Source organism: Gorilla gorilla, chromosome X (genome assembly GCF_029281585.2).
Source record: "Gorilla gorilla gorilla isolate KB3781 chromosome X, NHGRI_mGorGor1-v2.1_pri, whole genome shotgun sequence".
Lineage (NCBI taxonomy): Eukaryota > Metazoa > Chordata > Mammalia > Primates > Hominidae > Gorilla > Gorilla gorilla.
Genome location: NC_073247.2, coordinates 153,521,782 through 153,665,960, shown reverse-complemented (window position 1 = coordinate 153,665,960; position 144,179 = coordinate 153,521,782). Strand labels below are relative to the sequence as shown.

The 144,179-nt window shown below is 39.2% G+C and overlaps 2 protein-coding genes across 2 annotated transcripts; both read right to left on the bottom strand.

Annotated features, from left to right (window-relative positions):
* Positions 1–58,309: 58,309 nt before the first annotated feature.
* MAGEC1 (MAGE family member C1) lies at positions 58,310–65,581 on the bottom strand. The gene is made up of 4 exons (XM_055375414.1): positions 65,446–65,581; positions 64,610–64,707; positions 64,348–64,454; positions 58,310–64,015 (listed from the first exon to the last, which is right to left on the bottom strand). Exons 3-4 carry the CDS (start codon positions 64,349–64,351, stop codon positions 58,851–58,853), a joined length of 5,169 nt encoding a protein of 1,722 aa, XP_055231389.1. The 5' UTR covers positions 64,352–64,454; positions 64,610–64,707; positions 65,446–65,581; the 3' UTR covers positions 58,310–58,850.
* A 5,597-nt stretch (positions 65,582–71,178) lies between these two features.
* On the bottom strand, positions 71,179–132,601 carry MAGEC3 (MAGE family member C3). The gene is given in 9 exon segments (XM_031005884.3): positions 71,179–71,756; positions 71,759–71,782; positions 71,925–72,529; positions 73,837–73,911; positions 73,989–74,127; positions 87,512–87,905; positions 89,878–90,134; positions 103,675–103,809; positions 132,479–132,601. Coding segments are annotated over 9 exon segments (1,932 nt in total). The 3' UTR covers positions 71,179–71,576.
* Positions 132,602–144,179: the final 11,578 nt, after the last annotated feature.

Sequence of the window (144,179 nt, the reverse complement as noted above, 5' to 3'; positions counted from 1 at the left end):
CTGGGTAATTTATAAAGGAAAGAGGTTTAATTGACTCACAGTTCCACATGGCTTGGGAGGCCTCACAATTATTGTGGAAGGCAAGGAGGAGAAAGGTACATCTTACATGGCAGCAGACAGGAGAGCATGTGCAGGAGAACTCCCCTTTATAAAACCATCAGATCTTGTGAGACTTATTCACTTTAACGAGAACAGCATGGGAAAAATCCACCTCCATGATTCAATTACCTCTCACTGGGTCCCTCCCACAACACATGGAGATTATTACAATTAGAGGTGAGATTTAGGTGGGGACACAGAGCCAAACCACACCATTCCACCCCTGGCCACTCCCAACTCTCATGTCCTCACATTTCAAAACTAATCATGCCTTCCCAACAGTCCCTCAAAGTCTTAACTCATTTCAGCATTAACCCCAAAAGTCCACAGTCCAAAGTCTCATCTGAGACAAGGCAAGACCCTTCTGCCTATGAGCCTGTAAAATCAAAGGCAAGTTACTTACCTCTTAGACACAATGGGTGTACAGGCATTGGGTAAATACAGCTGTTCCAAATGGGAGAAATTAGCCAAAAGGAAGGGGCTATAGGCCCCATGCAAGTGCAAAATCTAATAGGGCAGTCATTAAAACTTAAAGTTCCAGAATGATTTCCTTTAACTACATCTCTCACATCCAGGTCACATTAATGCAAGAGATGGGTTTCCACAGGCTTGGGCAGATCTGCCCCTTTGACTTGCAGGATACATTTGCCTTCCTGGCTGCTCTCAAGGCTACCGTTGAGTGTCTGCAGCTTTTCCAGGTGCATGATGCAAGTTATCAGTGTATCTGTCATTCTGGGGTCTGGAGGATAGTGGCCCTTTTCTCACAACTCCTGTAGGCAGTGCCCAATTGGAAACTCTGTGTGGAGGCTCGCACCCCATACTCCTCTTCCACGCTGCCCTGGTAGAGGTTCTCCATGAAGGCACTGCACCTGCAGGAAACTTCTGCCTGGAGATCCAGGCATTTCCATACATCCTCTGAAATCCAGGCGGAGGTTCCCAAACCTCAATTCTTGACTTCTGTGTACCTACAGGCCCAACACCACATGTAAGATGCCAAGGCTTGGGGCTTGCATCTACTGAAGCAATGGCATGAGGTATACGTTAACCCCTGTTAGCCATAGCTAAAGCTGAAGAAGCTGGGATGCAGGGCACCACGTTCAGAGGCTGCATATATCAGTGAGGCCCTGAGCCTGGCCCATGAAACCATTTTTCCCTTATAGTCCTCTGGGCCTGTGATGGAAGAGGCTGCAGTGAATGTCTCTGACATTCTTTGAAAACATTTTCCCCATTGTCTTGGTGATTAACATTCAGTTCCTTATTACTTGCACAAATTTCTGCAGCAGGCTTGAATTTCTCTCAAGAAAATGGGTTTTTCTTTTCTATTGCATCATCAGGATGTAAATTTTCCAAACTTTATGCTCTACTTCCTCTTGAATGCTTTGCTGCTTAGGAATTTCTTCTTCCAGATACCCTAAATCATCTCACTCAAGTTCAAAGTTCCGTAGGTTTCTAGGGCAGGGGCAAAATGCCACCAGTCTCTTCACTAAAGCATAAAAAGTCACGTTTGCTCCAGTTTCCAACAAGTTCCTCATCTCCATCCGAGACCGCCACAGCCTGGACTTTATTATCCATGTCACTATCAGCATTTTGGTCAAAGACATTCAGTAAGTCTCTAGGAAGTTCCAAACCTTCCCGCATTTTCCTGTCTTCTTCTGAGCCCTCCAAACTGTTCCAACCTTGGCCTATTACCCAGTTCCAAAGTTGCTTCCACATTTTCAGGTATCTTTAAAACAGCACCTCACTACCTGGTACCAATTTACTACATTAATCTGTTCTCACACAGCTAATAAAGATGATATGGTTTGGCTGTGTCCCCACCCAAATCTCCTCCTGAATTGCAGCTCCAATAATTGCCACATGTCATGGGAGGAACTCGGTTGGAGGTAATTGAATTATGGAGGTGGGTCTTTTTTGTGCTGTTCTCGTGGTAGTGAATATGTCTCATGAGATCTGATGGTTTTATAAAGGGGAGCTTCCCTACACATGCTGTCTTGCCTGCCGCCATGTAAGAAGTGACTTTGCTCTTCACTCACCTTCCCCCACGATTGTGAGGTCCCTTGGCCATGTGGAACTGTGAGTCTATTAAACCTCTTCCCTTTATAAATTACCCAGTCTTAGGTATGTCTTTATTAGCAGCACGAGAAGAGACTAATACAGTAAATTGGTACCAGTAGAGTGGGGTGCTGCTGTACAGATACCTGAAAATGTGGAAGCAACTTTGGAACTGGGTAACAGGCAGAGGTTAGAACAGTTTGGTGGGCTCAGAAGAGTATAGGAAAATGTGGGAAAGTTTGGAACTCCTAGAGACTTGGAGGGTTCGGAAGACAGGAAGATGTGGGAAAGTTTGAAACTTCCTAGAGACTTGTTGAATGGCTTTGACCAAAATGCTGACAGTGATATGGAACAATAAAATCCAGGCTAAGGTGCTCTCAGATGCAGATAAGGAAATTATTGGGAACTAGAGTAAAGGTCACTCTTTCTATGCAAAGAGACTGGTGGCATTTTACCCCTGCCCTAAAGATCTGTGAAAATTTGAACTGAGAGAGGTGATTTGGGGTATCTGGCAGAATAAATTTCAGAGTGGCAAAGCATTCAAGAGGTGGCAGAGCATAAAAGTGTGAAAAATTTGTAGCCTGATGATGCATTAGAAAAGCAAAACCCATTACCTAGGTAGAAACTAGAGCAGGCTGCAGGAATTTGCATAAGTAACAGGAAGCCAAATGCTAATCACCAAGACAATGAGAAGAATATGTCCAGGGCATGTCAGAGGTCTTCATTGCAGCTCCTCCCATCATGGCCTGGAGGCCTAGGAGGAAAAAATGGTTTCCTGGGCTGATCCCAGGGGGCCCCTTCTCTTTGCAGCCTCCAAACATGATGCCCTCTATCCCAGCTATTTCCGCTCCAGCTGTGGCTAAAAGGGGTCAATGTACAGCTCAGGCTGTTGCTTCAGAGGGTGCAAGCCCCAAGCCTTGGAACCTTACATGTGGTGTTGGGCCTGTGGGTGCACAGAAGTCAATAATTGAAGTTTGAGAATCTCTGCCAAGATTTCAGAGGATGTATGGAAATGCCTGGACTTCCAGGCAGAATTTTGCTGCAGGGGCAGTGCCCTCATAGAGAACCTCTGTTAGGGCAGTGTGGAAGGGAAATGTGGGATGCAAACCCCCACACAGAGCCCTCACTAGGGCACTGCCTAGTGGAGCTGTGAGAAGAGAGTCACCATCCTCCAGCCCCTAGAATGACAGATCCACCGACAGCTTGCACTGTGCACATCGAAAAGCTACAGACACTCAACGCTAGCCTTGAAAGCAGCCAGGAGGGGGGCTGTACCCTGCAAAGCCATAGGGGTGGATCTGCCTAAGACCATGGGAACCCACATCTTGCATCCATTCAACCTGGATGTGAGACATGGAGTCAAAGGAGATCATTTTGGAGATTTAAGATTTGACTGCCCCACTGGATTTCAAACTTTCATGGGGCCTGTAGCCCCTTATTTTGGCCAATTTTTCCCATTTGGAATGGCTGTATTTACCCAATGCCTGTACCCCTCTTGTATCTAGGAAGTAACTAACTTGCTTTTGATTTTCCACGCTCATAGGTGGAAGGGACTTGCTTTGTCTCAGATGAGACTTTGACTCATCTGATTATTACAATAATCCCCACGTGTTGTGGGAGGGACCCAGTAGGAGGTACCTTAATCACGGGGGCAGGTTTTTCCACTGCTGTTCTCATGATAGTGAATACGTCTCACAAGATCTGATTGTTTTATAAAGGGGAGTTCCCCTGCACACAATGCCTGCCACCATGTATGATGTCCCTTTGCTCTTCCTTTGTCTTCTTCCATAACTCTGAGGCCTCCCCAGCCCTGTGGAATTGTGAGTCTATTAAACCTCCTTCCTTTATAAATTACCCAGTCTCAGATATGTCTTTATTAGCAGTGTGAGAATAGACTAATACAAAAGACATACTCAATACTGGAAAATTTATAAAGGAAACAGGTTTAATGGATTCACAGTACCGCATGGCTGGGAGGCCTTACAATCATGGCAGAAATCAAGGAGGATAATGGCACATCTTACATGGCAGAAGGCAAGAGAGCATGTGCAGAGGAATCCCCTTTATAAAACCATCAGATCTTATGGGACTTATTCACTATCACAAGAACAGCATGGGAAAAACCTGACCCCATGATTCAATTACCTCCCACCAGGTCCCTCCCACAACATGTGGGGATTGTTACAAAATTAGAGATGATATTTTGGTGGGGACAGAGAGCCAAACCATATCAAGTAACATGATCATTTTTAGTGGCCTGATCCATTGTCACATGTTCTAACTCCTGGTTATAAGTATTAGAAAATGATCACCATACTTTCTTGTAGGTGACCCTGATCCAATTGCTTTTGCATAGAATGTTTCCTGAAAGTCAAGCACTCCTCCACTCTAACCCCACTTCCTGCAAAGGATTGGCAGCACTGTCTGCACGGTGACTTTGCAGGAGATGAGATACTGTACATTACTGGAATTTATTTTGCTACTTGGTTGACATATTTATTTTAGGAAATGCTTCAGACAATATGTTAAAGGTTGCAGACAGAAGGTCCATTGGCTTTCCTTATTGGAAAATAAAGCATATGTGAGGTCAAAAAAGCACTCGAGATTTCTCTGCAACTGTACTAATGAGAAATGACAAAGGCTGAAAGAAACGATGGAAAATAAATAGCACTGGGGGACTGGTTCAACATCTGATTAAACAGAGTACAGTATTTGTTTTCCTTTTGGCTGTATACTTTTAGGCTAAAGATAAAAATATAGTAATTTCATGTAACTGTGAAAAGGTCATCTGGCTAATTTTATTTTAAGCATAAGAAAGTGGGAAGAGTACTTAACCTTCATTTGTAGATTATCATATTGCTTTATAACATTGCTGGAAGGAAATCCTTACGAGTCAGAGAGAATTTTGACAAAAAAAAAGAAAAAAGAAAAAAAAACAGTGTCCCTAAAATGTCTTGGAATCATTTGTCCTTCGTATGTTTTATGTCCCAATGTATACCTTTATAGAAAAGGTCATGTTATAATAATTAGCAGTAACATTTATTTAAAGCATATATATTAATGTCTTATAAGATTTATGCTACTTTTGATAAGTGCAGCAGTGAACATTTTAATTGCACTATAAATACTAGATGGAGCAATAGATTGCTCAAATAATCATTTTTGCCTTTCAGCTAAAATTTGCACAATGCTACAACATCTAAAAACTAAAATTGGCATCATAATTGACACAGAGTTATTTAGTCAACGTTAAGTATACTCACCACGCAAATGGCAAACCATATAATTACTATTATTTGGGAGATTGTTTTGCTAAGTAGTCAGTTTATAAGGTTAGTACCATTTTCTGTCATATTTTATCTCAAAGTTTAATTGTCTGTGGCTTCATTGCAAATGTGAAGGATTCAAAACGACTAGCGTAAGAATGAAAAAATGGGAAACTAGAAAGTCTTTTAGAACCTGCAGGAATCTCTTTATGCTATTTGTGTTACAGGCGAGCTGTATGAGAATCTCAATTCTTATCCAGTGTCACACTGTGTGGCATATACTTATCAGAATCCATCTAAGCACAAATTGTTTCACATAAGCTTTCCACTATTATCATCATGCCACTGTTTCTGAAAACATAGTGCCATACTATTCTCCAATAAAGGGCATCAGGGCTCCTTGGAAAATAGCTCATTTTAGGACTGGGCTAGGAAATATACAAGATAAGCCTGGAATATCTTGTAGGGTTTGACAGTAAGGACATTCTAAGCAAAATAAATCAAAACAAACAAAAAATGCAGTGAAGGGGGCATATCAAAGACACATTGGAGTCAATTTAAAGAGATGCCAATGGCCAAAACTGAAACAATTTGAGGAAGAAAATAAATAAAGTAGTATTGAATTATAATACGAAGTGTAAATTAAATATCCATGAGTTCATAATGATATAAATAACTATTTGAATAAATAAATGGAAGAAAAGAGACAAATCTACTTTGTAGAAGAATTTCAAACCATTTATGCAAATACTCTACCCTCAATAAAGGGAGAATGATTCACCACTCTTTAAGTGTAGGCTGTCCAAGGTGACTTCCTTCCAAAGAAGATAGTATGGAAAGAGGGAATACAAGAGTGAGTTTACAGTGGAGAAAACTGCCAAATACTTCCTCACTGAATTGGTGAAGATCAACACCAACAGTTATAAGTCACGCTGATAGCGTACCCTTGATATGATGTCATGAAAATGGCACTTTATCTCTGTGGTCTTCCTCCCAGTAACCCATAACCCCAGTCTAACTCATGTAGAAAACACAAGAAAAATCCAAATTAAGGGAGATTCTAGAAAACACCTGGCCAGTACTTTTCAAAATTGTCAAGGTCATCTAAAACAAGGAATATCTGAGATTGTCACAGGCAAGAGAAGCCTAAGGAGACAAGATGACTAATGGCAGTGTACTATCCTTGATGAGACTCTGAAACTGAAAAAGGGCATTCAGTAAAATCTAAGAAAACTTGATTAAGTTTTGGACTTTAGTTTTAAAAAAGATAACACCTGCAAATACCTTCTCCTAGAACAGAATTAGCTCTTCACTGATCTGGCAAAAATTCTGAAAGGAAATCTTTCTTCTCTCTGAAAATTAAAACCAACCTAAATGTTTTTGGAGATATAAACTCCATTTTCTTCCTCACAGGACTGATAGTAAATACTTTTTTGGATCATAACTTTAAGTTTTTGCTTCTCATAAGGATCTTGATGGATAAAGGGAATTACAGTACAAATAACTTATATTGAGTACTGTGAAAGGTACCAATGATTCAAAGCAGAATAAGACAATCCCTACCCTAAAAGTTCCTACAGTCTAACATGTGAGGTGCAAGAAAACTTTATGTAAAATATTTAATTAGAACATACTCAAACTGATATGTCAGAATGAATAAGAGAAGAAAATCTCCTCGTTCTACTGGTGGGAAAGGCTTTACATCAGAAATGACATTTGAGCTGCACATTGATGAATGAGTATAGACGCCGCAGTAACCTAAGGAATAATGTGCACAAACATACTTGTTGTTAATAATTAGAAAAAAAGTGGAAATTGAAGGTTTGAGATGAGAAAAGAGGTAAAGTTGACAGATGATTAGGAACTCATAGATGCTTTAATGTAGCCTTGAAAAAGAGATGGTGTGAATTTCTGGCTTTTAGGTGGTGAAAGAGCTGAGATGTTCATGGGGGTAATGGGAGAGCTGGCTAAGAGTTTACTGTTTTATAGCATGACATTAGTATAGTCATGCTAATGTCATATATAACGGAGATGGACCAGAACAGTCTATCCCAGGACATATAAAAATTCAGCCCTTACTTAGCAATGCCCAAACCAAGTAAATAAAGTCTACCAAAAATAGTTTGTATCTCAAGCATGTAAGTTATTTTGTGTCTCTGAAACATAGAACAGGAAATGAAAAGCAATATATTTAAAAGCTATCATTTTTCAGATACTTAGCCAAGGGTATGCCAAAATAACAGTGAGGTCTGTGTTGAAAGGAAAAACTAACCAGCTTGGGAAAGATCTAAAAAAAGTGTCCCTAAAAATATCCTTATATCTTTTCTCTATCAACTGTTTTATGTGTCATCTTATACCACACAAAATAAGAAAAACAGTAGTTTAGGTGAATGATCTGGTCTAACCAGATTATCTAAATAGCCCTGTCCTCCAAAATATTTACTTATTGTGAGTAAACATGTTTTGCTATACACATTTTATACTGAATGACAGTTCCAGAACTCCATTAGCAAAATCTACCAAAGCCAAAGGTGTTATTTCTAGAATATAAACTCTGACAGTCCTGCAAGCTCCTGAAAATTGGAGACAAGAAACATCTAAAGAAGGGTCTAAATCAACCAGGTCCTAAAAACACCTGGCACAATGGTTCATTCCAGAAGGTAGTCAGACTATAGAGCAACAAGAAAGACACAGTCCCATATAACAGAGAAAACTAGCAAGTTAAATAACTTTTGATATTTCTCAACATTTAGGGCTGTCATTTATTTGTTTAGCACTTTAGAAATTCAAATAATACCGCCATACCTATGTCATTTGATCTTTATAACAGCCCCAAGGAACAGACAGGACAGGGATTTTCCCTCACATTTTATAGATAAGGAAACAGATTCAGCTAAAGTAATTTGCTTTATGTCAAAGAGCTAGTAAATAACAGAACCAGGGTCAGTTCAAAAACTCCTATCCACTATATCCTGCAACCTCATATTTTTGCTTGAGATAGATAGATAGATAATAGATAGATAGACAGACAGAAAGATAGATAGTATATGGGCATGAAGAGTTGAACTTTAATTTTGAGGGTTTTATTCACAATTAACTCTCCATAAATCAGAAAGCTGAGTCCTGAAAATTTTGCTTTCAGACCGTATAGCAAGTAATGTTGGTTTATTCTTTTTCATGGCTCATTTTTTTGTACCTGTTATGCTATCAGAAGCCAATTCATTATCTTGTTCTCAGCTCAGCCTATTTTCCTGTGTCATTTACTATCACCATGACACTTTTCTCTCTGCTTACAGCCACACTCTACCTGAAGTAATTTATCTTTTTTTTTTTTTTTTTTTTTTTTGAGATGGAGTCTCACTCTGTCACCCAAGTTGGAGTGCAATGGTGTGGTCTCGGCTCACTGCAACCTCCGCCTCCTAGGTTCAAGCAATTCTCCTGCCTCAGCTTCCCGAATAGCTGGGATTACAGGCACGTGCTACCGCACCCGGTTAATTTTTGTATTTTTAGTAGAGATAAGATTTCACTATGTTGGCCAGGCTGGTCTCGAAGTCCTGTCCTCGTGATCTGCCCACCTCAGCCTCCCAAAGTGCTGGGATTACAGGCATGAGCCACCACGCCCGGCCAATTTTTTAATCTTTTTAATTTAAAAAGACGTTGACCATACAAATAAGTATAAGAAGGGCATAACAGAAACCTATGTTATCTGCCATCCAGATTTAATGGATACTAACATTTTGCCATAGCTTCTCCAGATGCTTTAATTGAAATAAAACACTACAAAACATTAATCCCCACATCTCCTCAGGGACAAGCATTGTCTTTATGTTAATATGTGCCCATTTCTTTATATTATTTTTCTACAAACAACATAGTTTTTAATCATTTACATAAGTAAAATCATTGTGTATGTATTATTTTGCAACTTTCCTTTTCTACCCCAAATAAATTTATCTAAATATATTTGACACTGTAATTCATTTTAATTGATACATATATTGCTCATTTGGACTGCTGTGTATGATTTCCTTTTATGAAAAATATCATAATTTATTTTTTCCAATATTGAAAGACACTGAAGTTGTGTTCATTTTTTTCTATTATAAACTATGCTGTAATGAACATCTTTGTATGTATTTTTTAGAACACTTATATAAGAGATTCTGTAGGTCACTCAATGAAGAGTGGAAATTTTGGTGTGTAGCATATATTTAATTTTGCTCAGTGTGGTAAATTACTCCCCATAGTGGTTTTTCAAGTTACATTCTCCCCACCAGGGTATCAGAATTCACATTTCCCCACATCCTCTCGGTTGTAGTAATTATCGTTCACCAGCTATTTCTAGATCTCTGTCTTCTACACACATGGAGGCATTGCCCTCTGCCATCCCTTTTGAAGTCAGTCATAGACATACAAATTGTTTTAGGCAATGAAATGTGAGCCAAGCCTTAAGAGCTAGTGAGGAATTCACCATGTTTTCTCTTTGCCTCTGCCTCAGTGAACTTTAATGATCCATATACTGACTTCATCACATTGGGACTCAATGATGATGACATAGAATAAACCCTCTAGTTGACTTGCAATAAACACTAGGTATGAGCCATAAATAAATCATCAATGTTTTATATCATGGTTTGGTAAACTATGGCTTATTGGTCAAATCTGGCCCATTGCATATTTTTATAAACTTTTATAGAAACACAGCCCACAGACATGCCTATTTATTTACATATTGTCTAGGAAGAGTTGAGTAGTTGAGATAAGTTTCAAATATTTACTATTTGTCCCTTTGCAGAAAAAGTTTTCTGAGCCTTGCTTTAAATCACTGAGATTCTGAGGATGCTTATTACTGTAGCATTGCATAGCTCATTCTGACTAATATGTTTACCGCCTTGTGGTATTATCCTACTATAAGCTTTTTGCCAATCTAATGAGTATCTTAAAGTATTCCTTCTCAATGAAGTAAATAATTATTTTTGAAAGCCATAGATATACTGTGCTGATCCTCAGGGTCTTTTAAAGTTATTATTAATAAACTTTATTTTTAGAGTTTTGGCTTACAGAAAAATTGAGTAGTAAGTAGAGATCTTCTACCTATCTTCTCTCCCTGCCTCAGTCTTGTTATAATCTAAAAGATCCTTTTTATTAGGCAGCATGCTGTCACAATGGAGAATTGATCTAGAATTTTTTTAGAACACATAACCCACTTCTTTAAAAAATTATCAAACAAAACTATTTAAAATGTTGCTCTAAACAAGACATTTAATACAGTTTTTGACAGTCTTATTCCTTGGTGGATAGTTGTATCTAAACAGTCTTGCTGTTAGAATATTATTTATTCTTTGTTAATTTTTAACACATATGCACTTTTTATAAACATTAAAGGATAAATTATTGAAAAGCCATATATATTGTGCAATATAAAACTGAAGAATCCACTGCAGCCTAGGGGTAGCTATTAAAATATTATTAATAAGAAGAAAAAAAACCAAATCCTAGAGTACGATAAAGACAATCTAAACAGATCAATCAAATTTTATGAAAATGGATCTCTCAGGGTTTGGGAATACGCAAAAAGGAAGAGTGAGTTGAATTGGTTATTTCTTGCTGCAGCATGTTGCATACGATTCAATGTAGCATTTTACTATCTGAAGCAGCAAGATACAGCAGAAACAACTGGGACAGAGTCAAGAATCCTAATATGAAAGTCTGGTTGTAATGTTTCTTCCCCTGTTCCTGAGCCTTCAATTTATTTAACTGTCTAGGAAAAAAAAGTTGGAATTGATCAGTGGCTCTAACTTCTTCTTCAGGATAACATTTGCTTTCCCCAAATAAACTCTATGTAGCTCTCTGACGTTAAAAAAATGCAGGTATATATTAATTTATTTTGTAAATTGGAATTTGTAATATTTATATTTTATAATGTGGGCCAAACACAATACTAAAAGTCTTTTGATCATACAACAATTTGAAATCATAGCTTCCAATTACAGCAATAACCCTAAGTACCCAGAAACTTGTAATCAAAGGCTATTCCTCTATGGAACCTAAAGTTGTGTGAAACACAGCTTGGAAACTCCTGGACTAGAGCTATCTCTTTGAAAGGCCCTTCTGGTTTTAATATTGAGTTGGTGATGGCTACTGCTGCAGGAATAGGATCATACAACAGTTCAGGTTATAGGCTCAGAAAGTAGGCTGTCATGATTTCAACCCTACTTCTGCTGCTTCCTTATTGTATAACCTTAGGAAAGTTTCCTAGAATCTTTGTACCTCCATTTCTTTGCCTACAATATAAAGATGATGAAACGTCTTCCTGGGAAGAAATGTGAATATTAAATGAGATAGTGCATGTAAAATGCCTGCCACATATAAGCTCCGTATAAATGTCAATTGGTGATATTAGTGTCCTAAAAGGTTATTTCAACCACAATGTCCTAAACCCTTTTATTCACTCACTTTGCCAATCTAAGGACCATTTGAATGCAATTTCCAAATCACTGCTATTGGCAGCTTCCCACAGAGCCTCAGCAGATCTAATTCCATTCATTAGAACAGATGTTGTTGAGGGCCTCCTCAAAGCAAAGTGCTCTGTTAGGTAGAGTAGAAACTACGAGGGTAAATCTGAGTTGTATTTGGTATTTTGAGACATAGGTGAGCATAGCCTTGTGCAGGTCCAAAATTTGACAGAGGTATAAGGGATCCAGGACCTAGGAAATCTTTGTAAAGATAAGGTTAGAGAATAATTTTAAAAGGCAAATGTTACAAGCATATATATGAATATTCACTTCCATGTTTTCATTAAGATTATTCTAATAGTAAATAACACTTACAGAAAGGTTAAGTAAATTGTCAGAGTTTACATAGCTAGGAAGTAGCAGACCTGGGATATAAACCTAGGTGGTAAGGTTGTACACTTACTATTCCAATGGATTACATTACTATTCCTTCTAATGTTTGTTTCTAATATTTGTTTCCCTCTCTGTGAGATGACTGCACTATGCCCTCCAGTTTGTGTAAGTCATGTGACATGATTTTGCCAGTAAAATAATAATAATAAGTGGAGATGATACATGCCATTTTTCAAAGAGAAACTTTAAAAGCTATTGCTTGGTTCTGTCATCACTCCCTTTGCCATCTCATATCAGCCTAGGATGGCCCAGGTAGGGGCTGTTCCTTTAGCCTGGCTCCCAAAACAAAAAGAAGGCACAGAAAGCAAAGTCAAAGCCAATCGTGGAAGACATGTACTGATAATGAGAAATGTGGTTTTTCTGGCTGTTGTCAGCCACTTAGATTTTGAAGTTGTTTGCAGTAGCAGTATAAAAACTAGTGAAAAACAAAACACAAATGGATATAACCAACAAAGTAGAATGCACTTCAAACTGCCAATGTTATTATTCTGAACTATTAAGCCAGCTTCTAACATTGAATTACTTCATGCCTGGCTTAAAATCTCCTGAGGTTTTTTTTTTTAATTATTATTATTTTCATTAATGCAATGATAAAGTAGTAAAGCCTAAAGTCTAAACTCTTCATCCTGGTGGCACTCAAGGCCTTCTATAGCCTGGCCTTAATAATTTTTCTCTTTTGAGTATCATATCCTTTCCACTTTCCCAATTTTCTCCCACTTTTTCCACCTTCAGATATGCACACAGTGAACACTAGGTCAGGCCATTTCTAGGTTCATCCAGGCCCTTTCACATGCCTATACATTTTTTAATGCCATTACAAATTTCTGGATTCCTTCACCTCCCCTCACTCTCTGTCTTCCCTATAAATTTCTATTAATACACAAAGACCCAGCTCCAATGCTATTCCCCAGGGAGATGTAATTGTTCCCTCTTCTCTGGTCTCATTAAGCTGCATGAGGAAGTTTAACAAGGCAATTCATACATAAAAGGTAATAAAAGATACATGTCTCTCTGCCCCACCCCTCCCCACACCTCGGACTATGAGCTTCTTGAAGACAGGGACTGTGTCTTTATCCATTCCTATATTCTGAAGACCACACTGAGCTTGGCAATTAATAGAGATGACACACATGCTTGCAGTCACGCAGGTTTAGGAAATTAATAAATTTTAAAAATAGGAAACTCTATTACTCAAAATTAATGTCAATTTGGCTTAGACCTGTTACTGCTATTGCCCAAAGAGAAATGCAGATCTCAATGACACAAATAACTAGAGGAATGGTCTGAACATCAGCAAGATGGTAGAATAAAACTTTCCAGGACTCATCTCCTCCCGCTGCAGAAACATCCATTTGAACAACTATGCACACACAAATATACCTGGACAAGAGCTAAGCAAATGAAGTGAGAGATTGCAGTACCTAGAAGTAGCACAGAAATAAGAAGACACGTTGAAGAGGGTAGGAAAGTTTCATATTACTTGCATCACCCCTCCATAACCCCAGGTCGCACAGCATGGATAGCAATACCCTCTGCTTAGGGTAAGTAAAGGGAAGTGAACAATGGACTTTGTCCTCGTCCCCAACATCGGACCCATTCTAATAAAACTCAGCACTGAACAGGCCCCCAGGGTTCAAGACTCCAGACTGGTAACTGTGGACTGAGCCTCTTGAGCCATCCTAGAGCCAGGCCAGACCACAGAGACTTAGGCTCCAGGCCTGCACCAGGCCCAGGCTGGTTACAGTATCCCAGGGACCTGTACCACTCTCAGAAACAGACTTGCCCCACATCCCCAGGTTTTAGGTATACCAAAGTGCTGGGGCAGCTCCTGTGGCCCCAGGGTCCAAGACTTCAAGGTTCCAGACGAGTCAAGAATCAGGTTTGTGTATACAATCTCAGGCTTCAGGCATTCCACAGCCCAGGTCAGGCATCAGGCCAACACCCATGGATGCAGGCTTCAGGCCTACCAGGTACCAACCTGGGCCCTGCAGCTCTACCCTCTCGGCCAGCTCCTGTGGTCCCATGCTCTACCAGACAATTGGTCTAGGTCCATCCCAGTGGACCCCAGTGCTGTGCTCATCCCAAGAACCCAGGCTCCAAGACCACTGTTAGGGACGAAGGTTCCAGGCTGATTCCTATGGCCCCAGTACCTGGGCCAGCATTCACAGGCATAACCTACAGGCCAGCACCCACCCAGTAACCCTTTAGGAGAGTAGCTGCAGACTCATACTCTAGGCTTGTTTCCACCATACCAGGCTCCAGGCCAGACCCTGTGGCTCCAGGCATCAGACCAGCACCCACCCAGTAACCCTTTAGGAGAGTACCTGCAGACTCATACTCTACGTTTGTTTCCACCATACCAGGCTCCAGGCCAGACCCTGTGGCTCCAGGCATCAGGCCAGCACCCAAGATCCCAGGCTCCAGACTAGCCCCCAAAGACTAAGGTTGCATGCCTGTCCCAGCACTAGGCCAACTCCAGTCTCTAGGTCAGTCCCAGTAGTTTCAGACTCCAGTGGATCTAGGGTCAAGGCCTGTTTCAGCAGAACGAAGATCCAGACCCACCCAATTGGACCCCAGTGCCAGGCAGAACTCCATGCACTGACACTCCATAACCACCCCTGTAGACCCAGCCTCTAAATATGTCTCCACGGACACAGGACATAGTCCTTCCCCAGGGCCAGGCCACTTTCCAAGCACCCAGGCTTCAGACCCAGCCCAGGAACAAAGTTCATCCTAGTGCCTGGCTTACCATGCCAGACTCAGTCTCAATGCTTACCCCAGCACAAAGTCAACACCTGTAGACCCACACCTCAGGCTTTACCATGGATACAGGCTCTTGGCCTGCTGCCATGAATCTAATCATCAGATCCACCCCAGAGGATTCAAACTCTAGGCTCAACCATGTGGACCTAGGTGCTAGGCCCATTCATAGGCTGACCCAGACACCATGCCAGCTTGTCCAAGAAGCCCAACAGCAAGTCTGCCTACAGATCACAACAGGTATCCTGCCAAAACTCTCTGAATGAGCTGATTGGTGAAGGACTTTCCCAGGCAGTCAGTCTGCAAAGGTTAAAATAACTCCTTACCTCTTCAAATGTGCAGATATCAACATAAGGCAATAAGAAACAAGAAAACCAAGAACTCATAACACCACCAAAAAATACAGTAATCACCCAGTAGATGCCCCACTAAATAAATGGAGATATGTGAACTGCCTAACAAATAATTCACAATAATTGGTTTAAGGAAGTTCATTAAACTTTGAGAAGAGAGAAATAATTCAATGAAATCAGTAAAATAATAAATGGCCAACAAAATAAATTTATCAGAGAGATTGAACTTAGAACAAAAATCAAACAGAAATCCTAGAGTTGAAACAATTAATGAAATGAAAAATACAGTAGAATGCATCAAAAGCAGAATTAATCAAGCAAATGAAAGAATATGTAAAATCAAAGACAGTTTATTTGTAAGTATATAGTCAGAGGAGAAAAAAAAATAAAGAAATGAAAGAAGAAAGTTTACAGGATTTATGGGATAGCACCAAAACACCAAATGTTTGATTTTAGGAGTTGATGAAGAAAAACAAAAAACAAAGGGGTAGAACAAAACTTTAAAAAGTAGCAGAAAATTCTCCAAAGATGAGAAAAGGTATATCCAGGTACAGGAATATCAAGTGTCTCTATTCAGATTCAATCCAAATGAGATTATACCAAGATGTATTATAACCAAACTACTCAAAGACAAAGAAAGGATCCCGAAAGCTGCAAGAGAAAAGGAGCAAGTGACACATAAGAGAGTTGTAATAAGGGTAGCAGCAGATTTCTCAGCAGAAACCTTACATGTAAGGGGAGAGTGAGATTATACTTTTCTTTCCAATCCAAAGCCCAGAACTACAGGGGCCTGGCCTACCCTGGTGCAGTCTTTAAGCCTGAGTCTATGTTGACTGGACTGGCTCTGCATTGGGTCAGGAGGCTCAGCCCAAAGATGATATATAAACAACATACTTCAAAGTGCTGAAGGAAAATAATCTGCCAACTAAGAATACTTTACCTGAAAAAAACTGTTCTTCAGAGACGAAGAGATAAAGACTTTCTTAAACAAAAGCTGAGGGAGTTTATCACCAACAGACCAGTCTTATAAAAAATGTAAAAGGTAGTTTTTCAAGCTGAAAGAAAACTATGCAGATTAGTATCACAAAAACACATGAAAATATTAAACTCATTCATAAAAGTACACAGTCAAATTCAGAAAATTAAGGCTGTAATGGTGTTGTGCAAACCATTTACATCTTTTGCTTGAAGGTTAAAAGACAAAACTATTAAAATAATAATAGCTGTAATAATTTTTAAGACACACACACAAAATAAAAAGATGCACACTGTGCTATTGAAAACATAAAATTTGTAAGGGGTAAGGTAAAGTAAATAAATTTTTAAAAATGAGATTAAGCATAATATGTTATCAGCTTAAAATAGAATAGCCTGTTTTAACTATAAGATGTTTTATGTAAGCCTCATGGTAACCACAAAGCAAAAACCTTTCGTAGATCCACAAAAGATAAAAAGCAAAATATCAAAGCATACCACTAAAGAAAATTATTTAATTACAAAAGAAGACAGCAAGAGAAGGAAAAAGAAACAAAGGCTCTACAAAACAAAATGGGTTTAAGTCCTTACTCGTCAATAATTACCTTAAATGTAAATGGATTCAATTCATGAATCAAAAGACATAGAGGGTCTGAATGGATAAAAAAGTAGACAAAACAATATACTGCTTACAAGAGACTTGCTTTACCTTTAAGGACACACTAGACTGAAAATGAAGGAATGGAAAAATATATTTCATGCAAATGGAAACCAGTGGTAGTCATATCAGATAAAATACATTTTAAGTTAAAACCTGTAAAAAGAGACAAGGTCATTATATATTGAAAAAGAAGTCAAATTATCAAAAAAAATTATAACAATTATAAATATATATGCAGCCAAGAGCAAAGCACCTCAATAGACAAAGTAAATTTTAATATATCTGAAGAGAGGTTGTAATGTCACAATAGTAGGAGATTTTATACCCCACTTTCAGCCATCCATAAATTGTCCATACAGAAAATCAATAAGGAAACCTCAGACTTTAGATTAAAAGGAAACTACAGAAATATAAAGAACATTCCACCCAACAATGGCATACACTTAAGTCTCAAGTGCACACGGATCATTCTTCCAGATAAATCATATGTTAGGAGACAAAACAAGTCTTAACAAACCTAAGACTTAAAGATCTTAGCAAATCATAACAAATACCTTTTCCAACCAACAATAGTATAAAAGTAGAAATCAGTAACAGAATGAATTTCAGAAACTTTGCAAATGCATGAATATTAAACAACATGCTCCTGAACAACTAACAGGTTAAAGAAGAAATTTGAAGAGAAATTTCAAATAAAAATAGATACATAAAATACCAAAATGTATAAGATTTAGCAAAAGCAGTTCCAACAGAGAAGTTCATAGCAATACACATTTACATAAAAAAGAGAAATATTTGAAATAAATAGACCAATTTTACACCTCAAGGAACTAGAAAAAGAAGAGCAAGCATAGCCTAAAGTGTGTAGAACTAAAGAATATTAAAAATCAGAGAAGAAATAAATGAAAGACTAGAAAGACAATAAAAAGATCAACGTGTTGTTTTTTGAAAAGGTAAACAAAATTGACAAACCTTAGACTAATCAACAAAAAACCCTCAAATAAATAAAATCAAAAATGAAAGAAAAGACATTACAACTGATACCACAAAATTAAAAAAGGATCATAGCCGACTACCATTAACAACTATATGCCAACAAATGAGATAACACTGAAGAAATAGATACATTTCTAGATACAACTTACAACGTATCAAGAGGGGGTCATGGAGAAATATAAAACTTAACAGAATAATAGCAAGTAAGGAGACTGAACAAACAGGAAAAAAAAAACTCTAAAAAAAAAAAAAGACCAAGAAGTGGTGATTCTACCAAACATGTAAAGAACAACTAATACCAATTCTCTTCAAAGCCTTTCAAAAATTGAAGGGAGAGAAAGCTTGCAAACTCAATTTATGAGTCCCACATTACTCTGATAATAAAACCAGACAAGAGTACTACAACAAAAGAAAATGACAGGTTAATATCTCTGATGAACATGGAATCAAAAATTCTCAACAAAATGTCAGAAAACTGGATTTAACAACATAAAAAATATCATTCTCTATGATCAAGTGGGATTTAACCAAGGGATGCAAGCATGGTTCAATATACACAAATCTATAAAAGTGATACGCCACATTAACAGAATGAAGAACAAAATAAATATCACCTCAATAAATGTGGAAAGATCATCTGACAAGGTTCAATATATTTCTATGAGAGAAAGTCTCAACAAATTAGGTATAGAAAGAACATACCTCAAACAAAAAAAAGGCCATATATGACAAGTCCACAGTTTATATCATCCTTAATGGAGGAAACCTAAAAGCTTCTTCTCTAAGATCAGGAAAAAGACAAGGACGTCCACATTTACCACTTATATTCAACACAGTACTAGAAGTCTGATCTACAGAAATCAGGCAAGAAAAATAAATAAAAGCCATCCAAATTGGAAAGGAAGCAGTTAAACTGTTCATGTTTGTAGATGGCATGATCTTATATGTAGAAAATCCTAAAGACTCCACCAAAAAGCTGTTAGAACAAATAAATCCAATAAAGTTGCAGAATGCAAAATCAACATATAAAAACCAGTAGCATTTCTAATACTAACAATTAATTATCATTGATAACAATAGAAATGAAGAAAAAAATCCCATTTCCAATAGCTGCAAAAAAATAGAATATTTAAGAATAAATTTAACAAAAAAGGTGACAATCTTATATACTGAAAACTAAAAAACATTGTTGAAAAAATTAAAGAATATAGAAATAAATGGAAAGATATCTCATGCTCATGGATTAGAAGATTTAATATTGTTAAAATGTCCATACTACCCAAAGTGATCTACAGATTCCATGCTATCCCTATCAAAATTCCGCTGACATTTTTTCACATAAGTTAAAAAAGAAAAAAAAATCCTAAAAACCTTATGGAACCACAAAAGACTCAGAATAACCAAAGCAATCTTGGGCAAAACAACAAAGCTGGAGGCCTCAAAGTACCTGACTTCAAAATATACTATAAAATATAATAAAGTACAGTAGTACCAGCAAGGTACTACTGACATAAAAAAGAGACATACATCAATGGAATAGACTAGAGAACCTAGAAATAAATCTGTACATTTACTGGCAATTTATTTATTTATTTATTTATTTATTTTATTATTTATTTATTTATTTATTGAGATGAAGTTTTTGCCCAGGCTGGAGTGCAATGGCGTGATCTCAGCTCACTGCAACCTCCTCCTCCTGAGTTCAAGTGATTCGCCTGCCTCAGCCTCCTAGGTAGCCGGGATTACAGGCATGCACCACCACGCCTGGCTAGTTTTGTACTTTTGGTGGAAATGGAGTTTCACCACGGTGGTCAAGCTGGTCTCGAACACCTGACCTCAGGTGATCCACCCGCCTCGGCCTCCCAAAGTGCTGGGATTACAGGCATGACCCACCATGCCCAGCCTACTGTCAATTTATTTTTGACAAAGGTGCCATGAATACACAATGGGGAAGGAACAGTTTCTTCAAAAAATGGTGTTGAGAAAACTAGATATCCATATATACAGAAGAATGAAATTAGACCCTTATGTCACACCATATACAAAAATTAACTCAAAATAAATCAAACACTTAAATGTAAGAACTGAAACTATAAAACTACAAGAAGAATACATAAGGGAAAATCTCCATAACATTGGTCTGGACAATGAGTTTTTGGATTTGGCCCCAAAAGCACGGGCAACAAAACCATAAATAGACAAATGGGATTTCATCAAACTAAAAAGCTTCTTTGCAGCAAATGAAACAATCAAGAGAGTGAAGATACTACCTCCAGAATGAGAGAAAATATTTGGAACCTGTATATCTTATCAGGGGTTAATATCCCACAATATAAGGAACTTGTACAACTTTATAAAAAGAAAACAAATCACCACATTAAAAAATGGGCTAAGGGCCTGAATAGAAATTTCTCAACAGAAGACATACAAATGGCCAACAGGGATATAAAGTGTTCAATGTCACTAATCATTAGGGAAATGTAAACTAAAATAACAACACACTATTGTCTCACACATGTTATAATGGCTAGTATCAAAAAGACAAAAGATAACAAGTGTTGATAAGCATGTGGATAAAAGGGAATCAATGCTGTTGGCAGGAGTGTAAATTATTATAGCCATTATGGAAAACAGTATGGAGGTTCCTCAAAAAACTATAAACAGATGATCCAGTAATCCCACTACTGGGTATATATCCAAAGGAAATGAAATCAATTATATGAATGAAATCAATTATATCAATTAATTAATGAAATCATTATATCAAAGAGATAACTGTATTCCATATTCCTGCAGCATTCTTCACAAAAGCCAAGATATGGAATCAATCTAAGTATCCATCAATGGATGAATGAAAGAAAATGTGGTATAGATACACAATGAAATAATCTTTTGCCTTAAAAAAGAAGAAAATCCTGTCAACAACATGGATGAACCTGGAAAGCATTATATTTAGTGAAATGAGCTAGGCACAGAATCACCAATACCTTATAATCTCACTTATATTTGTAATCTCAAATGTTGAACTCATAGAAGCAGAGAGTACAATGGTGGTTATCAGAGCTGTGGGTTGGGCGTGGAGAGATACTTGATAAAGGATATCAAATTTCACTTAGGAAGAATAAGTTTAAACGATCTATTGTATAATACAGTGACTATACTTAATGTATCATTTTTGATTTTTGTTTCTTTTTGAGACACAGCCTTGCTCTGTTGCCCAGGCTGGAGTGCAACGTGCGATATTGGCTCACTGCAACCTCTGCCTCCCGAGTTCAAGCAATTCTCCTGCCCCAGCCTTCCAGGTGGATTACAGGTGCATGCCACCATGCCCAACTAATTTTCTTTTGTATTTTTAGAAGAGATGAGGTTTTGCCATGTTGGCCAGCCCAGTCTCGAACTCCTGACCTCAGGTGATCCACCCACCTCAGCCTCCCAAAGTGCTGGCATTATAGGCATGAGCCACCATGCCCGGCCAATGTATTGTATTTTTTGAAAATTGAGTATATATTTTAAGTGTTCTCACAAGAAATGATAATTATGTGAGGTAATGCATATGCTATTTAGCTAAATTTAGCCATTTTACAATGTATATATATTTCAAAACATGTTATATACAATAAACACATAAAATTTTTGTCAATTAAATATTTTAAAAATACTGAAAGCAGATTCCATATATACAACTATTAAAGTGAGAAAAATAAACTTAAATATGCATATTTATGTATTACTTATATAGAATAGCCTCCTCTTATCCATGGTTTCACTTTGTGCAGTTCAGTTACCAGAGATAAACTGTCGTATGAAAATACTAAATGCAGAATTTCAGAAATAAACAATTAATAGGTTTTAAATTACATGCTGCTCTGAGTAGCATGATAAAATCTTGTGCCATGCCATTCCTTCCTGCCCAGATCTGAATCATCCCTTTGTCCAGCATATTCAAACATACACATTACCTGCTGACTAGTCACCTAGCAGACACCTTGGTTATCAGATTGACTATACTGGTATTGCAGTGCTTGTGTACACATAACCGTTTTTTTGTTTGTTTGTTTGTTTGTTTGTTTGTTTGTTTTTTGAGACGGAGTCTCACTCTGTCACCAGGCTGGAGTGCAGTGGCGTGATATTGGCTCACTGCAACCTCTGCTTCCCGAGTTCAAGTGATTCTCTTGCCTCAGCCTCCCAAGTAGCTGGGATTACAGGTGCTCGCCACCACGCCCAGCTAATTTTTGTATGTTTGGTAGAGACAGGGTTTCACCATGTTGGCCAGTATGGTCTCGACCTCTTGACCTCGTGATCCACCTGCCTCGGCCTCCCAAAGTGCTGGGATTACAGGCATGTGCCACCACGCCCAGCCCAAAGGTTATTAAGAAAATAACCTTTATTTTCTTAATAATGGCCTTAAAGTGCAAGAGTAGTGATGTTGACATAATGTTCTAATTGTTCTACTTTATTTTTAATTATTGTTTTTAATCTCTTACTGTGTCTAATTTATAAATTAAATTTTATCATAGGTGTGCATGTATAGAATAAAACAGCATATATATGATTTGGTACCATCCATGCTTTCAGGCATCTGCTTGGGGTCTTAGAACATATCCCTCATGGATAAATGGGGACTGCTGTATTCCAATCTTCCAAAAGCACTAAGGACATTTGATCTCATGTGTTTTTCCTCTAATCCCTGTCAAGCAATTCCAAAGGACTCCTAGCTGTAGACTGTAAAGGACTAATATAGACAGGAACTAGTCTGGGACCATGACTGCCCTCATGTAAATGAAACCAGATCAGGGTTCATCCTCAAGGCCCAGTGAGGCCTTACAGACACTTACTAGCATCCTGATTCCAAATGTTTCATACCATCCTTCACCTGAATGAGGGGAAGTGGGTAAAAGAAAAAAGATACTTGTTTTCATTTGCCTCACTACCAGGGATTAACAAACTTTTTCTGTAAAAGGCCAGATAGTAAATATTTTGGGCTTTTTAGGCCATAAGGTATCTGTTACTACAACTCAACTCTGCCCTTATACCACGAAAGTCACAATACACAATACATAATAGAATGGAATGGCCGTATTCCCAAAAAACTGTATTTATGGACAATGACATTTGAGTTCTCTATGATTTTCACATGACATATTATCTGGGTTTTTCAGCCACCTAAAATATAAAAATCATCTTTGTTTATCTGCCAGACAAAAACAGGTCATTGGCTATATTTGGCTCATGGTGTGTAGTTTGCAGATTACTACCCTAAGGTAAACACACATTCTGTAGTGTCAAGTAGTGAATTAACTTTATTACTTATAAATTTGACTGGGGTGCTTCTGTTGAAAGACCACACTGCTCCTCATCTCTGTTAATCGCAAAACAAAATTATGCAAGCTTTGCTGAGCTTTAGCTATCGCAGAAGTCTTGATATTTATTTAAAATTTTGAATTAAGTTAGAGTCCTCTTTGCATTTCTCAGTGGTGTGAAATGAAATTTTAATGAGATTTTTCTCATTCCCTGAGAATGTGCAATAGTGCTAGAGCTACACAAACTCTTCTTTATATCCTGGGTCTTACTATGGGAGGTCATGAGACCACTTCCTCTTCATGTCTTTAAAAGGAAGATGGGTTTTGCATATGTCAGGAATTATTTCTAGTTTGTCCTGCCTGGAGGTAGGGGTTGGACTCACTGACTTCCCTAATCCTGTATTATGTAACAGCAGAATAAATTTAGTATCATTACAACAAAATCACCCTAACTGGCTGGTTACTTTCTAAACATTTCAAGTTGGTGCATTCTGGAAGAAGGAACCCTGGATATGCAGTCAGGTGACCTGAGTATAGGTGGCAGTTCCATCACTGCTGACTTGAGCCATACGCCTAAGTCCCTTCATCTGCAAAGTTTTTCTAATAATATGAACCGCCTAATAGGGATGCCATGAGCTTAATGTGCTTAGAATAGTATCTGCTTCATTATAATCACTTAAGAATGTTTGGTTTTAGTATTGTATTATTCTCACCTTCAAAAAGAGTGTTGATCACCCAGTGACTGCAAGTGAGAAGGTGCTCTGAAAACTATGACTGACATGTCATATGTTATCATTAAAGTAATGGCATGTAAAGGCTGTAAAAGCACAGATGGTTCTCCCCATTAGTTCTTCATTTTCATCTTCATTTTTTTCAACTTTGTTCTCCATTTCATTCATTTTCTCTTGGAGTTTGATAAGTATTCCATTAGAGATTTACCTTTTCACCTTTCAAAACTCTTTGGGAGAATAGCGATCTAGGACATAATCAAGCATTGTTAGAGTCCTCTGAAATCCTGAACTTTGGAACTTCAGCCACTTAAACAGAATTTGAATTGGAGATATTTTAGTGAAAGAATGCAACTTTTTTTCTCTTCTTAGAAAGTATGATCTAGACCAAGAGCCCATTATTATGTCTAAATCAAGGAAAGGTGAATGACGAAAAATACACCTTCCTGGATGTATTCTGGATGCGCCTCTCCACAGGCCATAACATCACCATTTGTTAAGAGGGTGGGTGATGTGCACACTTTTGTTGGTCCTACCCTACCTATATCATGTCAAATATGTTAAAGACACTCACATTTTGCATTAATTTTGCAATATAGATTTTTAAATTATTTTAATGAAAGTAAGTCATTCATTTTAAAGTGGCTATAATTCTACACTTGTGTTCTATAATCAGGAGTTCTTGTGAAGTCACAATAACAACTTTAAAAGTTGTTTTCTACTGATGAAAATTAAGTATACTAGCAGGTAACATTTATTAGACAAATACCATCTGTCATGCACACTTCTAAGAACTTTTTGTTAACATACTTCATTTTCATAACAACCTTATGAGCTAGCATTTACTTTATCTTTGTTTTACAGATGAGAAAAACTAGCTCCTTTGTAGCACTGGCCAGATAGTCTGAGCCGGAATCCATACTTTTATGAGGTTACATTTTGTAAATTAATTTTTATTTTTAGTATGATTTTTGCATTAGGCCATTCTTGCATTACTATAAAGAAATATCTGAGACTGGGTTATTCACAAAGAAAAGAGATTTAATTGTCTTACAGTTCTACGGGCTGTACAAGCATTGCTCCAGAATCTCCTTCTAGTAAGGGTCTCGGGAACCTTACATGATTGATCATGAGGGATCCACCCTCATGATCTAAACGCCACCTACCGGGACCCACCTCCATCACTTGGGACTACATTTCAACATGAGATTTGGATGGTACAAATATCCAAAGTATATCACTTTTTGTATTTTTGAAGTTTTTTTTAAAGATTCAGATGTCAAGCATTTTTGTAGGCCCTTACAAAGCTTCTGACACCTAGGTATCATTCCTGTGGTGGCTGATACAAATCAGCGGCCTCGCCAGCCTCATGGACTCCTGCTTGACACATAAGGAGGAAGAAACTTCAGACAAAAGTTCAAGGAAGTCTTTTGGCAAAAGATTTATGCACAAAAGCATAAAAGCAGCCCTGCATGAAACCTCACATCTGATAGTATGACCCGTTTGGAAAGAGAGACAACCTCTGCATTTCTCATGGAGGACAACATGGCTCCAGTGCAAGAGAAACTGCAGTAATCCAGCAGTGCTTGATTACACATAGGGTTTGCCACTTTGGAAGCACCCAGGGTTCCACCCTGCCACAAATCACCACATTCTCATGAAGGTGCTGGTAGCAGAGGCAAGGGCGAGGTACTGCTGTCAAGTGGCTTTTGGAATATTCTACATCAATCAGAGCAACTCGATGGGAAGATCCTTATAGTATCATATCTATGAAAAACTAAGGCATCTTTCGGGAAAGTCGAAGATATGCCTTGGAGGGACTTGGATGGAAGGCTGTGCATTATTTAGGAAAGAATATGAAGCAGTTAATGTTGTGTGATGCTTGTGAATTTGAATTCATTTATATTCAAATTGTGATGAGACATGGAGGAAATTTTCTGGTGAGTAGAGGGAAATTCTGAGAAATTTGTCAAAAGATATTCACAATACACCAAGTTCTTTTATTTTACAATAAGGTTTTTGTAAATCCTCCTGTAAATTATAAAGATTCTTGTATATTTATCTCTTGTATAAAGCAAAATACAACTGTGTTTGCATCCAACCAAGACAGCAGGCAAACAGACTGCTGACTTTAGCAATGTCATATCATTAGACTGTCATATCTAGCAAAGGAGAGCTGCTAACGTTCATTATAATAGCATCCTTAGAAAGAAAGTCTTCCCGTCAAATATTCACTCACGTCCAAATTTGACAACTCTTTCCTTTGGATCATATTGCAAAATACATCTTGCCCCCAAGAGTAGTTGCTTAATAAATGCATTTGCTCTTTAAGCATTATCAATATTCTTTAAACAGAACTCTGTGTAAATCATGGCAATTTATTAGATAAATATATATTACACATCTCAAACATGGAGGGCACTATAAAAAATACAAAGATGAGTGCTGGATCTTAAGGTGTTTATAGTCTAGTGCAGTGATTCTCAAAAGTGCATGGAACTTACGTCAGCCTCCTCTGCCCCTCTTCCCTGAAGAGCTACCAGGAATACATATCACAGACTTTGGAGGTAGGCTTTTTTTTTTTTTTTTTCTCTATCGAGTCGCATGTATCAACTAGAGTGACATACACCTTGGGCATGTTGGGACTGGGTAAATGGCTGTAGACTCCATTGAAGTTTTTCCTTTTCCTCTGGTTTAGTGAGACAGATAAAATGTGCACATGGCATAAAATCCGTTTCAAATTGTGAGTTAGCGCATGTGCGCGCACACACAAACACACAAACACACACACACACACACACACACACACACACAGAGTTGAACCAAACATGTCATGGAATGATATTTGCCCTATGTGTGATGAGCTCTGGTATTTTTCTATTCTATTTCAACTGAAAAAATAATATAAGCCACATGCCAAAAAACTGATCTCTCAAATCACTAATGCATTGCCACCTAAAGTTTGAAACACAGTTTTTCAAGATGTGGTAATGGTTTGGAAGATAGAGATGAGGAAGACAAGGTCATTGAATGTATTCCTGTATTATTATCATAAAAATGATATACTTGTAATTACCATGATGTAGGCGCAATTATAAGTGCTTTTCACGTACTAGGTTATTTAATTCTTACTACAATCCTGTGAGAGGTCTGTGACTGCTAGAGTTGTTTTACAGATAAGGAAATGGAGGCACAGAGAGATTAAGTGATCTGACCAAAGTTACCCAGGATTTGACACAAGGCTTCCTGACACCAGAACCCATGCTTTTGAGACCCCTCTAGCAAGTTTCCAGCCAATCATCTTACATAGCATGCCATAGGTCACCATGAGCTAGGAAGATAGTAAGAATAAATCTACTCCACAACTAGGAAAAATAAATAAATGAAGAGCATATTTCATCACCAGAAATGAGCAATGGCTTCCTGGTATTTAGAAGGCAAAAATAAGGTCTAATCCAGACCCTAGGAGTGACTCTCTTTTAGGGACTCTAGAGGAATTCAAATGACAGAGCGAAGCAGACATGATCAGGGCCAACCACTTTCTTCCCCTATATTTTAAGTCAAGAGGAGAAAATACAAACAGATTCAAATTCCCCTTCCTGAATCTCCTCATTTCAGATTCGAAGAGTCAGGACACAGAAGAAAGCATGGCTTGAAAACACAATGACTATGAAATACATTTCAGATCCACTAACAATTAAATAATGGCATTTGATTAACATCTATGAATAACATTTGTAAATACCTCATTTTTGTTGTAAATACCTTCATTGATTATCATTTAATTTTATCTTCATCGATTTTAATTTGGATTGCCTCTAGCTCATAAACTAGGTAAATATGAAATGTTTAATAAATCACACTATTAAACCTAGCCATCACCCTGGGTTACCCAGTGCACCCATCCCTAATGAGCAGGTTTAATAGTGTACAGGGAAATAACAACAATTGCCTAGTACTTTTAATATGTGCAACGTGCAGAAACAAAGAAATAAAGAAGAAAACCACTAATTTTTTTTGCAGAATAAATCTAAATTATTACTGAACAGGTTGTCTTCACTGCTGTTTCTGAAAACTTGTTTTCATTATGATAATCATATGTATTTGAGTAAACATTACCTAAATAAATTCCAAAATTTTAACAATGCGCAGCCTCACAGGGTATGTGAGGGAAGAAAAGCAAAGTGTTCCTGTTTCTTTCCCTCGTCCTTGTATTCCCAAGTCCCAGAGACCACAACAGGGTGCATCCATGGGTGTCCACAACAGGGTGCATCCATGGGTGTCAAAGTGGCTTTCACCCATATTAACAGGGGGGCCTAGAGGGTAGCAGTACCCACTCTTATCCACATGTGCCCTATCTCACCTGCTGTCAGTATCCTTTGAATTCCATAGACCTTGGGAATTATGCCATAGATACTAGCATGATCTTTATCCATGAAATGGGAAGCTTGGCTTAATGGTCAGGAATCAGTCATGCTTCCCTGTTCTCTGCCTTTTAACTTCCATTATCATCTGTCTCTGGATCCCTCAGATCCCATTTTCTTTCCTAGAGCTTTGAACTGAAGCTTGGAATTGAGTTTGGGACAAAAATGTGTCTCAGCATGGTTACATAGACTGCTTATCATAAGCCAAATGCTAAGGTGAAGCTGTGGAATTGAGTCCTCCAACAACAAGGGGGAAAAAAGGATATCTTACGACATGCCCAGACAACTGGTGGCTATAGTTATGCTTGCTAAGATTTAGATGCATGGGGCTTGGCTTTGGTTAGCTCATTTGGTCTTACTTTCCCAAAAAGGAAACCTCTGTTTGATGGGCATTCTATTTATTCCCATCACCTGGCAGGATTTGCAGAAAAATTGCTGAGAAGTAGAATATTGATCCAGATTTTTACATCACCCATCCCTTTTGTTCTTTTTGATCTGCATCTGGAGACTGCTGGTTTGTTCACTGGAACAAGCAGAGTTAGTTTAAAATGTAGGCAAAAACCTAAAAATAACTGAGTGTAGAATTTAATGACAGATGTATGATAAGTTTTGAATATAATTTCTCTCTCTCCAGTCCTCATTTTTGTTAAAAAACAAAGAGTGATAGGACTGAGTCATTTACAAAATAGACTTTAGTCTTATATTGGCCTGATTATTTGCATAAAGTACAGCAAGAATGATTATTTCTACATAGGCCTTTTGGATTGGCTTTGATGGAATTCTGTTCCACAAGGAATCTCAGATAAAACCTTTTAAAGCCCAGCCCAGCAATGGGTTTGTATCCTCAAATATCTGTGAGTTGGGTAATCCTCTCCTATTAAGGTCCAAAGATAAACTTGGAGCTCCTGGGCCTGTCAGAAAGTGACATTCTTTACTTACCACAGGTCACGAACCCAGTACAGTAACTGCATAGACAAGGGTATGAGGCCAGTTCTCCCAAGGGGCTTTTATCAGCTCTGCAAGTTGAGCTTGACTCCTTAAAGGGAAGCACACCCTTCCAGTCAAAGCCTCAGTAAAACAACCAATTTCTACAATTGAGTCCTGTTGCAAAAGGAAATGGATTCTTATGCACTGATGCAAACAAGTATACTGCCATAAGTTCAGAATGCTCACAACTAGTTTCCAAATTCTGGAGAAGCCAGGCAAAGAGAGAGAGAGAGAGAGACAAATATGCTCCAAATTTTCATCACAGGAGTATACCTTACTCAATTATGAAAAGCTATAAATAGTTCAAAATAAGTTTCTCTGACTCTGAAAAACAAAACAAGGATCAGCAATATTCCATGCAAAAGTCAAAAAGATTGCTTCAGTTTTCTGAGTTCAGTCCATTTAGTTAACTCTTGTTTTGCCTGATATTCATGAAGATTTTAGCTCTTCATAAGTCCTGTACATTTTCCTTTATTCCAATGTCACAATCTCCAAAGTTATGAGAAACTTGTATTTGAGAGCACCTATCAGAGTCCTATAGTTTATTATAAACCACCTTTTGAAAAGGATTAAAATAAGATATCAATTGTCTGTGGATAACAAAATGTCCAGGGTAGTTACAGCTAGAAACAAAATTGACAAAGAAGTTTGGTTATCTCTGTGGTTTACAATAACTTCACATCACAACCTTAATTATGATAGCATATACTTTAAACATTAGAATTTTAGAACAGTTTTGGAACATATATTAGTATTATTCACCAAAATATAACCTAAAGAAGATTAAACACGATGTTGGCAATCTGATGTAACTAAACATATCAAATAATCCTGTTTACTGCTTTTTTGGATACGCCAGAGGCCCTCTGTAGCATCCAAAAGTGAGGTGTCAGGCAAGACAATTTTGAAATTGAAGTTTGAATTTGGGAATCCTGTTAAATATGTTAGATGTTTAAAACACTTGATGTTTTGAAATAGAATTCTAGATTACCATGTTATTTATTTTGCCAAAATGATGACTTCGAAATTTAAAAAAGCAAAAATCTTTTATAATCTTTTACAAATTTTGCTAAAGAGCAGATTAATACCTTAAGAGTACTTTGTTGTGCTTTTATTTCAATGCTAAATTTATGGAGAAACCATATAATACCCTTTTGAATTTAGTCAATATATTCACACACAGAATTTCTTTTGCAAGAATAATTTTAACAATCCTTCCATCATTTGTTTAAATCTCCAGCTTTACCTAATTCAAAACAATCCTTTAACCTTAGGCAAGAACCCTATTTCTGCACCTTCTTATAATTTTTTTACTAAAAACACGTCGTACTGTTCTTACACACCTTGCAGGTAAATCTATTTCCAGTAGTTTAAATTACATGTTATAATGGTAACTCCTAGCAATTTTAACTTTAATGTAAAACCTGGTAAGTTGTTTTAATTATGTGCTAGGTGCAGCCAAGGTTTGACTCCTTCCAGCATGATTAAGGGTGTGGTTAATTCCATATGTCCCCAGGCCTTACCAATTGTGAAGCCGGCAAGTTGAAAGGTTCTCAAAAAACCAAAAAGTCACTTTGTAACCTTAAAATCTTTAGCAAGACTAGTATCAGTCCTGCATAATTTAGTTCACCTATTTACATTTTGATGATATCTGCATTCTACCAAAATCTTTAAGGCTGTTTTTATTTCTCAAAGATTAAAGTCACATGAATTAAAAGGTACCACAGCTTTTATCTTCCTTTTACACAATATTTGATCCAAGTGCTTGTCTTCCTTTGTGCCAATTAAAACTCTTTTTTTATAGACATCACACACACAACATAAAATATAACTACACAGGCAGAAGAAAATCCAGCAGACATAAGATCTTTAATTTGCCATTCTCCTACTTGGATTATTGGCCTCTGGGTGGAGCCCTTTAAGAGACAGAGCTAGGCGAACATGCAGCTTCTAAAGCCTAATAAACAGCCATAGGTAGGAGGCAAAAACAGGTTTTTGAGAGGGATTCATCCACTTTTAATTCCTGGGGTTTAATGAGGGAAACAGAGTTCTCTCCCATCTCATGCATGCCTTAAAAGTGGCAAGGCAAAATAGAGAAAAATAATTCAGTTGACTAAAAAGAAACAAAACACTTTTTTTCCAGCAAAACAGGATCCAAGAAAAGAAAAACATAAAGGCTTTTTCAATATATCTATAAGTTGGATATTCACTTTAAATTAAGCTGAGCACTCTCTAAGAAAATCCTTTTAACTCCCTTATTACCCAACTTCAGCCACAACAAGCAGCCAATATTTCTGGCTTTCAAACGCTACTGAAGGTCACTACACAGGTGAAACCAACATGCCTCAATTAAGGTTATGCTTTAACCACAAGGGTATGAGGTATTTTCAAAGGGGCTAAGCAGTTCTTACAAAATTTAGAACCTTTAAAGGTAACCCAGAGAAAGGAAGATTTAAGAAAAAGACTAGACGTTGTTCATGGAGGGGAAGAGAATCAGCAAGTAGCAAAAGTCACACAGATATCAATCCAAAAGTACTCATTCCCTAAGTCAGGTTTGAACCTGGCTGTTACTATAAAACGGTGGAGGCTAAACAAAACATTGCTACGTGGTTACAGGTCACTCTCCCGAGGATGTAAAACAAGATGGAGGCCTGCAGCAAAGTTTGCTACTGACCTTACAGAAAGTCATGCAGAGCACACCAAATTGGCTACAGCTTAAGACCAACCTGAAAAATCTTTTTTTATAATTAAAACTTTACAGAGAATATAAACAGTGATAGTTGGGTCCTGGCCTAGTAAAACTTTTTCTAAAAAGAAAAAAAAAGTGTCACATAAAAGTTAACTTCTGACAGGGTAAAGAAAAACAAGTTAAAGTTCAGGGTTGGAAAGATGCCTGGGGGAAGAACCTCTTGTTCTTTTTTTTTTTTTTTTTTTTGAGAGGGAGTCTCACTCTGTCACCCAGGCTGGAGTGCAGCCATCTCGGCTCACTGCAACCTCCGCCTCCCAGGTTCCAGCTATTCTCCTGCCTCAGCCTCTCCAGTAGCTGGGACTACAGGCGCATGCCACCATGCCTGGCTAGTTTTTGTATTTTTTTAAGTAGAGACAGGGTTTTACCATATTGGCCAGGCTGGTCTCGAACTCTTGACCTGCTGATCCACCCACCTCAGCCTCCCAAAGTGCTGGGATTTCAGGTGTGAGCCAGCACGCTCAGCCTAATCTCTTATTCTTATGCCAATGGATTCCTCTAACAGGGAGAGAAACTTAGGGGAGATGGGGAGCCATTGGTTCACCCGTGAACCCTGAAAAGAGAAGGAAAAGGAAAAGGCCGACATTCCTGACCCCCAGGAGTGATGTGGGGGAAGGCATAATTTCCTCCACTCTCCCAAGATATCTGAGCACAAAAAGGCTTAGAAGCGAAAGGAAAAAAGATTTTTTCTTTGCATGTTACTCACCTTTCCTCGAGCCCCATATCTGGATGCCAAAAATGTTGCAGAACTTTCTCCTTAGTTCAGCTAAAACTGGCCTCTTGTCACACAACCAGGAATGATTAAGCTTGTGGATACATAGAAGGGTGAGGAAAATGGAATTTATTGGGTGGAAAGGAAAAAGGAAAAATTAACTCAGCAAAGCGAGAGTCCTGCTAGCAGGTTTCCTGCCTCACAAAATGATTCTGAGATCACCACACAGGAACAGGAGAGGCCAGGCTCCTACCCCCTACAAATGGGATGAACTTCCTGAGGCTCCACCCTGTCCTCCCAGTGTGCAGGTGGGCATTATTCAGAAATAATCAGTTGGGAAAGGGCAGGCTTCATCTGGAACCAGCAGTCCAGTTTTTCAGCCTTCAGGCTGTTTTAGGATTGAAGGTGGGGTTTTCCTGGGGATCTTTGGCTGTCTTCCTGTCTCTATCACCGTCATAGTTATATAAATGTTATGTAATAGTGAATATGAGCTCCATAAAATGTAACAAGCTGAGGAAGTATAAATTATCAAGATCAACATAAATACAATTGACCTAAAGATCATTCATGCTTTGAAGCAGCACAAGACTGTTAAGAGAATTTAGGAATACTAATGTGCATTTCTTATTTTTTCAGGTTGATGAATTATACCAGTGTGTGGCAACTCTGGCCAAATGTTAGAATCACCTGTGGGAGCTTCAAAAATAATGCCTATGCCTGTGCCCTAATCCCAGACCAATTGAATCAACATCTATGGAAGATGATCCCTGGATATCAGCATTTCTCAAAGCTCTCCAACAGATTTTATAGAGTAACTTAATTTAAGATCCCATAAGGGAAGGAAACGGCAAACTCATATCTTTTAGTGCGACTTTCAGAAACAGAATGCATTGCCCAAGTAGTTTGCCACTGGTTCCTATGCTTAAGGCAAATCCTAGGTAACAAGCATGTGAAATTTACATGCCTAACTGCTCTTTTTGAGTTTTCTAACACTCCAAGAAGTTTTAAATGTATCTAAATGTTTCTCCGAGAATCTTAGGAATTCTATCCCTGCCAGTACAGATAGTCAAGTCTTAGGAATGTAACTAATTTCTTTCATTCTCTGGTCTTCCAACAATCATGTTAATTTATTTTAAAAAATGCATTAAAGAGAAGTACATGGTCACAATTAATATTATGGATTCTTTTGTCTGTTTTCCTAACTTCTGATACCTGTTCTTCAATTGGCTAACTATATGACTTTAAAAGGTACTTAATTTCTCTGAGTCACAATTTTTTCATCTGTAAAAATCTTATTAGATGGTTACCTGTGGTCGATATTTTAATACAGGAAAAGTGTTGTGAACAAGGCCTGCAACATACTAAGATACTCAATAATTGTTAGCTTTTTGAGCATGCAAAATTAGGGCTTCAGATGTTTGCTACCTACCAGGATAAAACAATTGTGTTAGGTCTGCTGTAGGATGTCAATAGCTACCTATTAATTAAGCCCGGAAAAGCAGAACAGGAATTGAAGAGTTTACAGTTAAAAAAAGTCAAGAAACATACAATCGTTGGGTAAAACATTGCCTAATGTGTACAGAAAATCAATGCATTACTACCATATACACACATATACAAAATCTTTTTTTAAAGATGCTATAATGAAAATATTCTAACTAAGCACAGAATATTGTTTGAAGTGAGTAGTTCTAAACTCTCACTGCACAATAAATGACTGAGTTTCTAAAAAATATCAGTCCTGTGGTCCCCTACCAAGATATTATGATTTGTCAGACTTGGTGAGACATCTGTACATGGGATTTATTTTAAAGCTAAAAAGTTTATTCTAATGTGCAATCAGAGTTAAGAACTACTAATTTAGGTCATTCAACTAGTTTGGGCACTGTGTTTTTAACTGAACAATTTAGGCATATATTTTGAACTTTACTAGAGTGGATATTCACTGATATCCTAAACTTTTTATCTAGAATTTACAACGCATGAAAGTATGGCTTGTGAAAGTTTAGGAAGCAACATGATATTTCTTTCAGAAAAATTCTTTCAATCTTCCAAGCAACATAGAGTTCTTAAAGCTATTGAATTAATGATACTCCACTACAGCATCTTAATGGAGACATACTCATTTCATAACTATCATCTTACATGATGCATGGCTTTCACCATTAATGCAAAAAAAAATACTGTTGGGAGCAGAGCCAAAAGGCAGAATAGATAGAACACCAAATTTAACAACTATCTACACAAAAAAAATCACGTTTATAAAAAACAAAAATCAGGTAAGCATTCATATAACTTGGTTTTAACTTCGTAATACCGAAAGAAGCACTGGAAAAAAGAGGAAAGACATCTTGAACTGTGGACACCACCCCTCCCCCATACCTTGACAGTGGCTGCAAGGTGAGGAAAATCTGTGCACTTGGAAAGGGAGAACACAGCAATTGTGAGATTTTTTTCAATGAACTCAGTGCTGTCCTGTCACAGCAGAAAGCAGAATTGTGATGTACATAACTGATCCCTACCCAGGGAGAAAGCGTATGGATCAGCCCAAGCCAGAGGGAAATCACCGATCCCAGCAGTGGGAACTTGAGTTCCAGCAAGCCTCGCAACCTCAGGCTTGAGTGCCCTGGGTCCCTAAATAAACTTGAAGGGCAGTCTAGGCCACAAGGACTGCAACTCCTCCGTGAGCCCAAGTGTAGAGCTGGGCTCAGAGCCAGTGGACTTGGGGGGTGGGCACACGACTTACTGAGACATCAGCTGGGGTAGCTAAGGGAAGGCTTGTGCAACCTCTACCACAGCACCAGCTGCACGTCTCACGGGTCAAAAGAGACACCTTTCTTCTGCTTGAGGAGAGGAGAAGGAAGAGGAAAGAAGACTTTGTCATGCATCTTGGATACCAACTCCGCCACTGTAAGATAGCGTACTGGGCAGAGTCATGAGGCCCCTATTCCAGGCCCTAGCTCCTGAATGACATTTCAAGACACATCCTGGGCCAGAAGGAATCTACAGCCTTGAAGTGAAGGACACAGTCCTGGCAGGACCCATTACTGGCTGAATAAAGAGCCCCTGGGCCTTGAATAACCAGCAGCAATAACCAAGCAGTACGTCATGGGACTTGGCACTCTGAGACTTACTGGAATCAGGTGAGACCCAGGACATTCCCAGCTCTCGTGGTTACAAGGCGAGACTCCTTTTGCTTGAAAGAAAGAGGAGGGGAAAGTGAAGGAAACTTTGTCTTGCACCCTAGGTATGAGCTTGGCCACAGGAGTACGGAGCATCAAGTGGGCCCTTAGGGTCCCCAATTCCAGGACTTGAATCTTGGATGACATTTCTGGATCTGCCCTGGGCAGGTGGAGACCCCACTGCCCTGAAGGGTGAGACCAGGCCAGGCAGCATTCACCACAGGCAGCGTTCACCAAAAGATGATTAAAAAGCCCTTGGGCCTAAAGTGAACATTGATAGAGGCCTAGCAGTACACCCCACGGGCCTGTGGTGGTGCTGGACATGAGGTGAGACTCCTTTGCATGTGGAAAGGGAAGGGAAGAATATGCAGGACTGTGTCTCATGGTTTGAGTGCCCCCTCAGCCACTGGGCAATACAACACCAGGTAGAAATCTAAGGTTACTAACTTCAGTTTTTAGCTCCAGAACAGCATCTCTGGAACCACCTGGGGTCTAGGAGAGCTTGTCTCACTGAAAGGAAGAAGAATAACCTGTCTGGCTTCCCTGCCTGCTGATTTTACAGCCTTAGGGCCTTCAGTGAACACAAATGGTAGCCAGGCCATGATTACAGTGAACGCTGAGTGAGACCCAGTGCTCTGCTAGCTTCAGGTCTCACCCAGTGTGTTCTCAGTGGTCACAGGGATGCTTGTGTCAAAGACTTTCCCTACCCACAACGTCAAGCGGCTCAGCACAGAGAAAGAGACTCCATTTGTCTTGGAGAAACTAAGGGAAATGAACAAGATCCTCTGCCTTATAATCCAAAAAATTCTTCTGGATCTCAAACAAGACCACTAAGATGGTACCTGTATGGGTCTGCAAGAACCACAGCTTTACTGTAATTGGGGTGTCCCGCAATGAAGACATTGCTTAGATCACAACACCTAGGTTATTTCGAATGCCTGGAAAACTTTCCCAAGAAAGATGGATATGAATAAGCACAGACTATGGAGATTACAATAAATACCTTACTTTTTAATGTCTAGGCAGCAACAAACATCTGCAGATATCAACATCATCCAGAAAAACTTGACCTAACCAAATTAACTAAATAAGGCCCCCAGAGAACAACCAAGGAAAAATAGAGACATACCTTTCAGACCGAGAATTCAAAATAGCTGCGTTGAAGAAGCTCAAAGAAATTCAAGATAACACAGAGAAGGAATTTAGAATTCTATCAGATAAATTTAACAGAGATTGAAACAATTTAAAAGAATCAAGCTGAAATTCTGCACTTGAAAAATGCAACTGACATACTGAAGAATGCATCAGAGTCTCTTTATAACAGATTTGATCAAGCAGAAGAAAGAATTAGTGAGCTTGAAGACAAGCTATTTAAAAATACACAGTCAGAAGAGGCAAAAAGGAACAAAAAAGAATGAGGCACACCTGCAAGATAAAGAAAACAGCCTCAAACAGGAAAATCTACGAGATATTGGCCTTAAAGAGGAAGTAGAGAAAGAGATAGGAGTATAAAGTTTACTCAAAGGGATAATAACAACTCCTCAAACCTAGAGAAAGATATTAATATTCAAGGACAAGAAGGATACAGAAAACCCAGTGGATTTAACCTAATGACTACCTCAAGACATTAAATAATCAAATTCCCAAAGGATAAAAAAAAAGGATCCTAAAAAATAGCAGGAAAAAGGAGACATGTAACCCACAATGAAGCTCCAATATGTCCAGCAGCAGACTTTTCAGTGGAAACTTTACAGGCCAGAAGAGAGTGGCATGACATATTTAAATTGCTGAAGGAAAAAAACTTTTACCCTAGAATAGTATATCCAGCAAAAAATAATCTTCGAATATGAAGGAGAAATGAAGACTTTCCCAGACAAACAAAAGCTGAAGGGTCTCATCAACACCAGACAGGCCCTACAAGAAATGTTAAAGGGGGTACTTCAATCAGAAAGAAAAGGAAATTAACGAGCAGTAAGAAATTATCTGAAGGTACAAAATGCACTGCTTTCAGTAAGTACACAGAACAAACACAGAATACTATAAAACTGTAACTATGATATGTAAACTACTCTTGTCTTAAATAAAAAGATTAACCAATCAAAAATAGTAATTATAATAACTTTTCTAGACATACACTGTAAAATAAGATATAAACAGAAATCACAGAAAGTTTAAAAGCAAGAAGTTAAAGTTAAGATGTACAATTTGTATTAGTTTTCTTTTCATTTGTTTATGAAAGCAGTGTTGACTTCTTAAAAGCTTAAAATAATGGGTTATAAGATAGTATTTGCAAGCCTCATGGTAACCTCAAATAAAAAAAAAACATAACGGATATACAAAAAATCCAAAGCAAGAAACTAAATTGTATCACCAGAGAAAATCACCTTCACTAAAATGAAGTCAGGAAGAAAGGAAAAAAGAAAGAGAATACCAAAAACAACCAGAAAACACATAACAAAAAGGCATGAGTAAGTCCTTACTGATCAATAATACAATAACATTGAATGTAAATAAACTCTCCAATGAACAGACATACAGTGGCTGAATGGATGATAAAACATGATGTAATGGTTTATTGCCTATAAGAAACACACTTCACCTATAAAGACACACATAGGCTAAAAATAAAGGAACGAAAAAAGATGTTCCATGCCAATGGAAACCAAAAAAGAGCAGGAGTAGCTATACTTATATGAGATACAGCAGATTTCAAGACAAAAACTATAAGAAAAGACAAAGTCACCCTATAATGATAAAGGGGTCAATTCCTCAAAATGATATAACAACTATATATAAGTATGTACGCATTCACCCAACACTGAAGCACCCAGACATATAAAGGAAATAATATTACAGCTAAAGAGAGAGATAGGCCCTAATACAATAATAGCTGGATACTTCAACACCCCGCTTTCAGCACTGGACAGATCTTCCAGACAGAAAATAAAGAAACATGGAACTTATTCTGCACTGTAGAACAAATGGACCTAATAGATATTTACAGAACGTTTTTTTCAAACAGCTACAGAATACACATTCTTTTCCTCAGCACATGGATTATTCTCAAGGATAAACCGTATGTTAAGTCCCAAAAATGTCTTAAAACATTCAAAAAACTAAAACAACATCAAGCATCTTCTGTGACCACAAATGGATTAAAACTACAAATCTACAACAAGAAGAATTTTGGAAAATATACAAATACATGGAAATTAAACAGTATGTTCCTGAATGGCCAGAAGGTCAATTAAAAAATTAAAAAGGAAATTGAAAAAAATCCTTGAAACAAGTGGTAATGGAAACACAACATACCAAAACCTATGAGATACAGCAAAAGCAGTACTAAGAGGGAAGTTTACAGGTATATGTGCCTATATCAGAAAAAGAAAAACTTCAAATATATACTCGAATGATGCATCTAAAATAACTAAGAGAATCAAAATCAATCAAAACCTAAAATTAGTAGAAGAAAATGAATAATAAAAACTAGAGCGGAGATAAGTGAAATTGAAACAACAAAATACAAAAGATCAATAAAACAAAAAGACATTTTTTGAAAAGATGAACAAAATTGATAAACTTTAGCCAGACTAAGAAAAAAACAAGGGAGCTCCAAATAAATAAAACCAGAGATGAAAAAGAAAACATTAAAACTAATACTTCAGAAATTTAAAAGATCATTAGTGGCTGGTGTGAGAAACTATATGCCAATAAATTGAAAAATCTAGAAGAAATGGACACCTTTCTAGACACATACAACCTAGGAAGGTTGAACCATGAAGAAATCTAAAACCAGAACAAACCAATAACAAGTAATGAGATTGAAGGTTTAATAAAAAGTCCCACCACAAAGAAAATTCTGGAACTCAAGGGATTCACTGCTGACTTGTACCAAACATTTAAAGCAGAACTAATACCAATCATATTCACACTATTCAGAAAACTAAAGAAGGAGAGAACACCTCCAAACTCAATCTACAAGGCTAGTATTAACATGATATGAAAAACAGAAAAAGACACATTGAAAAAAGAAAAGTATAGGCAAATATAACTGATGAATATTGATCCAAAAATCCTCAACAAAATACTAGAAAACCAAATTCAACAACACAATAAAAAGATCATTCATCACGACCAAGTGGGATTTATCCCAGGGATTCAAGGATGGTTCTACATATGTAAATCAATCAATGTGATACATCAAATCACAGAATGAAGGAAAAAAAACATATGATCATTTCAATTGATGCTGAAAAAACATTTCATAAAATTCAACATCACTTGTTGATTAAAACCCTCGAAAAGCTTGCTATAGTAGGAACATACCTCAGCATAATAAAAGCCATATGCTACAGACCCACAGCTTGTATCGCTTGTATCATATTGAGTGGAGGGAAAACTGAAAGCCTTTCCTCTAAGATCTGGAATGCAAGGTTGCCCATTTTCACCACTGTTATTCAACATAGTACTGGAAGTCCTATCTAGAGCAATCAGACAAGACAAAGAAATAAATGACATCCAAGCTGAAAAGAAAGAAATGAAATTATCCTTCTTTGAGGATGATGTCATCTTATATTTGAAAAAAAACCCTGAAGACTCCATTAAAAAACTACTAGAACTAATAAATTCTGTAAAGTTGCAGGATACAAAATCAGCATACAAAATTCAGTAGCATTTCTATATGCCAACAGTGAACAATGTGAAAAAAAAGTAATCCCATTTACAATAGCCACACATAAAATTAAATACCTAGGAATTAACCATAGAAGTAAAAGACCTGAAAAATGAAAAATACAAAACACTGATGAAAGGAATCAAAGAGGACACAAAAATGGAAAGGTATTCCATATTCATGGATTGAAAGGATAAATATTGTTGAAATGTCCATACTACCCAAAGCAATCTACAGATTCAATGCACTGTCTTTCAAAATACCAATGACATTCTTCAAAGAAATAGAAAAAAAAGTATCATAAAATTGATATGAAATCCCACAAGATTCAGAATAGCCAAAGCTATCCCAGAAAGAACAAATCTAGAGGAATCACATTACATGACTTCCAATTATGCTACAGAGCTATAGTATAATAACCAAAATAATATGGTTCTGGCATAAAAAGAGACACAAAGATCAATGCAACAGAATAAAGAGCCCAGAAACAAATCCATGCACCTACAGTGAACTCATTTTTAACAACAATTCCAAGAACATACATTGGGGAAAGGGCAGTGTCCTCAATAAATTATGCTGGGAAAACTGGATATTCATATGCAGAAGAATGAAATTAGAACCCTATCTCTTGCCACATATAAAAGTGAAATACAAATGGATTAAATACTTAAATCTAAGACCTGAAACTATGAAACTACTCAAAGAAAACATGGTGAGAAACTCTCCAGGACATTTGGCTGGGCAAAGACTTCTTGTATAATACCCCACCTGCACAGGTAACCAAAGCAAAAATGGACAAATGGGATCTCATCAAGTTAAACAGTTTCTGCACAGCAAAGGAACCAGTCACCAAAGAGACAATCCACAGAATGGGAGAAAATATTTGCAAACTACATATCTGACAAGGGATTAATAACCAGAATATATAAGGAGCTCAAACAACTCTACAGGAAAAAATCTAATAATCCAGTAAAAAATGGGCAGAAGATTTGAATAGACATTTCTCAAAAGAAGACATACAAATGGCAAACAGGTATATGACTAGGTGCTCAAAAACATTGATCATCATAGAAATACAAATCAAACTTACAATTAGATATCATGTCCCTGCAGTTAAAATGGCCTGTAACCAAAAGACAGGCAACAGCAAAAGCTGGCAAGAATGTGGACAAAAAGAGAGCCCTCGTACGCTGTTGGTGGGAATGTAAATTAGTACAACCACTGTGAAGACAAATTTGGAGTTTCCCCCAAAACTGAAAATAGAGCTATCATAGGATCCAGCAATACCACTTCTAGGTATATTCCCAAAAGAAAGAAAATCAGTACATCAAAGAAATAGCTGCACTCCCATGTTTTTTGCAGCACTGTTCACAACAGCCAAGATTTGGAAGCAATCTAAGTGTCCATCAACCAAATGAATAGATAAAGACAATGTGGCATATATACACAATGGAGTGCTATTCACCCATAAAAAATGAATGAGATTCTGTCATTTGCAACAACATGGATAGAACTGGGGGTCATTATGTTAAGTGAAATAAGCCAAGCACAGGAAAAAAAATCACATGTTCTCACTAATCTGTGGAAGCTAAAAATTAAAACAATTGATCTCATGCAGATAGAGAGTAGAAGAATGATTGCCAGAGGCTGGAAAGGGTAATGGGGACAGCGGGAGTGGGCATGGTTAATGGGTACAGAAGTATAGTTAGATTGATGAATTGGACCTAGTATTTGCTAGTACAACAGGGTGACTATAGTAAAAAATGATTTAATTGTGCATTTTAAAATAACTAAAGTGGTAAAACTGGATTGTTTGAAACACAAAGGATAAATGCTTGAGGTGATGGATACCCCATTTGCCCCGATATGACTTTTACACATTGCATACCTGCATCAAAATATTTCATGTAACCCAGAAATATATACATCTACTATACACAAGATTAAAAAAAGAGAAACATTCCCATAAGCAGAAAAAATATTGATTTCCAGAAGCAGTGACTTCGGTAAACGTGACCTTGGTAGGTCATCCTTGGTGAGAACTATCTCTTTCATGTTTGTTTTGTTGGAGAATTGTGATTACACGCTAAACCAAGGATTATAGAATTGTCAAAGTAAAGCAGTAAATGTAGTGCACACGTTAAATTTTACATTGTGAACAAAATGAGAAGCAGTGAAGGAACTATGATTATTCAATAGCCAAAAATTCCAAATTATCGAATTGCTTTTGCAAGTTAAAGAAATATTTCAGGAATTTTATTTATACAAGCATAATGTTAAAGGCTGTCCATGATAATTACTAGCTTTGTGAACTTGAAGTTATTTAACTTCTTTGTGATTCATTGTTTTATATACAAAGGCAATGATAATGGTATTGCCACATAAAGTTATTATGAAACTTAAATGGAATTGTATATAAAATGACTTTATCACAGTGTCTGACACATAATATATACTAAAAAAATTGTTAGAATTCCATAATCATTACCTCATTACCATTATTTGAACTCTATAAAGAAGTAAAATATATGGTCCCTGTTCTTCAAGAGTTTTGAATCAACCTTGGGAGAAAATTATATTAAATTGAAATAATAGCTTTGGTCTACATTTCAAATAAAGCAATAGTGAGCTTGAGGCATACTATTAATTGTAACACAAATCATATGGAAAATCATTGCCCTGGCAAGTCAGGAGGAGATGGCTTGGAATAATTAATACAATACTCCCTTGAAAATTTTGTTCTACTCTCTCTTGCATCTGTTACTTAATATCCATGTCTTTAAGCAAATCACACCACTTCTCCAGGCCTGGTTTTACCCACCTGTAAATGAAGTGATTGGAATTTTCTAGAAATAACCTTCTAGGAGTCTTTGTTAGAATTAGACAAAGATTCAGATATGAATAAACTGCCATCAGACCACAGTTAGAGGAAATTATTAAAGATGGAAAATATCACATGTATCAAGGATAGAGTGAATAAATCTTGCTGGCTAGAATGCAGTGTTCAAGTGAGAAAATACTGGGAACTCAAGCAGACAATTTAGTTTCTGGAGACATTTGAATGTCTTTCTAAGAAGTCTGGACTTCATTCCATATGCAGTGGGCAGAGTTTTAGGAAGATGAAATCATATTGGTAAATAAGGATTTGGGCCAGGAAATTGGCAGAAAAAAACAGTTATGAAGTTATTATCATAGTCTGAACCTAAGCTGGAACTAAGTGAGCAACAGGAAAATATAAAGACAGTCATGCAAGGTGTTATGAAGTGATATGCACTTGATTGTTGACTGGATAGAACAGATAGAGTTGACAGCAGATGATAGAAGATTGGAGGTAAGGAACTGCTGGTGAGTTAGAAAGGATAGCTAGTTTGGAGAAAGGGAAAAGGGATGAATAATTAAACCTTAGAAATGTTTGATTTTTCAGTCAAAAACATGATCCCAGTAAACATAGACCAAGGACAAGTGGAGAATGGAAAATAGGAGAAGGTTTAATGGAGCTGTAAACTTGGGAGTTATCTGCATAGAGACGGTAGCTTAAATAAAATTAATAGAATAAATCTCCAAAAAGAGATTAGCACATGATTGTGCACAAGCAGTACAGTCAGCTTTATTTTTTAATAATTCAAATGAAAGGGGCATTATTTAGCTAACATTGGTGAAAGCAATAAAATGAAAATACTACACCTTAGGGAACTAGAATAAGAATTTTTCACTAGGTGTTTGTCTTCATTATTTTATTGGCTAAAGTCAGTGTCTTAATTTGGGTTCCTACAAAAGTCAACTCTGAGGCAAAGATTTCACTGTAAGTTGCTTATTTGGGCAGTCATCACAGAAAGCACTGGAGACAATGAGGAAAGGAGAAAGGGAAGGGAGGAGAGTCAATAAAATCTATGTTGATGACGAGGTTACCACTGTGGGCAAATGGGACTCCATCATGTTGGCCATCCTCTGAGGGGCTGTGTGGATCATGTCTCAGAATTATTCTACCAAGAAATGAGGAAGCTGGGATATTTATTCAATGATTTCTGTTCCTCATTTGTTGAGGGTAACTCCTGGCATGATACTGACATAGCACTTCCAGTCTGCCCCTGTCCAGGATGATCGGAGAACACTCTCAGACAGAGAAGTAAGAATGCATACCTGTATTGTGACTCTTCAGAAGCCTCCAATGTATTATGCATAAGCAGTACAGTCAGCCTTATTTTTTAAAAATTCAAACGAAAGGTGATATGAATGAAATGCCAGCATCTGCCAGAGACAATTGTTAGTGTGTGTTTGTATGCCTTGCCTACATAAAACTGACACAGAAACGAGATGGTAACAGCATTTGTCTAGATAGCAAGAAACCTCATGGTTATGTTGTATTCACAAAAGGTAAGATCACTGTGGCTTTTTGGTTTTTTAATGGATGTTTATATGATACCCACTCAAGAAATCATACAATCAGTTGTACATTTTAAAAACAAATGTACATAACTGGAGTCCATTCTTCCTTTGAAAATAAACACAAATGTATGTATGTGTTTGCAGGCACACACATTAAAGCATCACAGCGTTATGTAGTCATATGTTCATACCTTTTCTATAAAAGAGCTTTCTATTAATATCAAAAGAAGCCATACTTAGGTGATACATAGGGTTGTGGAGAATAACAAACACTGATTTTTGTTTTGACATGTGTATTAGTTCATTTTCATGCTGCTAATAAACATATACCTGAGACTGGGTAATTTATAAAGGAAAGAGGTTTAATGGACTCACAGTTCCATATGGCTTGGGAGGCCTCACAATCATCGTGGAATATGAATGAAGAGCAAAGGGACTCCCATTTACAAAACCAACAGGTCTAGCAAGACTTATTCACTACCAGGAGAACAGTATGGGGAAAACCACCACCACGATTCAATTATTTCCGCCTGGTCCCACCCTTGACGTGTGGAGATTATTACAATTCAAGGTGAGATTTGGGTAGGGACAGAGCCAAACCATATCAACATGACCTTATTGGATGTGTAGACACAGAAACAATTTTCCCAGGGAAAGAAATATAATGGCTTCCTTAGTGGCATCTGGTCATGATATTCTGATTGTTGCATGCCCATAAATATTAGTCATAAGCTGTAAAATAACCCAAAGATGATGATTCTGACAAGCCATCTATTTAATATTAGTGTGGCCACAGACATAAACAAATAACCATCCTTTCCTCACTTGTTAGGCTGGCAATCTGCTAGCCTTTCCTGACAAACTAAAAACAGTTTTCGACAAAGTGTGAAGAAAATGCCTTCATGTGAAAATGGAGCTTCGAACAGTATAATCACTCTGCATATAAGTGTGATATCACTCAGCCGAAAATGCAGCATAGCCACAGTTCATAAGCAGTTTGTGTATTCATTAATGTGGACCAGCTGGCAAGATACCCTGCCAAGCCCCCTAGAAGACTAGATGTGGAAATAATTATGTACCAAGGTAAAAACTGACAAGACTTCTATAGTGATGAACTGACACATACGGAGCTCATAGATGTGGAATTGCAGTAAGTCTTGTTTCACCACAACTGCTTAATATCCACATAATTTGATTTTTAATTTTTTTGGCATTTTGGTTGAGCCATATGTCGTATAATTTGAAGAACTCCATTGAAGAAAAACGAGGTTAAAAAAGAGTCAAAATGAGATGGCATAAGGGAATGCAAAATAATTCACAAAATAATACAAAATCAATATGTTCACGAGGCAATATGACCATTAATCTAGCAAAAGAGCATTGAGAAGTCATCACAGAAGGCACATGAAAACAGATCTTGTAGGGCTGTCCTATAAATCCTAAAGTCTCTTCAATAAATGCTATTGCTACCATGGACATTTATGAAGAGGCTACTGTCAAAAAGCTATATTCTCTGAAGCAGAAATCAACATTCATATGTAAAAAATGCACATATAGCAAAGCAAGCTTTTCTTTTTGAGGAAAAATTATCTGTGGATATAAATATGGCATGCTGAAAAACATGTATATCCAGGTCACCAATGAAATCTTTTTTTGTTTGTTTGTTTGTTTGTTTTTAAACTAATGAAACCTCTGTGATTAGCACTACTGAGTAAAATGGCCATATTTATTTTGATGATAGCCACACAGGTATTTAAGTATTTTCATTTAATTTAAAGCAGTCCCCTCATTCGTCTCTTTTAGATCATCTATAAGTGTGTTGTTGCCAACCAAGGGATGGCTTCACCTTCTAATTCTTGTAACACTTTTGAGAATTACAGAAAAGTTACAGCTTCTTTAATCTCTGGCAGTCAATCAACCCTAATTATACTTGAATAGCGGAAAAGCAGATACCTTGAAAGAAGTTTTTAAAGCTTAGATGGTTTAGAAGCATTGTAAGGAAACTAAATAGCTCAATGATTTCATTTCTCCAACCCAGGCTCCTGTTTCCCATATAGGAGCCATAGTTCTCAGGAGCCGGAAATATCTCAAATATTGATTGCAATTCATTTCCTTCTGAGAAAAATGGGTCCAGGAGACAATTTTTCACACTTAAGAAGTACAGTAATCAAAAACATTTTAAAAATTGAATATTTTAAAAGAAAAATTTGTTTGCAATTTTTTTGATGGAATGTCATATCACCAGTCTTTCCTTTTCTCAGCTAAGAGGATTTCATCTCCAATATTATTATCTCAAAGCACAGCCATGGAGAGAATATGTACCTGTTTTTAAATATGCTTTGGAAAGAATTACACAAAAATGTTAAAGGTTACAATAATTGATAAGAGGATATGGCACAGGAGAAAGTCCATAGAGAATTTAAGATATATACAAATGTTAGAAAACTAAAGATAAAGCCTAGAAAAAAAGAAATTCAAGAATTGAATTGTTTGTAATACAAAGGATAGATGCTTAAGGTGATGGTTATCTTGTTTATCTTGATGTGATTATTATGCATTACATGCCTATATCAAAATATCTGATGTAATCCATTAATGTATACACATATACGCACCTACAAAAAACAGATATAAAAATGAAAATTTAAAATCTAAAAAAGGCGTATGATTATAGAGCAAAGAGGGTAGAAGAGAAAGAGACGGAGGGTGATTTAGCAGAACACTGATGGATAACAGTGGCCTGAAGTCCTCTAAAGTACATTGCACTGGCAGTCCAGCAGAATTGGATTTTAATTTAGGCTCTGTGCATCTAAGCAAACTTAAACATTCACACCACCACTCTCATCTTTGTTTCTCAATCAGCAAAATGAGGGAGTATATACAGTCATATTTTCTTTTCAACTCAAAAGAAAATTTTTGATAATAGAATACTTCATTCATCAAATGTCTGTTTCATGAAGAACACTGTACAGGGTTGGAGATAAATGATAGAAAATACAAACTTCCAACCATTGAGGATCTTGGCCTGATGGAAATTGACAAGGAATCTGGCCTCGAGGTGGGCCAAGTTGTGAGTAGGAATGTGCCAAAAGCTCTGTTCACAATTGGATTGCTTAAGAGGGAGTAGGTGTGCACTGGGAGTGGTAAAGAATGGGGTTGTAAAAGCAAGAATTACTGCCGAGACTCTGAAAGTTCTAAGTGACAAGTTTGGCACAGCTTGATGATAAAATTTTCAATGCTAGAACACAGTCTGGATTTGAGCTGATAATGAGGAGCTTTTCCAGTTTTCAGTAGAGGAAAAAACAAGAAAAGATTGAGAACATACATTTTGACATCAGAAAATCGATTAAAACACATTAGTTGAATATGGAATGTCATGTCATCAAAAACATTCTTTTTCTTTAAGTTTTCTTTTTTGATGGGAAAATTAAACTTGAAAAATAGGCCTAACGTTACAAAGTAGTATTCATATCTTTGAGGTTAATCATTTGACATTCAGCAATCAACGGATAAGCCAAATAAAAAATTTCAATAAGAGGAGATGGTTTAAATGATTATTTGAAAAAATGAATGCTCAAGATCAGCTAATGAAAGGGTAACATAAAAAGGATAGTAAAGAGTAGAAGATTACTACTTCAATAAAAGGGACTTGTTCTACTTGATATCCATGTGGAAAAACAAATCAGATTCATATATTAAGTCATTCTCCCAAATGAATTACAGCTGTACTAATAGATGCTTAGAAGAAAGCTGAGGACACCATATGTAGAATCAAAGGGAGGATGAACTCTTAATAATAAGACCACAAACCCAGGATGATAATCAAAAGATAGATACAGAAGACTCTGCAACTAAATATCATTAAATTTATAAACAAACTATAGAGATTGAGCATATCTAATTGTATTCACTAGTAACATGTTGCAAAGCCATAATACAATGTCACAAGCAGGATATTAACATTGATAGAGTCAGGGTACAGAATAGTTCCATCACCACAAAGATTCTGGCAATTTATTCAAAGGAAAATGATTTCTTTTCCTTTAGGTATATATCTACCAATGTGATTACTGGGTCGACTGGTAGCTCTGTTTTGAGTTCTTTGAGAAATCTCCAGACTACTTTCCACAGTGGCTGGACTAATTTACATTCTCATCAAACTGTAGAGCCACTGACAGCCTGCAACATGCATACGGAACAGCTGCAGACACCAATGGGCAACTCCAACCTGTAAGAGCATCCATGTGGGCTGAACCCAGCAAAGTCATAGCAGCGAGATTGCCTGACATCTTGGGGGACACACTCCCCACCCCAGTGTGTGTGGAATACCAGAAATGAAGTTAAAAGTGATTAGCCTGGAGTCAAATCAGAACAACAAAATGCCTTTGGACACGAAGGCATGTATGAATCACCGTATTCTAAAATATAAAGACATGCAAATAGCCAAGCATAGTCAATACAGTTTTGAAAAAGAGCAGTTCGTCCAACATAGTAAGAATTACAAAGAAGCTATTATAATGAAGAGTTTGAGGTTTGAGTGCAGGGATTAACAGATAGACCAACGGAACTGAATGGAAACTCCTGAAAACCAAAAGCAACAAAACATGTATAAATGCAAGCTTAATTGCTTAAAAAATGTTGCAGCTTTAGAGCAGGAAACTGTCTTGTTGAAATAAATATCAGTGGAACAAATGAATATCCATATAAAAAATTTTAATGTAACTGGAACACTTGTTCATATTATACAAAAAATGCAATTATAGGGAAATTCAAAATCTACTCTAAAAATGTTTATTGTAGAAACTTCATAAACACAGAAATACACAGAATAATAAATAAGTCTTTGTATAGATTATATTTTAGTGAGACAGCAGTATGAGTAAATTAGAGCATCAGTAAGGCTGGAGGTGAAAGAACTGAAAGACTCCGGGGTCAATGGTCACTTTAATAACAAGAGGAGCGAGATGATATGAGTCAAAGAGGAACAGAGGAAATGGCACCTCCTCTCTCCCCCTTGTCTCACCCATAGAAGGCCTAGCTGCTTTCATAAGCCTTTGCTTTTTGAGAGTAGAACTTAGATCTCAGTAGTAGCTGGGGAAGGCTACCTGGGACAATGATGGATTTATTCCCCCTCTTACTTGACCCACCCACCTGCTGACCTCTGGAACTCTGGTGATTCAAGGAATATAACCTAACAGTTCTATTCCAGAACGTCATGACGGAGGGCTGTTGTGTTGATGACAGACACCCTGACCAGGTCCACAAACACTTCACTAACTTAGTGGCAGTGCCAGGCTGCTCACATGATAGGAGTAGAGGCCCATCTCCCTCTCCACATGGATAAGAGCTTCACATACATATTTTCAGCTGTTCTTACTCCTGGCAGGACCCTCAGAAGGATTCATGAGCCCTGAAATTCCAAAAACAGTTGATTGTGGCTTTGCCAGAGATTACCCTGAGGACTGGGGTTCTCTGCACCCACTATGGTCAGGATCAACTCAGCTGTTCATGAGCTGACTTCCTTCCTTAGCTTTGTCTCCGTGTCCCAGGGGCAGTTGGCCTTTGCTCATTGCCAAGATTGGTGGATCATCAAACCTCAGCACTCAAGGTGGAAACCCACAGGCAAGGAAGCTCTTCTCCCAGACTGGGAGGCAGCTGGTGGGTAAACTCTAGCTCTGGCCCACATGTCCTTGGGAATTATCCTCATGGAGCTTTTCTTCTGAGGTCCCAAGAAGGGAGTATTTCTTATGGATGGTAAAAAGAAAATGGCAGCCTATCATTTTACCTCCTGGTATTGGAAATAAGTCTCCTGTCCAGAATAGAGAGGTACTAATGTTCTTGGGATTGAATCAGTGGGTCAATGTCAGGGACCTTTTAAAGGAGTGAACACAACCCATCTCCAAACATGCCCCAAATGATTCACCTTCAGTTCCTATTTCTCACTTAGATTCAGCCTTCAGTGAACATGCTGCCACTGACAGTGAAGGTGTATCATAGTTGCCATGATTGTAGAATTGTGGGGCACCAGGTTGAAGGAGGGGAGGGCATTCCCAGATTTCAAGGAATAAGAAACGTTTGTGCATGTGTCAGAGTGATTACAAAATACACATGAAGGCTGTCAAAAAATTGAAAAACCAAAGTATGTCTTCATTTGATATTTGTTACCATCAAAGGGGCACAATTTTTACTTTTGTGCTTGATTTCTCCCTTCATCTTATCCCAAATCCAATCCAACAGCAACTTTTGTTCCTTCAACCTCTAAAATCCATTCCAAATCCTTCCACTTTTTCAATCTCCATTACTACTGCTGTATGTGATGTTAACATTCTCTCTCACCTAGACTAGGTTAAAGTCTTTTTTGTTGTTGCTACTTAAAAAAAATCCCAATCCATGGCATGGATGGAGTTAGAGGCCATTATTCTAAGTGAACTAACACAGTAACAGAAAACCAAATACTACGTGTTCTCACTTATAAGTGGGAGCTAGAGAGGAGAACAGATGGACACGTAGAGGGGAACAACACACACTGGGGCCTTTCAGAGGGTGGAGAGTGAGAGGAGGGAGAGGATCAGGAAAAATAACAAATGGGTGCTGGGCTTAATAGATGGGTGGTGAAATAATCTGTACAAGAAACCCCCATGACACAATTTACCTATGTAACACACCTGCACTTCTATCTCTTAAAGTAAAAGTTAAAATTTTTTTTCAAAAACACACATCAAATGTAACTATTATGTGAAGTTATACGTATTTTGACAAATGCATGGAGGCCCATATGTACCACCCGAGTATCGTAATGACCAGTTTGATGAACCTAAAATTCTCCTGTGCATCCCATTTGAGGTCAGTCACTGCACTTCTGCAAAGCCCCTGGCAACTATGTTCTTCTTTCAGTTCCTATACTTTTAGCTTTCACCATGTCATAAGAGGAGGTGCATAAAATACTGATTTAAAAGTACAGCTGTATCAGTTTTCATTACAACTAGCAAGGAATGAGAATTCCTGTTGTTCCATATCCTCTCCTACATCGGATATTTTAGACTGTTGGATTTTAGCCATTGTAATAAGTGTGTATTGCAAACTTCTTTGGTTTTTGTTTGTATCTCCCTAATGACAAATGACGTTACATGCCTCTTTCCAATATGTATATCCTCTTTGATAAAGTGTTCAAATTATTTACATGATTTTTCTTTAAAATAGGCTTCATTTTTAGAGCATTGCTAATCCAAAAATAGAGAGAAAACTTCGTCAAAATTACAGAGTTCCCACAGATCTACACCACCCTCCCTGCTCTGCCTCACGCACACACACACCCACACACACACACGAACACACACACACACAGTGTCTCCTATTATTTACAATTTGTATTATTATAGCATGTTTGCTACAACTGATGGATCTGTATTGATACCTATTTAGTAAGTAAATTCCACAGTTTACATCAGGACTCATTCAACATTGTGGATGTTATGGTTTTTGATAAGTGTGCAATGGCAAGTATTCATCATTACAGTATCATACAGAATTGTTTCACCAACCTAAATCTCCTGTGTACTCCACCTATTGATTAATCCTCCATTCCTAAACTCCAACCCCTCAGCCCTCGGAAACCACTAGTATTTTTAGTGTATTCATCTTGCCTGTTCCAGAATATCGTATGACCGGAATCATATATTATGTCGCCTTTTTATATTTTCTTCTTTCACTTAGCAATAGGCTTTCACAATTCCTTCAGGTCTGTCCCACTAACAGTGATTGAAAGTTCCTGTTGCTCAACACACGTGTGAACATTTGTTGGTTCAGTGTTTTGGGTTTCAGCCACTCTTCTGGGTCTGTAGTGTTATATCTTAGTTGTTTCAATTTGCGATTCTTTAATGATATATGTCATTGTATTATTCTGTTTCCACATGGCTATAAAGAAATGCCTGAGACTGAATAATTGATAAAAGAAAGAGGTTTAGTTGACTCCCAGTTCCACACGGCTGGGGGAGGCTTCAGGAAACTTATGATCATGATGGAATGCGAAGGGGAAGCAGGTACCTTTTTCTCAAGGCGGCAGGAGGAAGAAGCATAAAGGAGGAACTTCGAAACACGTACAAAACAATCAGATCTCGTGAGAACTCACTCACTACAAGGGGAACAGCATGGGTGAAACTGCCCCCATGATCCAATCATCTCCCTCCCTCGACATGTGGGGATTAAAATTTGAGTTCAGATTTCGGTGGGGACACAGAGCCAAACCATATCAGAAATTGGACAGTTGTGTCCGATTACTTTCTATTCATGTATATCTTTGGTGGGGTACCTGTTTAGAATTTTCGGCCATTTTCAATTAGGCTTTCTGTTTTCTTATGATTGGGTTTTAGCGTTTTGTGCATATTTAAATATATAACTTTTATCAGATATGTGTTTCACAAAACATTTATCCCAGTCTCTGGCTTGTCTTTTCTCTTAGCAGTCTTTTAGAGTAGAAGTTGTTAATTTTAATGAAGTCCAATTTATATCTCTTTTCTTAGATGTTGGTACTTTTGGTGTTGCATCTGAAAAAGTCACCACCAAACTTAAGGTCAACTAGGGTTTGCACCTATAAGTTTGACCAAAATTTTGGTGATGCATCTGAAAATGTCATTACCAAAACCAAACTCCCCTAGGATTTTCACCCATAAGTTTCAATAAGGTTTAAAATTCTGATAAAATATGTTTGTCAACAAATGAATCATTTCCACATCAACAAATGTGTAGGGAAACTAATTGGTGAGACCTTTGGTGGAAAGAGTCAGCAACATTTGAAAAAGTATAAAATTATTCATACCCTGTTCACTTCTACACAACTTCTACATTGATATGTATTCCTTATAAGGAATTTTATGCACTTGTCCCAGGATTTATGATCAAATATATTGATTATATTTATCCTAATTTTAGCCACAAAGAAAAAGCAAATATGTGTTCATCAGGAGGAGGTTGGTTCAGTTTGTTAATGCACAGAAATAAATTGGCATTCTTGGGAAAAGTTCCCAAAGTAAGGCAGATCTCTATGTGCTGACATGGAAAGATGCTGGATACATTTTAATAAGTGAGTATCATGGCATGTTAGGGTTGCAATAGCAAAGTACCACAACCTGGATGACAAAACAACAGAATTTCATTGTCTCACAGTTTTGGAATCTGGTAGCCCAAGAGCAAGGTGTACACAAGATTGATTCCTTATGAGGCTGTGATTGGGGGATGCTTTCCAGGCCTCTCTCATTGCCTTGTACCTAGCTGTCTTCCCTCCACGTCTACTCACATTGTCATCTCCATACTCATATCTCTATGTCTAAATATCCCCTTTTTATACTGACTTCCAATAAGGCCAGCATTAATAACTTCATTTTGACTTGATTGCCTTTGAAATAATCCTATCTCGAAATCAATGCCACATTTTTATTTCAGTGTAGAATTTTGTGGAAGAGGCAATTGAATCTATTATAGTGGCAGAGGTAAGTGGCAGATCTATATGTATATCATTATATCATTACACATGTGTGTGTATATGTACATATATGTGTATATATAAAATAGCACATCTATCTTTATGAAAGCCTGAAATCGAAAATCATATTTTAAAATTTACACGGCCACATTGTTACGTGTGGAAACTTCTGAGTAGGAGGCTGAGTTTTGGAGGAACTTTGTAAAGAAAGCAATGCAATTTCTATGTCTTTTTAGAATTTTTTGCAACAAAAATACATGCACTATTTACTTTTAAGTCAAATATTGAAATGACCCTAAGAAAAGGAAGAGGAGCCCTCCAGTAGTCACATTAACAGTAACCTGATGGAAAAGAAAAAACTCCCTGAAAGTTAAATGGCTTAACACGAGCTTATTTTTGTGCACAGAAATTCTGATTTAAGTTGACAGGGTGTTATGGGCTGAATTGCGCCCCTCTTTCCGAGTTCATATATCCAAGCCTCAACCCCCAGTACTGCAGAATATCACTGTATTTGGAGACAGAACCCTTGAAGAGGCAGCTAAGGTAAAATGAGATCTTATGATTAGGATCATATTCAAGATGACTGGTGTTCTCATAAAAGAGCAGATTAAGATACCGACACACAGACCAAAGAACATCCATGTAAGAATTCAGTGAGAAAGTGGTCATCAGCAAGCCACGGGGAGGCCAGGGAAGAAATCAAACTGGCCCACATCTTGATCTTAGCTATTTAGCCTCCAGAAATGGGAGAAAATACAATTCTATTGTTTAAGTCACCCAGTCTGTGGTAACCTGGTATGGCATAATAAACTAATCCACAGCGGGCCCTCACTTTCCCCTCAGCCAACAATCCAAGCTGCTTTCAACTTGCCCCTCCATGTCACAACAGATGTTTAGCGCTGAACAGAAACGAAAGCATGGGAATGATGCACTGGCTTCTGTCTAACTATAAATGAACCCGCCAGGAAGGCGAGCTAGACAAGATGGAGATGGGCACTTGTAGTCTCTCCCATATGTCATTACGGTGCTCAAAGAAAAGCAACTATTATACTTGAGGACAGTAATTCTCTTCATGTCTTGGAATTGTTTCTGGGAATGTCCGCATAGCCTTGAAATCTTCCAACTTTTTCTTGCACCTACGAGGTGACTGGTGGTTTCAAATTCAGGATTACATCCAGTTTTAAAACAATTCTGTAAGTCTTTGCAGGGAGGGTCAACCTTAATCCCTCAATATCACTTGGCACTGTCCTTTTAATAACCTATATAATTTCTTTAGACTGAGAATTCTCTCATATTTTTGGTGTGTGAAAAATAACCTACCCTGTGAGCCTCTGCTACCCTCCATATGACAGAACATTCCTGAACAGCTATACACGTGCCTGTGGCTCACTGCAAGCCACGATTTTCCTGTGGGGCAGGTACACAGACGAGAGACAGTGGAAGGATGTTTAATTATTGTTTATTTCTCATCAGAGATGGCATGTCCCCCAAAGTACCCTTGTCACCTCCTAGGCAGTCTTCAAGATTTTGTTACCGTTTTGTTTTTTTTTAGAAATTCACCTTCCTGTAGATCATTTAGAAAGCGATGTCTATAGCCTTTCCTCACCTACAAAGTTTATGAAGGCAAGATTGGCATTTGATCATCTACACAAACTTATTCATCTCTGTTTGTGTTCAGTGCCCTGTTTCAGATAATGCATCTCATTAAAATCATACTACAAGTATCAAATATTAGGAAGATTTCAAATAGGCTATATCTGACCTTAGGATTACATCCCTAAACCCCATATGTTATGTGACAATCAGATTTTACTCTGCGGCCTATTTGGAAATATGTGGAGAGTGTGTTGAAGATGCCCAGCGTAGGTATGGAAATGTCACTATCCAAAGTGGATATTCACATCGAGGGCCGTTATCACAGAGGAGCCAGCGGGAGGGATGGATCGGTCAGGGAACTTCTCCAGGGACAAACAGTGGTCTATGTCAGGGGAAGGGCAGATGTCTCTGGGCTCTTGCGCTGAGGGCTGGGCACAGGCTTCAGAGTGCGAGACCACAGTGAGAAGTTACTCAGCAGGCCAGGGTCCAGAGTTACACAGGAGAGCGCCCAGGGGAGATCGAATGGAGGGTGTTGTAAGGTGGGAAAGCCCTGGGGCTGGACAAAAGTACTGGCACCCAGACAGAGTCAGCTCTCAAGAAACCTAGGGCTCATAACAGGAAGAATTTAGGTAAAGAAAGCCCAAAACGATCCTTGAAAGGTATTGATTCTCATTGTCACCTTTCTTCTCTAGGCCTATCTAAATACTTTGTCACAGGTTTCTCCTTTATGTTACCTGAAAGACATTAGGAAGTGTGAAGAGAAGTGACTTAACAGGAAGAAGGCTATGCTCAGGCTGAGAGGAGTGGGGACAGTGTGGCTCTAGATGAATTCAGAACTCAAGTCCCAGCCCAGTCACTTTCTAATCATGCGATCATCACGTGATCTTGGGGAATTTGTCATGAACTATAAACCTCAGCTTCTTCGTCTGTAAAATGGGTTTGATAATCCCTGTTCTGTAGAATGGCTGGAATGTATGTAGTGTGAGCAAAACACCTGGCACACAGCTTGGCATACCTTGGAATTTTAATAAATGGCAGTTGTCATCAATATGATTATAACCCCAAAGTCTACTACTGTCTTTTGAGAAAAATTCAGCTCTTGTTTTCATTATCCAAAACGTCTCATAGAACATCTAGCTGAATATGTCAAGGAATATGAACTGAACCAAAAGTTTGGCTTCATAAATATACCTCAGGGCATTTTCTTTCTAAAAGGATATACTGTATCATTCAAGAAAGGAGAGGCTTCCACAACTGAATGCAGCTCAAAGATTGTAGATTTTAAGTTAAGGACCAATTCCTTTTCACCTTCCCCACTGATCATCCATCCAAACCACTAGTTTTATTTAAGCTCCACGAGAAATCTAGACCTTGCTTAGACTTGTCCACATTACATTCAAAAGAACCCAACTAAAAGTCCTGTCAATGGAATGGGCTTGGGCTCTCCCAGGCCTGGCAAATGAGTGCCAGCCTAGAGGCTTCTGAGCACCACATCAAGGAATTATAACCAAAATTCTCAGGAAAACTTGCAGATGATGGGTATCAGTCACCTAGTCCTTGCACTGTGTTCAGGCTCACCAGTTACAGAGCCACAGAACACCTTCCATTAATTCTCTGTGTGGAGACTCCTCTCCGCTTCATCCTCCACCCAGAGGGAACCGCTCAAGTGGTTTTCCTTTCCAGGCTTTTCTCTCACCTTCTGAGAGTCTGGGCCCTGCCACCACCCAGCTTCATAACGATCAGCTCCCACAGAAGCACCTACAGTTGCCCAAAGCCCAAAACTGCCTTAGCTCAGCGCCTTTTTAATCAAAGGCTCCGTCTGGAGTCTCACCTCCCCACTCCTTTTTAAACTTGTTCTTTAGATTGTAGAGAAAATCTTACCACATTCCTGACATGGCTTCTGGACCTACACTCTACCGTTTTAGGGTTAGGGATGAGTCTTGCTTTTAATGGTAACTTCACTACTAACAGTAATTTCTATGAGCAAATGCTGATACAATGTTCATCAAATAAATGAGTCACTGACACTTTTATTTATTACAATTTACTTTCTTCTACTTTCTTACATAAGCCAAGCAAACCAGGTATGTATCTTTAGTTTTCAAGAACAACAGACTAAAGGACCTGAGGAAATGCAAACATTAACAATCCTTTACTTTATTCCACTATTTAACTGCAGAGTTCCTTCACAGTTTCAAGAAAATTCCTACAGCAATACTACATTAACCTGTGACACATCACAAAATGAGGCAGAAGGTTTTCCCAACGTGGTGTGTTTGGGTGTGTTTTTGTTTTTACAAAATATCAAACTGTTACTCTTAAACCAGATAAACAGCAATACATGTGCGACTCATGTTCATAAACTAGGATTCTGAAGCTATTCAAACCTGTTATTAATAGGAAAAGCATTTGAAAAATACCCAAAAGTAAAACAGGTGAACCCCTTAACTACCCATACGGAACACAAATGCAAATAGCACCGTGTTCTCTCCAGCCTCAACCGGGCCCTCCACCACGTAGAAACTCGACTGCCCCCTTCAAACTCAGAGGGAAGAATCTGCCCTAGACTTCACTCAGAAGAGAAGCTGGGGGACACGACACTGGAGCTTGCACTTTCTGTGGCAGTCGAATCATCTGTGGTGTCAATTATGGCCTGGGCTCTCTCTTCCACATCTTTCAAAGCATACTTGTAAGAGGATGGAAAGGTAATAGGGACAGTATTGTTTAGCATGGCCAAAAACTCTACTACTTTCCTCTTAATGACTTCTGAATGAGCTCTTGGACCCCACAAGAATTCGTAACGAGGAGGAGAAGAGTTGGGCACCTCCCGGTACTCTAGGTAATGTTCCTGCACCCAAACTTTAGTGAGGAGCTCCCTGGGCTCCCCAAAGGCAAAGTGCTCCCTCCCAGCACGCACCCCTATTCCACTCAGCACATCCCAGATGACCTCCTCAGAGGCATAGGTGCCCTTTATGAAGATGATACTCAGAATAAGAATCAAGAGGCGGTTCTGGGGCATGCCCTGCTCATCACTCAGACTCCCCTCAGAGGTGAGGTCTAATGTGTTTACAAAGACATAGGAGTCGTCAGGGTCCACTTCTCTCAGGCAAATGCCAAAAAGAATCTCTATGAACTCACGGGCTTTCCTGAAGATCACAGGAAAGTAGCCCGTGTACCTGCTGATGACATTCGTCAGCATCTCTGCCTTTGTGATAGGCTGCTTCCCTTGATATTTGAGGAGAAGAAACCGCGCCAACTCATCCACCTTTTCATCCAGTGTATAAGTGAACAAGGGCTCGCTCTCTATCAAGGACTCGCTGTCTGTCAAGGAATCACTCTCTAGCAAGGTGTCTGAGGAACTTGTATATTCATCTACTGGGCTGCTGGACTCTTCACTGAATGGGCTCAATGAAGTGGAGGAGGAGAAGGAGCTCACAGGACTCTGGAGAGAACTCTGAGGACTCTCAGGGGAACTCTTGGAAAGACTCGATGAAGTGGAGGAGGGGAAGGAGCTCACAGGACTCTGGAGAGGAGACTGGGCAGGCCCCTCAGGAGGACTCTGAGGACTCTCATGGGAACTTTGGAGAAGACTCGCTAAAGTGTAGGAGAAGAAGGAGCTGACAGGTCTCTGGAGAGGAGACTGAGCAGGCCCCTCAGGAGGACTCTGAGGACTCTCAGGGAAACTCTGGGGAAGACTCAAAGAAGTGGAGGAAGAGCAGATACTCACAGGACTCTGGAGAGAAGACTGGAAGTCCTCCCCCTGAGGAGGATTCTGAGGAAAGTGGAGAGGAGACATGGAGTCCTTCCACTTAGGAGGACTCTGAGGAATCTGGAGAGGAGACTGGGGATCCGCCCCATCAGGAGGACACGGATGAATCTGGAGAGGAGAGAGGGAGTCCTCCCACTCAGGAGGACTCTGAGGAAACTGGAGAGAAGACAGGGAGTCCTCTCCCTCAAGAGGACTCTGAGGAATTTGGAGAGGAGACAGGGAATCCTCCCCCTCAGGAGCACTCTCAGGACTCTGGAGAGGAGATTGGGAGTGCGTCCCCTCAGGAGGGCTCTGAGGACTATAGAGAGGAGACTGGACAGGCCCCTCAGGAGAACTCTGAGGACTCTCAGGGAAACTCTGGGGAAGACTGGATGGAGTGGAGGAGGAGCAGATGCTCACAGGGCTCTGGAGAGAAGACTGGAATTCCTCCCACTGAAGAGGACTCTGAGGAAAGTAGAGAGGAGACATGGAGTCCTCCCGCTGAGGAGGGCTCTGAGGAAAGTAGTGAGGAGACAGGGAGTCCTCCCCCTGAGGAGGGCTCTGAGGAAAGTAGTGAGGAGACAGGGAGTCCTCCCCCTGAGGGCTCTGAGGAAAGTAGTGAGGAGACAGAGAGTCCTCCCCCTGAGGGCTCTGAGGAAAGTAGTGAGGAGACAGGGAGTCTGCCCCCTGAGGAGGGCTCTGAGGAAAGTAGTGAGGAGACAGGGAGTCCTCCCCCTGAGGAGGGCTCTGAGGAAAGTAGTCAGGAGACAGGGAGTCCTCCCCCTGAGGGCTCTGAGGAAAGTAGTGAGGAGACAGGGAGTCCTCCCCCTGAGGGCTCTGAGGAAAGTAGTCAGGAGACAGGGAGTCCTCCCCCTGAGGAGGGCTCTGAGGAAAGTAGTCAGGAGACAGGGAGTCCTCCCCCTGAGGGCTCTGAGGAAAGTAGTGAGGAGACAGGGAGTCCTCCCCCTGAGGAGGGCTCTGAGGAAAGTAGTGAGGAGACAGGGAGTCTGCCCCCTGAGGAGGGCTCTGAGGAAAGTAGTGAGGAGACAGGGAGTCTGCCCCCTGAGGAGGGCTCTGAGGAAAGTAGTGAGGAGACAAGGAGTCCTCCCACTCAGGAAGACTTGGAACAATCTGGAGAGGAGAATGGGTGTTCTCTCCTTCACGAGGACTCTGAGGAATCTGGTGAGGAGACAAGGATTCCTCCCACTCAGGAAGACTTGGAACAATCTGGAGAGGAGAATGGGTGTTCTCCCCTTCACGAGGACTCTGAGGAATCTTGTGAGGAGACAAGGATTCCTCCCACTCAGGAAGACTTGGAACAATCTGGAGAGGAGAATGGGTGTTCTCCCCTTCACAAGGACTCTGAGGAATCTGGAGAGGAGACTGGGGAAAACCCTCAAAAGTACTTTGAGTACACTCAGGGGAACTCTGGAAAAGACTCAATAAAGTGGAGGACGAGGAGGAGCTCACAGGAATCTGGAGAGGAGACTGGGGAAAACCCTCAAAAGTACTTTGAGTACTCTCAGGGGAACTCTGGAAAAGACTCAATAAAGTGGAGGAGAAAGAGGAGCTCACAGGAACCTGGAGAGGAGACTGGGGAAAACCCTCAAAAGCACTTTGAGCACTCTCAGGAGAACTCTGTAAAATACTCAATAAAGTAGAGGAGAAGGAGGAGGTCATAGGAATCTGGAGAGGAGATTGGGGAAAACCCTCAAAAGTACTGTGAGTTCTCTCAGGGGAACTCTGGAAAAGACTCAGTAAAGTGGAGGAGAAGGAGGGGCTCACAGGAATCTGGAGTGGAGACTGGGGAAAACCCTCAAAAGTACTCTGAGTTCTCTCAGGGGAACTCTGGAAAAGACTCAGTAAAGTGGAGGAGGAGGAGGAGCTCACAGGAATCTGGAGAGGAGACTGTGCAAAACCCTCAGAAGTTCTCTGACCTCTCTCAGGGGAACTCTGGAAAATACTCAATAAAGTGGAGGAGAAGGAGCGGCTCACAGGAATCTGGAGTGGAGACTGGGGAAAACCCTCAAAAGTACTCTGAGTTCTCTCAGGGGAACTCTGGAAAAGACTCAATAAAGTGGAGGAGGAGGAGGGGCTCACAGGAATCTGGAGAGGAGACTGGGGAAAACCCTCAAAAGTACTTTGAACACTCTCAGGAGAACTCTGGAAAATACTCAATAAAGTAGAGGAGAAGGAGGAGGTCATAGGAATCTGGAGAGGAGACTGGGCAAAACCCTCAAAAGTACTCTGAGTTCTCTCAGGGGAACTCTGGAAAAGACTCAGTAAAGTGGAGGAGAAGGAGGGGCTCACAGGAATCTGGAGTGGAGACTGGGGAAAACCCTCAAAAGTACTCTGAGTTCTCTCAGGGGAACTCTGGAAAAGACTCAGTAAAGTGGAGGAGGAGGAGGAGCTCACAGGAATCTGGAGAGGAGACTGTGCAAAACCCTCAGAAGTTCTCTGACCTCTCTCAGGGGAACTCTGGAAAATACTCAATAAAGTGGAGGAGAAGGAGCGGCTCACAGGAATCTGGAGTGGAGACTGTGCAAAACCCTCAGAAGTTCTCTGACCTCTCTCAGGGGAACTCTGGAAAATACTCAATAAAGTGGAGGAGAAGGAGCGGCTCACAGGAATCTGGAGTGGAGACTGTGCAAAACCCTCAAAAGTACTCTGAGTTCTCTCAGGGGAACTCTGGAAAAGACTCACTAAAGTGGAGGAGAAGGAGGGGCTCACAGGAATCTGGAGAGGAGACTGGGGAAAGCCCTCAAAAGTACTCTGAGTTCTCTCAGGGGAACTCTGGAAAATACTCAATAAAGTGGAGGAGGAGGGGCTCACAGGAATCTGGAGAGAAGACTGGGCAAAACCCTCAAAAGTACTCTGAGTTCTCTCAGAGGAACTCTGGAAAAGACTCAATAAAGTGGAGGAGAAGGAGGGGCTCACAGGAATCTGGAGAGGAGACTGGGCAAAACCCTCAAAGGTACTCTGAGTTCTCTCAGGGGAACTCTGGAAAATACTCACTAAAGTGGAGGAGAAGGAGGGGCTCACAGGAATCTGGAGAGGAGACTGGGGAAAACCCTCAAAAGTACTTTGAGTACTGTCAGGGGAACTCTGGAAAATACTTAATAAAGTGGAGGAGAAGGAGGCGCTCACAGGAATCTGGAAAGGAGACTGGGGAAGACCCTCTAAAGGACTTTGATTACCCTCAGGGGCACTCTGGAAAACACTCAATAAAGTGGAGGAGAAGGAGGCACTCACAGGAATCTGGAGAGGAGACTGGGGAAAACCCTCAAAAGGACTTTGAGTACTCTCAGGGGAACTCTGGAAAATACGCACCAAAGTGGAGGAGAAGGAGGCGCTCACAGGAATCTGGAGAGCAGACTGGGGAAAACCCTCAAAAGGACTTTGAGTACTCTCAGGGGAACTCTGGAAAATACTCAATAAAGCGGAGGAGAAGAAGGAACTCGCAGGATTCTGCAGAGGAGACTGGACATCCTCACCCTCAGGAGGGCTCCGAGAAATCTCTAGAGGAGACAGGGAGTCCTTCCCCTCAGGAGAACTCTGAGAATTCTGGAGAGGAGACTGGGTGTCGTCGCCCTCAGGAGAACTCTGGGGAATTTGGAGAGGAGACTGGGAGTCCTTCCCCTCAGGAGGTCTCTGGAGAGGATCCGAGGAGTCCTCCCCCTCAGAACAACTCTGAGGACTCTGGAGAGGATACAGGGTGTCGTCGCTCTCAGGAGAACTCTGGGGAATCTGGAGAGGAGACTGGGAGTCCTTCCCCTCAGGAGGTCTCTGGAGAGGATCCGAGGAGTCCTCCCCCTCAGAACGACTCTGAGGACTCTGGAGAGGATACAGGGTGTCGTCGCTCTCAGGAGAACTCCGGGGAATCTGGAGAGGAGACTGGGAGTCCTCCCCCTCAGGACAACTCTGAGGACTCTCAGAGGAACTCTGGAGAAGACTCGGCATCCCAGCAGCAGGCATATCCTTGTCCCCTGGAGAACGCAGAAGCAGAGAGGAGGATGAGGATGAGAAAGAAGAACAGGAGGAGGAGGAGGGGAATAAAAAGTGGAAAGAGGAAGAGAAAATGGAGGAAGCTTCCTCCTCTTCCTCATCTGGGGGATCCTCTGCATCTACCAACTCCAGTATGAAAATTGCCTTCTGGAAGCCTTGCTCAAAGCTGGGGCGTGGAAGGTTTAGAAAGAGAGGCATGATGAATATTGTTCAGGAGCAGCAGGTAAACGTGTGAACACGAATAGGTATGATGGGATCCCACAGGACTGAGGGAGAGAGGGACAGTGCCAGTGGCCTCAGCTGAGAAACTCACCCATGATGGCTCTGACAAAGGCCCGCTTACAGCTCTTCTTCTCTTAAGGTGGTGCTCTAGGGCCTCACAGGTCGCCTGTCTTCCTAGGGGGTTTGTCTCCTGGGAACCTGTAGAAGGACGTGAGAAAGCACCTCAGGGCACAGCTGGCAGGCAGAGCCTGAGGCACCAGGAATGACAGTGGGTGGCTACAGGCCGGGTGCTGCCAGGTCTGTCCTGTTTCTGGGGGTAGGGCCCTTGGTACACAGTCAGGTCGTGCACTCACCTTGACTCCTGGCACTGCCTGGGCCTCCTCTGCTGTCGTGCTTTTAGGATGTATGTGTCCCTGACACCCAGGTCTTCAACTCCTGCTTCCTGGAGCACCTGCAAGAGGAAGGGAGGGAGCCCCTCAGGCTAAGACGGCAGCTGGGGCTGGCCAGACTCCCAGAGTCCCACAATTCTGAGGTTCGTGACCCCCTCAGAATTCAATTAGCATTGTCACATTTTCTCAGACAGGGCCAGGCCCCCACCACTCTGCTGGCCTGAGGAAAAACCTCAGGCAAACTCCACATCACTGAGAGCAGTGGGAGGTAGTGAGGTGGCAGCCACCTCCCAGCACTCTACCACGGGGGCGGTCCCTGTGGCCTCACGTCTGTTCTGATGCACATGTGACCCCTCAGTCCTCACTCTTGTTCCCAGCAGGGCCTGGGAATCTTCCCTCTGCCAACTGGAGGCAGCTCCCCGTGCTGACTTGCCATGGGACCCCCAGAACAAGGCCTCCCCCTCCCCCTCCCCTACACCCCTCATCCAGCAATGAGAGGGCGGCCGCTCAGCCTCAGCCGCCTGGGGAGCTCTATGGGGGCTGATTTGAGGAGCAGGGTGGGAATCTCTGGGAATCTGTCCTCTGAGGTGGGGGTTCCCCCGGTCCTCCTCAATGCCTTCCTATTTATTCCCTAGAGGGCCGGCATTTCCTCCCTTCTTCTGCCGTGAGGACGCGTCCCTCAGCCCTCGGCTACCATCTTCGTTTCTGCCACCTACAAGTGCCACCGCAGGGATAGGGCAGGCCAGGGCTGCTTCTCTCTGTGGTGGGGTTGTCCCTCACTTCTCGCTCAGGGCCCTCACCTTGAAGACTGGATAGGTCTAAGTCTCTTCCCTCCGCTGACCTGAGACGATCCTCGTCACAAAATGCCTCAGGTCCTTCAGACTCCCAAGATGGCCGCCGGGAAAGCACATCCGGCAAAGCACATCCGGGAACCCTGCCAGGGTTGATCAGGGCTGACAGCCCAGATAGCGTGGGGCGGGGCCTCCTCTCAGAGGAGGAAGCCCCCCGCCCCACGCCCGCTTGTCAGCCTCCTTTCCATCCCTTCCTTCCCACCTCCAGGATGTGCTCCAAACCTTTCTGCTCACTCCCTAAGCCCTGCTGACCTCTTCCCTCCCACCTCCCCAGTCCTTGACACTCACACCCCACCTTTTTCCAGGGCTGACAGCAGGGAGTGGCAGGGTGCAGCCTGTGCCTCCCCCCGTGTTCGGAGGTCACTGTCCTTTGACAGAGTTCTCTTCTTGTTGAGTGGCCAGCCCTGGGGCTACTCCCTCTGTTTAACTGAAGCTGCCCTCCTCAGAGAAAATCTCCCCTCTGGCTGACTCCCAAAATGGAAGTCAGAAATTTGTAAATCTGGGGACCCTGATGGGCTCCTCCATGGCTGGCAGCAGGCACAGGGACAGGACAGGCAGCACTACCAGTCATGGGTGTTCCCTTCCTGCCTTCCTGAGAGGCTGTTCCTGGACTCCTGAAATTGCCTGGGCTCCCTGCCTCTATGCATCTGAGTCTTTCACCTCCGAATAAGCCCCTCCCATCCTTGAGACCTGCAAGGTGCAAGAGAGGTAGAATCACATCCATCCACAGTGGGGTATGGCCTCCCAGACTCCAGGTAGGGCTCCACTGCCCTCCGTCTGAAATGGCGTGGGAGGGACCCTCAGTCTTCCTCAACCTATTATTCCTGATACGGCCTCCACTCCCTCCCTCTTCTCTCCAGGGACTGTTTTTCAGATCAAGGTTCCCATTTCCATGAACCCTCCAAGAGGGACTGGAGCACGCTAGCGTCTCTCCCTAATGGCCCTGCCCAAGGCCTCCTAGCAGTGAAAACGGGCTGGTTTTTGGGGATCCTCCTGTGTCCGTGGTGGGGTAGCTCACCAGTCCGTCCTCTGTATCAGCCTGGGGATGCCTAGAAGGCCCCCCTCCTGATCTTCTGCTCTCATGATCTGAAGTGAGACTCACCTAAGCACAGCCTTCTCCTCTTTCTACACGCTAAGACGTCAGGGGACAGCACTGTGGGTCAACATGCCCCTGGGCCTCCCAGGGATGACAACAGGTGGGGAGCTGGTTTCTGTGGATCCTCTTCTTTGTGGGCAGGAGGTTTCTGCAGTTTTCCCTCAGAGGCCTCATCTGACTACTGGCTGGTCCTGGGTCTTCCTATCCTTCCCAAGATGACAGTATGACACAGGGAAAAAAGTAATGTGACTTTACCCTGAAGAAAACTGACAAACACTAGGTCACCATGGTGATCAAAGTAACATCCTCAGTGACAAATTGTGTTGGTATTATGTGCCGTCGGTATGATAAGAATGGCACTTCACTTCTCTGTTCATCTTCCGAGAAAACGTAACCTACATCAAATCATAAAAAATAATCACTTAATTCCCAATCAAAGGCTATTTTACAAAATACCTGACCATACACCTCCAAACTGTCAATGTTTTCAAAATCAAGAGAAGTCTCAGTGAACTGGCACAGCCAAAGGGCATTTAAAGAGACATGATGAACAAGTGTAATGGAGTATCCTCAGGGTATCTTGGGACAGAAAATAGATTTTCGTGACAAGGAAATAAATGTGAATAAAGTATGTTTATTAATAAACAAAGGATGTTTGCATAGGAATAGTACCAGCTCTTCTTTAATAACCACATTTTAACTTCCTTGCCTCTGAGATAATCCCGTCTCCAAATAATGCCACATGTTAATTTCAACATAAGACTTCAGTGGGGATGCAATTGAATCTATAATAGTGGAAAGGGAAGTGGCAGACCTATATGTATATTATTACCCATGTGTAGTTATAAACACATACATAAGCTCATATATGTATAAATTTTACTTTAAAAACCACATCAATCTTCTCAAAATTCTAAATCAGCTTTTAAATTTAAACATCACACGGTTAATTGTGGAAACTTCTGAATAGGGGGCTGAATTTTGGAGGAACTTTCCAAAAGGGAGAATTGTGATTTCTACCTCTTTTTTTAAGTTTTTGCAACAACAATATATGCAGTATTTATTTGTAAGGAAAGTATTGAAATAAGCCTAAGAAAAGGATGAGGAGCAGTCCAGGAGGCAGATAAAGTAACAGTAAGCTCTTGGAACAACAACAAAAAAATCCTTAATTTTTACATGACTCAACACGTTTACTTTTTTGTACATAAATTCTGAATTTAGTTGGCAGGGTATTATGGGCTGAATTTTGAATCTCCCCAAAATTCATATATCCGTCTTAAAACCCAGTATCCCAGAATGTGACTGTATTTGAAGATAGAAACTTTAAAGAGGTAATTAAGGTAAAATGAGGTCTTAAGGTTAGGCTCATATTCAGTATGACAGGTGTCCTCATAAAAGAGCAGATTAAGATACAGACACACAGACCAAGGAAAAACCATGTAAGAATTCAGTGAGAAAGTGGCCATCAGCAAGCCACGGAGAGGCCAGGAAAGAAATCAAACTGGCCCACATCTTGATCTTAGATATTTAGCCTCCAGAAATGGGAGAAAATTCATTTGTATTGTCTAAGTCACCCAGTCTGTGGTATTCTGTTATGGTATAAGAAACTAATCCACGGCGGGTCCTGGCTTTCACCTCAGCCAGGAATCCAAGCTGTTGTCACCTTATAGCTCCACGTCACAACAGATGTTAAGTGCTGAACAGAAATGAAAGCATGGGAATGATACACTGGCTTCTGTCTAACTACAAATGAACCAGCCAGGAAGGCGAGCTAGACAAGATGGAGATGGGCACTTGCAATCTCTCCCATATGTTATTACGGTGCTCAATGAAAAGCAACTATTATAATTGATGACAGTAAGTGCCTTCATTGCTTGGAATTGTTTCTGGGAATGTCCGCATAGCCTTGAAATCTTCCAACTTTTTCTTGCACCTACAAGGTGACTGGTGGTTTCAAATTCAGGATTACATCCAGTTTTAAAACAATTCTGTAAGTCTTGGCAGGGAGGGTCTACGTTATTCCCTCAACAGCACTTGGCACTGTCCTTTTTAATAACCTGTATAATTTCTTTAGGCTGATAATTCTGTAATATTTTTCGTGTACGGTAAATAATCTACCCTGTGAGCCTCTGCTACCCTCCATATGACGGAACATACCTGAACAGCTATACATGGGCCTGTGGCTCACTGCAAGCCAGGATTTTCTTGTGGGGCAGGTACACAGACAAGAGACAGTGGAAGGATATTTAACTACTGTTTATTTCTCATCAAAACCAGCATGTCCCCCAAAGTATCCTTGTCACCTCCTAAGCAGTCTTCAAGATATTGTTTTGTGTTTTTTAGAAATTCACCTTCTTGTGGATCATTTACAAAGTGACGTCTATAGCCTTTCCTCATCTACAAAGTTTATGAAGGAAAGATTGGCATTTGATCATCTACAAAAGCCTGTTCATCTCTGTTTTCAGTGTCCTGTTTCAAATAATGCATCTCATTAAAATCATACTACAAGTATCAAATATTAGAAAGATTTCAAATAGGCTATTTCTGACCTTAGGATTACATCCCTAAAACCCATATATTATCTGGCAAATCAGATTTTACTCTGCAGCCTGTTTGGTAATACGTTGAGAGTGTGTTGAAGATGCCCAGCCTAGGTATGGAAATGTCACTATCCAAAGCGAATAGTCACATCGAAAGGCCATTATCATAGAGGAACCTGGGGGAGGGATGGATGAGTCAGGGAACTTCTGCAGGCAGTAGGAATGGTCTATCTCAGGGGAAGGCCAGGTGCTTCTAGGTTCTTGCGCTGAGAGTTCAGCAGCCACCTCCAAGCACTCTACACCAGGAGAAATAGGGGCTAGTCTCACGTCTATTCTGGTGCACATGTGACTCCTCAGTCCTCACACTTCAGAGGGTGAGACCGTAATGAGAAGTTAGTCAGCAGGCCAGGTTCCAGAGTTGCACAAGAGACCACACAGGGGAGATCAAAAGGAGCTGGGGGGAGCTGTAATGGGAAAAATTGTTGGGTATGGACAAATCTGTCAGCACCTGGACATTCAGCTCTCAAGAAACCTAGGTCTCAGAACAAGAGGACTTTAGGTAAAGAAAGCCAATAATGTTCCCCGAAGTGTATTTTATTCCCATTTGACCTTCCATCTTGTGGCCTAACTTAATACCTTAGCCACACAGTTCATCTTTATTTCACCTCAGAGACATTAACAAGTGTGAAAAGAAGTGACTTAACAGGCAAAGGCCTTCCTCAGGCTGGGAGGAGTGGGGACAGTGTGGGCCTAAATGAATTCAGACCAGAGCTCAAGTCAAAACCTTGTCACATTCTAGCTATGTGGTCTTGGGAATTTATCAAGCATTATGAGCCTTGGGTTCTTCACCTGCAAAATGAGTTTGATAAGCCCTGTCTTATAGAATTGCTGGAATGTATGTAATGTGAGTAAAACACCTGCCAGAGTGCCTGGCATATGTTGGAATTTTAATAAATGGTAGTTGTTATCAATGATTACCACACCAAAGGTTACCGTCATTTGTGAAATATTCAGCTCTTAGTTTTGTTATCCATAACATCTCAGAGAATATGTAGGTGAATGCATCATGGAATACCAGCTTAACCAAAACTTTGGCTTCATAAATAAAACCCAGTACATTTTTTTCTGAAACGGTATATTGTATAATTTGGAAAAGGCAAGGTATCTTCAGCTAGAATGCAACTCAAAGATGCTAGAATTTGAGTCAAACACCAACTCCTTTACACCTTGCCTTTTGCTCATCCTTCCAAACCACTATTTTCATTTGTCTTCCAGTAAAAATCTAGCCCTTGCTTACAGTTGCCCACATTACAATTGAAATAACCTAATTAAATGTCTTTCAATGGAGTAGGCTCTGGTTCTCCCAGGCCAGTCAAATAAGTGCCAGCCTAGAGGCTTCTGAGCAACATTTCAAGGGATTATCGCCCTATGTCTCAGGAAAGCCTTGCAGATGTTGGGTATCAATCACCTAGTTCTTGCACTGTATTCAAGCTCACCAGTTAGAGAGCTGCAAGACACCTTCTATTAATTCCCCATGTGGAGACTCCTCTCTTCCTCATCCTACACCAGAAGGAACTGCTCAGAACAGTTTTCCATTCCAGGTTTTTCTATCACCTTCTGAGGGTCTGGGCCCTGCCACCAACCAGCTTCATAACCATGAGCTCCCACAGAAGCACCTGAAGTTTCCCGAAGGGCAAAACTGCCTTAGCTCTGGGCCTTTTTACTTGAAGGCTCCATCTGGAGTTTCACCTGCCCACTCCTTTTTAAACTTGTTTTTATGATTGTAGAGAGTATCTTACCATGTTCCTGATACAGCTTCTGAACTTAGACTCTAACATTTTATGGGTAGAGATAAGTCTTGGTTTTCATAGTATCCCCACTACGAAGAGCATGCTCCACAAGCAACTGCTCAAATAATGTTTAGCAAATAGTCACTGAAGCTTTTATTTATTAAGATTTAATTTCTGCTACTTTCTCGAATAAGCCAAGCAAAGCCAGGTATATATCCTTAATTTGGAAGAACAACAGAGTAACATGATAAGGATATGCAAATATCACATACTTTATTCTGTTCCACCATTTAATTGCAGAGTTATTTCAAATTTTAAAGAAAATTCTTATCTGAACACCCTATTATACTGTTTCAGTTCATAAAATAAGACAGATTTTCCCTTTTTTATGAAATATCAAACTCTCTTAAATCAGACAAACAGCAATACAAGTGTGAATAATATTCATAAACTAAGATTCTGAAGTGAATTAAAGCAATTGGAAGGAGAAGCATTTGTAAAATATACCCCCCACAAAAAAATGTTAAACTCTTAAGTCACTCATATGAAACAGAAACAAAAAACACTGTGGTCCCTCCGGTTCCGCTCTGGACCTCCACTGCCTAGAACCTTGTCTGCCCTCTTCAAACACAGAGGGGGAATCTGCTTCAGACATCACTCAGGACAGAAGTTGGTGGACATGACACTGGGGCTTGCACTGGCCATGGCAGTAGCATCATCTGTGGTGTCAATTATGGCCTGGGCTCTGTCTTCCATATCTTTCAAGGCATCCATGTACCAGGATGGAAAGGAACTAGGGATGATACTGGATAGCTTGGATAAAAACTCTAAGACTTTTCTCTTGCTGGCCTCTGAATGGGCTCTTGGACCCCACAAAAATTCATAACGTGGAGGAGCACTGTTGGGCACCTCCCGGTACTCCAGGTACTTTCTCTGCACCCAATGTATAGTGAGCAGCTTTCTGGGATCCCCATATATAAAGTGCTCCCTCCCAGCACACACCCCTATTGCACTCAACACTTCCCAGATGACCTCCTCGGGGACACAGCTGCCCTTTATGAAGATCATACTGAGAATAAGAATCAGGAGACAGTTCTCGGGCATGCCCTGGTCATCAATCAGGCTTCCCTCGTAGGTGAGGTCTAATGTGTCTTCAAAGAAATAGGAGTGGTTTTCGGGGTCCATATCAGTCAGGGCAATGCCAAAAATTAGCTGTATGAACTCATGGGCTTTCCCGAAGATCATGGGAAAATAGTCCTTATACTTCTTGATGACAGTCGTCAGCATCTCTGCCTTTGTGACAGGCTCTTTTGTTTGATATTTGAGGAGAAGAAACTGCATCAACTCAGCCACCTTTTCATCCAGGGCATACCTGGGCAAGGATTCACTTTCTGGCAAGGCATGCCAAGTAGCTGTATCCTCCTCTTCACTGCTGGACTCCTCATCCAATCGGGTCCACAAAAGAGGGGATGAGCAGGAGTTTAGAGGACTCTGGGGAGGACTCTGCGGAGGACCCTGGGGAGAGATCTTGGGAGGACCCTGGGGAGGAATCTCAGGAGGACTCTGGGGAAGAGGTGGCATCCCAGCAGCAGGCATATCCTCATCTTCTGGAACACCCAGAATGAGAGCAGAGGGTAAGGGTGAGGACAAGGGTGAGGATGAGGACAAGGAAGAGGAGGAGGGGAATAAAAAGTGGAAAGAGGAAGAGGAAGTGGAGGAGGCATCCTCCTCTTCCTCATCTATGGAATCCTGTGCATCTACCAAGTCCTCTATCACACTCGGGTTCTGGAAGTCTTCCTCAAAGCTGAGGCGTGGAAGGTTTGGAAAGAGAGGCATGAGGCCTGTTGTTCAGGAGCAGCAGGTAAACGTGTGAGCAGGGAGGGGGATGATGGGATCCCACAGGCCTGAGGAAGAGAGTGACAGTGTGAGTGGCTTCAGCTGAGAAACTCACCTATGACGGTTCTGACAAAGGCTGGCTTACAGCTCTTCTTCTGTTAAGGTGGTGCTCTAGGGCCTCACAGGTCGCCTGTCTTCCTAAGAGGTTTGCTCCCTCAGAACCTGTAGAAGGATGTGAGAAAGCACCTCGGGGCACAGATGCCAGGCAGAACCACAGTCTCCGGGACTGACAGTTGGTGGGTAGGGCCGGGTGCTTTGGGGTCTCCTCTGTTTGTGGGGGTAGGGCCCTTGGTACACAGTCAGGGTGTGCACTCACCTTGACTCCTGGCACTGCCTGGGCCTCCTCTGCTGTGCTGACTTCAGGAAGTGTGCCTCAGACCCAGGTCTTCAACTCCTGGTTCCTGGAGCACCTGCAAGAGGAAGTGAGGGAGCCCCTCAGGCTAAGACTGCAAGCAGTGTCTTGGGCCTCCCAAGGCTGACAGCTGGGGCTGACCAGACTCCCAGAGCCCCACAGTTCTGGACTGCATGGTCCCATCAGAATTTAATTAGCATCCTCACCTTTTCTCAGACAGGGCCATGTCCCTACCACTCTTCTGGCCAAAACTCAGGGCAAACTCCACATCCCTGAGAGCAGCGGGAGGTAGTGAGGTGGCAGCCACCTCCCAGCACTCTACCACGGGGGCAGTCGGGGTGGCCTCACGTCTGTTCTGATGCACGTGGGACCCCTCCGTCCTCACTCTTATCCCCAGCAGGGCCTGGGAATCTTCCCTCTGCCAACTGGAGGCAGCTCCCCGTGCTGACTTGCCATGGGACCCCCAGAACAAGGCCTCCCCCTCCCCCTCCCCTACACCCCTCATCCAGCAATGAGAGGGCGGCTGCTCAGCCTCAGCCGCCTGGGGAGCTCTATGGGGGCTGATTTGAGGAGCAGGGTGGGAATCTCTGGGAATCTGTCCTCTGAGGTGGGGGTTCCCCCAGTCCTCCTCAATGTCTTCCTATTTATTCCCTAGAGGGCCGGCACCTCCTCCCTTCTTCTGCTGTGGGGACGCCTCGGTCAGCCCTCGGCGGCCATCTTCCCGTCTGTGGCCTGCAAGTCCTATGGCAGCGCAGGGCAGACCGGGGCTGCTTCTGTCCTTGGTGCGAAGTCCCTCAGTTCTCCCTTAGGGCCCTTACCTTGAGGATTGGCCAGGTCTAAGACGCTTCCCTCTGCTGACCTGAGTCCAGACTCCTCACAAAATGCCTCAGGTCCTTCAGACTCCCACAGTGCAAGTCGGGAAAGCACATCCGCGAACCCTGCCAAGGTTGACCAGGGCTGACAGCAGAGGCAGCGCGGGGCGGGGCCTCCTCTCCATGGAAAAACCACCCCCCACCTCTCCGCCTCCTCCCACCTTTTCCTGACCACTTCCCCCGCACTCCACTTCTTCCTGCCCTCCTCAGCGCCCCCCGACCCCTTTGTGCCCACCTCCCTACCCCCTCCCACCCGTTCCCGCCCTCCTCCCTGACCCCTCCCTCTCCTTAATGCCCACCTCCCCGCCCCTTCCCACCCTTTCCTGTTCACCTACTGCCCCCTTTCCCCTTTTATTGCCCATATTCCCACCACTCCCACTCCTTCCTGCCCACCTTCCCACTCCCTCCCACCTTTTCCTACCCACCTCCCAACTTCCTCCCACCCCTTCGGGCCTACCAACCTGCCCCCTTCCACCCCTTCTTGCCTACCTCCCCACTCCCACCTATTCCTGTCCACTTCCCTGCCCGTCGCCCACCTCTTCCTGCCCACCTCTCCGTTTTCACCTCTCCATCTGTTTTGTCCAGGGGTGACAGCAAGGAGTGGCTGGGCGACGCCTGGGCCTTCCCTCCGTGTTGGGAGATAGCTACCCTTCCACAGAGTTCCCTTCTTGCTTGTTGGCCAGCCCCGGGGCTCCTTTCTCTGCTTAACTGAAGCTGCCCCGTGTCTGAAATGAGGTGGGAAGGCCCCTCAGCCTTCCTCAAGGTTTTACTCCTTCCAGGGCCGGCACTCCCCACTTCTCCTGTCCCGACAGCAACAGTTGTTCTGTCATCCTCTAAAATCCATTCCAAAACCTTCTACTTTAAGTACTACCGTGTGTGAAGTTAATATAATCTCTCTCCTGACCTATGTCAAAGGCTCCCTTAGTTTTCTTCTTTCCCTATCCTTGTCCCAGAAAAATCCATTGTCTTTTCAGCAGCCTTTGCGTGATCCTTTTAAAAAATTATTTTTAAAATTTTATTAATTTAATGTTACTAATTTTTATTTTAATTTTTATTAATTTTTAAAATACACTCATCAGATTTAACTATTATGTGAAATTATATGTATTTTAGCAAATGAGTGGAGTTCCATATCTACCAACCAAGTGTCACACTGACCAGTTCCATCACCCGAAAAGTCCCCTGTGCATCTCTTTTGAGGTCAGTCAAGGCACTTCTCCAAAGACTCTAGCAACTATGCTCTGTTTGCAGTTCATATAGTTTTAACTTTCACAATTTGTCATATGAGTAGGTTCACAAAACATGGATTTAAAAGTCTGGCTGCATCATTTTTCATCTCAACTAGCAAGGAATGAGAATTCCTCTTGTTGCATATCCCCTCTTCCATTTAGTATTTTAGATTTTCAGATTTCAGCCATTCTAATAAGCCTGTATTTGAATGTCCTTTGTTTTTTGTTTGCATCTTCCTAATGACAAATGACATTGGTCATCTTTTTATATGCCTTTTCCTGATTGGTATATTCTCTTCAAATCATTTGTGTCTTTTTAAAAACTAATAGACATCATTTTTAGAGCATTGCTAATCCAAAAATACAGAGAGAAAACTTCATCAAAGTTACAGAGTTCTCACATATCTACGCCCCCCCCCCCCAATTCCTGCCCTCCTGCCCTGCCCTATGCACGCACACAGACACACACACACACACACACACACAGTGTCTCCTATTATTTATATTTTGTATTATTATGGCATGTTTGCAACAACTGATGGACCTGTATTGATACCTCATTATTAGGTCAAGTCCACAGTTTACATCAGGAATCACTCAACGTTGGGGATGCTGTAGGTTTTGATAAGTGTGTAATGGTGAGTATTCATCATTACAGTATCACACAGACTTGTTACACCATTCTAAATCTCTTGTGTGCTCCACCTATCAATCCCCCTTGCCCCAACCCTAACCCCTCAGCCTCCAGAAACCACTGATATTTTTAGTGTATTCATAATTAACTGTTTCTAAATATCGTATGATTGGAATCATACATTATGTAGCCTTTTAAGATTTTCTTCTTTCACTTAGCCTAATGCTTTTATGATTCCTCCAGGTCTGTCCTACTAATAATGACTGAAAGTTCCTGTTGCTCAACATACAGGTCAACATTTGATGTTTCAGTGTTTTGGATGTCAGCCATTCTCCTGGGTGTAGAGCGCTATCTCCTAGGTGCTTTAATTTGCACTTCTCTAATGCCATATGACATTGAACTCTTTAATATGCTCATTTTAAATTCCTATATATTCATTGTTTGTGTACCTGTTTATAGTTTTTGTCCACTTTAAATCGCGTTTTCTGTTTTCTTATGATTGGGTTTTCAGCGTTTTGTGCATATTTAAATATATATCTTTTATCAGATATGTGTTTCACAAAACATTTATGCCAGTCGCTGGCTTGTCTTTTCATGATCTTAACAGTGACTTTTCAGAGTAAAAGTTTTTAGTTTTAATTAAGTCCAATCTATCTCTTTTTTCTTAGGTAGCTGGTACTTTTAGTGTTGCATCTGAAAAAGCTGTCATCAAAACCAAGGTTACCCAGGGTTTGCACCCATAAGCTTAACCAAATTTTGGTGTTACATCTAAAAAATCATCACCAAACCCAAAGTCACCTAGGGTTTGCCCCCATAAGTTTGACAAACATTTAAAACTCTGATAAAATATGTTTGTGAATAAATGAATCATTTCCCCATAGACAATTATGGGGAATAATAATAATCATTATTATTGAATAATAATAATTTCCTCTGTTAATGTGAGAGAATTAATTGGTGAAATATTTTAGGAAAAAAGTCAGTAACATTTAAAAAATAGAAAATATTCATACTGACTCAGTTTCCTTATTAAAATGCATTCCTTATAAGTAATTTTATGTACTTGTCCCAGAATTTATGCTCAGAGATGTTGATTTTATTTACATGAATTATAGCCACAAAAGATAAACAAATATTTGTTTGTCAGAAGATTTGTTCAATTCATTATTGCACAGAAATAAACTGGAATTCTAGGAAGTAGTTGCAAAAGTAAGATAGATTTATTAACATTTGTGCTGTCATGGAAAGATCTTGGATCCATTTCAATAAATGATTATATTGGCGTGTTAGGGGTGCCATAGCAATGTACCACAGCCTGGATGACATAAACAACAGAAATATATTGTCTCACAGTTTTGGAGTCTGGTAGTCAAAAAGCAAGGTGTATACAAGGTTGATTCCTTCTGAGGGCTGTGATGAAAAGTTATATTCCAGGCCTCTCTCCTTGCCTTGTAGATGGCTGCCTTCAGTCCAAGTATGCTGACATTATCATCCTTCTACTCATATCTCTATGTCCAAATTTCCCCTTTTTAAAATGACTCCCATCATATTTGATTAGGGCCAGCATTAATAACCTCATTTTAACTTGATTGCCTCTGAAATAATCCTATCTCCAAATAATGTCACGTTTTTAATTTCAAGATAGAACTTTAGGGGAATGCAACTGAACCTATCAGAGTGGCAAAGGCAAGTGGCATATTTGTATGTATGTCATTACTCATGTTTAGTTATATTTATACACACATATATAAATATATATACACACATATACATTACCACATCTATCTTTTAAAAACTTGAAATTAGCTTTTAAAATTTACACACCACATTGTGGAAAGTTCTGAGTAGGGGGCTGAATTTTGGAGGAACTTTGCAGAGGAGAGAATTGTGATTTCCATGTATTTTTATCATTTTTTTGCAACAATAATATATGCAGTATTTATTTGTAAGAAAAGCATTAAAGTAAGCCTAATAAAAGGAAGAGGAGCAGTGTAATAGTCAGATAAAGTAACAGTGAGCTAATGGAATGAAAACATTTCCTGAAATTTAAATGATTTAACACAACAAGTTTATTTTTGTGCATAGAAATTCTGATTCAGTTGGCAGGGTGTTATGGGCTGAATTATACCCCTTCCTCCAAATGCATACATACAAAGTCACTGCATTTGGAGATAGAGCCTTTGAAGAGGTAATTAAGGGGAAATGAGGTTTTATGGTTAGGATCTTATTCAATATGACTGGTGTCTTCACACAGAAAGAGGGACAATCATGTAAAAATTCAGTGATAAGGTGGCCATCTGCAAGCCAAAGAGAGCCCACAGAAGAATTCAAACCAGTCAACATCTTGATCTTGGATTTTTTAGTCTCCAGAAATGTGAATAAATACATTTCTATTGTTTAATCACACAGTCTGTAGTATTTAGTTATGGAATAATAAACTAATCCATAGTGGATCATGGCTCTCACGTCACCCAGGAATCCAAGCTGCTTTCACCTTGCAGTTCCACATCACAACAGATGTTAACTGCTGAACAGAAATGAAAACATTGGAATGATACACTGGCTTCTATCTAACTACAAATGAACCAACCATAAAGACAGGGTATACAAGATGGAGATGGGCACTTGTATTCTCTCCCATAAGCTGTTGCTCAATTAAAAGCAACTGTTATAATTTATGATAGTAAGTCTCCTCATTTTTGGAATTGTTTCTGGGAATGCCAACATTACCTTGAAATATTTCAACTTTTTCTTGCACCTACTAGGTGACTGGAGGTTTCAAATACAGAATTGCATCTAGGTTTAAAACAATTTTAGACGTCTTGGCAGGGACAGGCAACCTTATTTCTCAACAGCACTTTTCTGCACTGTCCTTTTAACAATCAATATAGGCCAGGTGTGGTGGCTCATGCCTGTAATTCCAGCAGTTTGGGAGACTGAGGCGGGCAGATCACTTGAGGTCAGGAGTTTGAGACCAGCTTGGACAACATGGTGAAACCCCTGTTTCTTCTAAAAAATACAAAAATTAGCTGGGCTTGGTGGCACGCACATGTAGTCCCAGCTACTTGGGAGGCTGATGCAGGAAAATCACTTGAACTCGGGAGGCAGAGTTTGCAGTGAGCCGAGTTCACACCACTACACTCCAGCCTGGGTGACAGAGCGAGACTCTGTCTCAAAAAATAAAAATAAAAATAACCAATATGTATTAGTCAGGGTTCTCTAGAGGGACAGAACTAATAGGATAGATGTACATATTAAGGGGAGTTTATTAAGGGAGTTAATACAACTCTCCTTCATACAACCAGAAATGCACCGATCCCCAATCCAAATGCTATTACATAAAGTTAACACACTTAAATGCTGATATGAAGTCAACACATCTTATGTCACATGATAAAGGAAAATAAGAAATAAAATAAAGATATTTTCTTAGTACAAGTGTGTACATGCACAGACATGTTTTTAACTAAAGAAAAGAAGGAGAAAATACTCATGACAATTACAGTCCTCGTTTCTGCAACTGGTCACGTGGTCGTAGCTGGTATTGATGACTACCTTCTTCTACTACCCATTCTGTATTCCATTTGCTTTCAGCAAACCCCTTGGCAGGCTGTGGATTTTTTTCCTGGTTGAGTGAACCAAACCTTCATTCCTGAAGGTTCTGGGCCATTGGTAGTCCTACCTGGATTGGGCTGTTGTAGTTTCCCACTGACCTTAATCACAGGGCATGGTAATACTAAGAGATGCCCTAATGGATCTCCTGTATTCCTTGCATACTCTTTCTCACCTCCCTTGCAGAGTAGTGGATTGATTTCATCTTGATAGCCCGGGTCAATCACCCCAGCAAACACTGTAACTCCTTTCTTAGCCTGTTTGCTTAAAAGTAGGAAGAGCCCAGAGTGTCCAGGTGACAACCTTATTTTCCAGTTTAATGGAATCACTGTTGTGTCTCCTGGTGGCAGCGTTTCTCCCTCTGGAAATAAGACCTCTAGGCCACCAGAATGTAATGTCATGCAAATAGGAAGCAAAAGCGTTGCTAGTGGGTCCCTAGGGGTGATGGTGAGTGGTGTTTCCACCCCTTGATTCCTAGACTCATGAATCCTGACTATGGGAGAAACAATACCATATATTGAACACTGATTCAGAGCATACAGGGCCTTCTGGAGAACTTTATCCCAGCCCTGCAAAGTATTGTCACCTAGTTGGCATTGTAACTGTGACTTCAAAAGGCCATTCCACTGTTCTATCAATGCAACTGCTTCAGGATGATGGGGAACATGGTTAAGACCAGCGAATTCCATGAGCATGAGCCCACGGTCACACTTCTTTAGCCATAAAGTGAGTGCCTTGGCCAGAGGCAATGCTGTGTGGAATACCATGACGGTGAATAAGGCATTCTGTGAGTCCACAGATGGTAATCTTGGCAGAAGCACTGTGTGCAGGACAGGCGAACCCATATCTGGAATAAGTGTCTGTTCCAGTGAAGACAAACTGCTGCCCTTTCCATGATGGAAGAGGTCCAATATAATCAACTTGCTACAAGGTAGCTGGCTGATCATCCTGAGGAAAGGTACCATATCGAGGGCTCAGTGTTGGTCTCTGCTGCTGGCAAGTTGGGCACTCAGTAGTGGTCATGGCCAGGTCAGTGTTGGTGAGTGCAAGTCCATGTTGCAGAGCCCATGCATAACCTCCATCCATGCCACTATGGCCACTTTGTTCATGGGCCTATTGGGAGATGACAGGGATGGCTGGGGAAAGAGGCTGAGTGGTGTCCACAGAACGGCTCATACTATCCACTTGATTATTAACATGCTCCTCTGCTGAGGTCACCCATTGGTGAGCACTCACATGGCATACAAATATCTTCACAGTTTTTGACCACTCAGAAAGGTCCATCTGCATACCTTTTCACCAAATTTCTTTGTCACCAATTTTCCAATCATGCTTCTTCCAAGTCCCTGACCTTCCAGCCAAACCATTGGCTACAGCCCATGCATAAGTATATCATCGCACATCTGGCCATTTCTCCTTCCATGCAAAGTGCAAAACCAGGTGCACTGCTCGAAGTTCTGCCCACTTAGAAGTCCCTTCACCACTGTCCTTCAGGGATGTCCTAGAAAGGGGCTGTAGTGCTGCAGCTGTCCACTTTTGGATGGTGCCTGCATATCGTGCCCTAGTTTTCTCTTCCTCCATCAACTGATCATAGGGAACTGTCCACGGGGCCATCAGTGCAGGCTGGGGGAGAGAAGGCAGGGCGGCAGGGGTGGAGACCCTGGGCATTTGTGCCACTTCCTCATGTAACTTACTTGTGTCTTCAGGACCTGCTCAAGCCCAATCACATATACATTATTTCCATTTGATGATGGAATGCTGCTGTGCATGACCCATTTTATGGCTAGATGGGACAGAAAGCACCCAGTTCATGATAGGCAGTTCAGGTTGCATGGTGATTTGACGACCTACAGTCAAATATTCAGTTTCCATGAAAGCCCAGTAACAGGCCAAGAGCTGTCTTTCAAAAGGAGAGTTGTTATCTGCAGAAGATTGAAGGGCCTTGCTCCAAAATCCTAGAGCTCCCTGCTGTGATTCACCAATGGGGGCCTGCCAAAAGGTTTAAACAGCATCCCTATCTGCCACTGATACCTCAAGCAGCATTGGATCTGCTGGATCATATGGCCCAAGTGGCAGAGCAGCTTGCACAGCAGCCTGGACCTGTTGCAGAGCCTTCTCCTCTTCTGAACCTCACTCAAAACTGGCAGCCTTTTGGGTCACTCGATAAGTGAACCAGAGTAACACACCCAAATGAGGAATGTGTTGCTTTCATAATCCAAATAGGCCCTCTAGGCATTGTGCCTCTTTCTTGGAGGGGCCTCATGCAGCAACTTATCCTTCACCTTATAAGGAATATCTCAACTGCCCCCACACCACTACACCCCTAGAAATTTGACTGAGGTAGAAGGTCCCTGAATTTTAGTCAGATTATTTCCCATCCTCTGGAATGCAAATGTCTCACCAGTAAGTCCAGTGTGTTTGCTACTTCTCGCTCACTGGATCCAATCGGCATAATGTCATCAATGTAGTCGACCAGTGTGATATCTTGTGTAAGGGAAAATCGATCAAGGTCTCTCCTAATAAGATTATGACACAAAGCAGGAGAGTGGATGTACCCCTGAGGTACGACGGTAAAGGTATATTGCTGGCCTTGCCAGCTGAAGGCAAATTGCTTCTGGTGGGCCTTATGGACAGGAATGGAGAAAAAGGCATTTGCCAAATCAATGGCTGCATCCCAGGTATCAGGAGATGTGTTAATTTGCTCAAACAATGAAACCACATCTGGTACAGCAGCTGCAATTGGAGTCACCACTTGGGTAAGCTTACGATAATCCACTGTCATTCTCCAAGATCCAACTGTCTTCTGCACAGGCCAAATGGGAGAGTCGAAGGGGGATGTGGTGGGAATCACCACCCCTGTGTATTTCAATTCCTCGATGGTGGCACTCATCTCCACAATCCCTCCAGGGATGCGATATTGTTTTTGATTTATTATTTTTCTAGGTAGAGGCAGCTCTAATATCTTCCACTTGGCCTTTCCCTTCCCTTCATAATAGCCCGTCATAATAGCCTTTCCCTTCATAATAGCCCTCACCCTCCCAGTCAGGGAGCCAATGTGGGGGTTCTGCAAGCTGCTAAGTATGTCTATGCCAATTATACATTCTGGCACTGGGAAAATGGCCACAGGATGAGTCCGGGGACCCACTGGACCATCTGTAAGTCGAACCTGAGCTAAATATTTATTAACTATCTCACCTCCAAAAGCCCCTACTTTAACTGGAGGACCAAAATGTCATTTTGGGTCCCTTGGAATCAATGTCAGCTCAGAGCCAGTGTTCAGTAGTCCCGAAATGTCCAATTATTTCCCTTTCCCCAGTGCACAGTTACCCTAGTAAAAGGCCAGAGGTGTCCTTGGGGAAGGATGGGAGAAAGATTAACAGCATAAATTGTTGATAGTGTAGTGGAGTCCTTCCTCAAGGGGACCCAGCCTCCCCTTCATTCAGGGGGTTCTGGGTCTGCAAACTGGCTCAAGTCTGGAAATTGAGGGGCCGTTATTCTCTGTTTTTATAATTTGAATTAGTTTTTTGTCCACTTAACATGGAAGTTTTCTGCTTGTATAAATTAAGTAGGAATGCAGTAGGCTTCCTATCAATTTCACTTCTAGAAATACTGTGATTAATTAGCCAATGCCAGAGCTCTACAGGAGTCAAACTATTCTGATTGCTGCTTTGCCTCTGCTGTCCATTATGGTAGCTATACCCGCCTTGCCTTTGATGGTCGAGTGCTGCCACTTGACCCCTGCACCTCGGGATACAATTATTCCCACTGCATTTAAATTTTTTAGTTGAGTGACTACAATTCCCACTGTTAGATCTGGCATACAGAGAAGAGCAATCCCTGCAGATCTCTTCAAAGATGCAGGTGCTGCCCTCACAAATCTGTTTCACAAAGGATTGGTCAAGGGTATATCTTCTGGACCCTCTCAGCTGGGATGAGTAGGTCTAAAATGACTAATCCACTCCAGCCTCCCAATTTCCCTAAGCATTTGGATCTCTTCCTCTACATTAAACCAAGGCAAGAAATCAGGCATTTCCAGATTACTCACAGTGGGCCATCTTTTAATCCATATTTCAGCTAGCCAAGCAAGTACACTATTAGAACCTTTTTTTTTTTTTTTTTTTTTTTTGAGACAAAGTCTCACTCTGTCACCCAGGCTGGAGTGCAGTGGCATGATCTTGGCTCACTGCAACCTCTGCCTCCCGGGCTCAAGCAATTCTCTGCCTCAGCCTCTTGAGTAGCTGGGATTACAGGTGCCCACCACCACGCCCAGCTAATTTGTGTATTTTTAGTAGAGACGGGGTTTCACTATCTTGGCCAGGCTAGTCTTGAACTCCTGACCTCATGATCCACCCGCCTCAGCCTCCCAAAGTGCTGGGATTACATGCATGAGCCACTGCGCCCGGCCTTAGAACCTTTTTTAACCCCAAGCTGCAACATTAAATGCAGAATCCCTACTTAGTGGACCCAAATCAATAAATTCAGTCTGATTAAACTCTGTGTTCCTTCCACCATTATCCCACACCCTTAATATCCATTCCCATGCCTGTTCTCCAGATTTCTGCTTATATAAATTAAAAAACTCAAGCAGTTCTTTTCGAGTGTAGTGCACCTCCTCATGGGGTCATACTCTGAACTTCACCTCTAGGCGCCCGCCAGGACTTTAGTCTAGTTATAGGTGTAGAAAAAAACAGGGATTTGGGGGGTGGGTCCTGAGAAGAAGCAACACTATCTTGCCTGGCAACTGCCTCAGAGGAGGCCATCACTGTTGACTCAGGCAGCACAGGGTTTATCTCCTCAGACAAAGGTGGAAATTTCAGGTCTTTCTCTACAGGAGATAAGACTCTCACTCAGGGCAATCCTAGCAGATTTGAGGCTCAGTATCTGCTTCTGGAGCCAGGAGTTAGAATCCCTGAGTTCATCATTTTCTTTCATCCCTTTGTCCAGTGCATTTAGGAGCAACCAACCAACTTCATTATGTTCCTTGATTCTCCACATATGGTCAAAGGTATTAAATATAGGGTCACTAAACTTTTTTCTCACAAGCAGTTAATCAAGAGTGTCAAATGCATTTATTTTGCATAATTCTCTAAACAGTTCACGCCAAAGACTATCGGTGTTCTCCATGCCATTAGAATTACAGTCCTTAGCATTTTTGGGTCTAATCACATTAAGCATCCAACTCCAGAAACCCCAAAACCAATGAAAGACCTCCATCCTTAATATTCTGTTTCTCTAGAACCACTCCTGGTACAAAAATCTGTATTACTCAGGGTTCTCTAGAGGGACAGAACTAATAGGATAGATGTATATATAAAGGGGAGTGTATTATGGAGTTTATTAACTCCCATGATCGTGAGGTCCCACAATAGGCCATCTGCAAGCTGAGGAGCAAGGAAGCCAGTCCGAGTCCCAATGCTGAAGAACTTGGAGTCCGATGTTAGAGGGCAGGAAGCATCCAGCACAGGAAAAAAAAGTGTAGGCTGGGAGGCTAAGCCAGTCTAGCCTTTTCTCATTCTTCTGCCTGCTTTTTATTCTGGTCCTACTGGCAGCTGATTAGATTGTGCCCATGCAGATTAAGGGTGGACCTGCCTTTCCCAGCCCACTGACTCAAATGTTAACCTCCTTTGGCAACACCCTCACAGACACACCCAGGAACAATACTGTGCATCCTTCAATCCAATCAAGTTGACACTCAGTATTAACCATCACACAATATAATCTCTTTAGACTGAGAATTCTCTCACTGCTTTTGGTATATGGTAAATATCCTACCATGAGAGATTCTAATACCCTCTACATGACTGAACTTTCCTGAACAGCTGTACGTGTGCCTGTGGCACACTGCAAACCAAGATTTTCCTGTGGGGCAGGTACACAGAAAAGAGACAATGGAAGGATGGTTAACCATAATTTTCTTTTCTCATCAGAGCTAGCCTGTCTGTCAAGGAACATTTGTCACCTCCTAAGCAGTATTAAGGATTTTGTTATTGTTCTGTTTTTAGAAATTCAGCTCCTTGTAATTTATTTACAAAGTGATTTCCAAAATTTTATCTCATATACCAAGTTTATGAAGGAAGCTTTGCTTTTTGACCACCTAGTATAGCTCATTCATCTGTGTATCTCTTCAGTGGCCTGCTTCAAACAATGTTACTACAAATATCATATATTAAAATCCTAATACAAATATCAAACATTAGGATGATCTCAAAAACTCTATCTCTTACCCTAAGATTACATCTCTAGAACCAGTATATTATGTGGCAAATCAGATTCTACTCACCACCCTATGTGGGAGTATTTTGAGAGTGTTTGAAGATGCCCAGGATAGATATGGAATTGTCACTACCCAAACTGAAAATTTACATCAAAGTGCTGAATTTGAATCAAGGACCAACTCCTTTTCACCTTCCCCGTTGCTCATCCATCCAAACAACTATTTCTATTTATCCTCCACTAAAAATCTAGCCCTTGCTTACAGTTGCCCACATTACATTAAAAATAACCTAATTAAATGACCTTTCAATGGAATGGACTCTGGGTCTCCCAGGCTAGGAAAATGAGTGCCAGCCTAGAAGCTTCCGGGCAGCATTTCAAGGAATTATCACCTTATTTCCCAGGAAACCCTTGCAAATGATGGGTATCAATCACCTAGTCCTTGCACTGTGTTCAAGCTCACCAGTTAGAGAGCTGCAAGAAAGCTTCCATTACTTCACCATATGGAGACTCCTCTCTGCCTCATCATCCACCCAGAAGGAACTGCTCAGAGCAGTTTTCCATTGCAGGCTTTTCTCTCACCTTCTGAGAGTCTGGCCCCTGCCACCACCCAGCTTCATAACAATCAGCTCCCACAGAAGCACCTGCAGTTTCCCGAAGCCCCACACTACCTTAGCTCAGGGACTTTATACTTGAAGACTCCATCTGGAGTCTCACCTCCCCACTTTTTTTAAACTTATGATTGTAGAGAGCATCTTACCACCTTCTTGACATGGCTTCTGCTCCTAGACTCTATTGTTTTATAGGTAAGGCATAACTCTTGCTTTTCACTGTATCCCCACTATTAAGAGTCCCCTCCGCAAGCAAATGCTCACAGAATGTTAGGCAAATAAAGCCATCAGAGATGCTTTTATTTATTAACATTTAATTTCTGCTACTTTCTTGAATGAGCTACGCAAAGCCAGGTCTATTTCTTTAATTTTCAAGAACAACAGTATAAATGGGATAAGGAAATGTAACTATTCACTATCCTTTATTTCGTTCCACTATTTAACTGCTGAGTTCTTACATAATTTAAAGAAAATTCCTAGTACAATAAATACCATGTTATCCTGTTATAGATCACAAAATAAGAGACAAGCTTTTTCCATTTTTTTTTACAAAATATCAAACTGTTACTCTTAAACTAGATAAACAGCAATACATGTGTGACTAATATTTATAAAATAATATTCTGAAGCGAATTCAACCTACTATTAAAAGGAAAATCATTCAAAAAGTACACAAAAGGAAAAGAGGTAAATCTATCTCTCCCATATGGAACAGAAATGTAAAGAACACTGTATTGTTCCCTCAAGCCCCACCCGGGCCCTCCACTACCTAGGACCCTGACTGCCCTCTTCAAACACAGAGGTAAGAAACGGCCCTATACTTCACTCAGGACAGGAGAAGTTTCTGGAGATGACACGGAACCTTGCACTGGCCATGGCAGTAGCATCATTTTTGGTGTCAATTATGGCCTGGGCTCTGTCTTCCACATCTTTCAAAGCATCCTTGGAAGAGACTGGAAAGGAACTAGAGACGGTATTGTTTCACATGACCAAAATCTCACTACTTTCCTCTTGCTAGTTTCTGAATGGGCTCTAGGACCCCACAGGAATTCATAACGTGGAGGAGCACTACTGGGCACATGTCGCTACTCCAGGTAATGTCCCTGCACTCAAACTTTAGTGACAAGCTCCCTGGGCTCCCGATAGATGAAATGCTCCCTCTGAGCACACCCCTATTGCATTCAGCACTTCCCAGATGACCTCCTCAGATGCACAATTGCCCTTTATGAAGATCCCACTCAGAATAAGAATCAGGAGGCGGTTCTGGGGCATGCCCTGCTCATCACTCAGGCTCCCCTCACAGGTGAGGTCTAATGTGTTTACAAAGACATAGAAATGGTCGGGGTCCACTTCTGTCAGGGAAATGCCAAAAAGAATCTCTATGAACTCACGGGCTTTCCTGAAGATCATAGGAAAGTAGCCCGTGTATGTGTTGATGACATTCATCAGCATCTCTGCTTTTGTGAGAGGCTCTTCTGCTTGATATTTGAGGAGAAGAAACTGCACCAACTCGTCCACCTTTTCATCCAGCGTATAAGTGAACAAGGGCTCGCTCTCTGGCAAGCTGTGCCAGGTACCTGTATCTTCATCTTATTGGCTGCTAGGCTCTTCACTGAATGGGCTTCATAAAGTGGAGGAGGAGCAGAAGGACAGGGAACCCTGGAGAGGACCCTGGGGAGGACTCTCAGGAGGATTCTGGGGAAGAGGCAGCATCCCAGCAGACAGCTACTCCTCCTCCTCCTCATGAGCACCAAGAATCAGAGTAGAGGATGAGGAGGAGGAGGAGGAGGAAGAGGAGAAAGAGGAGGAGAAGGAGGAAGAAGAGAAGGAAGAGGAGGGGAATAATAAGTAGAAAGAGGAAGAGGAAATGGAGGAGGTTTTCTCCTCTTCCTCCTCTGTGGAATCCTGTGCATCTACCAAGCTCTCTATCACAGTTTGGTTCTGGAAGTCTTTCTCAAAGTTGCCGCTAGGAACATTTCAAAACACAGGCATAACGTCTTCCTTAGGAGCAGGAGGTAAATGTGTGAGCAGGGATGTGGATGATGGCATCCAACAGGCCTGAGGGAGAGAGGGAGACTGCAAGTGGCCTCAGCTGAGAAACTCACCCATGATGGCTCTGACAAAGGCTGGCTTACAGCTCTTCTTCTCTTAAGGTGGTGCTCTAGGGCCTCACTGGTCACCTGTCATCCTAGGGGGTTTGTCCCCTGGGAACCTGTAGGAGGATGTGAGAAAGCACCTCAGGGCACAGCTGGCAGGCAGAGCCTGAGGCACCAGGAATGGCAGTAGGTGGCTATGGCCAGGTGCTGCCGGGTCTGCTCTGTTTGTGGGGGTAGGGCCCTTGGTACACAGTCAGGGTGTGCACTCACCTTGACTCCTGGCACTGCCTGGGCCTCCTCTGCTGTGCTGACTTCAGGAAGTGTGCCTCAGACCCAGGTCTTCAACTCCTGGTTCCTGGAGCACCTGCAAGAGGAAGTGAGGGAGCCCCTCAGGCTAAAGACTGCAAGCAGAGTCTTGGGCCTCCCAAGGCTGACAGCTGGGGCTGACCAGACTCCCAGAGCCCCACAGTTCTGGACTGCATGGTCCCATCAGAATTTAATTAGCATCCTCACCTTTTCTCAGACAGGGCCATGTCCCTACCACTCTTCTGGCCAAAACTCAGGGCAAACTCCACATCCCTGAGAGCAGTGGGAGGTAGTGAGGTGGCAGCCACCTCCCAGCACTCTACCACGGGGGCAGTCGGGGTGGCCTCACATCTGTTCTGATGCACATGTGACTCCTCAGTCCTCACTCTTATCCCCAGCAGGGCCTGGGAATCTTCCCTCTGCCAACTGGAGGCAGCTCCCTGTGCTGATTTGCCACGGGACCCTCAGACCAAGGCCTTCCCTTTCCCTACACCTCTCACCCAGCAATGAGAGGGCTGCCGCTCAGCCTGAGCTGACTGGGGAGCTCTACGAGGGCTGATATGGAGGAGCATGCTGGGAATCTCTGGGAGTCTGTCCTCTGAGGTGGCGTTTCCCCTTGTCCTTCTCAAAGCCTTCCTATTTATTCCCTAGAGGGCTGGCACCTCCTCCCTTCTTCTGTCATGAAGACCTGTCCCTCAGCCCTTGGTTGCCCTCCTCCTGTCTGCGACCTACAATCTCACAGCAGGTAGAGGGCAGGCAAGAGCTTCTTCTTTGTGGTGGGAGGGCCCTCAGTTCTCCCTTAGGGCCCTTACCTTGAGGATCGGCCAGTTCTAAGAGTCTTCTGTCTGCTGATCTCAACTGAGCCTTCTCACAAAATGCCTCAAATACTTCAGACTCCCAGTGGGGCTAGGTCTCCTCTCTATGGAGGAACCACCCCTCACCTCTCTACCTCCTTCCCACACTTTCCTGACCACCTCCCGGCCCTTCTCCACCCCTTCCTGCCCATCTCCTGGGCCCCCTCCACCCCTTCCTGCCTACCTCCCCGACCCTTTCCACCCCTTCCTGCCCACCTCTCGGTATCCCTCCACCTTTTCCTCCTCACTTCAAACCCCTCGTCCATATTTCCCTGCCCACCTCCCTGCTTTCTCCCCCCACATCCTTTTTCCAGGGCTGACAGCAGGAAGGGGAAGGGTGCAGCCTGTGCCTCCCCTCCATGTTGGAAGGTCACTGTCCTTCCACAGAGTTCTCTTCTCGTTGAGTGGCCAGTCCTGGGGTTCCTCCCTCTGCTTAACTGAAACTGCCCTCCTCAGAGAAAACTTCCCCTCCGGCTGACTCCCAAAATGCAAGTCAGAAAGTTGTAAATCTGGGGACCCTGATGGTGTCCTCCAGAGCTGGCAGCAGGCATAGGGACAGGGGAGGGGCACTACCAGTCATGGGTGTTCCCTTCCTGCCTTCCTGAGAGGCTGTGCCTGGACTCCTGAAACCGCCTGGCCTTCCTGCCTCTGTGCAACTGAGTCTTTCACCTCCGAATAAGCCCCTCCCATCCCTGAGACCTGCAAGGTAGAAGAGAGGGAGAATCACATCCACCCACAGTGGGGTGGGGCCTCCCAGGCCCAAGGCAGGACTCTGGTGTCCTTTTTCTAAAATGGGGTGGGCAGGACTCTCTGTTTTCCTGCAGTTATTATTCCTGACATGGCCTGGGAGCCCTTCCCCTGCTGTCCAGAGACTATGTTCTTCAGATCAAGGTCCCCATTTCCATGAGACGCCCCCCAAGACGAAGTGAAAAGCGCTAGCATCTCTGACTGAGGTGCCTGCCCAAGGCCTCCCAGGGGTGAAAACGGGGCCTGGATTTGTGTGTCCTTCCGTTTCTTGGGAGGGATGTCTCACCAGTCCTTCCTCTGTGTCGTCCTGGGGATGCCTGGAAGGGCCTGAGTCCCTTCACCTCTCATGATCTGAAGTGAGACTCACCTAGGCAGAGCCTTCTCCTCTTTCTACCCTCTAAAATGTCAGGGGGACACCACAGTGGGCCACCATGCCCCAGGGCCTCCCAGGACTGACAGCAGCAGTGGAGCTGGATTCTGTGGATCCTCCTCTTTGTGGGCAGGGAGTCTTGCAGTTATCTCTCAGAGGCTTCATGTGACTACTGGCTGGTCCTGGGTCTCCCTGTTCTTCTCATGATGACAGTATAACATACGGCAAAAAATAATGTAATTTTACCCTGAATAAAGCTAAAAAGCACGATGATGCCATGGTAATCAAGTTAACATCATCAGCGACAAATTTTGTTGGTACTATGTGCTGTCGGTATGATATGATAAGAACGGCACTTCACCTCTCTGTTCATCCTTCCAGGAAACATTACCTACATCAAATCATGACAAAAAAAATCACATAAATCCCAATCAAAGTCAATTTTACAAACTACCTAACCATACGAAACTGTCAAAACTGTCAATGTTTTCAAAATCGAGAAATGTCTCAATCAACCGGTACAGCCAAAGGGCATCGAAGGAACATGATAACTAAATGTAATGGAATATCCTTAGGGGATCCTGGGATAGAAAATAGAATTTCGTGAAAAGTAAGAAAATGTGACTGAAGTATGTTCAATAATAAATAAAGAATGTTTGTTAAAAACAATGTATAAATACTGGCTCGTTAGTTTTAGGAAACCTTACCAAGATAAGGTGTTAATAACAGGAGGCATTGAGTGTGGAACATATGAGAACTTTCTTACTATTGTTATAATTTTCTTGTAAATCTAAAATTATTTAAACATAAAGTTTATCAAATATGAAAAATGTTACCAAACTAGATAAAAGGATATGCATGAAAAACCTATAACAGATACATCTTTTAAGGAAATGTTGGAAGCCTCTAGTTTGAACTTGAGACCTAACCTACAGTTTCTGCTACAAGTATTTCTATTACTTTTTATACTAGAGGTAGTAGCCAGTGTAGTAATCCAAAGAGCAGTAAATGAAGGAATGAGGATTGGCCAGTTGGAAACAAAGCGTTAGTGATTAATGGATGATTAGACTGTGCATGAAAAGAATCCAAAACAACTAAAGATAATTTATTCAACATATAATAGTATATCAGTTTGCTAGTATAAGGTCAATATTCAAAAGAATATCAACTTCGTTTTTTGTCAGGGAAAGAGTACGAAAATGAAAGTAAAGAATACATAATTTTAACCTATAGTACCAAAATATCAAGTATCTTAGGAAAATAATTTAACCAAAAACATTTTAACCAAATAAGACTGGGAGGCAGCTGATGGCTGGTTAAAATATTTTTTGGTTAAAAAAGCTTAACCAAAAAATTTTTACAGACAAAAATATTAAAATGCTGTTGAGGCATATTAACAAAGACCTACCTGAACGTAAAATAAAATAAATTCATGGGCATGAAGATTCAATATTTTAAATATGTTGATTCTTCCCAAAAAGGAATCTACAGATTGATTGCAATCCTAAATCAAAACTGCCAAAGGGCTTTGGACATGAAGGCACGTGTGAATCACCTGATTCTAAAATATAAAGACATGCAAATGGACAAGCATAGTCAATATACACTTGAAAAAGAGTCATTAGTCTACCAGATAGTAAGAATTACAAAGCTACTATAATGAAGAGTTTGAGATTTGGGTGCAGAGATTGACAGATAGACCAAAGGAACTGAATGGAGAGTTCTGAAAAACAAAACCAACAAAACATGTATAAACATGTGCTTAACTGATTTTTAAAACTTGCAGCTTTAGAACAGGAGACAGTCTTCTTGAAATAAGTGTCAGTGGAACAACAGAATATCCATACAAAAACCCTAATGTAAGTGGAACCCTTTTTCATATTAAACAGAAAAAACAATTACAGGGAAATTCAAAACCTACCTTAAAATATGTTTATTATAAAAAACCTCAGAAATACACAGACATACTTAGAATAATAAGTCTTTGTATAAATTATCTTTAAGGAAGTTCGCAGTATGAGTAAATTAGAGCATCTGTAAGGCTGGATTTGAAAGCACTGAAAGAGGCTGGGGTCTTTGGTCACTTCAGTACCAGGGAGAAGTAAGATAAGAGTCAAAGAGGAGCACAGGAAATAGCTACTTCTGCCCCCTTGTCTCAGCCATAAAAGCCTGACTGCTTTCATGAACCTTTGCTTCCTGAGAGCAGGACTTGAAATCTCAATAGTGGCTGGGGGAAGGCTACCTGGGACAACTTTGCATTAATTCCCCCTCTTACTTGGCCAGTCCTCCTGCTGACCTCTGGAACTCCGGGGGTCCAAGAAATATAATGTGAGCAGCTCTACTCCAGAAAGTCAGGAATAGGGGATGTTGTGTTGATGACAGAAACCTGACCGGGTCCACAAATACTTTACTGACTTAAGAGGCAGTGCCAGTTTGCCCAAATGTGATGGGAATAGAGGTTTATTTTCCTCTCCACATAGATAGGAGATTCACATACTTCCTTTCAGCTGTTCTTACTCCTGACAGGACCCTCAGCAGGATTCAGGAACCCTGAGATTCCAAAAAAGGTTGACTTGTGGCTTTGCCAGAGACTTCCCTGAGGGTTGGGGCCCTCTTCATTGACTATGGCCAGGATCAACTCAGCTGTTCATGAGCTGACTTCCTTCTTCAGCTTTGGCTCAGTGTCCCGGGGCAGTGGGACTCTGCTCATAGCCAGGATTGGTGGGCCGAACCTCAGCGCTCAAGGTGGAAACCCACAGACAAGGAAGCTCTTCTCCTAGACTGGGAGGCAGCTGGTGGGTAAATTCCAGCTCTGGTCCCATGTCCTTGGGAATTATCTTCACGGAGTTGTTCTTCTGAGGTCCCAAGAAGGGAGCACTTCTTATGGATGATAAAAAGAAAATGGCAGCCTATCCTTTTACCTCCTGGTATTGGAAATAAGTCTCCTGTCCAGAAGAGAGAGGGACTAACCTTCTTGGGATTGAATCAATGGGGAGTGTCAGGGACCTTTTAAAGGAGTGAACACAACCATTTTCCAAACATGCCCCAAATGACTCACCTTCAGTTCCTTATTCTCACTTAGATTCAGCCTTCAAAGAACATGCTGCCTCTGTCACCGAAGATTTACCATAGTTGCCATGAATATAGATGTTTTGGGCACAGGTTTGGGGGAGGGGAGGGCGTTCCCTGATGTCAAGGAAGAAGGAGCATTTGTGTGTGGTTCAGAGAAGTTATAAAATAAACATGAGGGCTGACAACCTATTAAAAAATAATAGCTCAATGTGACTTTTTTGCTATAGGTGGCACATGTTTTGATATACTTGATGCCTCCCTTTCTCTCAATTTTTATGAAATCCAACAGCAGCATTTGTTACCCCAACCTCTAAAACCCATGTGAAGTCCCTCCACTTCAATTGATCTCCATTGCTACCTCTGTGGCTCATCTCTCACCTAGACTAAGACAAACCCTCTTTTGCTGGTGCCTCTTCTTTCACATTCAGTCCTGTAAAATCCATTCTTTTCTCAGCATCCTTTTGAAAACCCAACGCATGGCTGATTTTTAAAACTTTGTATAGATCAGCGTTCACTATAATGAACATTTTTATTTATCATAGCAAATATAGAGTCTTACATCTACCACTAAAATGTCATAGAGATCCCTTCTTTTAGCCTAAAATTTCTCTTGCTTCACCTTGATAGTCAACCACCACCCCCTACCCAAATCACAGCAAAAACAGTGTGTTTAGTGTGTTTTCTTTATCTACTTTTTTTTTTTTACCATTTCCAGATTTAAAATGCATAGAATAATACAATCCTGTTTCTAGAGTGAGTGTATTTTTTTTTCAAATTAAAATCAGCAATGACTGAGGGTACCTGTTCTTCAGCCTCCTGTTGAGTGTTTGAAATTTTCAGGCGTTTTGATTTTAGCCACTCTAAAAGATGTGTAGTGGTATCCTGTTTTACTTTGTAATTCCCTAGTGACATAAGATGCTAATCATCTTTTTACATTATTATTTGCAATGTGTATATATTATTTGGTGTAGTGTGTATCTATTCAGATCTTTTGTCCATTTTTATTGGATTGCTTTCTTGTTATTGAGTTGAGGGTTCTGAATATATTTTTGATACACATCTTCAGTCAGATTTTTTTTGCAAAACTTTTATCCTCGTTTCTCGTTTTTCCTTTTTGTTCTCTTAACAGAATTTTTTCATTTTTATGAAGCCAAACTTATCAATTTTTTCTATCACAGATGTTCCTTTTTGGGTTGTATCTAAAAAGTTTTCTCAAACCATAGTTACTTAGGTTTTCCCCTGTGGTATCTTCTATGTGTTTCATAGGTTTTTTAAAATTTTATTTTCACATTTAGGTCTGTGATTGAATTTATGTGAGCTTTTGTGAAGAGTTTAAGGTCTGTGCCTAGCTTCATTTTCTCCATGTGGATGTCCACTTGTTCTGGTATAATTAGCTGAAAAGATTATTCTTAATTTAAATGCCTCTGATTCCTTGTCAAAAGTTGGTTGACTATATTTCTGTAGGTCCATTTCTGGGATGTCTATTGCATTTCTTTGACTTTTTTGTCTATTATTTCTTTAATATCACACTGTCTTAATTATTGTAACTTTATAGTAAGACCTGAAGTTGGGAAGTGTTAGTCTTCCCACTGTCTTCTTCTTTAATATTGTGTTGGCTAATCTTAGTCTTTTGCCTTTCCACATGAAACATATTTTAGTCCTTAAAATAAGTTTGTTGGTATCCACAAAACAACATGCTAGGATTTTGACTGGGATTTTAGGCAATCTATAGATCAAGATAGAATTGACATCTTGACAATAATGAGTCTTTCTATCCTTGAAAATTGAATATCCGTTCATTCCATTCATTAGAGTCTTATAGTTTTCTTTAAACAGACCTTGTGCCTACTGTGTTAGGTTTCTAAAACAATTTCCAAAAAGACAATGAAGTTGGAGGAATCACACAACCCAATTATGTTATTTACTATCGACAGAGCAGGAGCACTGTCATCTGGGACAAACATCGCCACTTTAAGTTCCAGCTCCCTTTCTAGCCTCATGCATTTCAAGGAAATCACTTATGTTTTAACAACAAGCAGCCAGAAAGAGCAGACAGTAAAACACAGATAAAACAGCTTGGGTATGGGTGCTGGGGTGGTGGTGGGGGAGGTGGGAGTATCTTAGGTAACTGCCAAACTTCACCCTCATACAATGGGCCCCAGTAAAACAGTGGGCCTTAATAAGCACATTCCTTTCCCTTCAGGTGCACTAAGATTGGGAAGCTAAAAGCAGACTCAGGGAGTATGCCTGCAGCTGCAGGAAGAGGTATGGGAACAGATACAAAACTGTCCCTCCCAGATAAGCACAACAAAGAAACACAAAAGCAGTCCAAGCCTCTGATAACCTCTCCCGCCCTAAATCCTTAAAAGCTCTTAGTCTGTAAGAAAGAGTGCCTCTCACCTAACTCGGCCAGAAGCTCCTCTCAGGTTTGTTTTCCCTAAAATAAACGTGCCTTGACTGTCAAGCCACCTTTTGTGTTTCTTTCCTTTTTCTTTAATTCTTACATTTGGTGCCAAAACCCAGGATGGGTGTTGGGGGCAAAGGCTCTCTTGCAACCCAAGAAGCAGTGGGCAATGGCAGTTCATCCTGAGTTAACTCCTGGATCCTGAGGGTCTCTAGCCACCCACCCCATCTTTTCTCTCACTTCACTTTTCAAGTGATTTGCGTGAGGAGGACAACTAACCTGAAGGGGACTGTGAGGCTCAGGCCGGGGCTACTCCCCAGTGGACTCTCAAAACCCTCAGGTCTCAGGATTCCACCACCAACGACCTGCAGTGGATATTTCACTCCCTAACCCTTGCTCCCTCTTCCTTCTTCCTCTGTCTTTCTCTCTCTCTCTCTCTTCCTCATGTAGCTCCAGTCTAGGAGGCCCTTTACCAATTCCAACTGGAACATCCAACATTGGACACTAATTCAGCCGGCTGGTAAAATTTGCCTTCTCCTGGCTTTCTCCTGGTACCTGAGAAAGTCTGGCCTGCCATCCTGGTCCTCAGAGAACCAGTGGGACTAAGCTAGAGGAAATCTTGGGGATGTGCAGTTTCTTCTCAGATTAACTGTCCTCTTTCAGAAAGAGGATTCTGGGTCCCTGTCTTCTGTCTGGGGATGCCTAGAACAAAACAGACACACTCGGCCTCCTCTCACCAGCTCACATGGGTCACAAACAATCCCACATTCCTACGTCCTTCCCTCTGGGCTGTCTTCTTTGCAACCTCACCAAACCTGGTTTACGGGGACCCTAAAGCCAAAGCGTTTAATTTTCTACTGTAAAATGGCTTGGCCCCAATATAGATTAGATAACGACAGCCAATGGCCCAAAAATGAAACCTTTAACTTTCATACTATCAGGGACCTTACCAACTTCATAACGAGGAATGGCAAATGGCAAGAGGTTCTCTATTTTCAGTCTTTTTTATTTTTACCTTAAATCCCGACCCTCCCTATGTCAAGCTTTCACCCCTCATAAAATCCTTCTTCTTAATAAAAATCCTCCCCAGGTCTCTCCTTCCCCTAAAACCCCTTTCTCCAAAATTCCTTTCAACCCTGCAGATGAACCCCTTCTGTATTCTCAACCCCCTGCACCCGCTCATTGCCCGTGTGAACCCTCTGCCCCAGCAGCCCCTCCTGTCCCCAAGCCTTTAGCCCCTAACCTTGCCCCTCCTACTTCTCCACCTGTTACCCATTCAAAAACTACTCCAACCAGTCAGACAACCTCTGCCATTCTCCCTCTCTGGGAAGTGGCTAGATTTAAAGGCATTGCTCATGTTCATGTCCCTTTCTCCATGTCTAATCTGTCACAAATCAAACAGCATCTGGATTCTTTCTCTGAAAATCCCTCTCCTTTTCACAGGGAATTCCTGCACATAACCTAATCCTTTAATTTAACTTGGCATAACATTTATATAATTCTAACCTCCGCCTGTTAAAAAAAGAGTGCTCAGCTTAATTAAAATGGATATCCAAGCTATAATTATATTCAAAAGACCTTTATCTCTTCATAAATCTTGTTTTCCTGGAAAACGTTTTCCCTCAGTCATCTGAATTCCTTTTCTCCACTCTGTCTTGCCACACTCTTGGTGCATGCATAAGAAACCCTAAAATGACTTCTGGTGGCCTGGGACTCCTTGGGAAAACAGAAAAGGCATCACAAATCCCATTTTGGAAAAAATCTCTGTTTTCCTTATGGAATCCCTGGAATTAGACATAAATAAGTACCTCTCGAAATCTGTCTTTGTCTTCAATCTATGCTTGTTTATTAGGCCCTGGAAACTGTATTCCTAGCTCTGTTCTTAAAGGGCCTCACCTGAAGGCCAATAATCCAACTGGGAAATTACCAAATAAAAAATCTTATAACTACTAGATCTTCTTCTGTTGCCCGTGTGGTTATATATGTGTTATGTGTGCAATGTCTATTTAAAAAAAGCTTTAATTAATTGGCCTAAGAAAAATAAGTGCTTAAATCAAACATCTTTAAGGCAAAAATAAAAGTTGTGGTACCTTTCAGTTCACCTAACTTTAATATTTAAAAATAAAAACAATCTTACGAATTATTGGTAAAATACTAATGTCTTCAAGGTGTAAAAATGTGGTCTACATTATGCAGGTCAGATATTAGGTTTGCTAAATGTTTTAAGGTTGTAACCTGCTTCTTTAGCCTTTAAAAACTGTCAACTTGCCTGTGTCACAATTGGTAAGGCCAGACAGGTATGGAAGTAACCATGCCCCCAACTATGCTGGAAAAAGTCCAACTTCATCTGCATCTAGCACATAATTTAAAAAACTTAACAGGTTATACATGAAAGTTAAAAATTGCTAAAAGTTACCATTATAACATGTAATTAAAGCTACTAAACATGGATTTGGGTGCAAGGTGTATAAAAACAGTAAAAAGTGTTTTTAGTTAAAAATTATAAGAAGGCATAAAAATATACATTTTTCTTAAGAATAAAAAAGTCTTAAAATTAAATAAAATAAAGTGAATGGTTTCAGCAAATTATGAAAACATTGTAAAAATTAATCTTGCAAAAAAACCTGTGTAAACATATTAACTAAACTCAAAAGGGTATTATATGGGTTTTTTTTTTTCTGTAAATTAAACACTAAAATTAAAGCACCACAAAGTTTTCTTAAAATGCTAATCTACTCTTTAGCAAAACTTGTCAAGGGTCTTAACAGGTATATAAAAATCTCGCTTCATGGTCAAACTGGTTAAAATTAAACAGGATTGTCTATAAGGTTTCGTTAAAATTCGGATTAACGTTACTAGCAAACTAATGCAAGGGTAAAATTTAACTTTCTCTCTTAAACAGGATTTTCATGTAATAAAAAGGCTAATAAATGGGTTTTGCTTTTCCAAATTTTTAACTCATCATTTTGGCAAAACAAAACAAACCAACAAAAACCAACTTAGGGTGATCTAAAATTCTATTTCATAATGTCAAGTGTTTTAAATTTTAAACATAATTAATACACTTCCCAAAATCAAACTTTAGTGTCAAGGTTGTCTTTCCTAACCCCTGGCTTTTGGGTACTGCACAGGGCCCCTGAAGCATCTGGAAAAGAGGTAAACAGAATTATTTAACATGCTTAGGTACATACAATTGCAAAAATGAGGTCTAATAGGTTATATTTTAGGGAATAATAATATATGTTCCAAAACTGTATGGTATGTCTAAAGTTCTCGTGTCCAAATATGTGCTATTAATCACAATTAAAGTTGTTATGTTAGGTTATTGTAAGCCACAGAAATAACCAAATTTCTTTGTCAATTGTGTTTCTAATTGTATCCAAACTAGACATTTTGTTATTTACAGACAATCGTTATTTTCTTTTAATTCTCTTCAAAACACGATTTATAATCAAGCTGTGTCACCTTAACAAGCGCTCTCAAATGGAGGTTTCTCACAACAACAACAAAAAATGTACAGAACTCATGAAAAGCTAAAATGTTTATAAATATCAAGCAAAACAAAAGTTAATAAAATGGACTAAACTAATAAAAAACAGAAACAAGTTTTACCTTTTGCTTAAAACACTGCTAATCCTTATTTTATTTTTCAAAGTCAAGAAAACTTGTCTTAAGCTAGCTACAGCCTTTAACAACTAAGCAAAGTATACTCCTGTAAAGTGAATTTAAAGTGTGTTTGTTTCTTTCTGCCTAGTTCCTCTAAAATTTAAAAACTAGTTGTAAGTATTCTTACATTACAACAATATAGTTGTTTGCATAAGCACAATAAGAACCTGTTTTCTTTTGTAACAGAACACAATTAAAAAAAAACTGGTTATTTTACCAAGGCTTTAACTGGAATGGTATGCTCTCCTTTAAAAAATCAAAGAACTGGCCAGGCGTGGTGGCTCACGCCTGTAATCCCAGCACTTTGGGAGACCAAAGCGGGTGGATTACGAGATCAGGAGATCGAGACCATCCTGGCTAACACGGTGAAACCCGATCTCTACTAAAAATACAAAAAAAAATTAGCCGGGCGCGGTGGCGGGCACCTGTAGTCCCAGCTACTCAGGAGGCTGAGGCAGGAGAATGGCGTGAACCCGGGAGGCAGAGCTTGCAGTGAGCCGAGATAGCACCACTGCACTCCCGCCTGGGTGAAAGAGCGAGACTCCATGTCAAAAATAAAAATAAAAATAAATAAATAAAATAAAAATTTAAAAAAAAATCAAAGAACTTATATAGCCAATAAAACCCTTGAAAAACTGACCTCGTATTTTGTGTACACAGTCCCTGTACAGAGTTTCTAATCTATGGTAAGTAAAGAATGTCACTTTCTAACAGGCCAGGAATCCCAAGTGATCTTAGAACCTCAAGAAAAAAAATTTGCCCAACTCATAGGTATTTAATGGTACAAATCCATGGCTAGGCTTGGCTTTTAAAAGTCTTATCTCAAATTCCTTCCATGAAACAAAGTTCCATCAAAGCCAATTTAAAAGGCCTAGTAGCAAATTCTTGCTGCACTGTATATAAATAATTAAGCCAAGTATAATAAAGCAAATGAATCCTACCATAATTTGTCTTTTAATAAAAATGGGAAACTGAAAAAGGAAAATTATGTTTCAAAAACTGTAGCTCACCTGTTGTTAAATTCTAGTCTGGCCTAATGTTTTTCAATTTTTATTATTTGCTGCAGTTTAAACTATATCTGTTACAGAAATTAACTCCCGGATACATCACACTCAAATCAAAGCCTAAAAAGCTAAGAAAGCAACCCCTAACAGCCCAGAAAAAGTCCTAAATATTATGTAAATAAATAAAAAATCATAAAAAATAAGTAATGGAGTAAAAATTACCCATTTTACTCAATCTCACCCCTACCTCACCAAATACTTTTTTTCATTTCTACCTCTCCTTTTTTTTTGAAGGCGGAGTCTCGCTCTGTCGCCCAGGCTGGAGTGCACTGGCGTGATCTCGGCTCACTGCAAGCTCCGCCTCCCGGGTTCACACCATTCTGCTGCCTCAGCCTCCCAAGTAGCTGGGACTACAGGTGCCCACCACCACTCCTGGCTAATTTTTTTGTATTTTTAATAGAGATTGGGTTTCACCATGTTAGCCAGGATGGTCTGGATCTCCTGACCTCGTGATCTGCCCGCCTTGGCCTCCCAAAGTGCTGGAATTACAGGCGTGAGCCACCATGCCCGGCCTCTACCTCTCCTTTTAAGCCAAATATTAAAACATTTTTAATAAAAATTATTTACTATGCCACCCTTGCAGGAATTGCTTTACTCACTCTACTATTTGCAGTAGGACTATATACTATAACACCCTCAAGGTAAAATATCAGACAGAAAATCTCAGTTACTGTAACATTTTGCTCAATTATTATCCTCATAGCAGCAGTAACAGTTACTAACAAAAAATAATGCATAGGCCTTTCCAGTTTTATTTTAGAAAAATACACCTGAGAGGGGTTTTTGGGCGAGTTAGGTTAGAGGCACTCTTTTCGTTTGTTTGTTTGTTTTGTTTTGTTTTTACAGACTAAGAGTTTTTAAGGATTTAGGGCGGGAGAGTTTATCAGAGATTTGGACTGCCTCTGTGTTTCTTTGTTGTGCTTATCTGGGAGGGAGAATTTTGGGTCTGTTCCCATACATCTTCCTGCAGCTGCAGGCATACTCCCTGAGTCTGCTTTTAACTTCTCTTAGTGCACCTGAAGGGAAAGGAATGTGCTTATTAAGGCCCATTGTTTTACTGGGGCCCATTGTATGAAGGTGAAGTTAATAAACCTGTCTTTAGCTGTCAAGCCACCTTTCCTGTTTCTTTCTTCTTTCTTTGATTCTTACAACTGTAAGGCTACAGTAATAACAAAGAAAGTATGGCATTGGTTAAAGGATAGATTTTTTTTTAATGGAACAGAAGAGATAATCCAGAGGAAGGCCCCAGTGAGGTCCATTCAGTGTTTACAAATGTCTCAAGACAACTGAATTGAGAAAATTAGTGGTGGTTTTTTTTTTTCTGAAAACCTTTCTTTTGTTTATATTTTATTTCATCACTTTCTCTCTTCTTCATCCAACCTCCCTTGGCTATTGTCCTTCACTCAAAGGCACCCATTCTTGCTTGTTTTGTGAATGTCTATTTCACTATTCATATATTAATTTACACATATGTGAAAGTATGTAATACTATTGTGTGTGTGTGTTAAATGTACAGAAGTAGTATTTGGTCAGAAATCTTGCTTCGTTTCTTATTTTGAAGGTAAGCCTTATTTGAGCTTCATTTTCATTGCAGCATATAGATTTGGTTTATTTACCAGATACCTGGATAAATTCCTTTTTTATGTAATACTTCATTTTACTTATGAAATCCCCTAGTGGTTACTTTTTACTCTTTGAAATTATGCTCAATTAATATTCATTTACATGTTTCGTTGTGCATTTATATGAGTTTCTGTGGGCCTATATCCAGGAAGGAAATTACAAAGTTGTAGAGTACAAGCGCTGTAGGCTTGATTGCTTTCCAAAAAGGTTGCACTAGCTTGCATTTCTATTAGCAGTACAAGAGTGTTTTTGTTTTTTCACATTGTCATCAGCACTTGATATTGTTTGTTTTTCTACTTTTTGCCAATTAAATGTGTGTAAAGTGGTATTTTAATCAATGCTATGAGTTCAACTGGACATCCACATGCAAAAATATAAAATAAAATTTACCTGAATCACATACTTAATATAAAAATTTTTTTAACATGGATTATAGCTCCATGGATTATAATTAAATTAGAAGCTATAAAACTTATGAGAAAACATAGGAGGAAATCTTTTGAACTGGACTTAGGCGAAGAGATGTAATACCTGAAACTAAATCATGATTCATTTAAGAAAATGATATATTAGACTTCCTCAATTTTAAAAATCTTTTCTTCCCAGGGCTAAGAGTGGAAATGGACTGGATTCTGTGAGGTCCCTGTGTACTTTTCAATTTCTCAAGGTAATCATATTTACTCTTGATCAGGGTCTTCACCCCGGCCCTTCTGCTGACTTGAGGCTGGCTTCCTCACGCCAAGGATATCATCTCCATGAAATGCTCTAAAAGGATGTCAGGGGATAGGGAGAGTTGTTGCTACCTGATACCCATGCATGGGACCTCTCAGGATTCACACGAAGAGGAAGGTTCTCTGAAGCTCAGTCCAACTACAGAGGAAGGCTATCTTTGTCCTTTCTCTGCATTCTCACCTTAATGCATGCTGGAGCTGGAACTTCTCTCTCTCTGCTGACTTGAGTCTAAGGTGAGGAAGGCTCACCTCCCTCAGGCCCCAAAAATGAAGTCTACGGACATCACAACTGGGAAAACCTGCCTTGGGCCACCCAGGGCTAACAGTACGGGGAGGGCAGGGCTAAAGCTCCCTGTATCTGTGGCAGGAGGTCCCCTCAGTCTTTCCTTAGAGTCCTTACCTTGAAGTATGTGGGGTAGAGGACAAGACTATCCATTCGCTGATCTGAAGTTCCACCCCTCAGAAAAAGCCTCACCTCCCTCAGATGCCCAAGATGAAAGTCAGAAAAGTCCTTATCTGTGGCCTTTTTCTGAGGCTACTCAGGTCAAATATCAGGGGCAGGACTAGGCTGGGGCAACCTCTACCTGTGATGGAAGATCTACTCTATTCTTCTTTAGTGTCTTTCCCTTGATGAGTGAAAGCAATTAGAGAAAAAAAATGTCAAATTAAAAAGTATAAAATTTTATAAGAAAATATAGGGTAAATCTTATGACCTGGAATTAGGAAAAGATGCCTCAAAAATAAAACCAAAATTCAAAAAGAAACAATATATCAGACATCCTCAATAATTTTAAAAATTAGTTTTGAGAAAGACACTGTTGAGAGCAGAAAACGTCAAACGACAGGTTGAAAAAAATATTTATAAATTACATATCCAAAAAGCACCTGTATCCAGAATACAGAAAGGGCTTTCAAAATCCAAAAATTAGAAAACATTTTCAAAATGGGCAAAATACACCAATAGACACTTTTCTAGAATTGACATACAAATGTTAAATAAGCACATGAAAAATTATCCTACATCATTAGATTTTACAGAAAAACAAATTAAAATCAAGGTAGATGCATCATATTTTTGAGGACTGCTGAAAAATCCACTGACATTACTAACTGCTAGCAAGGATGAAGAGCATCTTGAACACTATTGTGTTCCCTGTGTGAATGTAAAACTGTGCAGTCACTATCTGGAAATTTCTTTTATTTCCCCCAGACTTCTTTTTTTTAAAATTTATTTTAAGTTCAGGAGTACATGTGCAGGTTTGTTACATGGGTAAACTTGTGTTGTGGGGGTTTGCTGTACAGATTATTTCATCATCCAGATATTAAACCTAGTACCCATTAGTTATTTTTCCTGATCCTCTCCTTCCTGCCACCCTCCAACCTCCAACAGGCTTCTCTGTGTGTTGTTCTTCTCTGTGCATCTATGTGTTCTCATAATTTAGCTCCTACTTATAAGTGAGAACATGCTGTATTTTGTTTTCTGTTCCTGCGTTAGTTTCCTAAGGATAATCGCCTACAGCCCCATCGATGTTCCTGCAAAGAACATGATCTCATTATAAACATACACTTACCATATGACTCAGAAATACCATTACTGTGTGAAATAAATTTGAAAACCTTATGTTCTCACAAAAACCTGTACATTCATTTTTATTATCTTTTTCATTTTAATTTTTTTTTTTTTTTTTTTTTGTAGAGATGAGGTCTCACTATGTTGCCTAGGCTGGTCTTGAACTCCTGGGCTCAAGAGATCCTCCTGCTTCAGCTACCCAGAGTACTGGGATTATAAGCGTGAGCCACCATGCCCAGGCCAGAAACCTATACATGAATGTTTATAGTAGCTCTATTCATACTTCCAAAAGCTGAAAAATATGAAATGTCTTTCTGTAAGTGAATGGATTAACAAATTGAGGTGCATCCACACAATGGAATTCTACAGACCAACAAGGAGGAATCAACTATTGACATGCACAGCAATTTGGGTTGAATCCCCTATGCCTCACCTTTGTAGTCAACTAACAGCCTCCTCCAAGTCCCTAGTAATAGTGATCTGTTTTTCGTATCCTTTTACCTTTTTCGGAATGTCTATAAATCAGATAATACAACGCTTTCATCAAACGAGCGCTATATATTTTTTCCAACTAGCAATAAATGAGAGTAGTTCCTTTTGTTTCACATTATCTCTTATATCTGATATTTTAGGATTTTTTAGCCACTCTAATTAGTATGTAGTAGAATCTTATTGTGGTTTAATTTGCACTTCCCCAAGGATAAATTATGCTGAGCATCTTTTCATATAATTTTGTGCTCTGTATATCTTTTTTATTGAAGTGCATTTTCAAATAGCTTGCATATTTTAAAATGAATAGGCTTTATGTTCTAGAATATTATTATGTTTTACCAAAACAAATTGATAAGAAAATACAGAGTTCTCACATATCCACTAACCTCCCCACAGTTTTCCATATTGTTTACATCTTGTAATGTGGTACACGTACTGCAATTGATGAATGTATGTTAATATATTATTATTAACTAAAATTTACAATTTAGCTAGGGTTCATTCTTTGTTTTACATTCTGTAGATACTGACAAATATATAATGTCATGTATCCACTCTTACAGTATCACATAGAATCGTTTCACCGTCCTAAAATGCCCCTGTGTCCCATCTAGTCATCCCTCTTCCTCCTTCCAACGAACCTCCAACAACAACTTATCCTTGCATTGTCTCTATAGTTTTGCTTGTTCTAGAATATCATAGATTTGGTATGATATACTCTATAGGATTTTTTCACACTTTAAAAACCTTTATGAATAATTTTTTAAAATAAACAAAATAGATAAGGTAGTAGTGAAACCCCATATATCCATTACTCAGATTCTGCAATTTCAAGATTTTTAAGATTCATTTTTAATTTTTTTGCTATAAAAATATATGTACATATTTATGGGGTACATGTGAAATTTGGTTACATGTATAGAATGTGTAATAAACAAGTCTGGGTATTTGGGATATCTGTGACCCAAGTTTTTATCATTTCTATGTGCTGGTGCATTTCATGCTCTCTCTTCTAGCTATTTTGAAAATTATAATACATTGCTGTTACTACAATCACTCTGCTCTGCAATCAACATTTGAAACTATTAATTCTACCTAACTGTATGTTTGTACCCACTAACCAACCTCTCTTCACCACCCCAACCCCTGCTGAAACCATTCACTCACACTCCCCAGTCTCTGGTATCCATCATTCCACTTTTTATCTCCATGTGATCAACACTTTATCTCACACATATGAGTAAGAACATGTGATATTTGTCTTTCTGTGCCTGGTTTACATCATTTAACATAAAGACCTGGAGCTCCATCCATGTTGCTGCAAATAAAACTTCTTTCTTTTCATGGCAGAATAATATTCCATTGTGGATATATACCACATTTTCCTTATCCATTCTCCCTTGGTGGACATCTGGGTAGAATCTGTATCTTTGCTGTTGTGAATGGTGCTTCAGTAAACATGAATATGCAGGTATTCCTTTGATACATTGATTCCTTTCCCTTTGGATAAATAGCCAGTAGTGGATTTGCTGGATCATATGATAGTTCTTTTTTTCAGTTTTCTGAGAAATATCAATACTGTTTTCCATTGCATCTGTACTGATTTACATTCTCACAGCAGTGTATAAGAGTTTCCTTTTTCCCACATCCTCACCAGCATCTGATTTTTTTTGTCTTTTCATAATAGGCATTCTACCTATGGTAAGATAATATCTCATTGTGGTTTTGATTTGTATTTACCTGATGCTTAGAGATATTAAGCATTTTTCCCATACTTCTTGGCCATTAGTATGTGTTTTTTGGATAAATGTGTATTCGTGTCATTTGTCTACTTTTTAATGGGATTTTAAAAAATTGTTGAGTTGTCTGATTTCCTGATATATGCTCAGTAGTAGTCCCTTGTTGGATAAATCATTTGCAAATATTTTCTTCCTTTCAAGACACTGTCTCTTCACTTTGTTTATTGGTTCCTTTGCTGAGCAGAAACTTTTTAGTGTAATATAGTCCCATTTGCCTATTTTTGTGTTTGTTGCATTTGCTTTTGAAATCTTAGCCATATAATCTTTGCCTGGACCAATGTTCTGAAGAGCTTTCCTTATTCTCTTCCAGTAGTTTTACACTTTCAGGTTTTACCTTTAAGTAAAATCTTGAGTTGTCTTATCTCAAGCTGATTTTTGTATATGGTAAAAAGTAGGAGTCCAGTTTCATTCTTCTGCATCTGGTTATCCACATATTCCAGCACCATTACTGAAGAGGCTGCCCTTTCCCCAGTGTACGTTCTTGATGGCTTTGTTGAAGATCAGATGGTTGTAAATATATGGATTTGTTTTTGGGTTTTTCATTTCATTCCATTGTGTCTACTTTTTATATCAATGCCATGCTGTTTTGGTTACTCTAGCTTATACAATATTTTGAAGTCAGGTAGTGTTACGCCTCCAGCTTTTCTCTTTTTGCTGAGGATTACTTTGGTTATTGTGGCTCTTTTTTGGTTCCATACAAATTTTCATATTTTTTTTCTAATTCTGTGAAAAACGGCATTGATATTTTGATGGAAATTGCACTGAATCTCTAGATTTCTTTGGCAGATATGGTTATTTTAATTATATTAATTCTTCTGGTGCATGAGCATGGGATGTCTTTCAATTTCTTTGTGTCCTTTGCAATTATTTTTGACATGTTTTGTAGAGATCTTTTTTCTTGTAAAGATCTTTTACCTCCATTTTAATGACACAATTTTAATACTCTTTCAATTCAGTGTATCTAGCGTCCTCGGATGGCCTTAGACATACCAAAATCAATAGACATCTTTGCTCATCATATCTGTCCAGGGCATCAAATCCATCTGGCCAGATCACATCCATACATTCCTTCTTTAAATATAAAGCTTCAAAATTATCTTTGTACTTTTACAAATAAAGACATTTTAATTATGGTGAAATATATATAATAACAATTTTACTATTACAAATGGTCTCCAACTCAATCCAGGTTGCTGCAAATGCTATGATTTCTAAGTATACAGTTCCATGGCACTAAGTACATTCACATTGTTATGCAACCATCACCACCATCCACTTCCAGAACTACTTTGCATGCCAAACTGACACTCTTTATCCATTAAACAACTCCACATTCCCCACCACCACTCCTACAACTTGTCATTTGCCATTCTACTTTGTCTGCCTTAATTTGTCTATGCTAGATACCTCACATAAGTGGGATTATAAAGTATTTGTCCTTTTATGATTGGTTTATTTAATTTAGCATAATGTCTTCCAGGTTCATTCATGTTGTAGTGTGTCAGAATTTCCTTCATATTTAAGGATGAACAATATTCTACGGGTTGTCTGTACCACATCTTGTTTATTCACTCATCTTTCAGCAGACATTTGGGTTGTTTCCACATTTTTGCTTTGGGAAATAATGTTGCTATATATGTGGGTGTACACATATCTGTTAGAGTTGCCATTTTCACTTCTTTTAGATATATACTCAGAAGTAGAATTACTGGATCACATGGCAATTTTATGTTTAATTTTTTGTGAAACCATTAAACTTTATTCCACATAAACTGTATCATTTTATGTTTATAAACATAAGCTGTCTTTCCATTTATTTGAATCAAGAGGGAGCAAAGTGCCAACTATACTTGTTTTGAACTGTCTAGATTAGTGTCATCACTGTGATGGAACTGGATTGGCTTGCCTTTGGATCCTGCTGACACTACCCTGGTAGGGAAATCAGAGCACATCCTACCTCTGCCAACTGGGGGATGGAAGATCAGCTCTCTGCTAGGCTCATCTACACCATCCTTTGGGAAAATTGTTGCCTGCTTTTGCCAGGTAGAGATGGAAGGCTAACTCCCTGCTAAGCCTTGACAGCATTACCCTGACAAGGGAATCTGAATACCAGCAGTTTCAGCAATAGAGGGGATGTGAGATCATATTCCCAGTCCTCCCTGATAAAACTAAGTGGTAGGAGGGAAGGGCAGAAGAGGTTATTGAGCTTTGTCTTTTCATGTTTGGCTAGAATAGGACACGTATTGCAAAAAGCTTTTCTGTCATTAGGCCAAGCCGTTCCTTCTCTTTTGGCTTTGGGCAATAGGTTTTCCTTGGAAGATTTTTGTCTTTTTTGTTGACAGTTCTGGGTTGGAAATGTCTGCAGTGCCCTATCTGGGATATAGGGGAGACAATAAGAAAACCCCCAAAACTCACTGTCATGTTGTTCCTTAAGTCCTAAATCCCTCTGTAGTTTACCTTTTTTATTCCACCTTTTAGAGTCACTTGATGTTTGTTTGAAATGTTACGTGCAGGGTTTTTAAGTTGTAAGGTGGAGGATATGAGATAAATGGTGCTATGCCATTTTGGTAGCATCAGAAGTGTTTTGGAATATATATTTTTAAAATGCAGATAACAGACAAAAGATTAATATCTGTAATGTCCAAGGGGTCTCCTACTGATGCTAATAAAAACCAATTCAATAGATAAAAATGTAGTGAGCAGATATGTATAGGGTATTCACAAAAAAGTAAATCTAAACAGTCTGCAAGCATGTTCAGACTCATTAGTAGTCAGGGATATGCAAGTTAAAGCAATATGGATATCACTTTACACTCATCAAACAATTAAATAATCAGTAATGACAGCTCTTGGTGGAAATACAAATCAAAAGGAAACTTTCAAATAGAATAGATATACAATTCACTAAAATCTTTTTGGAAAGCTATCTGATAACACTTACTAATATAGAAAGATAGAACCCTCACTTATTAGCAAACTAATTCAGAGGAATCTGTCTCATAGGTACAAAATTCTCTAGGATTCCCGAGGATGTCTTGGAAGTTAATTTGAAAAAAAAAAGACAGAAACAAAGCGAATGGTCATTCATTTAGGGGTAGTCATATGACTTGTAATATACCATACTATGGAATACTATATAGCTATTAAAATAATGAATTAGAGTTACACAAGGTGACTGGAAGAATTTCCACAAGGTAGGCTAATCTGAGAAACGACAAATGCAGGAAAATGTGGAGGATAATATTTCATTTTTTAAAAATAAACCCCCCAAAAAACCCAGCCACACTCATTATTTATGAATGAATGTATGTATGTTGTGTGTTGTTATATAGATACAAACACAAACACAAACATACACACACTATATATATAGTTTTATATATGTGTGGGGGGCAGAAATAAATATGCAATAATATGTATTAGGTTTTTAACAAGGGCTTCCATGGTGTGTGTGTATGTATCTCACAAATACATACACACATATTTATTGATTTGGGTTACCAGGCAGATGCTAAGTTGGGAGAATTGGAAATCAAACAACATAAAGAATAATTTTAAAAAATGAATATGTGAATATGAGCACAGATAATGCATTTATGTAAAATTATATATGTAAATAAAATAAAGTCATAAAAATAAAACAAAATCGATTACTTGTAAGAAACGAGGTTTTAGAGATTGTTGATTATATGAGAAAGGCACCCATATAAGATAATTCCCTCACTTAAATTAGAAGTGTAACAAAATGCGCTTCCCCATGACCTTAAATCATTAAATTCCATGTGGATTTGAGCAAACAACCGATACTTGGAATTACATAAACGAATATTTTTCAGCCTAAGACAAACTTGACCCTTCCTTTGCTGAAGAAGCATCAGATAATCCATCTGAGTTGTAAATGTGGATTATTTAATCTTACCAAAAAAAGCTGCATGCATCCTGACATTTTCTGGTAACAACAAACTTTAATGATATTGTTCTTTATTCTCTATTGAGTAATAATTCAATGAAATATCCAGACTAACTTATATGTATAAGTTATAAGTATATAAAGTTATAACTTACATAAAGTGTAACTATCACCTTAAATGGGAAATTAGTATCCTCCCTCAAATTAATTTATGTAAATTAATGCTGTCCATCACAGTAGTTACTATGCATGTATTCATTCATCATACACTTATTTTTTCAAGATATAGACATTAAGAACCTATGATGTGATAGACTCTGTTCGAGGTGCTCAAAATACAGCAGTTAATATTTCTCACTCTTTTGAATTGCATATTATACTGGAGTGCAATACAATTAGCAAATGAGCCAGATAGTTACCAGAGAGTTTTAAGTATTATAAAGAAAAACCAAGGTGAGGAAAATATTCATGGAGTGAGGGTGGTGCCTGTTTCAGGTGTCAAGGAAAGGCTCTGTGAGTAGTTAACATTGGAGGAGAGACTTGAGTAAAGTGGGGTGGAGTCATCTGGAGTATAGGAAAGAACATTCCAGGCATTAAGATCAGCAAGGATCCAAGTTCTTAGGCAGGAACAAGCCTGACATGTTCAAGAAGCTGTGTAACGTTTCCATAACTAAAGCTTCATGCAGGAAGGAGGGAGCTACAGCACGGGATACAAGAAACGGACAAGAACTAGAAGAAGCAGACACTACTAGGACATAAAAGGAGTTTGGTTTATATTCCAAACATGACAGGGTGCTACAGAAACCTGACGCGAAAATGTGGAAAATATAGAGGTTTGTGGAGAACTGAAGGGACCCAGTTAACCTGGAAGCTGGGAAAGAATTCTAAAGGTAATCTACAATAAAAAAGCAGCTTTGATTAGCTAATCAATTCGCACCTGTAGGCAAAAATCAGTGGATTTGGGCCACTACTTACAGATAAGCAGATCTATTTCTGGAGCCCAGTCTCCTTATCAATGCCAAGTTCTGAAAGCCTGTTTTTTTTCACAATTACATTCTAATGTGATAATTATTTAGTCCAAGAGTTCTTAACTTGGGAGACAAGGGCTTATTTAAGCACATAAAAGGGTCGATGATCCCCTGAAATTACATGCAGATTTTACTGAATAAACTAATGGCTGCCTCTACAGCATGAATTTTTCTGGCAAGTGAGTCCATGGCTCTCATGAAATTCTCCAAAGAACTTCTCATCCAAAACGTTCAGGGATGCTGGACAGATCCACTGAAGTTCTCTCTTTGTCAGGGTGTTTGCATTTGCAATTACTTGTTTTCTCTCTCCCTGGCATAGACATATCAGTAATGAAAGCCAAATTGTAGTATAATTTTTGCTTTAAAGCTGCTCCCTTCCACATATGTGTGAGAACATGCAGTATTTATCTTTCTGTGTCTGATTTATTTCACTTAACATAACGTCCTCCAGGCTCATCCATGTTGCTGTGAATAACAGGACTTCCTTCTTTTTATGGCTCAATAGTATAACATTATGTGTCAGTACCTCATTTTCTTTATCTATTCACCTATTGATGAACACTTAGGTTGATTCCACATGTTGGCTATCGTGAATAATGCTGCAATGAACATGAGAATCTTTTTCAACATATTGATATAGTTTTTTTTGGATATATACCTTTATTTGATTATGGCACATTGTACACATGTATTGAAATATCACACTGTACCCAATAAATATGTATAATTGTGTGTCAGTTAAAAGTAATCATTAAATATTTTAAAAAGCCGACTCTCTCAGTTGGTAGCATTCAGTGGATCCAGAATTAAAGTATAGAAAAGGGCCATCCTTTTTTGCAAATATGGCAAATATTCCTCTGTTGGGAAACTTTTTAAAGCTCTGGTAGAAAAACTTTGAGATGTTTTAAGAAGGACTCCTAAATTATGTAGCACTAAATTCGCCTCACATGTGGTCATGGTCACCTTACTTCAGGCAATGCAACTCCCTCACAAGGATGTGCTCCATTGTCTAGCATCACGGTGTGCATATTACTTGGGCTTGTCTTTCGCTTTCTAAGTTATGAAAAACCAAAGCCAACTAACAAAGATGGATTCATCCAGCCACATGTTCACAAGATGATGGGTACATGTCTCAGAAATATTAGATCAAGGGTTAGGTCTGATGTCCATCTATATCACAACCTGGACACCTTTAGCCTTTCTTGGGTACTATGATGAATACTGATCAATACTGTTATTGCTCCAGATGGTTTCTTAGAAGTTTAAAAGCCATCCATTGATGTTCTAGTCGCCAACTTGGATGCACTGTTTTTGTTTCTTTCAATTTCTCCTGTAGTTCTATTTCAGATATGCTTACTGAAAAATATGTAATCCATAAACAAGAGAATAGAAAGAAAGATAATACTCCAAAGCCTTATTTTCCCCATGCATGGATGTTAGATGATACAATAAAACCTAAAATTAACTATTTTCAATTTAGCTACCTGTTTTATACATGGTTCATGAAATGAAAAGCGTAAGTTTAATGTTGCTACTTACATTTTGAACCTGCATGTGGTTAAAAATGGAACCTTCTTAAGATTCTCAGTCGCAGAATATATTAGGAACTGGGCATTTTTCTAGCTTTCGGTTAGGTATTGATTTTTCAAACTTTCACCAAAATAAAATATGCTTTTCATTTATTCTTTCTACACATGTTATGTTATATCATATATATATATTATAGCTGTGAAAGATATATGAAAATGTCTAGATGTTCTTGAGTATAGTCTCAGTTCACAAGTATTTCTAACTTATTGAACAATGTTTTGGGAAAAATTAATAAGGTAATGACTATTAGTTATTAATACATTATTAGTTTTAGTGAATAAATGATTAGTAGTTTTAAAATATTGATTGAATAGGATTTTCTAGATATAAGAGCTTTAATAAGGTATTGAACACTCCCATCAACCATAAGAAGACCACTCCATCTACATGAACCTCACCTTCTATATCTTGAAACTGAGAACATTGTGTCTAATTGAATGAGGAAAATGCATAGAGCACAGCAGTACATAACATACTGATCCAGAGAAAAAAAAACAACTATCTTCTAGCCAAAGACCTATAACCTTGTCTAGCTAGTGTCAGTTGCACACTGTTGGATTAGTGGACAGCCAACTACACAATGTGAATTTTTCAGTGTTACCTGTCTTACCACTTAGCAAATCTGTACATATGCTCCTGAGAGTGAGCACTCTCAAAATCTAGATGTTCTTAAACTTGGTCTTCTGAAATACTTATATTTTGCTCTTGAATGTCTGAAAATTCCAGTTAGGGAAAGATGAAGAAATTAGTTCCCAAATGTACCTATGACTAACTCCCATGTGAGCACAAGATGACATATTTTTAAAGTTATTAACACTATCTGTGTGATCTCACCCTTGCCTACCTCTTCAGTTGTATATTTTTACATGGTGACTTTAATTACTCAAAACAGACCAACTCTTTCCCAATTTTGGACTTGTCCACATGCAGAATCTTTTGACTGGAACATTCATCACCGTATTAATCTGTTTTCTGGCTGCTGATAAAGGCATACTCAAGACTGGACAATTTACAAAAGATAAGGTTTAATTGGACTTACAGTTCCACGTGGCTGGGGAAGCCTCACAATCATGGAAGAAGGCAACGAGGTGCAAGTCCCATCCTACACGGATGGCAGCAGGCAAAGAGAGAATGAGGAACATGAAAAAGCAGAAACCCCTGATCAAACCATCAGATCTCCTGAGACTTATTCATTACCATGAGAATAGTATGGGGGTACCACCCCCACGATTCAATTATCTCCTACCGGGTCCCTCCCACAACATGTAGGAATTATGAGAATACAATTCAAGATGAGATTTAGGCAGGGAAACAGAGCCAAACCATTTCAATCACCTTAGTTACTCCTACTCAGATTTCAGGTCTTAGCTTGAAATCACTACCTCACAGGTAGTTTTCTTGACCATTCCCATCCACTTAACTTACATCTAGTATGTTTATCTCCCATAATTCCTTTTTCTTTCTCTTCATAGGACATACCATAAATTGTAATCATCTGTGTGTGTGCAACCACTAAATATCTATCGTATATAATAACCATTAAATATCAATCTCCCTTCCTGGGCTATAAATTACATAAAGACAGAGATCATGACTATCTTATTCACCCATAATCTATCGCAGGGCTTAGAACAAAATTGGCTCAAAATAATCTGCCAACTTAATGAGTGATTAAATCAATCTAGTCCCATGCAAACTAGATTCAAGTCCACTATCACCTTTTATATAAGGTTGGCACATGTACAAAAGCAAAGTCACATACATCCTTATTGTGGGATAAGAGTGTGATGGTAATATAAGTTGGGACCCTCATGGTTCAAACATGGTCTAGCCTTGTAACTAAATACACTTAGTCTATTGGCAAAAAAAGAATCATTAACTTCTGTTTATCAGGAAACATAAGAGGGGGTTCAATTAATCATAACCACTTTTCCTCATCGCTTTGCCTTTCCTCAGCTCTTACCTCTCAAACCATCACCTTAAAACACCCACAAAACCTTACCCTGCATGATTTTTTAAAATTACTTTTCTCTTTTTTTCTGTAACACTGTTCTTTTTTTTTTTTAATTATACTTTAAGTTTTAGGGTACATGTGCACATTGTGCAGGTTAGTTACATATGTATACATGTGCCATGCTGGTGCGCTGCACCCACTAACTCGTCATCTAGCATTAGGTATATCTCCCGATGCTATCCCTCCCCCCTACCCCCACCCCACAACAGTCCCCAGAGTGTGATATTCCCCTTCCTGTGTCCATGTGATCTCATTGTTCAATTCCCACCTATGAGTGAGAATATGCGGTGTTTGGTTTTTTGTTCTTGCGATAGTTTACTGAGAATGATGATTTCCCATTTCATCCATGTCCCTACAAAGGACATGAACTCATCATTTTTTATGGCTGCATAGTATTCCACGGTGTGTATGTGCCACATTTTCTTAATCCAATCTATCATTGTTGGACATTTGGGTTGGTTCCAAGTCTTTGCTATTGTGAATAATGCCGCAATAAACATACGTGTGCATGTGTCTTTATAGCAGCACGATTTATAGTCCTTTGGGTATATACCCAGTAATGGGATGGCTGGGTCAAATGGTACTTCCAGTTCTAGATCCCTGAGGAATCGCCACACTGACTTCCACAATGGTTGAACTAGTTTACAGTCCCACCAACAGTGTAAAAGTGTTCCTATTTCTCCACATCCTCTCCAGCACCTGTTGTTTCCTGACTTTTTAATGATTGCCATTCTAACTGGTGTGAGATGGTATCTCATTGTGGTTTTGATTTGCATTTCTCTGATGGCCAGTGATGATGAGCATTTTTTCATGTGTCTGTTGGCTGCATAAATGTCTTCTTTTGAGAAGTGTCTGTTCATGTCCTTCGCCCACTTTTTGATGGGGTTGTTTGTTTTTTTCTTGTAAATTTGTTTGAGTTCATTGTAGATTCTGGATATTAGCCCTTTGTCAGATGAGTAGGTTGCAAAAATTTTCTCCCATTTCGTAGGTTGCCTGTTCACTCTGAGGGTAGTGTCTTTTGCTGTGCAGAAGCTCCTTAGTTTAGTTAGATCCCATTTGTCAAGTTTGTCTTTTGCTGCCATTGCTTTTGGTGTTTTGGCACCAGCCGCTTGGTCTGTAACACTTTTCTTATGTGCCACCTAATCTCTGGATTCTTCATAGTGAAAGTCCAGAAATCTGTCTTATAAAAACAAGTGTCTCAGAAAGAGAAATAAATTTAGCAGAAAAATATAATTTTCTTTAGCAGGAGGAATTCAGTTTGTCCATTCCATATAAAGTAAAAATAAATCATTAGATAAGATGCAAATAAAAACATTACCAAAGTATTACTTCCAGATGGAGGAGAGATAAACAAAAATGGCTCTAATTAAATCTTTTAACAAGATGTCCACAATCTGCACCAAAATACTCCCCGGAGTTTGGTTTTCCAGTAGACATTTACTTCAAAGCACCCAGGCTATATCAAAGGGAATACATAATTTTAATCAGTGTCTGTGGAAGTGTGTGTGATTCAAAAACTGACATGCTTCTTGGAGCACGATTGACCAGAAACCTAGCTTTGCCACTTATTACCTTCAAAGACTTGGGCAAGAAATTTAACCTTTGTTTCCCTCTTTTTAAAAGGCGGATGTAGTCAGCATACCACATACCACAAGGGTTGCCTTTCGAATTACAAATAACACATAGAAATCTGAATAGACCTGTAATAAATAAAGAGATTTACTTAGTCATAAAGAAATCCCACAAGGAAAAGCCCAGGTCCAGTGACTTCACTGGTGAATTTCACTAAAGATTTAAAAACAGAATTACCATGAATCTTTTAGAAAATAGTTTGTAAAGTAGAAACAGATGAAGTGCTACCTGTCTCATTCTGTAATACTAAACCAGATTTTAAAAATTACAAGAAAACTACAAACCAATATCTCATGTGACTATATATTCAAAAATCCTCAGAAATGCTAACAAAATCTAGCAATACAAAAATGGTAATATGACAAGACCAAATCGGATATATCCCAGGAAATCAAGATTAGCTTAACATTCAAAAAGAAATTGATGTAATACACCAAACAAATAGAATAAAGAACAATCATCTTAATAGACGTGGAAAGAAATTTCACCAAATCTAACACACCCTTTCATGACTGAAAAAAGAAAACAACTCAACAAACTAGGAATAGAGAGAAACACCCTCAACTTGACAAAGAGTGCATAAAAAACCCCTGCAGCTAACATGATACTCAAAGATGAAAGACTGAAATCTGTTCTCCTAATATCAAAAACAAGACAACGACCATTTCTATTCAACATAGAGCTGAAAGTATAACCTAGTGCAATTAGGCAAGCAAAAGGAGGAAAAGGCATCCAAATTGGAAAGAAAGAAATAAAACTCTCTCTATTGCAGACTGTGTGATTTGATATATAGAAAATCCTAAAGGATCCGCACATACACACAAAAGTACTATTAGATATAATAAATGAGCTCAGCAAGGTTTCAGAATACAAGCTCAATATACAAAAACTCAGTTGTATTTCTATGAACTAGTAAAAAAATTGAAAATGAAATTAAGATAATTCCATTTACAATAGCAACAGTAAAATAAATACTTAGGATTAAATTTAAGTAAAGAATTACAATGCTTACACAATGAAAACTATAATAGTGATTTGAAAAAAAAAAAAAAAAGACCTAAACAAGTGGAAAGGCATTCTATGTTCATGGATTGGAGGACCTAATATTGTTAAGATGGCAATACTGCTCACATTGATCTGTAGAAACAATGCAAGCCCTACCAAAATTCAAACTGTCAATTTTTGCAGAAATGAATTAGCTGATCATAATTTCATATGGAAATGCAGGGGACCCAGAATACCCATGACAATCTTAATAAAAAAGAACAAAGTTGGAATTGTCATACTTTCTGATTTTGAAATGTACTGCAATGTTACAGTAATTAAAACTGTATGATACTGACACAAGTATAGACATACAGATCAATGAAATAGAAGAGTTCAGAAATAAATTCACACATTTGTGGTCAATTCATTGCCAAGAAGGGTCCTAAGATAGTTCACAATAGGCAAATTCATAGGGATTAAAAAATAGATTAGTGATTGTCAGAGTCTGGGACAAGGAAAAAATGCAGAGTGGTTGCTAACAGGTGTAAAATTTCCTTTCAGGTTATTAAAATGTTCTCGAAATAGTGGTGACAGTTGAACAATCTTGTGAATATACCCAAAACCACTGAACTGTATACTTTTAATAATTAATTTTATGATATACAAATAAAATCTTAATAAGAACATCAGCCTAATTTTTTTAAATATTAAGCAGAACCCACATAAGACAAACTTGTATTTCAATCTAGGCATTAACAGAAACACAGCCCTCACAATCTGATGCAATTAATAGTACTTAAAATAATAATATTTAATATAATATATTAAAAGTGCCAAACAAGGAGTGTAGCACATAGTAAGAATTCAAGCTCTAAAGACAATCATTTTCATCATCAATTTACCTACCATGTCGACAAAGATGCTTCAGTGATCTAGACAGACTGAGACTACCCCCAATATCCAACAGGCCAACTGTCACAGGGACAATGGTTAAATTGGAAGTGATGGAGAAATAAAATGAAAACTGAAGAATCACATGGATTGGAACCAAAACAAACTGTTTTTTAGTTAGTATGTCAAGTCTCAATTTGTAATCACTAATCCTACTTCTATTTGTTGGATGAGTTTGTGGTGAATTAATATTAATTTTTCTTAAAAAAGCTTGGTAAAATTTATTACTGAAGTAATCCGAGTTTGGTCTTTGTGTGTGTGTGGCTTTTTCATTAGAATTTCAATCTTCTGTGATAGTTATATTCAGATTTTCTATTTCTTCTTGAGTCTGATCCAACAATTTTGAGTCTTTCTAGGGAATTAATCAGTTTCATCTAAATGTTCTAATTTTGGGCATAACATTTTCATAGTATTCTCTTATAATCTTTTTATCTTCTTTAAAGTCTGTAGTGATGTCTTCTTTTCAGCACTGGCTTTGGTGATTTGTCTGTGATGGTTGATTTTATATGTCAATTTGTCTGGGGCATACTGCCCAGATATTTGGTTAAACATTATTCTGGATATTTTTGTGAAGTTGATTTTTGGAAGAGATTAATACTTAAATTGGTGAACTTTGAGTGAAATAGATTACCCTCCATAATGTGTGTGGGTATTGTTTAACCATGGAAGGGCCTTAATAGAATAAACATTGACTTACTCTGAGTAAGAAGGAATTTTGCCAGCTGATTGTCTTTGAACTTGGACTATAACACTTTCCTGCATCTCCAGCTTATTTGCCTATCCGGAAGATTTTGAACTTACACCTCCACGTTCAAGTGAACCTTTTTTAAAAAATTTCAGCTTTTATTCTACATATAAGGGGTACAGGTGCAGACTTATTACGTGGTATATTGCACAGTGCTGAGGTTGGAGTATAGATCCTATCACCCAAGTAGCGAGCATAGTACCCAATAGGTGGTTTTCCTACCCATGCCTCCCTTCCTCCCTCCCTGCTCTAGTAGCCTGCTGTTTCTATTGTTCACATGTTTATGTCTATGTGCGCACAGTGTTTATCGTCCACTTATAAGTGAGAACATGTGGTATTTAGTTTTATGTTTCCACATTAACTCTCTTAGCATAATGGCTTCCAGCTCCATTCATGTTGCCATAAAGGATATGATATTATCACTTTTATAGCTGCATAGTATTCCATGATGTATATGTACCACATTTTAAAAAATCCAGTCAACCTTTGATGGGCACCTAGGTTGATTGCATGTCTTTGCTATTGTGAATAGCACCGTGATGAACATATGAGTGCATGTGTCTTTTTGGTAGAATAATTTCTATTCCTTTGGGTATATATCAAGTAATGGGATTGCTCTGTTTTAAGTTCTCTGATAAATCTCCAACTGCTTTCCACAGTGGCTGAAGAAATTTTCATTCCCAACAACGGTGTATAAGCATTCCTTTTTCTCTGCAGCATTGCCAGCGTGTGATATTTTTTGACCTTTTAATAGTAGCCATTCTGACTGGTGTGAGGTGGTATCTCATTGTGGTTTTGATTTGTATTTCTCTGATGATTTGTGATGCTGAGCAATTTTTCGTGTTTGTTGGCCACTTTCATGTCTCCTTTGGAGAAGTGTCTGCTTATGTCCTTTACTAATTTTAATAGGGTTATTTGATTTTTCCTTATTAAGTTCCTTATAGATTCTGGATACTAGACCTTTGTTAGATGCATAGTTTACCAATATGCTGTCCCATTCTGTAGGCTGTTTACTCTGTTTGGCTCTTTAATTTAATTAGGTCCCACTTGTCAATTTTTGGTTTTATTGCTGTTGCTTTTGGGGACTTAGCCATAAATTATTTGCCAAAGTCAATGTCAAAAAAAAGTGTTTCCTAGGTTTTCTTTTAGGATATTTATAGTCTGAGGTCTTCCATTTAAATTTTTAATTCATCTTGAGTTAATTTCTATATATTTAATGAATGGTAGTGGTTCAGTTTCATTCTTCTGCATATGGCTAGCCAGGTATCCCAGCACTATTTATTGAACAAGGGGTCCTTTCCCCATTGCTTGTTTTCGTTGGCCTCGTCAAATATCAGATGATTGGAGGTGTGTGACTTTATTTCTGAGTTTTCTTTTCTGTAAGAGACACATTGGTCTGTGTGTCTCTTTTTATACCACTACCATGTTTTTTTGGTTATTGTAGCCTTATAGTATAGTTTGTAACTGGGTAATGTGAGGCCTCTGACTTTGTTCTTTCTATAAATGTATTTATTTTAATTTTTGTGAGTACATATTAGGTGTATATATTTATGGGGTACATGAGATATTTCGATACAGACATGCAATGCATGATAATTATATCAAAGTAAATGGGGTATACATCACCTCAGGTATTTGTCCTTTCCTTAGTATTGCTTTGGCTATTCAGGCTCTTTTTGGATTCCATATGAATTTTAGAATAGTTTCTTCTACTTCTGTAAAGAATGATGTTGGCAATTTGATAGGGATAACATTGAATCTATAAATCGCTTTGGGCAGTATGACCATCTTAACAATATTAATTCTTTCAATCCATAAACAAGTATTTTTTTTCATTTATTTGTGTTGTCACTGATTTCTTTTCTCTATGCTTTGTAGTTCTCCTTGTAGAGATCTTTCACCCACTTGCTTAGATATATTTCTAGGTATTTCACTTTCGTTTGGCTATTTTAAATGAAATTGTGTTCTTCGTTTGACTCTCAGCCTGGATGTTATTTGTGTATAGAAATGCTACTAATTTTTGTACATTGATTTTGTATCCTGAAACTTTACTAAAGTCGTTTATTAGTTCTAGAAGCCTTTTGGTGGAGTCTTCAGGGTTTCCTATTTATAGAATCATATTGTCAGTGAAGATAGATAGGTTGACTTCTTATTTTTCTGTTTCTACATCTTTCATTTTTTTTTCTCCTTTCTGATTGTTCTGGCTAAGACTTTCAGTAATATGTTGAATAGGAGTTGTGAGAGTGGGTATCCTTGTCTTATTCCAGTTCTGAGAATAATAAGTGAACCATTCATTAAAATAAATATCTCTCTATATAGCTGCCTCTTTAGATACATATGTATGTGTATACATGTGTATGTGTATACATGTGTATGTGTATACATGTGTATGTGTATACATGTGTATGTGTATACATGTGTATACATGTGTATGTGTATACATGTGTATACATGTGTATGTGTATACATGTGTATACATGTGTATGTGTATACATGTGTATACATGTGTATGTGTATACATGTGTATACATGTGTATGTGTATACATGTGTATACATGTGTATGTGTATACATGTGTATACATGTGTATGTGTATACATGTGTATACATGTGTATGTGTATACATGTGTATACATGTGTATGTGTATACATGTGTATACATGTGTATACATGTGTATACATGTGTATACATGTGTATACATGTGTATGTGTATACATGTGTATACATGTGTATGTGTATACATGTGTATACATGTGTATGTGTATACATGTGTATACATGTGTATGTGTATACATGTGTATACATGTGTATGTGTATACATGTGTATACATATAGATGCGTGTATATATATTTATACACACATACTACACACACATATGTATACATACACATACACACATGCATACCCTGTTGGTGGTCCTGTTTCTCTGGATAATCCTGACTATGCAATATCCACTCTCCTAATTTCTTGTTCAGTCTAGGTACAAGGCTGTCAATTTTGTTTTCATTTTCAAAGAATCAACATTTAGCTGCATGGATTTTCTGTATTTACTTTGTTTTTTCTTTTATTAATTTCTGCTTTAATCTTTATATTTACTTTTTCTGTATGCTTTGGATTTAATTTGCTCTTCTTTTTCTATTTCTGAAGGTAGAAGTTGAGATTAATTTACTTACGATCTTTCTTCTTTTCTAATATAAGCATCATAGCTATACATTTCCCTCTAAACACTGCTTTAGCCAGACCTCATAAATTCTGATATTTGGTTTTATTTTTATTCAGCTAAAGACATTCTTCTAATTATCTCTACGATTTATTTTTTAGCCTATGGGTTATTTGAAATGTGTAGTTTAATTTTCAATTGTTTGTGTAATTCACAAATTTATTTATTTGTTGATTTCTAATTTAACTTCATTGTTTTGGAGAACATACTTATCAATATTACACATACTTTCTCTTGGAATATTCAGTCTCCTCTGAAGCATTTGATATCTATAACTATGACTGGACTGTGGCAGTGATTAAGAAATCCATCCATAATGACCTATGAACATTTTCAGAAGGTGCTATGTTGGGATGGTTGGTTATTTCGGATTATGTGGTGTATCATGAATTGAATGAGGTAAATCTGCCCAATAAGTGCTCCATAAGGTAATGAAATTATGATGTGAATGAAACCTACAACTCTTTTGGTTGAATAACGTGAAAGAGGGTAACAAGTGCTTGTTCTCCTCTCATGCAACAGCCTCAGAAACCCAATGTGTCCTACAACACAGTTGGAAATCTAGAGTACAGAATTCCCAACATACTGCCCTATTACTAAATTCTATGATTCTAAAGTTCATCTAATACATAATATAGGTAAATGGGATTTTATTCAGATATTCTCATTCATGTGAAATTACCATCTATTTAGTGTATAGTAAATAATGCACTGGGGTAATTGCTTTTATTTTATTGTACTTAATTCTATAAGCCCAATGAATCAGGTACCATTATCATTATCTTATGAATGAGAAAAATGAGACTCAAGAATTTGTCCATTGGAAGTAAACTACAGCTTCCCATAAAATGAGAGTAATATGACCTATTCCAGAAGAACTAAAGTTAGCAACAACAGTAGTTTATCATAATTTAACAATGGAACTCATTAAATGACAACAACTGTCAAATTATATATAAAGTCAGTGCAAAAACTTGGGTGCACATAGTTACATTCTTACTCTTCTAGGTAATGAAGATATTGTGTTGTTGAGATATTGTTGAACCACAGTAGAATTAACATACTGTAAAAGTAAATGATGAGATATAATTAGTTTTGTTACCATCTTGGGGGGACTTGAGAAAGAGAAGGCACAATAAATAATTAAAATGAGTTTGTGAGTTAAGAGAGAATTACAAGCCTTCTGAGAACACAGGTAGCGTCTTCGTCTGTACTATTAAATATTTTCATCTCATTGTCCTGTTAGGATCCCTTAAGGAGGCAAGACTATTAGAAAAGGTGGGAGTCTCAGTACTCACAGTAAACTGCCAATCATAGAGATTTGTATATTGTAGCAACTTGCCTGTTGTTAAATCTCATCACCCACTCCCCCTCTTAGGCCAGCAAGTTTAGATGTGTAATCAATTGTAATAGAAAGCAACTGTAGATTTCTGAATGCATAAGTACATTATCCTATCAGTTGGAAAAGGAGTGGAAAGTAACTGGAACACATTTATAAAAAAAAAAAAAAAACACTGGTGAGGAAGCAACAAGAATTTAAAAACACCTGGGAACTGGCTATTGAGTAAGCAGTGCAGATCTGATCTGAAAGGGAATAAAGACCAAGAACCACTAAATTGGTGGAAATGAACTTACCTATTATGTGCTAGGAGCTGTCTGTCCTCTCCGTATCTTAGCATCTGGTATCACAACTAAAACATAATACATTTTCAATATATGATGTTAGACCCTGTTTTAGATGCTTAAAATTCATTATTTAACTTACTTTCACTATACCTCTATCACATATGTATTCATATGTATTATAATATCCACTTTACAAATGAGGGCACTCAAGTGCAGATAAGATTCCTAGTCATACAGCTAATGAATGCAAGTGCCAGGATTTGGTCATAAAGAGTTGCCCATAAATCCTTTTTCAATGAAACTATTCTACTTTACAGAGCTTTTTCTCCCCTATAAGAGCTTAATTAATACAACCACAACAAAATAAGTAACTCTTAAATAGTAACTAATTCTATTAGTTTCTCAAAAATAATACAACATACAACATAACAACTATAATAAAACATTAAATAAATGGGAGTCAGGTGTCTACTGGCAAATTTGTTAGCATTTAAAGGTTAGCTAGCTCATAGAAGTTGAATGTCAGTAGAGATATATTCACTTAATACATTTACACCTCAAGCATAACTTCTGTTTTGTCACCATATAAATCCCTTTGTTAAAAATACGACTGGAGCTGAAATGATGATATTTACGACTTTTATTCAGCAAAACTTAAAGCTTAATATTGGCATATAAGACTTTAAAGATAATTTATCATATATTTCTTACCAAAGCCTTATTAAAAGTTTTGCTGTTATGTGTGGAAATTTTTTTCTACCATCATAAAGACTATTCTCATTTATCACTATAAACATAGTTGTACGCAATCAATATCTGTATGCAAGTTTTGCACTCCAAAGAAAACAAGCATTTTACCTCTCTTTTAATTTAGTTCTTTATTTGTATCTAAATGAAATTATAAGTACATTTGCAAAATATCCTTGGCACTAACTGCAAAACTTGGGAAATTATTTTTGAGATTTCCTACAAATCACCACTTTACATTATTCATACCTAAATTAAACCAAGTACGAAAAAGTGCCTCAGACCACCTTTTTATATTACTCAAAATGCTGATGCAGAAGAACTAGCAAAGGAAGTATCAATGAAGAAAATATTGTATCAGTAAACATATACTATATCCTAGAATGGCTGAAAATGTTAGCGCTTAAAAAAATTACCAATTTCTTTTGAGAAATAAAATGTCTTGTGAGCTAATGAGAAAAAAAATGTTCAATTATACTAGAGCGTATTTCCAAAACTTTCCTAGAAGGCTGAATCATATGTTTGGTAATGTTGGCATTGGTTTTTATTACTTCTAAATAAAAATTTCTAGTTAATGCAAATACTATACAGATATTTTAAATTGGAAAGGAAAATAATCTGAAGAAATTATGTGGAATACTGCCTAATAAAAACAGAGATTAAAATATAAAAAATAAATTAAAAGATGTGGTGTATTGAGTGAGAAGGCCTCATATATATGTAACTAAAATCTCAATAGACTCTAGAAAATAGGAGTCAAGGAAATAGTCAAAGAGATAATAATTGATGTTTTTCCACAATTTTTGAAGACATTAAACTTCAAATACAGAAAGACCAACAAATTTTAAGTGAAATAAATGAAAACAAATGCACACCTAAACACATAGCAGTGAAACAGCAGAATACCAAAGGCACACAGAAGATATTAAAAGAATTCAGAGGGAAAAGATAATTCACATATTGCAACTACACTGAGAGCTGACTTTTCAGCAAGGGAATAAGAAGGGATTAAGCCCACCAAGCTAAACTCATACGCCAAATTTAAATATTTTTCAAATGTGAGGGTGAATCAATGACATATTCAGACAATAGAAAGTTTGAAAATTTGCCACCAAGCAATGTAAGTGCCCACTGGAAGAATATTAATACATAGATTTTAGTGTATTCATAAAATTGAATGCTGTACATCAGTAAAACTAAGTGAACTATAATTGCACATATCCACAGGATTGAATTTCAAAAACATGATATCGGATGGAAAAGTGTCAGAATAACTTACACAGTATGACATGATATGTATAAGCTTCAAAATCAGGGACAACTGCAAAATATATTGTTGAGGGATATTAACATCATACACTCCAAAGAGAAGAGAAAGGGAATAAGTACTACAAAGTTCAACGTGGTGGCAATCCCTGGATAAGGGATGCGCTTGAGGAGAGCACATGGAAAGCTTTTTAATTTAATGGTAATATTATATTTCTTAAGACTTCTGAAGGTGTCTGTCTGCTTGTTTACATTGCACTTATATATACTCTTTTGAATGTTTAAAATGAAAACAAACTAACATCAAAAACCCTATGGGGGCACTCTTGGTATGTGGGCAAGGCTTACTAATCAGAGGGATTTGCCTTTGATTATCTGGGTAGGGATTATGCTGGCAGTCATCTAAATGGTATCAAAGTTTTTGCTCTTGAGTCATTCAATTTCTTAAGAGCATGTCTGATATTTCTTCTGGAGTTGTATACCTGCTTGAGGAGCATTCTGTTCATGGGGTGATATATAGTTTGAAGGAAGTTTATTTTTCCCTCACACGTATTCTTTAGAGAAGATGAGCTTTCTCTCCAGGTCAAGGTTGCTATAATTGGACAATGTATGCACAATAAACTTATTCAAGTCAGAAACAATACAAAAATATGTAGCTAGCCACTAATAAGGGAGTATATGGGTTGTCTAAATTAGCTGATAGCAAGTCATTCTTGTGCGCAGAGACAAAAAAATGTACTCCGGCCTAGTAGCTTCTATAACACAGGTTGATGGCCTTACTCCTGTAGAGTAAGGGACAGCCTGCAGAGGCTGTGAATTCATACATTAAACTCAGATCAACCCTCCAATCATATTTTTCTAACTACATAGCCTTGAAACTCTTGTATGTATAAAGCTGGAATTTGTGTGTTTTCTGTTACTCTAATCATCTTGTGAACTAGAGACTGGCCATCATTCATTTACATGATAAAGCGTTTTATGAATAAATTGCCACATTTCTCTATGCCTCTGCAAATGCAGGTGCAATAAATTTCAAGAACGTAGATTTATTCTCAAAATTATAAATGACAGAGAAGAAGCAATAATTTAATGAACTCCACAATGTGTGTGTCAAACAAACCTGGCTCTTATAAGTGAAGTTAGAATGACTTTTGTTGCCACCTAGAGCAATAGCAATCAAAGGGAAAACATAAGACTTATAGTCTAATAAATGTAGAACTCTTCATTATATAGCTAACAACGTAGGAGAGATGAAGTGTTTTAGGGATGTTTATGAAGTCTAAGAGTGTAAATTGAGAGGTTTCATTCCCGGGTCTGCCAGTGATTCACTGTGTGGGCTAGAAGAAGTCACTTTCATGGGAGTAATTTAAGTCTTTATTTATATTTCCAGGGTGCGATACCTTGAGAGGAGAATCTACTTGTGGAATACATTAAACACAAAGAAAATCACAAAGGCTATGAATAATAGGGGATGTATTTCTTTCTTGAACAAAGATGCCACCACTACCACTAACCTCTCCTTCTTGAACAAACGTGACAACACCTACCACTAACCTCTTCTGACATTTCATCACAAGTTCATTCCAAGTTATACAGGATGCTTAAAGTGTATTCAGCTTTGAATTGTTTTTAAAATATATGAAAGTTAAAAGGCTACAGAGAATCTGGAAAAGTAAGAACAGACATCTGAAATTCCATAAAATCACTCAGCTGCTATTACAGTCTCTGTTATAATTTTCATTGTTTCATTGAAACAATGCAACAAAATCATTGAAACAAAAAATTAGCAAGTTTCATTCCTTGCTCGTTTTCATTGTTGCATACATCTTATAAAGTTGTACTTATATTTTATGCATAATGTTGTGTCATGCCTTGTTAATTTATAACAAATAATTTAAGTTTATCTTAATATTATAATTTGTAATATAATTTTAATAGCTGCACAGCATTCAGTCAAGTAATTGTATGAACCAAGTACCAAAACACTACAGTTCATACTATTAAGCAATTTAAATATTCATACACTTCCAACTTTCTCAATACCTAATTATCACACTAGAAATATTTAGGCATTTTCGTGGCCCAAAAATAATACTTCTTTCAATACACATCATTTTAAACACACAGTTCGGTTAAGATCTTTCATACTGAAGCCCAAATAGAAGGATGTTTTATGAGTGTTTTGCGAGTCCTTCATGTGCCAGCAAATATGCTAATAGCAGTCCCTTTTCTCAAACAGATCACATCATATTGGAAAGTTAGCAAAATAGACTGAAAAGGAAGGGTACTATTTCAAAAGCCGTGAAGGGGCATCTAGAAGCAAATGGTCGTCATTGACAAATGTTCCAGAGAGGTCATGTAAGAGGCAAATTGATCAGTCCCAGTCAGTAAACAGATATTACTTGAATGCTTAGTATGTGTCTACTAAGTCTCATTTAGGATCTGGTGGACAAGGCTGAGTCCCTTCCCTCAATAATATTTTATGCTAGTGGGGGCAGAAAGAAAATAAACACATAAACAAATATCTACAGTTGATTTCTTATTTTTTGACTTTTAGGTTCAAGGATACATGTGCAGGTTTGTTATATAGGTAAACTCTGTGTCATGGGGGTTTGGTGTACAGATTATTTCATCACCCAGGTAATATGTATAATAACTATAGATAGCTTTTTGATCAAGTACTAGGGACTATCAAGAATGTAAAATACGGCAATATGTTTGAGAATGTCATGAGATTTAACTCAGGTGGTCAGGAAATTCCTCTTTAAGAAGATGCAATTTGTCTGGAGACCTGAAATATCCAAAAGGAGTCTTTGGATTTGATAATTAAAATGTCTTTGATGGTCTTGCAAAGTACAGCTTTATTTGAGTGGTAGAGACAGGAGTCAGAGAGCACCACGTTGAAGAAAGAGTGATTGGTAAGTAAGAAGAGACAGACAAGAAGCTTCACTCTTGTGAGGCTTAAGTGGAAAGAAAAGAAGAAAGAAGAAAAGAAGTGAGAAGGAAAAGCAGAGTGAAGTTATTATCACATTATTTTTTACAATTCACCTTTAAAGTGGTTCCTGATGCTTCCTCTTACTTAAATTTTTATTTAATATTAAACATATTTATAAACTATAGTTAATTAGCCGGTAGAAAGGCAGATGTTGAAAGTACAGAAAAAAAAGTTAGCAGTGGAGCAAGGTCCATTCTCAATCCCCTTGAATAGAACAATTTATTCATTAAATATTTACTGAGCATTTTTGTGTTTGTTTTGTTTTTGTTCTTGTGGGGCTTTTTTTGATGTGAAAAACACACAAAAGCATAACTACCCATTGACCAATTTTGCAGGAGGACTCATGCTAATACATCAGGCTGAATTTTAGACAGAATGGTTGAAGAAAATAAATGCTGAACAGTCCACTTTAATATGGCAATTTAGTGGGGAGAGGTACTCTCTCCCATTTAGAGACACAAGAAAATATTGCTTCTATGAAAATCTTCTTAACATGGAGATGTTAGTAATGATGCCAAATTTATGAAATGTTCTTAAAGAGGTCTGAACAAAGTTTGCTACATAGAACAAATTCAAAATAATATGTAGTTATATGTTTTTCCAATATCATATACTTTTGAAAAATGCAAAATCTTGTGCTAAATGTAACTTTCACTTTCTTAAATCACTTTTATGTCAATAGTCTTATGAAAATATTTCTTAAAATTAAGTGATATTTTATGACCTGATATTCTCTACTTGTCATTTATTTAGATGGCAAGCTAAAAACTAATTAGAAAGACTATACTTTTGCTGTTAACTTTCTCAGAGGTAAAATATCACTTTTCTTTAGTGGTTTGTGATGCTATGAATGAATACTTTCCAGGTTGGGTATTTCCTGGCCGTTAAATATCAGTTAAGTTTTGGCTGACTTCACCTCCATCTATCAACCTCCCTGCCAATCATTTAACAGCTATAGAATAGGTCTCCTCACACAAATCCTTCAGGAAGAATTTCCAATGTGCACATTCTGACCAGAAGAAAAAATGCAGCAAATTTTTGAGAAAGCGAATCATTTTTAGAGTTCTGAGCACATTATGTTAAACTCAGGGTTTCTCACTGTCAGCACCATCACATTTTAGGCAGTATAATTCTTTCTTGTGTGAGGTTGTCCTTTGTCCAATAAGATGCTTAGAAGCATCTCTATCTCTGTCTCTGCTTATTAAATACCAGTAGCATTCCCTGCTGCCACCAATTATGACAACCGACAATATTTCTAGATATTGCCAAGTATCCCCTAAGTGGCAAAATCTCTTCCAGTTAAGAACCACTGAGTTAAGAACAGTAAGTAATAATCCAGGGAAAATGGATATAAAGATATTAAAAAGCTAGTAAAGCATCTGACATATTAGAAATGCATATAAACAATTCATATTTATAAAATAAAATCTACTGAAGATATAATGAATAAACACTTGTTTTGGTGAGCAAGCTTGGGATTGCAGCTGTGGGCCTGGAAGTGGTAGGAGCTGCAAATCCTGCCCAGGATTAGCTGTAACCACAGCCGGCAGCCAAGACAATAGCAAAGATCAATTTGACCTCAAGATATAATCAAATATGACAGCAGAGTGAATGAAGCTTTTATTTCACTCCATTCTTCTCCATAATCCTTCTTATGCCCATAATCATTATAATTACATAAAATATTTAAAAACCTTTAAAAATTATTTCTTGGAAACCATGAATATGGCAGACTAGAGGCATTTTGTACTCACTTTCTCCATTAAAAAGAACGAAACGGTGAGTCGATAATCACACTTTGAATATATAATTCAAAGGAAATCACTGGAATCCATTAGAAAAGTGATAGGCAATACTTAAAGCAGAGATGGAGAGGGAATCAAGGCAGCCTGCTCATCCAGGATCAGCTGTGAGCTGAGAGAGACTCCAAATACAGAGAAAGGATAGGTGAGAGAGACTCAGTGGTTTACATTCTCACTATAGACTCCTATAATCCCAGCCACAGGAGATCCCTTCAACCATCATGGGCCCTGAAACTAACATAGAAAGCTGCCAGGAGATTGTATGATGGCACTGCTTCAGGGAGAAAGCTCCCGCTGGGTCCCTCACACTTCTTGAGACTTAAGCAGCTACAACAAAGTACCATTTTAGAGCCCTGCCCTCAACAGACTGAGCACTGTCCTGGAGCCCAGTAGCCCAGGGCTGAGGTGCAAGAGAAGCACGAACTGCTGCCCCAGGGACATAGGCATCAGTGACTACAGACTACAGCATCTGGTGCAGAGGTGGGACCAAGGCGTGGGCTGCTGCTTTTAGGACTGAGGCACAAATGAGGCACCACTGCAGAGCCTCACCCCCGATGAACTACATACTGTCCTGGAGCCCAGTGGCATTGAGGCCTAGGTGCAAACTAAATGTCTGATGTTTCCCTGGAGATTCAGACATGAGCGACCACAGGCTACTGCAACCAAGGGAAAGACATGAGCATCGAGGCTGGGCAAGATAGCATTTTAGAGCCTCACCCCCAACAGACTGCACACTGTCTTGGAGCCAAGCAACACTGAGGCTGAGATGCAAAAGAAGAGCTGGCTGTTAACCTGGGGCTTAGACATGAGCATTCATGGGCTACCACACCTGGGGCTGAGGTGGGAGCACCACTGGGGATAAGGCATATGTGGCACATGTGTTTTTCACCCACTGGCCTAGACTGCCATCACTGAAGGTGGCATCCAACACCCAGTGGCAGGGCAGCAGCATGGCCACTGCCATCCTGTCTTTACCAAAGAGATAGAGACCATAAAAAAGGAACGAACAGAAATTCTGGAGCCAAAGAATGCAGTGAATAAACTAAAAAATACACACGAAAGCTTCAACAATATACTCAATCATAACTGACTTATTTTAAGATCACATTTTGCTTGAAGACAGTTTTTTTTGAAATAACACTGTCAGACAAAAATAAAGAGAAAAAGAAAATAATAAAATAAACCTTTGGAATGTATCTAACAACATAAAGTGACCAAATATAAAAATCACTGATAGCCCAGAAGGCAAAGAGAGAAAACATGTTTTCAAAGACCTGTTTATTGAAATAATAGATGACACTTCCTAAGTCGAGCAAGACACTTAGACATTGAGATACAGGAGGCCCATCAATTCCTAAACAGATACAATGTGAAAAGGTCTCTTCCATAGCACATTACAGATAAAATATTTAAAGTTTTTTTTTCTTTTTTTCCAAGATGGCAGATTGGAAGCATTATAAGCATACTTATCCCACTTAGTAAGACAAAATGGCATGTAGAGATTCATGCTGTAAAATTTATTCGAAGAAACAACATAAGAACTTAACAGAAAAACTGAAACCACAGACCCTTTGAATGAAGTGGCAGGCAACAGACTACATCATAAAACAGATGGAAAACCATTAGTCCCCAGAGCATGAGAGAGGGATAGATTGCTGTCATGACATATACTCCCACAGGGGAGCCAGGCAATACAAGTCATGAGGGAGGACTTCAAACCTACTCAGCTCTAGAGGTGATTCAGTGAAAAGTAAGGAATATATAAGAAGGAGCAGCATCGGGACATGCTTTGTGTGCAGTCCCAGATTCCAGCAAGAATGGAGGGAAGCCATTCCTGATCCCACCTCACAGGGGACGTTGCAGAAGTCTAACTCAGGCTGCAGTCACAGTTTGAGAGAAGAGCCCAACTGGGATTTGTGATATAATCCTTAGTAAGGACAAAGCTGATTGGCCAGAACCGAGGGGCAAGTGAGAAGTGTGCTACGGCAACAAGGCACATGAGCTGCATGGCCCTGCTTCACAGGTGGACTGGAAAGGATGCAGCCTGAAAGATATGGTTTCTGTGTCCATAGGGAAAGCTTATGGCCTGGGATGGTTTTAAATTCTGAGCACAGGCCACTTGAAACCCAGTTAGCTGCTGCTGCTAGCAGAACACTGTGGGTATGAAAACTGACTTGCCAAGTGTGTGGGAGCTGAGTGGGGCTTATTGCAACCTGCTGCCTCCCACTTTTCAGGCAGATTTTTCGTGCAGCAGAGGCAGCTGTGTTCCTGCCTGGAACACTACCCCACCAGCCAGGGAACTGCCCTCGGATCCCCACTGGGGCCACTGCTTGCACCTGCACATGGGGAGCCAGAGTGCAGACTTGCCTGACCCAGTTTAATAACTTCTGAGGCACAATGAAACCATCCCAATGCCTCCATGTTCAATTTCAGGCACTAACAAGTCCCTGAGGTATTAAATGCATTGCTTTTCTGCGGTCTTGCCACCTTCAGGAGCTTACTAAGAAAATGAAGAAGAGCCACGATCACTCCTCTCAATTAGCCTCTTCCCTTGGCTGAGAAATGTGTTTCCGGTCTTGAGAACACAGAAGTTTTGCATTTGCTCATGAGAGATCTGAAACCTTCTGACACTGCCCTGCATCTTTTCCATTCCCTCTAAATAGAGAAAACTCTTCTCCTGTCTCCTATCTTCTGCTCTGACATCCATTCACTAACACCTAGGCACAAAAAGCCTAGTTCACCCAATGGCAGAAAAGGCTAAGGTGGGCCTCTTCCAAGCTATGAACAACATTTCAAAGCTTAAGTCCCTACCCTCTTCCAACACAATGTCCTTTTCATTCCTCTAGCTCAGTAGTGCTCAGATTGGGGGTGATTGTGCACCCCATCCCAAGAAGACATTTTGCAGTCTGGAAATATTTTTGGTTGTCACAACTGGGATGGCTCTTGGTGCTATCGACATCTATTGAATAGAAACTAGGAATGCTGCTAATCATTCTAAATTCAGCAAGATGACACCCCCTCAAAAAAACCCAAAGAACTATCTGTCTCAAAATGTCAATAGTAATAAAGGTGAAAAACCCTGTAGCTCATTCCTTAATAGGCCACCCAAAGAGATTTTGGATGTTTTCATTTATAAAATTATGCATATATTTTGGCAAATCAACAGCTGTTTCTCACCACTGATGGTTAGACAAGGGAAAGAATAAGGAGACTGATGTTATAATGAGCTCATTCTATGCCAGGTACAGTGCTCAATACTTCAGATTTATATTATCACATTTAATCTGTGTTAAAAATGTCACAACATGTAGTAACAAGAGTTATTTTTATTTTACAAAGTTAAAAGAAAACTGAATTTTGAACAAATTGAAAGATCGATTCAGATTACAGCATCTGTAAATGGCAGAGCAGAAACTTACTATTAATGATCGCATGGCTTCAGAGCTGATGCCAGCCATCTCAGTCTCACAAAGATCTCCGCATTCACTCATCTTTTACCCTCAAGCATTGTCTTACGTAGAGATTCCTGACTTATTCCAATGGAAAGTCAAAAACAGAAATTTGATATTCAACAAGGAATATTATGTAGGATTTTGCTGTTGTTTCCTGAAAATTTTTCAATATACTGAATAAGCTATGGGAAAGCAAGCGGAAATAGTGTTGGCTTATAAAACCTCTCACCCTGTGACTAACCAAAATGAACAGAAAGGATTCATCAATGCTGAAACTTGAAACAAAACTGAGTCTTAATCAATATAATTCTTGAGGTATGATTCAGATCCAGTATAATTTGGCCCAGATTGAAAGAAGACTCAAAAATCAATATGTAACCCCTATCACTACCTTGGTCCAAATATTCCAATTTGAAGAAGCAAGGAAATTAGACTTGAGCAGATCTGGAGGAAGTGTAGGCTGCACTGCGTGGAGCTTGTTTCTCCACCGCAAATAAGCATCCCTGAGAAACTAAATGCTGGACAAGATGCAAAGCCATACAACCTATGTGATTGCCTCCCTAACTACCTGCCAACCTGTAGTTTATCTTCCTTCTAACCAGACAGAATGTCAGAGAGAAGTAGAAGCAATCTCTTGAGAATCATAGCCACAGCCTTCTGCACAGAAAAATACATAGGGTCAAACAAAACAAAAACCTCAACAACCCTGGACTTTTTATGAAAATGAATTTCTCACTTTGAGAGGGAGTAAACTGAAACACAAAAAGGCCGTTCTTCACCAACAGATGAGAGCATGCCCCCAACACGGTGCTGCTGATGCCAGTGCATAGGAGCCAAAAAATCAAACTAAGCAACTAAGAAACAAACCAACAACTAAGAAAAAAACTTCCTGACTGCAACTACTCACAGCCCCGGATATCTCCTCACTGTCCCCCAAGCCCCCTGTTCCCATAAAGGAGCTAAATGACTGAACAAAGAATAAAAACAATAAATGTGCAAATTGTTCAGTGCATGTTTCAAGGCATTGGTCCAAAAAAATATGCAGACCAGTTCTGGAAGTTGGGCTAAAAAAGACAGATTCTGAAGCTGCAACTGGAAGATTTCTTTAGTAGGTCTGGAGGGGTGATTGATGCTCTGTACTTTTTCACATCCATGTTTGAGAACCACTGTTCAAAGTGGAGAGAGAGGGTTAAGACAAAGATTTTCCTAGAACAGAGATATCAAGGAAAACGTATTCATCTATTTTTGGCAGTGGGGACAATCCATGGCCCCAATTCAAAATATATGAGAAGAAAAACAAATAATAACAGCATAGCACCAATATGTAAAATGCTTTATAACATAGAAGGGAAGAGAACAGGAATACAGCAAGCAAAGACAACTAGCTAAGTAGTATTTGTTGCCAGGTTCTGCAGTAGTGGCTGAAGAACAAAAGTGACCACAGATATTTAACAAGTGGAGAAACTAAAAAATAACTCTAAAATCAATAGGAAACAATAAGGAACATAATCAACCCTATAAAAAATTTAGTAATTTAAAGTATAGGCTTGGGAAACATTAAAACTACACAGGAAATGAAGAGATTTTATAAATATATAGATTATTCATAAAAACATATTTTCACAAATATGTGAAAACAGATCCAACGTTAGGATCACTGTTTTGGAATTAGGCTTACTCACTGTGGGACTGACTTTGGGAAGAAGTAATCATTTCTTCACTTTAACTTATTGTAATTTTGGCCTTAAGAACCAGCCAAAACTTATTTTGAATGTAGCTTTAACAAGAAATATTTATGTGACCCTGTCTCAATGTTTGACTCTTCTCGACTTCAGCTTTGTGCCCTGCAAATTGAAGATAAAATGTGTTCCTGTCTCGCAAAGTGGTTGTGGGAGTTTTATAAATCCCTGAGAAAATACAAAGAAGGTTTCAAGCATCAGATGTGGCTATTAATATTTCATAGAGAAGAATTTAAAGAAACTCTTGTGGCTCTAAAAGTGATATCTGAAAATTTTAAATTGAATGTGCATTTTTAAAATATAAAACAAAAACTTAGCAGAATAAAAATTAGTTGAGATCTTTGGTATTCTTCAGATAAGAAATGAAACAAAACAGGTTAAATAAAATCAGAGAAAAAAACTTAATGTGATGACACACGAGAACAAATATGTAAGTTAAATCAGCTCCCCACTTAATGAGAAGACTCATAGACAAATTAATGATAATAACCAATAGCATTATATTTATACAAACAAACACAAAACTTCCAAAGCAATGTGACTCAGAAAAGTTGAAAGTAAAAATTTTTCACTGAAATTTACCAGATGATATAAACAAAAATGGGAACAGACACCTATTCCTTTAAAAGGCAAAATTTGGAAATGGCACATCTCAACTCACAACTCATTAGAACTCAGTCACATGGCCAAGTGGAGTTGCAAAAGAAGCTGGGAAATGTAGTCTGGTCATTCATGCACCCAGCTAAACATCAAGTATTCTAGTACTGAAAGAGGGTTTGTGGAATAACTAGCAGTCTGTAACAAAGAGTATTGCTTTTAAGTAGGGAACAAAGCAAGGGAGTTTGTGAGAACTAGTACTTCACGTTCCTGTGGAAGTGTCAGGCAATGCATTCAATCAAGGGACAGAATAATAATCATAGATGTCAGAAAGTAGAAGGAAAAATAATTATTATTTGCAGATAATATAAAATTATACCTGCAGAAGTCTAAAAATACCAACTGAAGATGTCGCAGCATCAATAAAAGCACAGAGTAAAATGAAAAATTATTTTAATAACTAATTTCATGTAAACAATAACTACTTAGTAACTGCAATGAGAAAAAAGTCACATTGATAAAAGAACCAGCAGCAGCAACACAGCAACAACAGTAACACTAAATTTAATTCTTAGAAATATACCTGATGTGAATTGGACAGAAGCAATGTGAAGTGGTTATGAAGTCTCCATAGTAAAGCCAAAGTGATACTTCAAAACTGCAAAGCAATTCAATCACCTCTGTTGCTTAAAACTCTCTGTCCACTGAAGTTAGAAAAAATTCAAGTTTCTTTCCATGGCTTAGGCAACTCTGACTTCACGTCCGATAACCTCTTCCTTTGCATCAACTTGCCTCTTCTAGGCAGGAAATGCAGCCACATCAGCGCCCCTTTACTCTCTGAAGATACCAACCTATTTCTTGTCTTAAGACACTTGTAGTAGCTATTTCCTCTTCCTGGAGGGCTCTTCCCCCAGATTTTCCTATGTCAGACTCCTTTCTTATCAATTCGTGTTCTAGCTTAAAAGTCACATAATTCGAAAAACATCTCTGACCACTCTTTGTCAACAATAAACACACCCTCTGCTATGACGTCACTGTCTATTGCACTTTTATATGACAATATCAAATGAAAAACAGTAAATTATACCACATCATAGAGTATAATTAGAATATTCCCAAGAGAATGTTGAATGTCACTATTAGATAATTAGAATGTCATATTTGATATTTATGTGTTAGGTATTAGATTTAGGTATTAAATATTTAGATACTAGATAGATTCATATTGGATAATTAGAATGTCATTGTTACATAATGATTGAAATAATTATAAAATTATATTTGTATAATAGTGTACATTCATATTATCATACATAAAAATAGATATTAGCAGTACAGTATATGACATTGATATAGTTATATGAATGCATTAGAAAATAGAAAATATCTCATTGTATTGTATCTATACACAATATATTCAACAAAATAGTAACCCGGTGACAGACTCAGATAATTGTTAATTTGTCTTTCATACTTTGCTCTGTTATCTGATTTTTAATATATAGATAGATAGATAGATGAATTAATAGACACACTCAGGAGGGAAAAGTTCAATTAGTTAAGATACAAGTACAGAAAACTCTCTAACCGGCTTAAACAAAAAGGAAATTATTAACTCACTCTCAAAATTTCTAAAAGCAGTGCTGTCTTTAGTCATGTAGGAAGGCAATAGAAATTTATTAAGTATATAATTATGTGCCTTTCTGTTTCTGAAATGTAACAGTGAGAAAAACAGTGTCCTCATTTCACTAACATTCTGGAGAAGTTAGAGAGAAAATAAACCTAGAAATAAATATGTTCAATACACTTGGATAAATTTCAGTTTCTTCTAGGCACTACAAAAAGCAAAATTAAGGAAATATGGTAGAGAGTTGCAGTGAAGTTTGCTTTGGTCTGAGTGATCTCTAAAGTCCTTTCAAAAAGAGGTATCATTTCAGTTGAGGTTTAAATGACAAGACAGCTCTGTAATGATATAGGGAGTTCCAAGGAGAATAAACAGCAAAGACAAAAAACCTGGATGGAAAGTATGGTTGGAGTGAAGAGAAAGAGTGGGGGATCAAATAGAGATAAGGATGGAGAGAAAAGCAGGGCCAGATACTAAAAGGCCTTGGAAATGAGGATGGGGAAGGAGAAGAGAATCAGATTTAGCTCCTCCTGGGGCCTCATATGGAGGCATAGGGTGGGAGGGCTGAATCATGCTCACATGAGTGTTCTCTGCGCTTTCAGAGAATAGCTCACATATTATTCCTTTATTTGCTAACTCCTTTGTATGCATTCAAATCACTTATTAATTTCCTTTAAAACTTCACATCAATTCTACAAGGTCACTAATGCTTATTTTACAAATAAAGAAACTATTTGTTTCCTATTGCAGTTATAAAAATTTCCACAAACTCAGTGGCTTAAAACAACACATTAAAACTATAGAAACAATAAACCTGGAAATCAATAATTTCACGATTCAAATCTCTGCCTCAAGGTCACCCCCTCAGAGAGGCTTTATTTGATTACCTTATTTAAAGTACTACTCTCTGCTATTCACTCATCTTTTTCATAGCAACCATCACCACTGAAATCATTTATTCCCATGTTTATTGTTTCTGTAGTTTAAAAGTGTCCTCCCAAAAGCATGTGTTGAAAAATAATCCCCAATGCAACAGTGTTGGGAGGTGGGACCTAATGGGAGGCATTTAGATCATGAGGGCTCCACTTTCACAAATGGATTTATGTTGATTATGATCTCTTGCTCTCTCACCCATATGCCCACATCTTGCCTTCTACCATGTTATAATGCAAGTAAAATGACTTTAGCCAGATGTGGGCCCCTCAGTCTTTGATTTCCCACATTCTATTTATTTGGTTCTATGTGATCCAAATAAATCTCTGTTTATCATAAGTTTGCATAAGTAATTTGTATTATGTCAAAGAACAACATAACAAAATGTGTATAGTTTATTTTACAATATAATAAATATGATTTATAAATATGATTTTATAAAATTACAAAACATTTTATCAAAATACATAATATGTGAAAAAATATATATATATATATAAATATATAATTTAAAATATGTGTGTTAGATTTCTAGGCCTGCCATAACAAAGTACCATAAACTGGCTATCTTAAAACAACAGAAACTTTTTTTTTTTTTCAAGGCAGAGTCTCGCTCTGTCACCAGGCTGGAGTGCAGTGGCGTGATCTCGGCTCACTACAATCTCCACCTCCCGGGTTCAAGCGATTCTGCTGCCTCAGCCTCCCGAGTAGCTGGGACTACAGGCGCACACCACCCTGCCCGGCTAATTTTTTGTATTTTAGTAGAGACGGGGTTTCACCATGGTGGCCAAGATGGTCTCAATCTCCTGATCTCGTGATCTGCCGCCTCGGCCTCCCAAAGTGCTGGGATTACAGGCGTGAGTCACCGCGCCCAGCCACCAACAGAAACGTTTAATCTCACATTTCTGGAGACAAGAAATCCAAAATCTAGATGTTGGCAGGGTTGGTTTCTTCTGGAGGTTCTAAAGGAGAATATGTTCCATGTCATTTTCACAGCTTCTGGTGTTGCTGGAAAACTTTATTGCCTTATAGGTTCATTACTTCAATTTCTACCTCTGTCATCACATGGCATTCTCCCGGCGTGCCTCAGTGTCTGTGTCTCTTTTCCTCTTCTTATACAGACATAAATCATATTAGATTAGGTCTCACCCTAATGACATCTTGATTACGTGTGCAAATAACCTATTTTCCAGTAAGATCACATTCTCAGGTACTGAGGGTTAAAACTTCAATATATCCTTGGGCAATGCAATTCATTGTATAAAAGTAAGATTTAAAATTGTGTTGTTATATTAAGAAGTGTTACTATCACATCGATAAGGCTTTTACAGTATTTTATCTTTTGTTTATCTTTATTTACTATCACTACCAAGACCACAAATAACCCTACAGTGTGCTGTAATAGTAAACAATAATAGAACCTAACCAAGTTAGGAGTCTCCGTGATAATTTCCCAGAAGAAAAAACACACAAACTGAGAACATTCTTCAGTTGGGACGTAATAAGGCAGTGGTGTGTGTGTGTGTGTGTGTGTGTGTGTGTATGAGAAAGATACAGAGTGAGAGAAAATGAGTGAGTGAGAGAGAGAAATAATATACCAGCTAGTAAGTAACAAGTGTGACTGTCCCAAATTAGCCAGAAACCACCAGCACATTCAAATAATTAAATGGTCAGTGTGATAAGGGAGTGAGTGCAGGAGTGTCTGAAAGCAGATGAAGTTAGAGATGTACTCACGAGATACATAATTTTACATACCTTTTAGAATATTCTGGTTTATTTTAAACTTTAGCATAAATTCAACAGAGGAAATTCATACATCACAATGATAATGACTCCACACTGGCAAAGATGCAGCGAATGGGTACATCCACCTACACTATGCTTTTATTCTTAGCAGCATACACATCTTCCTCACCTTTTAAGCCTTAGCTCAGACCTCATCTCCTAAATGAGGACTATCAGAACACTCCCTTTATTACGGGAACATGTTGCCCACCAGCAGCAGTCACAACCTCCCACCTTGCTCTAGTTTTCTTCTTCTTCTTCTTCTTTTGCATAGCGTTTGTCATCCTCTGTCATATTCTATACATCACTTACTTGTTATTATTAGGACTGTTTATTATCTGCCATATACCATTAGAATTTAAGCTTCAAGATTCCAAGAGAGCAAGAAGTCTTATCTATTTTGTCCACTTAATAAATATTATTGAAGTAAATAAATGAATGAATTTGCTTTGCAAATTGATATAACTGGCTGGAAATCATATATTTATATAAAATAAAAACCTTAAATTTTCTATACTTTGATCAAAAATTTCTATCTCTTAGGAAAAATTCTAAAGAGATAATACGAACTTCAAAAAAAGGATTGGTATAGAAATGTTTACTGCATAGCTATGAAAATGTGGAAACAAATGTCTTATATAGGCAAATGCTAAGTAAATACATGAAATTATATATAGCCACTAAAATTATTTTATTTTGAGCCTTTAATGATAAAACGACATGAATATCTTCTTAAACTCTTAATGAAAATGAAAATATTAAAATAGTAAACATTCCTTCCTACTTAACATATTAAATAAAAATAATGAGACAGTTGTTTATTCCAGTGGTTCCTAAATGCATTTATTACTCAAAAATTATTTATTTGGTACCTTACTGTATGTAGGTGCTGGAGATATGACAGTGAAAGCAACAGACAAAATATCCTGCTATTATGGATCTCATATTCTAGTGTGAATTAAAAGTCAATAAAATATGATATAATATCAGGTATTATAAGTGCTGTGAAAAAAACTAAGTAGACTTTAAGGGTAGAGAGGTATGGTAAGAGCTATAAAGAAAATAAGGTAGCCTCTAAGGGTAGAGAATGAAGAAGGTGCTATTTCAGATATGATGGTCAGAGAAACTCTCTTTGGGAAGTTGATATTTGAGTAATGACCAAAATAAACTCAGGGTGCGTGACACAAACTCCTAGAAGAAGAGAAATCCAGGCTATGGGACCAGCAAGTGCAAAGACTCTAGTATAAAAAACAAGCTTGGCATGTTCAAAGAGACACAAGAATGCCTCTGTAGCTAGAGCAGAGAGATCAAGGTAAAAAGTGGTAAGAAATAAAGTGGAAAGTTAGGCAGAATTCAGATAATGCAAAACTTTGTAAACTATGATAGAGAGTTTTGGATTTCATTTCGTTGTAATGGCTATCCACTGGAGAACTTGGTACATAAGAGAGAAATTAATCATCTTATGGTTTAAAGGATAACTCTGACACCTGGGTTGAATTTTAAAAAAATGGTAGCAAGAAAAGAAGCAGGGAGACTTGTACTGGATATTGCATACTATAGTCAATTGGTGAAGCTGGTTTAGAGATGACAGTGGTGAAAGATCACAATAAATAACGACATCCTGGATAACTTTTAAAGATAGTAACAACAGGAATCGCTGATGAATTAGATACAGTAGGTAAGTGAAAAAGAATAATCAAAGTCAATTCTAGCTTCTGGTTAGAGCAACTGCGTTAATAATTGTTTCATTTTTTAATTTTTAATTTTATTTTTAAATTTTTTTACTTTTAACTTTTTGGGGTATATAGTAGGTGTATATATTTATGGAGTGCATGAGATGTTTTGACACAGGCATGGAGTGTGAAATAATCACATCATGGAGAATGGGGTATCCATCCCCTTGAACATTTACCCTTTGTGTTACAAACTATCCCATTACACTCTGTCAATGATTTTAAAATATACAATTAACATAGTATTGACTGCAGTCAGTTAATGGAAGCAATGGGAAAAAATAGAGGAAGAGTAGTTCTGTGTGTGGTTGTATGGGAGCGGTATTGGTGGGGTGCTATCTTACAGAATTATAAGAAACCTTTCAGACTTCCAAGTGGTTATGTCAAACATGTAGTTCAATACAGATGACTAGATTTAAGGGGCTACATCTAGAATAGATTTATAAATTAGAAAATCATCAGTATATTGGCAATAGTTAAAGCTGGGAGGCTGAATGAAATCACCAAGGCAGTGAATATAGATGGAGAAAATATCTAATGATTGAGTGTTGGCTTTCTCTAACATTTAAAGTCTAGGCAGAGAAGAAGGAGCCCAAAAGGAGATGGAGGAATAGCCAGCAGGGTAGGAGGAAAACCAGCCAGGATGACGAAGTATACTGGAAGCCAA